This window comes from Sus scrofa, chromosome 4, assembly GCF_000003025.6.
Source record: "Sus scrofa isolate TJ Tabasco breed Duroc chromosome 4, Sscrofa11.1, whole genome shotgun sequence".
NCBI classification, from domain to species: Eukaryota; Metazoa; Chordata; class Mammalia; order Artiodactyla; family Suidae; genus Sus; species Sus scrofa.
This window is the reverse complement of record NC_010446.5, coordinates 111,077,216-111,185,476: the sequence shown is the minus strand read 5'-3', so window position 1 is coordinate 111,185,476 and position 108,261 is coordinate 111,077,216. Positions and strand designations below refer to the sequence as shown.

At 40.5% G+C, this 108,261-nt stretch overlaps 2 protein-coding genes across 15 annotated transcripts; one reads left to right on the top strand and one right to left on the bottom strand.

Annotated features, from left to right (window-relative positions):
* GPSM2 (G protein signaling modulator 2) lies at window positions 19,575–84,565 on the top strand. 5 transcript variants are annotated; one of them, XM_021090096.1, is made up of 15 exons: window positions 19,575–19,863; window positions 33,819–34,121; window positions 44,153–44,374; window positions 44,760–44,895; window positions 45,234–45,376; window positions 46,409–46,532; window positions 46,658–46,773; window positions 50,009–50,164; window positions 51,310–51,418; window positions 52,288–52,417; window positions 61,448–61,518; window positions 63,474–63,650; window positions 69,000–69,156; window positions 70,310–70,527; window positions 82,271–84,565. In XM_021090096.1, the coding sequence occupies exons 2-15, from the start codon at window positions 34,066–34,068 to the stop codon at window positions 82,496–82,498; spliced, it is 2,043 nt and encodes a 680-aa protein (XP_020945755.1). In that variant the 5' UTR covers window positions 19,575–19,863; window positions 33,819–34,065; the 3' UTR covers window positions 82,499–84,565. The 5 variants fall into 5 exon arrangements, 4 of the variants coding, with proteins under 4 accessions (XP_020945755.1, XP_020945757.1, XP_020945758.1 ...); XR_002343535.1 differs by lacking the exon at window positions 82,271–84,565 and adding an exon at window positions 69,886–70,019 and having other exon boundaries at window positions 19,587–19,863; window positions 70,310–70,443; XM_021090098.1 differs by lacking the exon at window positions 63,474–63,650 and having other exon boundaries at window positions 19,587–19,863; window positions 82,271–83,081.
* CLCC1 (chloride channel CLIC like 1) lies at window positions 84,470–104,829 on the bottom strand. Of its 10 annotated transcripts, XM_005663603.3 has the most exons (13): window positions 104,666–104,825; window positions 101,265–101,330; window positions 100,864–101,004; window positions 100,123–100,221; window positions 97,690–97,797; window positions 95,517–95,738; window positions 95,143–95,283; window positions 93,714–93,807; window positions 91,002–91,099; window positions 90,576–90,722; window positions 88,319–88,663; window positions 86,684–86,971; window positions 84,477–84,796 (listed from the first exon to the last, which is right to left on the bottom strand). In XM_005663603.3, the coding sequence occupies exons 2-13, from the start codon at window positions 101,289–101,291 to the stop codon at window positions 84,782–84,784; spliced, it is 1,725 nt and encodes a 574-aa protein (XP_005663660.3). In that variant the 5' UTR covers window positions 101,292–101,330; window positions 104,666–104,825; the 3' UTR covers window positions 84,477–84,781. The 10 variants fall into 10 exon arrangements, with proteins under 10 accessions (XP_020945760.1, XP_020945759.1, XP_005663662.2 ...); XM_021090101.1 differs by having other exon boundaries at window positions 84,470–86,971; window positions 90,612–90,722; window positions 104,666–104,826; XM_021090100.1 differs by having other exon boundaries at window positions 84,470–86,971.

Below are 108,261 nucleotides of genomic sequence, written 5' to 3'. Positions count from 1 at the left end.
ATCCAGCGCTGCCGTGCGCTGTGGTGTAAGTCGCAGACATGGCTCGGATCTGGCATTGCTGTGGCTGTGGTGTAGGCCAGCAGCTACAGCTCCAATTAGACCCCTAGCCTGGGAACCTCCATAGGCCGCGGGTGCGGCCCTAAAAGGACAAAAAAAAAAAGAAAGGAAAAAGAATTTTGTGTTTTGGGGAAGCTGAAAGGAGCTGGTATGGGTGGTGACTGTGGAGATGAAAGAGATGGGTAGTTTCGAGACAGAGACGTATTTTGGAGGAAAAATCAACAGATCCTGGCACCTTGCACGTAGGTGAGGATGAGGGAGGAATTAATCATGACTCCTTCGTCATGCTGTCTTGTATTTTCAAGTATTTTATTTTATTTGTCTTTTTGCCTTTTCTAGGGCCACACCCGTGGCATATGGAGGTTCCCAGGCTAGGGGTCTAATCAGAGCTGTAGCCGCCAGCCTACACCACAGCCACAGTTTAAACATACTTGCAGTCAACTAACATTGACTGAGCACTTAAACCACTTACCGTAGTTGTCTACACTTCACGAGGGCACTTTGTGCTCTGGGGACAGCAGGACGTGTTCAAATCCAAGTTCAGCTACTTTTTAGATTCACAATTTGGGACAATTCACTTAAAAGGTCCTATTTTCCTCCTTTGTAAAGCGGTGATGTCTACGCTACCTCAAAGGGCTAACGTAAGAATAAAAAGATAACGCAGTTACTTAGCCCAATGTCTGCATGGAGTATGTCCAACGAAGGGTGGCCATTACTGTGGTACCAAAGCCCTTACTCTGGAGAAATTCTCCTCCATCTGCCCTCATCCCAGTCAGCCCCAGTTCTATATCTGGGGATCCATGCAGATCGTAATGCTCTCCTGACACCATGTGTTGGGTTCGGATCATCCTTATTTTAGCTTTAATGCACGTGTAGGGCTCAGAACCATGTGGCGCACATAACACCCAGAAAATGATAGCTTTAAAAAATTACTCTTAGCTATTACCCAAATTATCTTTCACTACTTCAAAAATTTAGCTTTTGTAACCCATCTCTATTGTTTTATATGAGATGAGGGTTTGACGCCTAAATCTGTTAAAAATGAAATCCTTGTAGAAACATAATGGCATGCTATCTCTAGCCCTTTTTTTTTTAATAAAAAGCACAGAGCTCTTTACATAGGAGTCAATTAGACTCCCCCCCAACATGATTATGAAGTAGACGTTACATAAATCCAGTGCTGAAATGCCAACTTTTATTGGGCAGTTTTAGTTACTATATTAAAACACTGGAAGTGACAACCATATAAAATAAATAATACTCGACATTTAGCCTTTTATAATAGGCCTGTGCAGGCTTAATAAACATTAACTAATTACAACTCACAGCACTGAGGAGAGGTATTTCTTCACCCTCTCAAGCAATAGCATCATCTCAGAGATGGAACCTCGGTGCCCTGCTGAACCATTTAGGTCAGGAAGTAATTACCTGGTCAAAAGATTACAGCACTTTGCATCTAAATAACACTTTTTGACTAAGACCATCCAGCCACATTACAGACTCTGAGAGACTAAATAAACACACTCAGAGGCTTAATGAAAACACTCTCAGAGTAAGTACCTCCCTTAATAAAAACACTCTCAATAGTAAGCATCTCCCTTCAACCTCAGGGTACAGATTGAAGGAGAGGAAGCAGCGTGGCCAAAATTACACCATAGCTCACTAGCAATAAGGATTTAGTTCCTTGGCTTCAAGTGTTAGGTGACAAGTAATGAAAGCAAGTATTGGAGTTCCCGTCGTGGCACAGTGGTTAACGAATCTGACTAGGAACAATGAGGTTGCAGGTTCGATCCCTGACCTTGCTCCAGTGGGTTAAGGATCCAGCATTGCTGTGAGCTGTGGCGTAGGTGGCAGACGCGGCTCGGATCTGGCGTTGCTGTGGCTGTGGTGTAGCTCTGATTCAACCCCTAGCCTGGGAACCTCCATATGCCATGGGTGCAGCCCTGAAAAAAAGCAAAAAGAAATCAAGTGTTTATTGAGGGCCTACTCTGTGCTGGGCCCTCTATGTATAAAGCTCCTCGGCCCTCTCAAGGGTCCCCCAAGGTAAATACTGTGTCATCCTTCCTTTTGGGTGAGGGAATGCACTCAGGGGAGCAGCTAGGGGAGGCCAGTCTGATTCCAAAGCCAGCTTGCTTCCTCTCCTATCAGACCACATGTCACCAAATGGAAGAGGAAAGAGAAGTGGTCAGACTCACTTTTTTAAAAATAGAGTCGGTAATTGTATCAGTTTCATATTATTACTATAAAAAATGTTTACAAACTCAGTGGCTTCAAACAACACAAATTTCCTGGAGTTCCCGTCGTGACTCAGCAATAACAATCCCGGCTAGTATCCATGAGGACGTGGGTTCGATCCCTGGCCTCGCTCAGTGGGTTAAGGATCCGGCATTGCCGTGAGCTGTAGTGTTGGTCACAGATGCGGCTCAGATCCGCATTGCTGTGGTTGTGGTATGGGCCGGCAGCTACAGCTTGGATTCGACCCCTAGCCTGGGAACTTGCACATGCCGCACCTGTGGCCCTAAAAAGACAAAAAAAAAAGAACCAAAAACCAAAAACACAAATTTCTTATTCGGTTCTGGAGGTTAGAGGTCCAAAAATAGGTTTCTCTGGGCTAAAATCAAGGTATCAGCAGGCTGCATTTCTTCTAAAGCCCCCTGCCCCCAGGGTGTGTGTGTGAGGAGCAGGAGTAGAGGTGAGAGAGTGGGGCGTTAGGGGGTGGGGGTAGATTGGGGGTGTGGGTGAGGAGGTGGGGGTGCAGGTGAGGAGGTGGGGGGTGAGGGGTGGGGAGGTGGGGGGAGTCCATTCCCCTGCCTTTCCCAGCTTCTAAAGACTATCGGTGTTCCTTGGCCTGTGACTCCTTCCTCCATATTCAAAGCCATCATCACAGCATCTTTAAATCTCTTTTTGACTCTGCCCCTCCTGTCCTTATAGGACCCCTGTGATTACAAAAGTGGTCCCGACCTAGATCATCCAGGAGAACCTCCTCCTCTCAGGATCCCTAACTTAATCACATTTATCAGGTCCCTGTGGACGTGTAAAGTGATCATTTCACAGGCTCCAGAGATGAGGATGTGGGCATCTGTGGGTACCACCAGAGTGCTCATCACAGTACTCTTCTATCTTAGAAAACTAGGATTTATGCGTCATTTCATCCCAAAGCAGGATCTCTTTCAACTCCAGAGGGGACTCTTAGCCCAAAGCCCCTCCTAATATGGAGCTTTGTTAGCATGGAGCAAATTTGTTGAGATGCAGTAAATACTGTAGGAGGGCATACATGGAAAGGTTTTTTTTTTAATGAAAAATGATAATTATTAATACATGCAACTATATGGATGATTCTCAAAATAATTATGCTATTTGAAAAAAACCCAGACCCCCCCAAAAAAAGTATATATGAAATTATACACAAAGAAAACTAATATATGGTGACAGAAAGCAGATCAGCGGTTGCCTGGGATTGGGATGGAGCTTGGAGGACCAAGAAGTATGAGGAAATTTTTATGGATGGATGTGATGGCTGTGAACAGCTTTATTTAAGTCATAGAAACGTCAAACTTAACAAATTATGCCCTTCAAGTATGTGCCGTTTATTATTTGTCAGTTATAGCTCAACAAAGCCGTTTTTTAAAAAATCCATGAAAAGGAGTTTCCGTCGTGGCTCAGTGGTTAGCAAACCCGAGTAGCATCCATGAGGACATGAGTGCGATCCCCGGCCTCACTCAGTGGGTTAAGGATCCGGCATTGCCGTGAGCTGTGGTGTAGGTCACAGACAAGGCTCAGATCCTGAGTTGCTGTGGTTGTGGTGTAGGCCAGTGGCTACAGTTCCGATTGGCCCCCTAGCCTGGGAACCTCCATATGCCGCAGGTGAAGCCCTAAAAGACAAAGAGACCAAAAAAAAAAAAAAGAAAGAAAGAAAGAAAGGAAATTTCCCCATCTTCCTAGGCACACAGGAACTTCATAAATGAGCTGACAGAGCCAGAGAGAAACTGCCACATTCTGCAGTGACTTTATCTACATAGCTCTTCAGAAAATTCTTACATGCCTCATTCAGATGTTAGCATTTCAGGACAATTGAAGATTTGCAAGTGTAACACATTTGAGAGCTTAATTTGCACATTATCTCAGTTCCTTAGCCTGGTCTGTGAGGCCCTTTGTGAACTGTGGCTGCCTTCCTACCACACCTTGACCTGAAATTCATGCTTCAACAATGCCAGGCTCTGCATGGCTGCCAAGCTCACCGGCTGTTTTACGTCTCCATAAAACCTGCTCTCCACCTGTAAAATGCCCTTCCTCCCTGGCCTCGTTGGTGGTCATCACTTCCTCCTCCGCCACCTCCACCCCCTGTGCAAGCTTCCTGAGTGGCACTTTCCCCACTTCGAGGTAATTGTTTCACATCTGTCTCTGTCACTTAGCCTATGTGTACTCCCACCCTCTGCATATAGCAGATTCAGCAGTTACTGCACAGAATTAAAATGCTCCCAGTATGTCATAGAGACAAACGTCAGAGCCGTTAGGGTGTCTGTAGCAAGGACACCCAGCAAAAGAGGTCTTTGGATGTGGAGAGACAAAAGGATAAAACAGGGTCATGAAGTTGGTACCAGCGACTCCCGCAGCCCAAACTAGAGCGATGGTTCTCAGGAGGAGGCAGGGCCACTCTGGAGGGTTTCAGAGATGTGGGGGATACTTGGGGTCATCACAGTGCCTGGACTGGGCCAGGGGGTGGGTGGGGTGGGGTGGGAAGTTGCTGCTGGCATTTATTACCTGGAGACCAGCCTGGAAGCAAGGTATAGAGCTGTCCTGTAAAAACAAGATTAATTGCATCCAGTGCCAGTAGGGCCTTCATTAAGAAACACTAAAGATAAAAAGCGTCTTCCTGGTAAAGACTGAAAATACTCCTCTTCTGGGAGTTCCAACTGTGGTTTAATATCCGAGGATACTAATATCCTCATATCCATGAGGATGCAAGTTTGATCGCTGGCCTCGCTCCGTGGGTTAAGGATTCAGTGTTGCCATGAGCTGTGGTGTAGGTCGCAGATGCAGATTGGATGCGGCGTTGCTGCGGCTGTGGTGTAGGCTGGCAGCTGCAGCTCCGATTTGGCCCCTAGCTCGGGAACCTCCGTATCCTGCAGGGGTGGCCCTAAAAAGCAAAAAAGAAGGAAAAAGAAAAAAAAAAAGAAAATACTCCTCTTCCGTGGTGCTTCTGGTGAGTGAGAGGTGCATTCAGTGGTTCCGTGAAGGACCAGAGCCCCCTCCCCAGCTACGAGCACTCACTCTCCTGAGCCCCTGGCTGCTGAGTTTCACGCTGCCTCTTACTCTTGGGACTTCATTGCCTTTGTGCCTGAAACCCCATCTCCTCTCCACCTTGGGCCTCCGCTTCAGGCTCTTCACTCTGCCTGAAATGCCAGTCCCAGCTTCCTTCTCTCTACCTGCCATTTCTCACTCATCGCTTAGCCCGCCTCTTCCTCCAGAGCCCTCATCTCCTGTCCTGGTTCTGGGTCCTCCTGTGGTAGAAAGAAGCCTTCGGAGCACTCTGTGTATATTTTTATTTATTTATTTATTTACTTATTTATTTATTTTGCCTTTTCTAGGGCTGCTTCCCGTGGCATATGGAGGTTCCCAGGCAAGGGGTCTAACCGGAGCTATAGCCACTGGCCTACGCCAAAGCCACTGCAACTTGGGATCCGAGCCGCGTCTGCAACCTACACCACAGCTCATGGCAACGCCGGATCCTTAACCCACTGAGAAAGGCCAGGGATCGAACCCAAAACCTCATGGTTCCTAATTGGATTCATTAACCACGGTGCCACGATGGGAACTCCTGTGTATATCTTTAATGGCATTTATCACAACCGTGAAGTGCTGGTGGAGGGGAGAGAAGGATAGATGGGGAAGAGGGATAGGAAGGGAGGGAGGGAGGGAGGGAGGGAGAGAGGGAGAATTCGAGGGAAAGACCAACAACCCACCAGGGAGGGAGGGAGGGAGGACTCTTTGGCTGCTTGAGGAGCAGGGAAGGGCACCCATTTCAAAAAACCAGACTCTTGGGAGTTCTCATTGTGGCTCAGCAGGTTAAGAATCCGACTAGTATCCACGAGGACACAGGCTCAATCCCTAGTCTCCCTCAGTGGGTTAAGATCCAGCGTTGCCGTGAGCTGTGGATCCTGCGTTGCTGTGGCTGTGGTGTAGGTCGGCAGCTGCAGTTCCAGTTGGAGCCCTAGACTAGGAACTTCCATAGGCCCCAGGTACAGCTCTAAAAACAAAACAAAACAAAGCAAAACAGCACCGGGACTCCTAGCTCTGCTCCTTGATGAAGACCTTGATTAACGCATCTTAGTGATTTGAACCTTGGTTTCCTCATCCACAAAATGGAGATAAAGGGTATTTGCGGGGATTAACTGAGATAAGTACCTAGAGTGCCTTGCTCCCTGTCTGACACGTGGGAGTCCTCGGTCCATGTCCAATCTTCTTCCCCACCCCCCAGGGAAAGACACATAGAAGTGTAGAAATTTTAATTGAGAAAATTGGACTTAAAAAAGGCTTTATACCTAGCTTGACAGAGAGGAGACATGTATGCGCCTTCTGAATGGGGCTAAGGCGGTCTGAAAAAGCATGAGTGTCTTAAGGGAAACCTGTGGTCTGCAGGTGAGCAGTTATCATTAACTGCGAGTAGAACCAATGAGGTGAATTCATAGTTGCTGGCGCGGTCGTGTTGCTCAATAGTCTTAAAAGATCTACTCTTTTCGACACAATCCCTCCAGCAAGCTAGCTAGCAAGTGACTATAGGATGACTACCCCTGGCTTCTTGGGAGGCATTTGAGCTAACCGGGAGGGAAGTGAGGCACCTCCGAAAAAGTGACTTAGCCCTTTGTGTCTGAATTCCTGGTCCTCCTGAGGCCCTATTGATGTAAAACAGAAGGAGAGCTTGGGAAGGGTCAGTGACACCTGTCTGAGGTGGAGTCTTGCTACTAAAGTATAAAGAATTCCAAATGGATACAGTTAAGATTTGCATGCTTCCTGCAGTTCCCTCTGTGGCTCAGTGGGTCAAGGATCCAGCATTGCAGTTCAGATTCCATCCCTGGCCCAGGAACTTCCATATGCTGCAGTTGTGGCCATGAAAAAAAAAAAAAAAAAAAAGAGGGAGATTTGCATAATTTCCTCATCAAAGGAAACCTCTAGGCACATGTGCAATCCCATAATTAAAACTGATAATAGCATCATAAAACAGTGGGTATCATCTTCAGAGGAGAACATCTGAGTACCCACACTATCCCAGAGGCAAACAGACTCTTAGAAGTCGGACGCAGAGAAGATTGCTAGGGTAGTCATAAGACAGTCTCGCTTCCTTTCTAAGCAATCCATCCTCCTAAGTGATCTTTGGAATAATAGGGTAGTAAATACATTTCATTGTGCAACTTCTTTCAAACATGACACCATGTGAATAAGAGCCCTTGAATTTTTGCTAACAGGTAGCCCTCCGACCTTCTGCTAAGCTATGGTTCTGACCACCTCAACTTTTGAGGACCCCAGAGGTTAACCCTATGAAAGAACGCAGGCTCGTTTCCTGGTTTAAGCTCTCACTGCTCTCTTCTCTTTCTCAGACAGGCTTTTTACACCTACCTTCTTTGCATCACAAGCCCTAAAGGTTGTCATGCTCATCTGCCTTTACCAACTCCTGTCCTGGGTTTAAGACAGAGTCTTGCATCTGGGACCCCCTCCGTCCAGGAATGGTTGGTCAGCCCAGCATAAGACAGATCCTCTCTCCCCTGCGAGACTTATTCCTAAACATTTAATCCTGCTTCATATCCAAGTATTTTTTATAGAAACCACCAGAAGGAGATGACAGAGAGGCATACTTGTGGGGGTGGGGTGGAAAATATACAAATTCACAGTATTGCTCTTAGTCTTTAAACTTTTAAAAAATTCCTTTATGTTTTTCTGTTTATTACAGAAAATGTGAAAAACAGAGAAAAGTGTAAAGAGTCCAAATGCTTCAGCATAATTCTTTCTAGTGTTAATTAAACATGCGTTACATAGTTTGGGTCACTGTTTATAAACAGTTTTGCAATTTGCTTTCTTTCACTTAACATCAAGAACGCATTCCCATTATTAAAAACTTTGAAATAAATATCTTTTAAAAATATTTATATCTGGAGCTCCTGTCGTAGCTCAGGGGGGGTCACAAACCCTACTAGTATCCATGAGGATGTGGGTTCGATCCCTGGCCTCGCTCAGTGGGTTAAGGATCCAGCGTTGACAGCGAGCTGTGGTATAAGTCACAGATGTGGCTCTAATCTGGCATTGCTGTGGTTGTGGCCTAGGCCAGCAGCTATAGGTCTGATTTGACCCCTGGCCTGGGAAGTTCCATATGCCACACGTGTGGCCATAAAAAAAAAAAGTTATATCCACTCTATGTCTGTACTGTAGTTAATCATTCCCCTAATGACAGGCATTTAGACTGTATCCAATTTTTCAATGTGTTATAGTAGCATAATCATAAACACTCTTGCTTATATTTTAAATTATTTCCTCTGGATAGATTCTTAGGTGGGAAAGTGTTAGAACAAAGTAAAAATATTTTAACGCTCTTAATACATATACCAAATTGACTTCACCAAAATCTATGTAAGCATGTAGTCCCAGTAGCAATCTGGGAGCTTTATATGATATATATACTCTTTCTGCAACACTGAACAATAACATTTAAAAAAATCTTTGTCAATCAAAAAGTTATTTCAATGTTGTTTTAATATGAAGTACTTTGATAACTGGTATGGTTGGACATTTTTCATATGTTTATTAGCCATTTTTATTTCTTCATCTGTGAATTACCTCGGACCTTTTTTCACTTATCTATTATCCACAATATGACTAGTTTTTTAAATTACAAAAAGTAATCAAAAAGTAATGAACACATTGTAAAATGTGTTACATGTTAATACATATATATAAAGTTTAATTAACTTCTCCTTAAAGAACTCAATCCAGAACACTGAGAATATCTTTCTATGTCAACCAGTGTATACCTAATCATCATTTTTTTTTTTTTTTTTTTTTGTTTTTTTTTTGCCTTTCTACGGCACACCTGCCATGTAGGTTCCAGCTAGTGTCGAATCAGACTGCAGCCCGCCTACGCACAGCCACAGCAACACGGATCCAAGCTGCCTCTTTGACCTACACCACAGCTCACGCAATGCAGATCCTTAACCCACTGAGCAAGCCAGGATCGAACCTGCAACCTCATGGATCCTAGTCAGATTGTAACCGCTGTGCCACAACGGAACTCCTAAGTCATCATTTTTTTCCTAAAGAATATTTTGATACAGAAACAGACTCATGGACCAGAAGAACAGACTTGTGGTTGCCAAGGGGGAGGGGGTTAGGGAAGGGGTGGAGTGGGAGGTAGGGACTAGCAGATATAAAACTGTTATACATGGAGGGAATAAACAACAAGGTCCTACTGCAGAGCACAGAGAGCTATATTCAATGTCCTGTGATAAACCATAATGGAAAAAATATAAACCATCTTTTTAGTGGCTGCATAATATTCCATTGTATGAGTGAGCAAGAACTGTTTTCACTGATCCACTGGGCATGTAAGTTTTATCTTATGTTTCCATATTAAAAACGATTGCATGGTGAATGATTGTGTGATAAATGTGATGTGATGTGAATGGCTCATTTATTTTGCACACTTGTCCAACCATTTACGTAGGCAAAGTACAAAATATGGAATTTTTTCATCAAGAAGTACTGAAATTTTTGATATATATTATAAAATCTCCCTCCACAATGGTTATGCCAATTTTCAGTTCCAACAGCAGCCTGTGAAAGGACAGATTTCATCATATCCTCACCAACATTATCGTTCTTTAAAATCTGCAATTTGATAGGCAAAACAGGTGTTCTGTTGTTTTAATTTGCATTTATTGAAACATTAGTGAAGCTGAATTTCATGGATGGGCTCATTGTGGTCCCTCGAAGTTCCATTATAAAGTGTTGGTCCCTGTGTTTTGTCTTTCTATCTCCTTTTTTCCTTTTCTCTGTTGGGTTGTTTCATTGTGAGAGCTCTTTATTTTAAAAAAATTTTATAATGATTTTTTTTCCGTTACAGCTGGTTTACAATGTTCTATCAATTTTCTACTGTGCAGCAAGGTGACCCAGTCACACATACATGTATACATTCTTTTTTCTCACATTATCATGCCCTATTATAAGTGACTAGATATAGTTCCCGGTGCTATACAGCAGGATCTCATTGCTTATCCATTCCAAAGGCAATGGTTTGCATATAAGAACTCTTTAAATACTTACTATTAACACTCTCCCTTTGTCAGTCACATATGTCTCCATTTATCATCTTTCTTTTGACTTCCCAAGAGGCAGTGTAGGGAGAGTCACACTGGCGCTGCTATTTACCAGCTGTGGTGGATGCTGTTTAGATGCCCAGGTCAGAGGGGTTTTACTGAATAGAACACTCATCTCCCAGCTGTTGTGAGGTCAACGACTAAGGATTCCAGTTGCCCCTTCTCTGTAGAGTTTGCCTTAGAGGGAACAGCCACACACCTGGGGAAGTTACATCCCATCCTATCCTGATACAGAGGAACAAAAAGCCAGCACCCACCTCTAGAGTGGGGCCTCATTCTAGGGTGAGGTTTATTCTCTAGAGCCCTCTCTCTATGAATCAGGCCAAGGCTAAAATTTCCTTGGAGTTACTCATGCTCAGCTCTATTCTCTTCCCTATCCTGTTTCACTCCTTTCCTTACAGGTTCCTCCTGTTTAGCCCTCCATCAGTAAACTATGTGGATCTAAAGCCCTGACTCAGGATCTACTTCTAGGGAAGCCAATAAGATTCTGTGAAATGAGTACTTACTTCACAGGGTTGTTGAGAAGATGAAGTATTAGTTAAAATAATAATAGTAAACTTATCTACTGCTTATGTACTAGGCATTGTCCTATGCAATTTATATGTATTAATTCATTTAGTTCTTACATCAGGCAGGGACCAGGTATAATCATTAAACATGTAAAGTGCTTAGAACACGTTACACCAATTAATCTTAGCTATTATTATTGATTGCTTCAGTCTACATTTCAAATCAAAGATTAAGCCAGTTAAGAGATTGTTTCCCTACATTTTGAGGTCTCCTTCTCAGGCCCCTTTCCTTAGATATTCCTTTGGAAAGCTTCTTCCCTCTAATTTTTCCCCTCTTTTATTCCAAGTCCACATTCTTGCTGAGGAACTCCATACCCATATTCTGACTTTCTTCAATCAAGGGAGCACTGTTCCCCTCTGATAGATGTGTCGGAAAAGAAAGCAACAATTGCTCTCCACCTGGTGCGTTGACTCAATGGTATCGTTTATAACCAGAGGACATCCAACCATCTGGGTTCATCTTTAAACAACAACAACAACAAAAACCATGAAGCTTGCTCTATCCTGGCAACCTTGCAGGTTTAGGGTTATTCACACTCATTGCTCCCTCGCTTCTTTGAGGCACTGCAAAATGGTCGAGGAAGCCTCTCAGCAGTGTCAGTACCAGGACACAGGTTTGATCAAGTAATGTGGAAATGGTGCAGTTAAAAACCCACTGCTATCGTCGCTGTTCGATCGCTAGCATAGGTTCGTTTCCTTCTCAGTTTCGATCCGTTGGTTGTGTGTTGCAGCCTCATCCCACTGCTGCCTCTGGTCCAGCTACAGCCCACACCTAAAAGGCATTTCAACATATGTGTTATTGCATAGATGAGTGAATGAACTTACAAGGCAAGAAAGAGCAGACATCAGTTAATAGTATTTATCTATTTACCACTTAATATGGTCACCGTTTCCTTTCTGCCTATTTACCAACATCCAAGATCATTTTCCTTCTTCTTCTTTTTTTTTTTTTGGTCTTTTTGCTATTTCTTGGGCCGCTCCCGTGGCATATGGAGGTTCCCAGGCTAGGGGTCGAATCGGAGCTGTAGCCGCCGGCCTATGCCAGAGCACAGCAGGATCCGAGCCGAGTCTGCAACCTACACCACAGCTCACGGCAACGCCGGATCCTTAACCCACTGAGCAAGGGCAGGGATCGAACCCGAAATCTGATGGTTCCCAGTCGGATTCATTAACAACTGCACCAAGACGGGAACTCCCATTTTCCTTCTTGAAGGAAAACCTATATAGCTTCAGTTAGTGAGGGTCTCTGGTGGCAAAATCACTTTGTGTTTACCCGAAAATGCCTTTATTTCATTCTTTTTTTTTTTTTTTTTTTCTTTTTTGGCGGCCCCAAGGCACATGGAATTCCTGGGCCAGAGATCAGATCCAAGCTACAGTTGCGACCTCCGATGCAGCTGGGGCAGTGCCAGGCTGGGGATCACACCTGTGTCTTAATGCTCCAGAGATACCACCAATATTATTGTGTTACAGCGGGAACTCCTTCATTCTCATTTTTGAAAGATATTTCCACTGGTTAAATTATTCTAGGTAGAGAGAATCATTTCCTCTGATCATAATATCAAAAATATTCTTCTTATGGCTTCCATTTTTGCAGTTGTAAAGTCACCTGTCTGCCTAATTGTTGTTCCAGTAGAGGTAATCAACCCTTTCTCTGTGGTTTTAAGGTTATTTCATTGTTTTAAGTGCTAAGCATTTTCATTATCTCATGTCTAGGTGTACGTTTCTTTTTTTCTTTTCTTCTTTTTAAAAATCCTGTTGAGGAGTTCCCTTCGTGGCTCAGCAGAAGCGAATCTGACTAGCATCCATGAGGACACAGATTCAATCCCTGTCCTCTTCCGTGGGTTAGGGATCCGGCGTTGCTGTGAGCTGTAGTGTAGGTCGCAGATGTGGCTCGGATGCAGTGTTGCTGTGGCTGTGGTGTAGGCAGGCAGCTACAGCTCTGATTTGACCCCTAGCCTGGGAACTTCCATGTGCCACAGGTGTGGCCCTAAAAAGACAAAAAAAAGAAAAATTGCTGTTGAAAATGTTATGTATTTCTCTTTTTATCTTAGAATTTCAACTGGACACATGTTAGATCTTCTCAAACTATCCTCTATGATTATTTCTTATATGAAAAAAATTAGTTCAGTTCTACCTTTCACTTTGCTAATTCTCTCTTCAGGGTATCTAATTAGTTGTTAGATGTGTCCATTGTATTTTTTTAAGTTTAGAAATTTTGTTGGGTTCTTTTTTTAACCTGGCTGTTCATTCTTGCAGAACTTTGTTCTCTGTTTATACTTTCAATATTTTATTTCTTTAATCATATTAATTAAATATACTTATTTATAATCTATGACTATTTGTAATCTATAACTATAATCTATTTCAGTTTTAAAGTCTTGATGTGTTTGATTCTTTTATCTGGGTTTTTTGGGGTTTTTTTTTGTTTGTTTGTTTTTCCTGCTATTTCTTGTATAAGATGCTTTGTTTCTTTATGGTTTGATTGCAAGTTCACATTTCTTGGAATTTTTTTCTTTTTTATTATTATTAATTTTTTAATGACTTTTTAGGGCTGCACTTGTGGCATGTGGAAGTTCCCAGTCAAATCAGAGCTGTAGCTCTGGCCTGCGCCACAGCCACAAAAACGACAGATCTGAGCTGCATTTGTGACCTATACCAAGGCTCATGGGAACACTGGATCCTTAACCTACTGAGCGAGGCCAGGGATTGAACCTGCGTCCTCATGGATACTAGTCGGATTCGTTTCCACTGCACCATGAAGGGAACCCCCTCTTGGAAATTCTTCTGTGGAAATGTTTGAATCTGAGTTAAGTTGGTGTCATAGTCAGCTTGGGTTGACAAAATATCATAAACATGATGGCTTATACAAAGTATCTATTCTTCACAGTTCTGGAGGCTGGAAACCCAATATCAAGGTGCTGGCAGATTCAGTGTCTGGCGAGGGTCTATTGCCTGGTTCATAAAGGGTCATCACCTCACTGTGTTCTCTGGTGGAACAGATGAGGTTGCTCTCCAGGTTTACTTCATAAGGGCACTAATCTCATTCATGAGAGCTCCACCCTCATGACCTAATCTCCATCCAAAGGCCTTATCTCCAAATACTGTCACACTGGGAATTAGGTTTAAACACAGGAGTTTGGGGAACACATAAACATTCAGTTTATGGCATTTGGGTTTCTCTAAAGGTGACTTGGTTTACCTTTGCTAGTTGCCTGGGGGTACCACTAACCTGAAACCACTCCATAGTGATTTTTATTTTTTCCATTATAGCTGATCTACAGCGTTGTGTCAATTTTTTACTGTATAGCAAGGTGACCCAGTGACACATACATGTATCCATTCTTTTTTCTCACATGATCATGCTTCATCACAAGTGACCAGACATAGTTCCCTGTGCTATGCAGCAGGATCCCATTGCTAATACATTCCAAAGGCAATATTCTGCATCTATTAACCCCAAATTCCCAGTCTCTCCCACTCCCTCCTCCTCCCTCTTGGCAACCTGTTCTCCATGTCCATGATTTTCTTTTCTGTGGAAAGGTTCATTTGTGCATTATATTAGATTCCAGATATAAGTGATATCATATGGTATGTGTCTTTCTCTTTCTGACTTACCTCACTTAGTATGAGAATCTCTAGTTCCATCCATGTTGCTGCAAATGGCATTATTTTGTTCTTTTTTATGGCTAAGTAGTATTCCATTGTGTATGTGTACACCACATCTTCTTAATCCAATCATATGTCAATAGACATTTAGGTTGTTTCCATGTCTTGACTATTGTGAATAGTGCTGCAATGAACATGTGGATGCATGTGACTTTTTCAAGGAAAGTTTTGTCCAGATACATGCCCAAGAGTGGGATTGCTGGGTCATATGGTAGTTCTTTTATACAGTTTTCTGAGTTACCTCCATACTGTTTTCCATGGTGGTTGTACCAATTTACATTCCCACAAACAGTGCAAGAGGGTTCCCTTTTCTCTACACCCTCTGCAGCATTTATTTGTGGATTTTTTAATGATGGCCATTCTGACTGGTGTGAGATGGTACCTTGTAGTAGTTTTGATTTGCATTTCTCTAATAATTAGTGATGTTGAGCATGTTTTCATGTGTCTGTTGGCCATCTTTATATCTTCTTTGGAGAAATGTCTATTCAGGTCTTCTGCCCATTTTTTCCATTGGGTTGTTGGCTTTTTTGCTGTTGAATTGTATAAGTTGTTCGTATATTTTAGAGATTAAGCCCTTGTCAGTTGCATCATTTGAAACTATTTTATCCCATTCTGTAAGTTGTCTTTTTGGGTTTTTTATGGTTTCCTTTGCTGTGCAAAAGCTTGTCAGTTTCATTAGGTCCCATTGGTTTATTTTTGCTTTTATTTCTGTTGTTTTGGGAGACTGAACTGCAAAAACATTTGTAAGGTTGATATCAGAGAATGTTTTGCCTATGTTCTCTTCTAGGAGTTTGATGGTGCCTTGTCTTACATTTGCGTCCATAAGCCATTTTGAGTTTATTTTTGTGCATGGTGTGACAGTGTGTTCCAGTTTCATTGACTTACATGTGGCTGTCCAGTTTTCCCAGCACCACTTGCTGAAACCACTTAGTAAATTTTCTGTTTGTTTTCTGGACAACGCAAGTAGAATAGATTATTGACTTTGGTTAAAAAAAAAAAAAATCAGAGAGGACGTATTTCCCCCTCCATCCTTTGTTAAAGCTGATTATAGGCAATGTTCTTTTGTAGTCTTCTAGAAAGAGGCTGAAGAGCCCTCAAGGGGGAAATCCTGATTTTATGTGTGGAGTCTTATGAGAGTCGTCATCTTGACAGGAATCTGACCTTTGTCTTTTCTTACCAGGCCTCATGAGACCATGACAACCAAAATTCAAGTTCACCTGGTTTGGCAAAGACAAACTTGACTTCGGTGTTCTCCTTACCTCTTTTACTAGTTCTTAGCTTCTGAGTGATCCTTACTTTCATGCTGGGTCATTGATAAAGTTTCTGTTGTTTTAATATTCGGAAGCATTTTCAGTTATTCTCCGTGTAAGAGTTGGACAAAGTATCTATTTCATTACTGTCAGAAGTGGAACTCTACAGAGTGATTTTATCCTCTACTTTTTAATCTGAAAAATTCCAGATTTCCAGAAAAGGTAAAATAATAGCACATGAACAGTGCAGTATAAGAATATATGTCTCCCCATATATCCTCACCTAGATCTATTTGTTAATCTTTTTTGTATTTCTCTCTTTTTCTGCATTTTGCTGAGCCACTTGAATATAAGTTTCAGAACTCATGGCTCTTTACGCTTAGATATTTCAGCTTGCATCTTCTAAAAATAAAAGAAAATCTATATGAAGATAACTCCATGGCATACCTAATAAAATGAACAGTAATTCCTTAATATCATCTAATATGCAGTCTATATTCAAATTTCCCCAACTGTTTCTTTCTTTTTCGGCTGCACCCAAGGCATATGGAAGTTCCCAGGCCTGGGATAAATTTGAGCTGCAGCTTCGACCTACGCCACAGCAGTGGCCATGCTGGAGCCTTAATCCACTGCACCATAGCAGGACTTCCCCAATTGTTTCTTTCTTTCTTTCTTTTTTTTTTTTCTTTTTGCCTTTTCTAGAGCCACTCCTGCAGCATATGGAGGTTCCCAGGCTGGGGGTCTAATCGGAGCTCTAGCCTCCGGCCTACACCAGAGCCACAGCAATGCCAGATCTGAGCCGTGTCTGTGACCTACACCACAGCTCACAGCAACACTGGATCCTTAACCCACTGAGCAAGGCCAGGGATCAAACCAACCACCTCATGGTTCCTAGTCGGATTCATGAACCACTGCACCATGACGGTTGTTTCTTAAATGTCATTTATAGTCTCCTTCTCCCCTTCATCCTCTTCCTCCCCCCCTCCCCTCCCCCCTCCTCCCCCTCCCCTTCCCTTCCCCTTCTTCCCTTCTTCTTCCCCTTCTTCTCTCCTCCTTCTTCTTCCTCCTCTTCTTCTTTTCTCCTCTCTCTCTGATTTAGAAGTTCATTAAGATTCTGTACATTTTTGGATGTTTTTCATGACAATGATGTCTCTGAAGAGTCCAGACTAGCCGTCTTGTAGAATGTCTCAAATTCTGGCTTTGTTTCGTCGTGTTCTTTTAAAAATATAAACAGATGAAATTATTCCCATGTTCAAAATCTCCCACTGGCTTCCATAACATTTGGACCATAAAGTCCAAACACATTACCCTGTTTACAAAGACCCACACGAACCGTGTGCTCCTCTCTCCTTCAGTGCACTTAAGCTGTAGTGGCCTCTTTCCGGGTTCTCAAACCCACGAAGCTTGTCCCACAGGCTTTAGCTTTAGTCCTTGCACTCACTATTCCCTTTGCCAAATGCGTTCCTCCCTGAGCTTTTGCTGGAAAGTTGGCTCCTTCTGGAAATTAAAAATCTCAGTTTGAATACCATCCTTTCAGGCTGGCCTCTCTTACACTGACCCTCAGTGTAAAGCAGTCCTTCGGTCACTTCCTCTCACATCATCCTACGCTGAATTCTCTGCCCGGTACCCATCACAGCTTGGCATATTTCTTGTTATTTATTTTAATTGAATTCCAGGCGGGTGGGCTGTGTTCTGTCTTGTTCATTACTACATTCCCAGCACCTAGAACAGTTCCTGACAGAGCTAAAACTGAAGAAATTCTTGCTGAATACTGTGATGAATAAGCTGAAAGGTGAAAAGAAGCCAGCCATCTAAAGAGCCTGGGGGGAAAATCTTGCAGAAGGAACAGCCAGGGAGAAGGCCCTGAGAGAACCCTGAGGCTTAGTTCTAAGGTCTGCAGAATGTCAGTGTATTTGGAGGGAAAAATACAGGAAGGGCAAGGTGGTTTAGGGCTTAGTGGGCCACAGTAGGGGGAATTTAGATTTTACTTTAAATCAAATGAGAAGTCAATAAGGTTTTCAAGTAGGAGAATGACATATTCTGATTTATACCTTTTAAAAGATAATTTAAAAGCTAATTCATGAGCTCCTGCTGTGGTGCAGCAGGATTGGCAGTATCTTGGGAGCGCTGGGACACGGTTTCGATCCCTGGCCCAACACAGTGGGTTAAGGATCTGCCATTGCCACAGCTGTGGCTTAGATCGCAGCTGCGGCTCGGATCTGATCCTTGGCTTGGGGAGCTCCATATGCCATGGGGCAGCCAAAAATATATATATAAATAAAAGATAATTCAATTTGAGCAAGATGAAGATAACTAATATGAGTGATAGAAAGTCACATGTGTAAGTGAAGATTTGTAAAGGGGAAATAATTATTCATTCAGAGAGGATGAATTTGATATATTGTACTCTCTTTGTGGCTTTTCTATCAACACCCAAAAAAGAATTTATGACTAAGTAGGGATTATAATACCTACCTCTGAAATAATACAGTGAGCTAATTCAGCTGTTGTTTACAAGCACCTGATAGTAAAGGTAGTTGTTGATAATAATGATAATAAGAAACATTTACTAAGCAGTTGAGCACGATGTTAACTACTTAACAAAACTTGCCTCACTGAAGCATCACAACCACCATCTTATTAAAAGATTTACAGTTGTGTTTTATAGTTGAGGAAACTAGGGCTAAAAAAAAATAAGTAACTTGTTCAAGGTCAATCGGCCAGTAAGTGGCAGAGGTGGAACTCAAACCTAGGTCTAGTCTGATGCCAAAGCTCTTATTTTAACCAGTTTGCCAAACATAACGCTTTCCCAGTAAGAGAAATGCTACTTGGATCACTGGTTTCAGTATCACTCAGAGAGATACTGAAACTGGGGTTTTCTTTAACATATCCTTCAACCTGTAGAAACATTTCATTTCAGTGGAGAAATATCTATTTGAGAAATAATCTGATAAAATTCGTCAGGTTATTTAGTGGAGAAAGACTGCAGCCTTAATATTTTTGTGAAGAACAAACAGACCTGTTTTTCGGGGGAGGGGGGACTTGATATAGAGAGGAAGTGAATGGAAATAAAAATTATTCGTCCCAGTGTATTTGGAACACAGCTGCTTGAAAGTAAGCAAAGCTACCACCCAATTTTCCTGGGAATCAGTGATTCCGCAGTCAACACAAGTTTGCTTTTTTAACAGCTGGGGACGCCAGAATTGTGACCTAACCTCAAGAACTGAGGCTGCCTTGTTCAGACTTTCACACGGGTCCCTCTGTTCCTTTCACAGAGCCCTCTTTTTCTTAAACATCCCCGCAAGTGCCCTTGGGAGACTCATTCTCCTGGCAGGGACCAAGCCGTCAGGGCAAGAGGCACTTGTTTGGGATTCCCACCTTTTAAAAGGGTCTGGGACAGTCCGACGGACTTTTTCTGGACGATATTTATTGCCCCACCCTCAGTGTCTGGAAAAGAAACAGGAGGGAAAGAAAGCGACTTTAGTTCGGTGGTTGAGGACAGAGCCCGGGGGCAGTGGAGGACCAGGCGCCCCGAGGTTCGCTTAATCCCACTCGCGTCCCCCGCCCGCCTGGACCCGGGAGGCGGTGCGCAGATGGCCCCGCCCCCGCCCCGCCTCCCGCTCCGGCCATTGGTGGGTCCGAAAGACGCGGGGCGTTGTCTGTTTGAATGGGAGCGCCTGGGAGCTGGGGCGCAAGCGCAGAGGAGGGCAGGGGGAGCGGGCTGGCGGCGCTGCGGGACCCCTGCGTGGCGGCTGACTAGGAGAGGAGAGCCCCGGAGTTCTGGCCCACGTGACCTGCGGCGGTGGGGGCGCTGGCCTGCGGGGCCTCTGCCTGAGGACTCGCCGAGGGGAGGGAACTCGCCGTGGGGAGGGGCCTCGGCCACCCGCCCGTCGCCGAGGCGGCCGCTGCTGCAGCTTCGCCCTGTCGGCGGTGCTCCGCAGGCTCTCCCGCCCCAGGGAGGTGAGTTCGGAGGGGTGTTTGTGGGCTCCCGGCGGAGGAGGAGACAAGCAGGGGCGTGTGTGTGTGTGTGTGTGTGTGAGAGTGAGTGTGAGTGTGAGAGAGAGAGTGTGAGGGGCGACCTCCTTTGTTCGAGGTTGGGGAGTGGGCCGGGGTGGTCTCGGGGACCGGCGTCGAGAAACTAGAAACTCGGGTCAGGAGCACCCCGCTGCCCTTCGAGCCTCAGTTGCTTTCAGGTTGGGGAATTAACAATGGGAGAATTCTTAAGAGCTTCGTTCTCCAGTTTTTTGTTTTTTAAGTAAAAGTGTAATAGGTTACAACAACTTCTCACATGTCCTGCGTGTAAATAACAACCAGATTAAAAATCTGAAACCCTGTGGAATTAAATCCGAGGCAGATCGCGTTCGCTTGTAGTCGTGAGTTTGCCGTCTAAGGAGGACAGTCTTTGTCAGACACCTGCGTTTACCATATTGAAATTCGTGAATTTGGGGGCACCAACCTGTTGATTTACCAGAGAAATTCGTGGTTGCTGCAAAAAGTTTTAGTAAGGGTAGAATATTAAGAAAACCCTTTCCTAAAAATCTGTGGAATATCTTCGAGTAGTGGAAAGTGGAAAAGCTATAATTTCGTTGTATTTATATGGTAACCAGTTGGCTTATTTTAACTGGTGTTATTTGAACTCTTAAAACGAGTAGAGATGGAAATTTTGCCTTAATGCATAATTTAACCCTCCCGTGGAATTAAACGGAGTGGATTCTTGGCTTTCAGTCGGCTAGTATTGGTGTCTCGGGTGGCGTGTGTGGGAGACGCTGAATTTTCAAGCTGCCACTTTAGAAGGGTGCGCGGAAGATTTCCGGCCTGATAACCACCAATGTGATTACCTCTGATAAATATCGCTTTTGCTTGGCTTGTCATTATTCAAGAAGCAGCTTTGGTTGATTGTTTGAAAGTCAGTGAGCAACGTTAAAAAAGCGAAGATTGCTGTGGGTTGGCGTGTGTGTGTGTGCGCGCGCCCGCGCGGAGAGTGGGTGCTTTGGAGAGGAAGGGACGGTCTCATACCTACCTTCCTCCTGGCAAGCTCTTTTTCAGGCCATTATTTATAATATAGGGAGTTGAGCAGATACAAAGTAAAAAGTTGGGTGTTACTGTTGTAGAGGCATTCCTTTCAGATCCTCTTTGGCTAGATAAGTAGTTTAGTTATATTGATTTTCATGAAATCAGGCATGCAGTGTTAAAAATATTATATTTTGATAGAAATCTTAAACTTGCTACTAGACTAATTAAAACAAAGATAGGGTATTGTAGTTGTTAAAATGGCCTTGTTCTTAGATTTACCTAAAAGACAGAGATTTTGTAACTAGTTCTGTGGAATTTTAAAACTGAACACCTGACATAGAGACTAGTATTCTAAATCTATTCTAAGAGACATGTTACTTTTTCTAATAACAATGGCAATGATTATTATTACTACTACATTGAATACTTTTGTTAAGTACCAGAGCCAGGCGTTGAGGTGCTTTTTATAAATCAGATCTCTAATCATCATGACAGATGTTGAATAAGTATCATTATGCCCAAATCAACACTGAGAGTTTAAATAGCTCAAGATCGTATAACTAATAAGTCATTGTGCTGAGATTCAGACCACCTCCTGGTCCTAAAGCACATGCTTTGTTGCTTCTGTGTTTGCTTAAATCTCCTCCAGGTCTCTGGATTCCATTTGTAGAGACATAATCCTACCCCCCCCCCCCCCCGCCCCTGCACCTGTGGCACATGAAAGTTCTGGGGCCTGAGATCGAATTCGAGCCACAGCTTCGACCTAAACCATAGCTGCAGCAATGCTAGATCCTGAACCCACTGTGCCACAGCAAGAACTCCATAATTCTACTTTTAAGATGCCTATTGTGCTATGCTTTGCTGTAAACTATGGAGAAACAGTTTAGCTCTTCTTTTAGCCTAGCTAACTTCCTTTCAGTATCTTATAAATCATGTAACATTATAATATCCTTTAATCATCAAAAACAGTACAAAATTAAGAGTAAGACTTGGCTGAGTTATTTGTGTGAATATGAATACACTGTTTACCGCGGAACAGAAATTATGAAAAGTCTGGTTTTCTGGCTATCATAGGATTCTTTGCTGCTTCATAGTTCTTCCTAGGCAAGAAATCAAAATAGTTTGTTGGATGTCGATTATGTGCAAAGCAATTTGCTTGGTGTTATGGGATGAGGAGAGAAGAGCTCCTTTTCCAAAGTGGTTTCTGGGGTTTTTGCAGTAACTTTTTTCTGCCCTGCTCTATATGTTGCTGTCAGTTTATCTTCCTAACACAGATCCAACTTTTCTATTTCTCTGTTGAAAAAATTACAAGGTTCCTTATCGTGTAAAGTGAAGGCCAAGTATTCCTCAGCCACATACATATTCAGAGTCCCTCACAATTTAGTACCTTCTTTGACTTCTCTTTGGCTTCTCCTAACCCAGTGCTCATTCTCTGCATTCTCACCTCCTTGTTTGTGCTTGAGCCATTTCCCACGGCTGGAATGCCTTTTCTCAATTTGCCTAATAAGGTTTACCCATTCTTCGAGATGCTCTACAGATTTCCTTGCTTCCAAAAAGCTTTCCCTCGTCCTTTTTACTTAGAATTACTCTGCCTGTATCATCTCATAACATTATTGAATTGAACAGAAACATTTCTCCATGGAATGATGATAACTTTCAGAAGGAGAAAAGTTATATTTTCTTTTTTTGTCTTTTGTCTTTTTGCTGTTGTTGTTGTTGTTGTTGCTATTTCTTGGGCCGCTCCCGCGACATGTGGAGGTTCCCAGGCTAGGGGTCGAATCGGAGCTGTAGCTGCCAGCCTACGCCAGAGCCACAGCAACGCTGGATCCAAGCCGCGTCTGCAACCTACACCACAGCTCACGGCAACACCAGATCGTTAACCCACTGAGCAAGGGCAGGGACCGAACCCGCAACCTCATGGTTCCTAGTCGGATTCGTTAACCACTGCGCCACGACGGGAACTCCAAAAGTTATATTTTCTTATGAAGAATTCTGAATTCAAACTCTAGGGATTCTTTTTAAGCATTTGTAACCCTTTTGCATTTGAGATTTATTTCTCCTTAAAAATGTACTTGAAACCAGTTTTGCCATTTCAAAGTTCTTCGGTTAAGAGAACCAATTTATTGGAGTTCCCACTGTGGCTCAGTGGATTAATGATCCGGCTTATTTCTGTGGAGGCACTGGTTCAATTCCCAGCCTGTCACAGTGGGTTAAGGATCCAGTGTTGCCACAGCTGTGGCATAGGTCATAGCTCTGGCTCTGATTCATCCTTGGCCGGGAAACTTGCTGAAGGTGTGGGTGGTGGTGGTGGTGGTGGTGGGGACACTGAAGACGGGATGATGACTGATTTATTGTCATTTACTAACTGAAGAACAGTGCTCAGTAGAAAGGACCACTTCTTCTTCCCCTTCATTGTTGAGTTTTTAGTACATATATGAATTGATTTAAGCTGATGGCTGAACTGCTTTGGTAGTAATAAATGGCTGTGGGACATAAATTCTGGTGACTTGGTGACCAGTTTTTCTTAAAATTTTGTTCTCCCTATTATTTACTAATAAGTATTTCTCTTTTTTTTTTTTTCTCCTGACATAGTAATGTCTTCATGAGATGATGTTTATTTTGAATTTACCTCTTTGAGCTCCTGTTTGTCCAATGATTTTTTTTACTTATTAACTAAAGGTTACAGATTGGAAAAGGCAGGACTAATGTATATATTTAGGTTTTTGGATTTTTTTTTTTCTTTTAGAATCAGGGTTCATGTGAATCATCAGTGTTTGTGGATTATAGACATTTTCTTGTGATTTCCTGATCTTATAACCTGAATGGTCATTTGGGATGTACTGAAAATATAATTGGGATTGACTTAAATTTAAGGTTAAAAAATGTATCTTTGTGTCTTCTATAACCTTGATATTAAGACACTGTTATGTATCCAATTTTAGGTCTTTATAATAATTAAAAATCACTTTTCTTATGTGTCTAATAGAAACCCTTCCAAAAGGTTATTAATGTTACTAATGGATTAAAAGGGCAACCTGTTTTAAATTGTTTTATAGGAGGAAAAATTAACATTATTTGTAAACTCTGGGCTTCAGTTTGAGGAGAAATAAAACCAAGTAATAGGGAGAAAAATACTAATTTTATCCTAATGAATATATTTAAGACTTTTCCCCTTTAGTTGGACATATTTCTATTAAATATAAATAAGTAATCTTGTTGCAACAGGACTTTTGATTTATTAACTGTTTTGCAGGGAAAAAAGGTAACCAGGATTAGAGATGTGTAAAATTAATCTTCCTTCTGTCCTTGAAAATTTTAAGCAACTGCTTCATCCTCTATTGAATTATTGTAATCACCAAGGACTGTAATTTCAAAACAGCAGTTTTAATAATCTAAAAGTGCTTTCTTCTGTATTATGTTTTTAGTATTTATCTAATTTGAAATTTCATATATAGCTTTTATTAGTATTCTGGTTGTCCAGGGAGCATATTCATTAAAGTCCTTTCAGCTTTATGTGATGGATAAAGATGTAAATGCTCTTAACCAAAAAAGAAAATTTATATATAATTTAGTTGTTTAGAATAGTGAGCTTTTAGGTGTAAAACACCTAAACATAAACAGGAATTCTTATTTTATATTACTAAAATTGTTTTTGGATTCATTACTCCGAAACAGTTGGTTTCATTGTTTTACCTTTTAAACAGTTCTGGGCCTAAATTCCTTTTTTTTCTAATCTGCCAAGAATAAATATGAGAGTTTAAAATTAGTGGTGCCTTTACTTTGCATGTCTTTGCTATTTTTCAAAATGACCCACGAGGATTAATTTCAAATATACATGGGAACCCTTCTGACTGGTAGTGCACCTTTAAGATACAGATTTACCTGGGATCTAGAACCATTATTCTGTATTCTATTTATTTAGCTGATCAGTACTAACAAACAGCTTATTAGAAAGTTTTCATGCCAAACTATGTAGTTAGTGAGCAGTTACACTGTTACACTTATTTTCTAACCTAATTTGGTCGAATATATATATTTTTTGGCCTAACATTTTAAAGACATATCAATTGTTTGCAAACTTGAAGGTTAGCAGTAAATTAAGATGTAACCTTACTGTGGCACCTACCTCAGGGTTATTATATCTTTGCTAAAGGAAAACCATCGATACCCCTTTTACAGCATACTCTGTAGTAAATTCTTATTTCTCCAACATGATAAAGAATGGAATAGTCTGCTTTACTGTGCACTGTGATGGTTTATTTTATTAATTTGGGATTGTGTAATTTACACTTGATATATATATATAGCAATTATCAGTTGACACTGACACTGTGTACAACACTATAGATAGATTAGATACACACAGATGTAATCTTGAGTTATACATAGTTCACAATATTACGTGATGGTTTGATTATATTATTGGTATAGAGATTATGTTCAAAGAATTGATCTTTTATGCATTGCTTTATTTTTTTGTCCCATTGAAATTTCTCTTTAATTTTGTCACTAGCTTATCACGGTTTTTTGGCTTTAAAGATGTGCAAAATTAAGACATGTTAGTCACTCATTCTATTGCCCCCCTGCCCCCACCTTCACATTTATCAATTTTTTATTTTAAATTATCTCAAGCTTGATATCTTTGTTTCTTTCGGCTAAATTTGTGATCATAGCACTTTACCAAGTACAGGTTTAATATAAATATTCCGTTTTTTTCCTCTCCCAGGTATTATTCTCGTAAGTCAATTTTTCCGTCACTGCACGTTGCTACTGGTCTGCCTGTCCCTTTCACTGCTTGACCTTTGCCTCTCACATCTAGCCCGTGGGCATTATTTTCATTTTTCTGTAGGTGCTCAGCCAGGTTACTTAAGTACACAGCCAGTCTTGGTCCTGACTTCCCTTGCCTTAGGCAAGAATTTCCCACATCAGTCTTATATTCTAATATCAAAATGATTTTCCTGCCTTTGATTGGCTCCTTGACACCTGCCACCCTAAAACCAAGCTCCGAACTCTCTGTTGGACTTTGCTTATTACACCATTTGCTTTTTCTTACACTCATATATTCTTCTATGTAAACTTCCTGCTTCTACTTTCCTACTCTTGATTTTACATGTATTGTTCCTTATACTTGCCATCTTGTTTCTACTGTATCTTTCAGAGAGCACCAAAAAAAATAATTAGAAATAGATGTTTGGATTAGGTGACAAGCTATTTTTTAGACCATCTACAAATACATTAGTGTCTACTTACATAATTTGACAAAAAAAAAAAAATAACCAGTTTACCTCAGGTAGTTACTTGAGTGTATTTTAGAAGTGGATGTTTTGGCATCATAATGGTACTATCCCTGTTAGTACTGTGGCGTATATTTGTTACTATAACCTGTACCCTGAATTCTAATGTGAGAGAACTTTATTTTAAATGCATTCTTGATTCTTCTTCAATATTTATCCCAGGTCTGTTTGATAAAGAGCTACTGTGTCTGATTTGAAACATTACAACTGAAAGGGATTTGGAGAATTTGAGTATAGTACCTTAGAGGGAATTATAAGGATAAGAGAATTTAAAGAATTTAGATTATCCTGGAGGCAAGAAAAGAAAGTTATATATATTATCTAATGGGTATTACCAGTTTATAGAGATACATAAATGAAAGAATCAGACCAAAAGTTATTAGCATTGAAGTTGCAGTCAAAAGTAGATAGTTTAGGAGTTCCCGTTGTGGCTCAGTGGTTAACGAATCTGACTAGGAACCATGAGGTTGTGTGTTTGATCCCTGGCCTTGCTCAGTGGGTTAAGGATCCGGTGTTGCCGTGAGCTGTGGTGAGGGTTGCAGACATGGCTTGGATCCGACGTTGCTGTGGCTCTGGTGTAGGCCAGAGGCTACAGCTCCAATTAGACCCCTAGCCTGGGAACCTCCATATGCCACGGGAGCGGCCCAAGAAATAGCAAAAAGACACACACACACACACACACAAAGAGTAGATAGTTTAGATAAATTGAAAGAAGGACAAAAGCTATACAGTTGACCCTTGAATGATGTGGGGATTAGGGGAGCTGAAAATCCACACATAATTTTACAGCTGGCCCCCAATATCCACAGTTTTGCATCTGCACCTTCAACCAGCATGCAGATCATGTAGTACTTACTGTAGTATCTATTTATTGAAAAAATTCCCTTTATAAGTCGATCTGTGGAGTTCAGACCCATACGGGAGTGAGCTGTAATTATAACTACCTGTGCCCTATTTTTCCCAGTCGCCTAGATTGAAGAAGATACTTTACTTCCAATGGAGTGAAGCAGGGCTGGGATTTATTGTTCACTCCGATTGCACACCTTGGACAGTGTCTAGAAATCCACCGAGGTTTGTAATGGGAGTCTGCCAGTTTTGACTTCCCAATCAGGTAATTAGGCACAAGGCAATCAGAGTTTTGTACCAGCTGATTTTTCTGTATGCTTCTATCAGTTTCTAAGATAGGGAAAATAATTATTGCTTTCTCTTTATGGTCAGACCAGAAGATGCTGTGAGGTAGCAATTTTGTTAGCAGGGAGGTTTTTGGAGCATTGTTTGTTAAAACCTGGGAGATGCTCTTAAGAGCAGATGTGTCCCTTGCAAATTATTAGTTATAATTTTTTTTTTTTCATTTTTGGCTGCCCTGTAATACATGAAGTTCCTGGGCCAGGGATGAGATCCAAGCCACATTCCCAACCTAAGCCGCAGCTGCAGCAATGCAGGATCTTTAACCCACTGTGCCAGCTGGGGATCAAACCTGCATCCTAGCACTCCCACAACCCTGCCGATCCCATTGCACCACAGCAGGAACTCCACTAGTTATATGTCTTAGTGGAAGTTGGAGTTAAAGTTGATGACTTCTTAATATTCTTTCAAACCTATAATTTCCATTCCATTTCCTGGTCCTGTCATTAAGTTTTCTTATCTTAATGAACAATTTATAATTTAACATCGATTATAAATTTTATTAGTGGTGTACTAGTAATATATAAACTATATGTTAAATATGAAGTAGGAGTTCCCATTAATGAACCCGACTAGTATCCATGAGGACATGGGTTTGATTCCTGGCCTTGCTCAGTGGATTAAGGATCTGGTGGTTCCCTGAGCTGTGGTGTAGGTTGCAGACACGGCGTTGCTGTGGCTGTGGTGCAGGCCAGCAGCTGTAGCTCCAATTCGACCCCTAGCCTGGGAACCTCCATATGCTGCTGGCGTGGCCCTAAAAAAAAGACAAAAAAAAGCAAAAAAAAATATGAAGTAGATTTGTTAACTCCATGTGGAGCATGAACGAACACATTGTTGTTGAATTGGTTAGAGAGTCTTTGCAACCTGAATCACTGAATCAGGAATTGCTTTTTTTTGTTCAGTGAATAATTGTAACATAAGAAATTGTACTTAATTGTCATGGAGATTGAAATTTAAGAATGACTCTTGTGGGGGATATTCTTCTTTTGAAAGTAGTAAAACTTTATTATTATAAATTGTCCTTGGTAAAATAGTAAATACCTTTTTTTTTTTTGGTGGGGGGGCCACATCTGCAGCACGTGGAACTTTCTCAGCCAGGGATCAAATCCGAGCCACAGCTATGGCAACATGGATCCTTAACCCACTGTGCCACAGCGGGAACAACCTCTTGTTTAAAAATATTTTAATGGTTCTGTGTGCAGTTCTTATGAGGTAGGGTATTTTGCCACTCCATTTATATACATTTGTTAATTTAATTACATGCTTGCATTTTAATAAACACAAAGTTAACCTCATTTTTTTTGGTCTTTTTTTTATTATTATTTTGTCTTTTTAGGGCTGCACCCACGTCATATGGATGTTCCCAGGCTAGGGGTCCAATCAGAGCTGTAGCCATCAACCTACACCACAGCCACAGCAATGTGGGATCCACGCTGCATCTGTGACCTACACCATAGCTCACAGCAACACTGGATCCTTAACCCACTGAGCGAGGCCAGGGATGGAACCCGGGTCCTCATGGATGCTAGTCAGGTTCGTTAACCACTGAGTCATGATGAGAACTCCTTAACCTAATTTTTTAATGCTTGGTGAACTTGGGGATTTCATTACAATTTCATGACTGAAAAAATATTTCAACTAAAGTATAACTTAATTCTAAGTTAATTCTGTTACCTCATCTTCTGCCCCATATTGTAAATAACAACCTAACCTCAAAGTGGTAGTGGAAGACAGTTTAGTTGACACTTCAGCTGTTGTATAATTGAGATGCACTTTGGAGCTATTGCTGTGAACATCTACACTCATTCTCTTCGTGTTTTTTGTTAAGGAAAGAAGAGGTACGATGGAATTCTGACCAAAAGGAAAATTGAACTTCTGTTCGATTAATAACTGCTACCTATCTTTTCATCGTTTCTTAAGATACTGCTTCCTTTGTTGGCCTAGAGAGGGGATAAGAGGAATAACATTTTGTGTTTCTTATATGCCAAGCTGGTTTTTAATACGAAAACCTCATTTCTTCTAGGAAGTTTGTAGCTTGGCAGTGTTCCCAAGGCTGATCCTCTGCATCTTCCATCTACCTTCCTCCTCATAATTGCTGTTCGCTACTAACCTCTCTCTAACTGTACTTAATTAACAAAGCAGTGGGTGTGTGTTCTTTATTTATTTATTTTTTTTTTGCCTTTTTGTCTTTTTGTTGTTGTTGTTGTTGCTATTTCTTGGGCCGCTCCCACGGCATATGGAGGTTCCCAGGCTAGGGGTTGAATCGGAGCTGTAGCCACCCGCCTACGCCAGAGCCACAGCAACAGGGGATCCTAGCCGCGTCTGCAACCTACACCACAGCTCATGGCAACGCCGGATCGTTAACCCACTGAGCAAGGGCAGGGACCGAACCCGCAACCTCATGGTTCCTAGTCGGATTCGTTAACCACTGCGCCATGACGGGACCTCCCAGGTGTGTGTTCTTTAGAGTTTAGTTTATGTTATAGCTGAAATACTTAAAGGGATGTTATGTGGAAGAAGAATTAGGCTCTGTTGGATGGTAGCAAAGGGAGAAATGGGTAGAAATGGAAAGGTTGCTCAAAGTGTGAAACAACTTTCTAAAAGGACTACTCAAAATTAGGATTGGCTGCCTTGTGATCTTTCTGGGAATGCTGTAGTAATATTTTGGACTAACTTACCCATGGAGTTGTTTGTAACACTGGATTCTAGGACTTTGTGAGTGTGTGTATATGCACACATGTATGTTTTATTACATATGTTATATGCAAGTATATAAGTATTTATACGCATATGTAAACATATATAAAACTTATATACAAACGTATCTTAACATATATATAAAACTTAAATACACACATCAGTCTTAATCTTACCTCATTTGTTTCTCTCAGTTGTTACCTTAAAGATTATAGTTTATATATGATGGCCTATAGTCTTTCTGTGATATATCTGGATATAGATTCATTTTTATTTATCCTACTTAGGACTTGGTGTGCTTCTTCAATCTGTTAATTAATGTCTGTCTGCAACTCTCAAAATTCCCTGTTTATCAATGAAGATTTTGCCTTTCCTCCTTTTTCTGTTTTTCTTTCTGGTACATTAGTTAGACCTTATCAGAACTTCTTATTTTGTCTTCCTTTTCTCTGAAGTGCTTTTTTTTTTTTTTTTTCAGTGTATGACAGGCTTTAATGCAGGAGATAAAGTTTGTAATGGTGTTACATATTTAAAAGAATTTGTCAAATTTATAAGCTAAGCGAGCACTAAATCTTAAAGGAAACTAACTTTTACCGAAAAAACCTAGGTTGAATTTAAAGTTTATAACATTAATGTTAAAATTAAAACACACATCGGAGTTCCCTGGGTTAAGGATCCAACTAGTATCCATGAGGATGCTGGTTAAGGATCCAGTATTCCTATGAGCTGAGGCATAGGTCTCAGATGTGGCTCAGATCTGGCGTTGCTGTGGCTGTGATGTAGGCTGACACTGAAGCTCTGGTTTGACCCCTGGCCTGGGAACCTCCACATGCTACAGGTGTGGCCCAAAAAAAAAAAAAAAAAAAAAAATTAAAAGTTAAAACACATGTCATAGTGTTACCTCTCCTCGGTACACATGTAGGCAAATGCCCCTCAGACAAAAACTACTAACACTAGGTATAATAGGTGATGGGAAAATTCAACATCTATCTCCCAAGTACTTCCTAAAAAAAACTTTATTGGGATATAGTTGGTTTACAATGTTGTATTAGCTTCAGGTTTACAGCAAAGTGAGTCAGTTATACATATACATATATCCATTCTTTTTTCCATATAAACTATTACAGAACATTGAGCAGGCCTCCCTGTGCTATACAGTAGGTCCTTGTCACTGTTTTATATACAGTAGTCTGTTTGTGTTAATCCATCCTCCCAGTTTATCCCTCCTCCTTCCAGTTTCCCCCTTTTTGTCCCCTGAAATCTGTTCCTTTCTGTTTTATAAATAAGTTCTTTTGTATCACTTTTATTAGAGTCCTTGTATAAGTAATATCATATGATACTTATCTTTGTCTTGCTTCACTTAATATAATAATCTCTAGGTCCATCTGTGTTGCTGCAAATGGCATTATTTTGTTTTTTATGGCTTAGTAATATTCCATTGTACATAAATGCCACTTTTTCCTTATCCATTCTTCTGTTGAGGGACATTTAGATTGTTGCCATGCCTGAGCTATTGTAAACAGTGCTGCAGTGGACATTGGAATGCATGTATCTTTTTGAATTATGGTTTTCTCTGGATAGATGCTTAGGAGTGGAATTGCTGGGTCATGTGGTAGTTCTATATTTAGTGTTTTAAGGAACCTCCATACTGTTCTCCATTGTGGTTGTACCAGTTTACATTCCCCTCACCAGTGTGGGAGAGTTCCCCTTTCTCTACACTCTCTCCAGCATTTATTGTTGGTAGAGTTTTTGATGATGCCATTCTGCCTGGTGTGAGGTGATACCTTGTTGCAGTTTAGGTTTGCTTTCTCTAATAATAGCAGATGTTGAACACCATTTCATGGACCTTTTGTCCATCTGTGTGTCTTCTTTGGAGAAATGTCTATTCAGATCTTCTGACCATTTTTTCATTGGGATTTTTTTTTATATATAAATATTCTTGAGATGTTTGTATATTTGGAGATTAATCCCTTGTCAGTTGCTTCATTTGCAAATATTTTCTCCCAGCTGTGGGCTGTTTTTTCTTTTTTTAAATGGTTTTTTTTTTGCAGAAGCTTTTTAGTTTGATTAGGTCCCATTTGTTTATTTTTCTTTTTATTTTCAATACTCTAGGAGGTGGATCGAGAAAAGATATTGCTGCAGTTTATGTCAGAAAATGTTCTGCCTGTGTTTTCCTCTAGGAGTTTTATAGTATCCATCCTTATGTTTAGGTCTTCAATTCATTTTGAGTTTATTTTTGTGTACAGTGTTAGAGAATGTTCTAATTTCATTCTTTCATATGTAGTTGTCCAGTTTTCCCAGCACCACTTGTTGAAGAAACTGTCTTTTTTCCATGGTATATTCTTCCCTCCTTTGTCATAGATTAGTTGACTATGTTTCAGTATGTTTCACCTCTTTATTTATTTATGTCTGAGTAAACTTCAGATATTCTTCTGTTCCACTCATTCTCTCTTTAGTTTATCTACTCTTCTGTTTAACCAGTACATTGAGTTATTAGTTTTAGTGTTCATAGCAGTACTTTGAATAGTGGCCATGGAGTTCCCATTGTGATACAGCAGAAACGAATCTGACTAGTGTCCCTGAGGATGCAGGTTCTATCCCTGCCCTCGCTCAGTGGGTTGGGGATCCCGGGTTGCTGTGGCTCTGGTGTAGGCCTGGCAGCTGTAGCTCTGATCCGACCCCCTAGTCTGGGAACTTTCATATGCCATGGGTGTAGCCCTAAAAAGAAAAAAAAAAAAAAAAGTAGTAGCCACAAGAAAATTTTTTTAAAAAATGTGATCCAAGTTGCTGATCAACAGCAGAATGATGGGAACTTCTGCATGCTGTAAGAATGGCCAAAAAATCCCCAAGAAAACAGCAGAGTGAAAGAATGAATTTGGTATACAATGGAATGTGGTAACAGCAATAAAATCTACAAGTTGTGCAACAAGTGAGATGAAAATCTCAGAAACACAGTGTTGAGCAAAACCATACAGAACTAAGTAACGCATTATTTAAACCTCTACAGACATTTGTGGCAAAGTTACGAAGACATCAAGGGAGTAATGAATACAACCCAGTCCAGGGATCACCTTAGAGGGGAAAGGAACGGGGTGGGTTAGGTTGAGGCACCCAGGAGCCTTCAGAGGCAGGGATCATGTTCTTTATCATAAAGTGATGAGTGGTATAGAACCGTTTGTTTTATCTTTCTACCACACACATATTTCCTAAATTTCTTGTGTACTTATTCAGTGAAAACACTTTAAAAACCTTGACAAGTTTAGACTGGACATTGAGAGCAAATGAATCCAATTATAATCTAATTATCAGCACAAATACCTTCTTTGAAGAAAAACATTTGCAGAGTTTAGAATTGACTTGTTCAAATGAATTGCTGAATTTTCATTTTACTTGTTACTAGCAGTTTCAAAAAGCTTGAAGTATCATAATCTTGATTTTAATTAGTACCATGCATATTCTTTCATATTTGTTTATAGTAGAAAAAATTAGTAAAGTTGTTATATTTCAAATCAATTAGAAATTAAAGTACGGTTCTCAAGTAGATATCATGTATTCACATTCTTATTTAGAAATCCTCTTGACAGTTAAGCCCTCTTCTGTTTTTCTCCCATAATTGGCATGACAGCAGTCTGTGGAGTTAGCTGTGTAATTATGTACAGCTTGGAATTCCTTTTAAGTTATTCTTTGAACATAGGACTTCAAGCAAAACATCTTGTATTCCTTTTGCAGAAATGTTGCTGAAGTGCTGCTGAAAGGGCCAGAGATGCAAGGATTTGGGACACGTTTTGAACCTTTAAGCTGTCTGACATTGACCTCCTTTCATTATTAATAAAGAAGAAGCAGGAGCTTAGGATGTATTAACGCCAACTCATTAGTATACTAACCGGACAATATTCTGCAACAATTCTACATTGTAGAACTGCATTGGCATAAAATGAAATAATTTCATATTATACCCAGCTTATAATATGATTCGATGGAGGAAAATTTGATAAGCATGAGGGAAGACCATTCTTTTCATGTTCGTTACAGGTAAGACTATACTGTTTTCTTAGCGGGTAATTTTTAATATTTAAACATATTTAACTCATATCATTTCAGATTTAAAGTAGAAAATATTTAAACATACTAGCCATAGTTAATATCTCCTTTAAGCAGTCTTTTCTTTTTGTTGTGGTGGTTGTTTTTATATCTGTTCTATAGGAAAATGGTAGTAGATACTACAGTTCTTTATTAATATTCTGTGGAAGAGTTTATGAATAGTTACTTTAAATTTTGTTACTCTTGGAGTTCCCTGGTGGCTCAGTGGGTTAAGGATCTGGCATTGTCACTGTTGTACCTTGGGTTACTGCTGTGATACAGGTTTGATCCTGGGCCTGGGAACTTCAGCACAAACAAACAAAAAAAATGTTTTCTTTTTGCAATTCTTTATATAATGCCAATACAAAAATGAAATATATTTCTACATTTTTGATGGTAGAAGATAGATTTTTAGTGCGGTGGGTTGAATGACTTAGTTTTTGTGTCATAATTTAATGGTGATCTTTTACAAATGAGTTTTTAGGGAGTTCCTGTTGTGGCTCAGCAGTAACGAACCCGATTAGTATCCATGAGGATGAGGGTTCGATCTGTGGCCTCATTCAATGAGTTAAGGATCCGGCATTGCCGTGAGCTATGGTATAGGTTGCAGGTGCAGCTTGGATCCTACGTGGCTGTGGCTATGGTGTAGGCCGGCACCTGCAGCCCCAATTCGACCCCTAACCTGGGAACTTCCGTATGCCATGGGTGAGGCCCTTAAAAAAAAGAAAAAAAAAAATGAGCTTTTTAAAAATGGGTGGTAATGTCCGAATGGATACTTTCTAAACATGGTAAACTAATAGTTTTAATACTTAGCGGTAACATATTAATGACATTTCTGATACATTTAGGAACAAAGCAAGAATAATCTGCATCATCATTATTTAACATTTATTTGCTAAGTTCCGGTCATTGTACTAAACTGTAAAATAAACACAAAACAAATATTACAGTGGAAGACACAATTATTAGTAAGGTAATTAGATATTACTAGATTCCTTATTAAAACTGTTATAAGTTAATATTAAATAAACATCAGAACTTACAGCTTTGAATAGTATTCAAAACCCTAATGAGTGATGATGTTTGCTACCAAACTTTAGATGTCTTAACACACGTTCAGGAGGCAGTGAGGAGATGTATATTGTCCTTTGCTTTGGAGATGGCTTGTGTTAAGGCATGGTGCCAAGGAAGTTTATATGGGTAAGCTGAGGGCATTTCTATTAAAAATTTAAAAGTTTCAAATAAAAGAAAATGGAAGACATTCAACGAAATTAAAAGGCGTTTTTAATAGAAATGCTCTCACTCTTCCCTCTGGGGCGTAGTTCCATAAACTGGAAGTGAGCTTACATACTTTCTTCCCTTCTCTCTTTGTGTACCCAGTGTGAAGTCTTGCCAGTTTTACCTTCTAAATGTTGCTCAGATTGATCTACCCATCTGGATCTTCTTTACACCACTGTGGTTCAGGCCCCCATCTTCCCTCCATTCTCTACTCCATCCTCTTGGAATCTGTCTTTTAAGTTTGCCTCTAGAGGACTCAGTCTAAAAACACACATTAAACCTGCTTAATCCCTCTGGTGGCTCCAAGTCACCTAAGGGGCTGAGCGCAGCTGAACGTAGCACCCAAAGTCTTCCGCTGTCTCGCCTGCCTCTTTCTGCATCCTTACTTCCTTCCAGCCCTTACGTTGCACTGTGACCTCTGGTTCCCTGAACACGTCTCAGTGCCTTTGCTCCTGCTACCCCGTGTGACTTAAATACCCTTCCCTCTGTCTTGGTTTAGCTAATTCTACTCAATATCTTAAGATTCAGCTCAGAAATAGTCTCTTCTTGGAAACGATTTCTCAATTGTATAGTTTGGCTGTGTGTCCTCTCTGTGCTCACATATCCTGTGCATATCTCTTTTTTTGCACCAACTGGATTAAAATTCGGTGTATCTGCTTCTGCATTTGTGTCCTCCTCCCTTGCCACTCCCTTTTTGGACCATTAGCTCCCTTAGGGCAGCCACAAGGCCTAGCATGGCTCAGAGTCCACATTTGATGGAATGTCTGTTGCACTTCATTGGACGGGAAACCTCAGATGAACCTAGTAAGAGGTTTACCTGTCTTGCTAAATGTTTTCAAGACTACTTTACTTCTTAATACCGTAAGAGCAATAGATAAGGAGGAGTTGTTCCTCTGCTGATAGGAAGGTCTTAGATTCATCCTTTTTCCATCATATAGCATAGGGCAAACACAGCTATACATTTATATAGGAATTTTCTTTTCATCAAAAGAAGTTGAGGAGTTCCTGTCATGGCACAGCGGAAATGAATCCAACTAGGAACCATGAGGTTGCAGGTTCAATCCCTGACTTTGCTCAGTGGGTTAAGGATCTGGTGTTGCTGTGAGCTGTGGTGTAGGTTGCAGATGCAGTTCAGATCCTGTGTTGCTGTGGCTGTGGTGTAGGCTGGCAGATGTAGCTCTGATTAGATCCCTAGCCTGGGAACCTCCATATGCTGTGGGTGTGGTCCTAAAAAGCAAAAAAAAAGAAAAAAGAAATTGAAAATTATTTTCAGTAAGACTATATCAGACAAATCTCTGGTTGCATCAGTGCTGTAAAATCTATATTCTATGTCCTGGTTAGATTATTCTATAATTGCAGGTAATAGTTTGCATCCCTTATATTAGGAGTCATGGCCTAGTATAGGATATTTTTCTGTTCTGTAAACACTTAGCATATAATGTTTTATCCATCTGGATCTTCCATTGAGGAGAAGCTCTTCTATCCTTGGAGAAGTTTCTGTGGCACAATGAGTTGTGATTTTGAAATGGAATAATTCTTCAGACGCTAAAAAACCTCCTGAGAGATACCTCAATACTTTATGAAAAATCTTGTATTTGTGAAGGTAGAGAGAAATGGAGACTAATAGTAAATTGAGATTTGTTTCTAAACTTTTAACAAGTAGACAGTGGATTTTAAGTCATTATTGTCAATTTTTTAGGTAATGATAATAGTGTTGTGATTATATATATATATATATATATTTTAAATGACTCCTTATCTTTTAGAGATACATTTGAAAATGTTTGCAAATGAAATTGTATGCTTTCTGGAATATACTTCAAAAGAACCTGAAGTTGGAGAGTGAGGGTGAATGAAATACTGATAGTATACCCTGTGTTGGTAATTATTGATGTTGAAAGATGGACGTATCGAGTTCACCGTACTAGTTTCTCTCATTTTCTGTTTCTTTGAGAAATGTCCTTGTTCATACTTGTTACTGTGAATAATAAACATTTCAGTCCTTTAATGTGAAAATTAGATTATTGCACATAAGTTGTAAATACAATTTCAGGAGTTCCCATTGTGGCTCAGCAGAAAAAAACCTGACTAGTATTCATGGGGATGCAGATTCGATCCCTGTCCTTGCTCAGTGGGTTGGGGATCCGGTGCTGCCATGAGCTGTGCTGTAGGTCGCAGGTGCGGCTTGGATCTGGCGTTGCTGTGGCTCTGGCGTAGGCTGTCAGCTACAGCTCCGATTAAGCCCCTAGCCTGGGAACCTCCATATGCCCCACCTGCGGCCCTAAAAAGCAAAAAAAGAAAAGAAAAAAGAAATACAATTTCAGTGTTGAATTCTTCAGTTTTGCTAGGTAAATATAGTTGTTAACAATATTCTTTCCAAAGAATTACTTGAGGTATTGTGGACGGATGGAAAGGGCACTGGATTTGGAGACAGAGACAGGATTTCACCTCTCAGTTTTGCCATCCTATGATCTTAAGCACGCCGCTGAGCATCATTTTCCCTTCTATAAAAATACAGGGGGTTATTTTGAGAATTAAATTTGATATAATATATAGTAGAATCACTTTTAAAACTAAGTTACCGATCAGAATTTAATTTTAAATCAAGATAGTTTTGCACTTTCCCTTTTACCAAGTAAACTGGCATAACTAGATATATGTAGTAAATTGGATGGATGAACGTTGTTTATGGGGACCAGGACTGGTCCTGGAAAAGAGCCACACCCAGTTAGAACACATAGAAGGTGGGGCTAAGGTATGTAATGAGAGAGCCACAGGATAGAGCCCAGTGGAGAAGGTGCAGGGCACTCTTGCTTTGATCTTAAGTCCTGAATCCCCATCATTTATTCTTTTTTAATATGTAAGCCCCGCCCCCTTTTTTGCACTTTTCACGGCCACACTTGCAGCATATGAAGGTTCCCAGGAGGCTAGGGGTCCGATCAGAGCTACAGCTCCCAACCTATGCCACAGCCACAGCCACATCAGATCTGAGCCGTGTCTGCTACCTACACCACAGCTCACAGCAACGCCGGATCCCTAGCCCACTGAGTGAGGCCAGGGATCAAACCCAAAACCTCATGGTTCCTAGTTGGATTCATTTCCACTGCGCCACAACAGGAACTCCAATATGTAAGCCCTTGGAAGGGAGAGACAGGTTTGAACAGAATTGGTTATTACATTTTTTAAAATGATGTAGAATCAAGATTTTAATCCTATTTTGCTTTCATTGATATACTGTAAACACAAGAAATTAAAAAATAAGGAGGTAGAGAAAAAAATCGAGTGTAGAAGAAAAATAAAAAATAATGTAAAATTAAAATAAATTGAAATGATGTGAGTTTGTACAGAAGATGTGGAAGTAAGACTCTGATGTTCAATCTGCTAACAGAAATGAAAACATTTCAGTCAAGGATAGTAGTACTATGTTTATTTATAGTTATTAACAATGTACTTTTTTGATTGTATGATTAAATAGGCCATTAGGAAGAATAAGAGAAACTTTGTATGTGGGATATATTTTAATGGAGAGATATTTTCCTGGTTTGTCTTCTACTCTGGGTATGTTCTTTGTTTTCAACCCAACTGGTAAACAAATGAAGTAATTCTAGTCTCTCATAGAGACAAAGAGGATATGAAATTACTTTCTCTGTTACTATTTAATGATCTTCTAAAAAATTTATAAACCAACCTGCCTTGACTATTTTGCAATTAAATATATTTGAGGTGTTGGAGATTTTGTCAGAATATTGACTTCTTTTTCAATAAAATATACCAGAGCCATAATACATGTCAGAAGAAACTCATAAACTAGAGGGTTTTTTGGTTGTTTTTGTTTTTTTTAACTTGATTGTTTTGAGGTTTATTTGGGGGCAGTTGTTACAGAAATGACTCTTCTGAGGTAGATTCTCCTATAGGGCAGTCTCACCCCATACACTTCAAGGATTTCAGCAGGATTCTAGTTGGCTGTTTCCAATGAGAATTATGTTAAATACCTTTAAAAAAAAATCTGTATTGCTTATGATTCCATTCAGCCTTACGGCTAAATCTTGTTAGATGCGACGACGTCATTTGGATTGATGGTTCCGTTACAAGGTTGTGTAAGTTTAAATCCAGGTCAGATATCTGTGGCGAAGATATTTATTTGAAGAAGATGCTTCTCTGTGTTACATGTAACTTCCAGTTTTTAATGTCTTACATTGCCCACAAAAAAAATTAAGCAGTAGTCAGTCTTTGAAAGAAAGGGTACATTTTATCTGCACAAACCTGAGGATTATAACCTGGGAAACAGTTTTTCAGAAAGCTCTGAGGACTGTTTGCCTGTTAGACAGTTGAGTCAAGGCACAGTTATATAAGGTTTTAAGACAAAGGATTATATGCTCAATTGACATACTGACAGTTTGCATAGTCCAACAAGTGGATTATTGTGACAGCTTCCAGGATTGAGAAGGGAATGTTAGCTCCCAAGGAGCTACCTTGCTGGCTCCAGGAGGAATTGCCTTTTGGGGGGAGGGCAAGGAGGCATTCCTGTGTCTTCTAAGAGGATCTAGTTAATGTAGAATCCACATGCACAGTGCACACTAAAGGGGTAGTAGCTCAAATGGCAAAGAAGATTTTATGTTAATTTTGGGGGGGTTCTGCCTTAAATTTTTTTTTTTCTTAATAGCCTTATCTCTATTTTCCTGGCCAGCAGCCTAATCGTCCTGAACTGATGGTTCTTTGTGTGAGTGTCTCTCTCCCTCTCCTCAGTGAAGTCATATGCTGTTGTCAGTGTCCATTGTATGGTGGTGTGTACTTTTTTTAACCAATACTCTGTCGATGGGCATTTAAGTTGTAGTTTTTTGTTGCTGTGAACATCCTTTTATATATATCCTTTTGGATTTGTGTATATATGGTTTTTTTTTTTTTTTTTTTTTTTTTTGTCTTTTTGCCATTTCTTGAGCCGCTCCCGCGGCATATGGAGGTTCCCAGGCTAGGGGTCGAATCAGAGCTGTAGCTGCCGGCCTACACCAGAGCCACAGCAACTCAGGATCCAAGCCGTGTCTGCAACCTACACCACAGCTCACGGCAACGCCGGATCCTTAACCCACTGAGCAAGGCCAGGGATCACACCTGCAATCTCATGATTCCTGGTCCTGTTCGTTAACCACTGAGCCACGACGGGAACTCCCTGTGTGTATATAGCTTTAAGATTAATTCCTAGCCATGAAATTGCTCGCTCTCTCTCTCTCTCTCTCTCTCTCTCTCTCTCTCTCTATATATATATATATATATATATATATATTTACACAATTGGTATCATGCTTAAATTAGAAATTTGTTAATTAAAAAAGTACTGTATTTTATATGTAAAAATATCTTTTCCAATTTTTTTTCCCTGTGGTAATTCTTAGAAGTTCAGTAGCTTCAGTATTTAGACAAATAAAGACAACAAGTTCAGGTACCTTTTCTAGCCAAAGAACCCTTTAATAAAACCACATTTTTACATATTAAGCTTTTGCTGACTCATTTGTCTTCACACATGGAATACACCAGTAACCTCATGAAACCTTAAGCAAAAACAATCTTTTTCTTTTATGAAATATCTCATATTCAAAAATACAGTTCTAAAGGACAGTTTTCACTTATGAAAGACAAAAATAGGCCTCATTAGGAGTTCCCTTGTGGTGCCCTGGGTTAAGGATGCCATGTTGTCACTGCAGCGGCTTTGGTCGCTGCTGTGGCTCAGATTTGATCCCTGGCCCAGGAACTTCCTCATGCCATAGGTGTGACAGAAAAAAAGAGGGGGAGCTTTATTAATTTGAAATGACCTATAACAAAAAATAAATTTAAGGTATCTGATAAACTGATTTATTTTTCCATATGCTTTAGATCCCCCCCCAGCATCTCATTGACATGGTCTTATGTTGAAGCAAAATGTTAAAAAGAGGTTAACTTGCTTATTTTACCTATATCCATAAAGTAAGGGGAAAGTGACTAGTCTGCGAACAAACAGTAGCCTTTGGCTAAATCACTTGAATTGTTTAAAAAAAAAAAAAAGATACTTCAACGTAAACTTAAAAATTGCCTGTCAGAGATGACTACTCATATCTGCTTATTCTGCACCAGAAGTCTGTTTTAAATCTTTGTAATCGTGTCTGTTAATCTTAGTCCAGACTTTTCTTTTAGCTTCATCTGATTTATTTTGCAGTTTTACAATTCCTTTTTTTTTTTTTTTTTTAGGTTTCTCTGCCTCTTTTTTTCTTAATAATTTTTATTTTTTCCATTATAGCTGATTAGTTGGTTTAGTGTTCTGTCAGTTTTCTGTTGTACAGCAAGGTGACCCAGGCACACATACATGTTTACATTCTTTTTCTCACATTATCATGCCCCATCATAAGTGACTAGATATAGTTCCCAGTGCTGTACAGCAGGCTTTCATTGCTTATCCATTCCAGAGGCAATAGTTTGCATCTATTAACCCCAAACTGCCAATCCATCCCACTCCCTCCCCCTCCCCCTTGGCAACCACTTTCTATTTTAATTTGTGACTCCAAGGAACCTTGAAGTTTTAGAGGCTAAAAGACAGCACCTGAACAAGTTTATTAATTGACCTGCTGCTTAAAAATAAGCGGGGGGGGGGGGAGGGTCCTATTGCGGCTCAGTGGAAACAAACCTGACTGGTATCCAAGAGGATGCAGGTTCGATCCCTGGTTTTGCTCAGTGGGTTAAGGGTCCATTGTTGCTGTGAGCAGTGGAGTAGGTCGCAGACATAGCTCGATCCCGAGTTGCTGCAGCTGTGGTGTAGGCTGGCAGCTGCAGCTCCGACTCAATCTCTAGCCTGGGAACCTCCGTATGCCTTGGGTGCAGCCCTAAAAGAAAGAAAGAAAGAAAGAAAAATACAAAAGTATAATCATCTTTGAAGAGTTTAGAGTGAGTGGTGGTTTAATTCATATTGCCTATGAATTAAAACCGTGGCTTGTACACCGGAATTACCTGGGGGCTTTTAAACAATGCTGAGGGCAGACCTCATATCCACGGGAGTGGGACCCAGCATTGAGAGTTTTAAAAATTGCTCTGTGTGAGCTCTGCTATTGTGCAACCAGCATCAAGAGCTACCACTCTGGTAGAGTTGCTCAAAGCTAATTCTGTCTAGTAAGGAGTCATTTAGTGCTACTCCAAAAATTAAAATGCTTGCTGAGTTAACTCAGCCTTCTAAAGGATGATGGATTACCAATGGTGGTAGTAGATAAGGTAATTTTACTAGCTTTTTAATTTTATTAGTTACATTTTTATTTTAAGTACATTATAAAATAAACATAAGTATCACATCAAACTGACATTTCATGAATACTGCTTCAGATGAAGCTAGGTTTTTTTAATAGCATGTGCGAATTTAAAAGAATTCACCAAACTATAGAGACATTTAAATGAGTGATTATATAGTACATAGACATGGCAGAAATCATGAAAATGTTGAAGAAGCACAACAGCAACTTTGGCAAAGGATACCTACTACAGCTTAGGATTAGAAACCAAAGTATTGGTGCTTTTTCTCCTGGATATATTTATAGTAAAATAATTTTTCTGGCTCTTAAGGTTCAAACTTTGAGCACTATGAGAATTATAATTTCTGTAAATCTTCAAAGCATTGCTTTCTAACATGAAGTTTCTTGACACTTGGGGGTCTCAAAGAAGTGTGCCTTGTGCATCAGAATATTTTTTTCCTCTGTCTTTCTAAAATATAGGTGATCCTGTGGTGGTAAGAAGAGGAAGGTGTGTGTGTTGTATGTGTGTTATGTATGTGTGTGTGTTAAAAGACTGAGTGTGTGCGCATGTACAGACACAAGAGTCTGAGATAGAGATGTGTGGTAGGAGGGGTTGATGTACTGGTTGCATAGATCACCTGGATAGAGAAGAGTATTTATTAGTTATGGGACTTCACCTACCACAGGTCCCTATTCTCCCCAATTCTCAGGAGGTCGGTAAGTCTGCTATGACAAAGAATCATTTAGGAAACACTGCTTTAGGTTCTCTCATTGGTAAAGTAGGTTGCTCTGGTTGGGCCAATTAAAATGAGCTCTCTTGATGAAAAATTAATCAGTGGATCTAAGAAAGAAATGGAGAATTTTATTCAAGCCCAACCGAGTGTTCTAACCCAGGAACTGCTCTCAGAAAGCTCTGGGAATTGTTCTGACCACTTGAGGTCAAAGCACAGTTATAGAAGTTTTTGAAACAGAGGACCATCCATTAGGTGACATAAGAGTGACATCTGACACAATCCATCCCTACACATGCAGAGCAAATAGCACAGGATTAAGAAGGAAAGTTCTCTCCTAAGGAGTTGTGACCCTTGGTGACATTAAGAAGGAACGTTGTCTCCTAAGGAGGTCTGGTTAACTCAGATACCCAACATGCTAAAGGGGCGGAAGGAGGCCCTTTAAATTTTTCCTATCTTGCCATAAAATAAATTTTATTTCATTAGCTCCATATAGAGATATTTAGCTATCCTATACCAAAGACCTTTTTGGTTCAGAGGCATTTGACGATGCAAATTAGCTTTTGCTGTAAATAGTAGTTTTTATCAATAATATATATATACTTCAATTATAGAGGCAGCTATTCTAAGCAAGAGTAGCCATGGTTCACATTTAAATTATTTTCTGGAAGTTAAGAACACTGTGGTGCAGTTGCAATGTTGTAAATGTTTGTCTTATATAATTTTATAGAATGGAAGCTTCTTGCCTAGAACTGGCCTTGGAAGGGGAGCGTCTGTGCAAATCAGGAGACTGCCGTGCTGGTGTGTCATTCTTTGAAGCTGCAGTTCAAGTTGGAACTGAAGACCTAAAAACCCTTAGTGCTATTTACAGCCAGCTGGGCAATGCTTATTTCTATTTGCATGATTATGCCAAAGCATTAGAATACCATCATCATGATTTAACTCTTGCGAGGTAATTAATGTCAGCTTTTTCATACTCTTTCTCCCTAAATTAACTGTCACTTTAAAAGACACTTTCATTCAATTAAAAAAAAAAAAAAAAGCTAACAATGCATTTTGTGAGTTCTGATTCATTGGCATTGCATTGTAAAACTAATCTTTAGGCTGAACAGTTTAATTAAAAGCAGATCACTAGTGGTGAAATGACCCTAAAGTTTAATTAAATGAATGCAAATTAAATTTAAATATAGAAATGTAAGTTTAAAATTTTTGTTTAAAGTAGGTTTCAAGGCTAATGGGTCTCTCTTACTTTTAGCATGTCATTTGTTCTCTAGGGAAAACTGGATTCTGGCTGGTTAATATCTTCACACACTATCTTCTTTTCTTCTTTTCCCCAGGACTATTGGAGACCGGTTGGGGGAAGCCAAAGCTAGTGGCAATCTGGGAAACACCTTAAAGGTTCTTGGGAATTTTGATGAAGCGGTGGTTTGTTGTCAGCGACACTTAGATATTTCCAGAGAGCTAAATGACAAGGTAATGAGGCAGTATTAGATGGTAGGCCAGAAAGTTTCATTGAAATTGCTTTGCATTTCAGTCCCATTTAATCATTCTGTAGTTTATCTAAAAGTTAATGCCAGAAAGAAAGTATTTGTAGAAAAATGGAAGAAAAAGAGAGATGTAATAAAAATTTTTTGAGATGAGAAAAAGGAAATAGTGACAAGTCCTTCTTTCACAGGTCATATGGATGGCTAATGTAAACATTTCTTTCTCTTGACCGTCAAATCAAGGATATTATAAATAAATATATGTGATAAGCATTATAATTCCTGGCCTCTGGGTTCAAAATGTAAACTACTCATATCTTCATCTAGGTAGGAGAAGCAAGAGCACTTTACAATCTTGGAAATGTGTATCATGCCAAAGGGAAAAGCTTTGGCTGCCCTGGTCCTCAGGACGTAGGAGACTTTCCAGAAGAAGTCAGAAACGCTCTGCAGGCAGCAGTGGATTATTATGAGTGAGTAGCACTGATGCAGCCATGTGGCCCACCCAAGCCAGTAGTTAAGTTTTTAAGTCTGGCAAGGGCTGTAAAGTATGGACTAGCAAGTAAACCATCAAAATGTTTTCAAAATGTTACAATGTTATATTAGTAGCAAACCCCTTCTTCTGCAGGAAAACTTTAAACTGCAGACCAGCGCCACTTAGTGGTACAAATGAGAAATATCACTGGTTAGTCTCAGTTATTTAAGACTAAGTTTCATCTTTTATCTATACAATTTCGTAAGACTTCTTAGCTATAGGGGTCTAATGACATTAACACTGTCCTGGACTCTGGGCAGAAACCTACACATACGCACATATATTTTCTTTCTTTTTCTTTTTTTCTTTTTTTGTCTTTTTAGGGCTGCATCTGCAACATATGGAGATTCCCAGGCTAGGGGTCTAATTGGAGCTGTAGCCGCCAGCCTACGCTAGAGCCACAGCAATGTCAGATCCAAGCTGCATCTGCGATCTATGCCACAGCTCACAACAATGCCGGATCCTTAACACTCTGAGCGAGGTCAGGGATCGAACCTGTGTTTTCATGGATGCTAGTTAGATTTGTTTTTGCTGAGCCATGATGGGAATTCCACAATTATTCCACTTTAGTAACTGAATTTAGTTCCAGAAAGACTTCTGACCATTTACAGATGAACTCTACCCAAAGAATAAAGGAGCAACAGAAATTGACATAACATTGTAAATCAGCTGTATCTTTAAAACATGGTACATTATGGCTGTACGCTTATTTAAATTTTTTTTCCTGATACAAACTGTTAGATTTGGGAGTTCCTGCTGTGGCACAGTGGGTTCATGATCCAGCTTGTCTCTGTGGGTTAAGGATCCGGTGTTGTTGCACCTGTGATGTAGATTTTGGCAACCTGACTTGGGAACTTCCACATGCTGCAGATGCAGCCAAAGCAGGAAAAACAAAAGTTTTATATTTGTAAGTAAGATCAATCAATGTTTTTCTCAAATGTATTTTTTCTCACTTTTTGTTATCATGTAGGGAAAACCTATCACTGGTGACTGCTTTGGGTGACCGAGCAGCCCAAGGACGTGCCTTTGGAAATCTTGGAAACACACATTACCTCCTTGGCAACTTCCGGGATGCAGTCATAGCTCATGAGCAGGTACAGTGCAGGGCTTTGGAGCCAGGTCATTTTCTCCATCAGAATTTTGAACCATGATTAGATTATTCTTTAGTTTTTTGTGTATTTTTTTAATAGTTATATCTAATTAAAATTTTCTGTTTCAGCGTCTCCTTATTGCAAAAGAATTTGGAGATAAAGCAGCTGAAAGAAGAGCCTATAGCAACCTTGGAAATGCATATATATTTCTTGGTGAATTTGAAACTGCCTCTGAATACTACAAGTTAGTCAAACATTTCTGTAGATAAATGTAAAATGACTAGTTATGCAATCCACCCGGTAAATCATAGGCTTTAGATTTAAAGCCTTTTTGCTGCATATGAGCAGCAGGACCTTGGGCTTTCTGAGTCCTGATTTTCTCAGCTGTAACAGAAGATACCCATACTTCACTTTGGGGATTGTTGTGAGGGTTGGATGAAAGAATATATTAAGCACTTATTTAGCACAGTACCTGGTACACGGTGCTTAGTACATATTGCTGTACCTAAGATTTAATAGCAGCAGTATGGCCTCTTTACGTTTTAATTAATTTTTATCTTTAATTGTTTTAAAATGAGATTCTAAACTTTTAAAGTTTTATGAACTTGTTTAGCATATGTGGTGTGTATATTTATATCCAACCCCCCTCCAATTATAGTTTGGGTAAGAAAGTTTCCACCAGTGATCACTGAATTTTCCCCATCATCCTACCATCATATCGAGTTCTTCTGCCACCTTCTCTGCCCATGTTTGCTCCTTGCAACAAGCTGAGTTAGCACTCCCAGCTTCTTGGCAGGCAGGGTCTTTCTAACCTGTCAGTAGGTGGGAAAAGTACATGATAGCCAAGTTGAGACTGCTTCATATTGCCTGCTCTATGCTTTCTAGGTTGTTCAGTTTTCCCTAATTACCAGGAATTGAAGGCTTTTACAGACCTTAGACAAAAGCCAGTTTGACTGAACCAAAGACACAGTGACTGATTTATATTTTGTGGTTTAAAAAAATCCAATGTGAGAGAGTTCTGAAAAGTTTATCATCTAAACAAAGGTAAAATTGCTTTAGGTCCGTCTAACTAGAATGTCATCCCATCCTTCAACTAATGGTTGATACTCGTTGGTTGGCTAGTTAGATGTGAAGTATCCTTTTTTTTTATTTTTTTTTTTTTTTTTTTTTTTTTTATTTATTTTTTTTTTTTTTTTTTTTTTTGTTTTCTTATTTCTTCCGTCCACGTATGAGTTCCGTAGTCGAATCAGAGCTGTAGCCACCAGCCAGAGCACAGCAATGCGGATCGACCGCGTCTGCACCTACACCACAGCTCACGGCAACGCGATCGTTACCCACTGAGCAAGGAGACCCGCAACTCATGTCCTAGTCGGATTCGTTAACCACTGCGCCACGACGGGAACTCCTGAAGTATCCTTTTAAATAAAATACATCACTGTACAAAGAGTATATAATTTTAAAAATAAAAACCAAAAGACATAGAACAGAAATAAATGATGTATTAAATACTGAAAAGTTCTCTGATAGAGTGCATGGTGGCTGTTTGGCTAAAGAAGCATGAGTATAAAGTAAGGAACCTTACTTACGCCTGCCCCACACACCCACAGGCAAGACAGGCCCCAGAACTTTACACATATTCCAAAAATGCTGGTTAAAGATATTTTGGAACTCTTCTTTGGAATTGTTTTCAGGGCCACTCAAGAAGACTCTGTTACATTATAGATCTGTATCCTTTAGGATAGAAAACAGTAGTTTGGTAAACCTACTTTAGTAACTGAATTTGGTTCCAGAAAGACTTCTGACGATTTAGAGATTAACTCTACTCAGAGAATAATGGTACGGCAGAAATCGACATAACATTGCAAATGAGCTATAATTTTTTTAAAGATTAAAAAAAAAGAATAATGGTGTGCCAGAACAGGATCTGAAGGCAGTCCCAAAAGTCTTCCAAAAATGTTTGAGAGGACAGACAACGTTAGAGTAAGTGTGTGGCCTCCCAAGGTGACAGCTTTGAAGGTATCATCATTAAATATATAACTTCAGGATTGTTTGCCTTAAAAAAACTATCACATTCTTATATGCTTACTTTTTCATATAGTTATAAATGCTATGAAATACTTAGCAGAAATTATCAGAAAGAGTTGTTTAAATTATAGGATCCAAAACCATCTGTAGATTTAAATTCTGAAGGTAATAATAGTAACAAAACATATTAACATTTACTAGCATCTCCTGTGAGCAAGATGCTGTTCTAAGTACATTATATATGCTCATTCTTTTAATCCTCACAAAACACTGTGAAGTGTTTTCCCAATTTCTAGTGCATAGAGGGGTTGAGTGACTTGCCCCACTCGCAGAGCTCGTGACCAACAAAGTTGGGATTTGAACACTGATAGTCTAGCTCTAGGGTCCATGCCGTTAACTGCCACACTAGCTTCTCATTGATGATTCCATTGAGGTAGAATTTGGTTACTATTTATTTATTTATTTATTTTTGTCTTTTTGCTATTTCTTGGGCCGCTCCCACGGCATATGGAGGTTCCCAGGCTAGGGGTCGAATTGGAGCTGTAGCCACCGGCCTACACCAGACCCACAGCAACGAGGGATCCGAGCCACGTCTGCGACCTACACCACAGCTCACGGCAACGCCGGACCCTTAACCCACTGAGCAAGGGCAGGGACCAAACCCTCAACCTCATGGTTCCTAGTCGGATTCGTTAACCACTGCGCCACGACGGGAACTCCTGGTTACTATTTAAATGTGGTATTTAATATCCTTCATGAATCAGTAACTAATGGCCTATGTGTAAAAATTTTAACAAAGTATTTTCAATTTTGACAAAATATAAAGACAATAGTTAGAAAAGAGAGGTTATGTGGGAAAAGGTCACTTTATGTTATACTACAACAAGGAAAGCTTTTTTTTAATGTTAAAAATACTATGTTAGGAGTGCCTGTGGTGGCGCAGCGGAAATGAATCCGACTAGGAACCATGAGGTTGCAGGTTCAATCCCTAGCCTTGCTCAGTGGGTTAAGGATCCGGTGTTGCCGTGAGCTGTGGTGTAAGTCAAAGACGCGGCTCGGATCTGGCTCTGCTGTGGCTGTGGTGTAGGCTGGCAGCTATAGCTCCAATTAGACCGCTAGCCTGGGTACCTCCAGATGCCGCAAATGCGGCCCTAAAAAGACAAAACAACAACAACAACAAAAAACTATGTTACTCTTTAGAAGCACTTGATCTCATGATCAGTCTTCTTTTCTCTGGAGAATTAATTGGTCTCATTTATTTTAAAAGCCTGGATTTGCTTTTTGAGTTTCCAGGACATCTTTTCATTTTATCCTGAAGTAATGGAGGAAGTGTGGGATATTAGGCTGTAAAACAGAATTACTTTAAAGGCAGGAGGAAAAGTGAGTTTTATTTTATGATTATTATAGCCAAAAATAAAAATGATCATTGTATAAGAATCAATTTCTTCTTTCAGAAAGACACTACTGTTGGCTCGACAGCTCAAAGACAGAGCTGTAGAAGCACAGGCTTGTTATAGTCTTGGGAACACACATACTTTACTTCAAGACTATGAAAAGGCCATTGACTATCATCTGAAGCACTTGGCAATCGCCCAGGAGCTAAATGATAGGTAAGTTATACACCTTTTTACTGTAGACATGATGAAATATAGATGTATTTTTGAGTCTCTGTAATTTTTCCTTTGCCTTTTTCTTTGTTTTGTTTGTTCCCTTTGTGTTCTTTTTAATTCCTTTTTAAAGAATCTCTTCCAGGGACCTCTTCTGTATGTTATTGTTTGAAGGGCTTGCATATTAGAGGATTAGACTGGTTCATATAACCTTGAACCAGGATCAGTAAATAGGTCACCAACTCAGTTGCCTGCAGAGGTCCTCCTCATTAGGTCAGTGTAGAAATGGTGCTGAAATTAGATATTAGGCCCAGCGTTAAGCTATTCAACTCCAGCTAAGTGTTGCTGGCAGGAATGAGGATCCCGTTATGTCCAAAGCCTCCTTTTTTCAAGAGAAGCTGGAAGTTCTGAGCTGAGTTTTTCTTATATAATCTTCTAATTTTTAAATATTAATGGTTAGGTTTTTTTTTTTTTTTTTTTTTTTTTAAACTGTGTGAAAAAAACAGAATATCTGTGGAGGACTTTAGTCTGTGATGTTTGCTTCAGTAGGGGAGGTTCTTATCTCAGTATGAAGAACTTGTCTATGCAGTTACTCAAAATGAAGTGTGCTACCTCAGGTGGTATTGAGGTCTCCCTTCTCATGGTATTCAAACACAGACTGCAGGATTACTTGCTAAGGCTGTCCTAGAAAGAAAATGAGGTAGTTGAACTGCAAGACCTATCCCTGAAACTTTATTTATAATACACTGCATGTTTAAAAAGGATGTTTTCTGGAGTTCCCATTGTGGCCTATTGGTAATGGACCTGATTAGTATCCATGGAGACACGGGTTTGATCCCTGGCCTCGCTCAGTGGGTTAAGCATCCAGTGTTGCTGTAAGCTGTGGTATCCCACACGCATGTACCTCAGATCCCACATTGCTGTTGCTCTGGTGTGGGCCGGCAGCCCCAGCCCCAGCTCGGATTCAACCCCTAGCCTGGGAACTTCCATATACCTTAGGTGCGGTCCTCAAAAGACAAAAAAAAAAAGACCAAATAAATCCAAAGTGTTGTTTATACCTTTAATTCTTTAATTATTACTAGATAGATTTTATTCTTTACACAGACCTCCTTTCAAATAACTGCATGTTAACTTGAATTATTTTGTAGAATTGGTGAAGGAAGAGCATGTTGGAGCTTAGGAAATGCATACACAGCTCTAGGAAATCATGATCAAGCAATGCATTTTGCAGAAAAGCACTTGGAAATTTCAAGAGAGGTACAAAGCTAAAAACTTGTAACCTGTGCTATTAATGATTCACAAATCTGCAGCCCTTTTATTTCTCTAGAATGCTCCTCTATGGCTAAGTAATACATTTAATTAGATATTGTTCTCTTGGCATAAGAACTGCACAGAGCATTTGGAGATACAGGCCAGAGGTGTTAGCACTGGCCTTGCTGTAGGCAGACGGGCAGGTAAGACTGAGTGTGGAGGAATGGAGGATGACGGTTGTGTGCCTGCGCTGTCCCCCCATCTCTCCGTGCAGAAGCAGGTGGTCTGAAAGGCAGAACATGGCTTTTGGAATCAAGGACTGGTCCCTGGTATGCTTCTGCCACTTGCTGGCTATTTGAACCTGGAAATCTTTTCTGAGCCTCATTTATCTCATTTGTAAAATGCAAATAATAATATCTGCTTTGCAAATTGTTGTAAGGATTAAAGTATATAAAAGTCCCTACTAGGGTAAACGTATAGGAAAGTAAATGTCTGGTGCTGGCTTAATAAATACTGTTACTACAGTATGGAAATACAGTATTCTAAGGAAGTTTTATTCATGTGATGCCAAGTTAATGTGTCACAGAATAACCTACATTATTATTTAATGTGATCACAGAGCAATATAATATTTAGAGAAGTGCAGAATTGATAGAATATAATTATCAGTCGTACTGCCATATTTTAGAAACTTTCCTTTTCTTTCTTCTTTAAAATATTATGAATGAAAAACCACTCCATTTGTAGGATTATAATCCTAAAATGACTATTTTCATTTCTCAGTATCTTCTTTCAGTTTTAATATCACAACATTTTCAACTAATCTTCACCATTCTTTAAATACTATTTTAAAATATAAATGCCTGTGGTTGTAGGTTGGAGATAAAAGTGGTGAACTAACAGCACGACTGAATCTCTCAGATCTTCAAATGGTTCTTGGTTTGAGCTACAGCACAAACAATTCAGTAATGTCTGAAAATATTGAAATTGATAACAGTTTGCATGGTGAGTATTAGGTCTTCAAAACTCCATTTCTTTATTCTCAAGATTTGCATGTCTCTAACTGGGGAAAAAAAAAAATCCCTAAAAAAGAAAAAAAGTGAGAATTTTTATTGTGGCTCAGTGAGTTAAGAACCTGACTAATATCCATGAGGATGTGGGTTCGAACCCTGGTCTCACTCAGTGGGTTAAGGATCTGGCGTTGCTGTAATCTGTGGCATAGGTCACAGATGCAGCTTAGGTTTGGCAATGCTGTGGCTGTGGCTGGCAGCTGCAGCTCCCATTCGACCCCTAGCCCAGTAACTTCCATATGCTGCAGGTGTGGCCCTAAAAAGAAAAAAAAAAAAGGAACACATTTTTGAATACCATCTATATATAACTCTATGTGAGACCCATTTTAAAGATCTAGCCTAGGCTTAGAAAATTCTCATTCTGGAGTTCCCGTCGTGGCGCAATGGTTAATGAATCCAACTAGGAACCATGAGGTTGTGGGTTCAATCCCTGCCCTTGCTCAGTGGGTTAATGATCGGTGTTGCCATGAGCTGTGGTGTAGGTCACAGACGCCGCTCGGATCCCGCGTTGCTGTGGCTCTGGCATAGGCTGGCAGTTACAGCTCCAATTAGACCCTAGTCTGGGAACCTCCATATGCCAAGGGTACGGCCCTAAAAAGACAAAAAAAAAAAAAAAAATCTCATTCTGCTGGGAGTCTAGGAAAAAATTCTCATTCTATTGTACAGCACAGAGATCTACATCCAGCCTCTTGGGATAGACCATGGTGGAGATAATGTAAGAAAGGGAATGTATATATATGTATGACTGGGTCACTTTGCTGTACAGCAGAGATTGACACAACATTAAATCAACTATACTTAAAAAAACCCCAAAAAACTAGGAGTTCCCGCTGTGGCACAATGGGATTGGTGGCCTCTTGGGAGCACTGGGATGCAGGTTCGATCCCTGGCCCAGCACAGTGGGTTAAGGATCTGACATTGCCGCAGGTACAGCTTTTATAGAGACTGTGGCTCAGACGTGATCCCTGGCCTAGGAACTCTGTATGCTGCAGGGCAGCCAAAAAAGAAAAAAAAAAAACCTATATTTAAAAACAAATTCTCTGTGAAAAAAATTACTGACACAGACAGATGTTTTGAACTTGCAAGTCAGTGAAAAATTTAGCTTTTTTCTTTCCAATTTCCTTCTCTAAACCCATACAGACAAAAGAAGGAAAATAAATTAGTGGCTAGTATCTCATTAAGACTTTGAAAGAGTATTTAGCTGAAAAATGACACTTTAATATAAACAGGGTAATAAACTGGACTGTATGCTTTGTAATTGAATAATGGGCTAAAATGTTTTCCTGTGTTCAGTTTTCAAATAGGTTGTGCTGTGATAGCTCTTGTATTTTTAACAAATTATCACTTGTCTTCATGGACCACTCTGGCTATAGCCCTATTCCTTTGTTCCTTTTTATAGGAAAATTTGAAAATAATATCACCGTTCATTTTCCTTACTGCCTCACCTCCCATTCTGTGTTCAACCCACTGGACTCTGGCTCTTACCCCATCATGACACTAAAACCTTTACAAGGTCACCAGAGAACTTCATTCTACCATTGATCAGTTGTTGTTTTTTTTTAATTTTTTAATTTTTGTCTTTTTAGGGCCACACCTGCGGCATATGGCGGTTCCCAGGCTAGGGGTCCAGTAGGAGCTACAGCTCCACATATGCCACAGCCACAACAATGCCAGATCCCAAGTTGCGTCTGTGACCTACACCACAGCTTATGGCAACACTGGATCCTTAACCTGCTGAGCAAGGCCAGGGATCGAACCTGTGTCCTCATGGATGCTAGTCAGATTCGTTTCCACTGAGCCACGATGGGAACTCCACATTGGTCACAGTTTTAGATGGCAGCTTATTTGGTTTCTTAGCCATGTATCTTACAGCTGGTCACTCCCTCCTCAAAATTTGCTCGCTTGGCCTACAGGATTTACCCTCTTTTTCTGGTTTGCCTCCACCTCTAGCCACTCCATCTTCATTCTTCTCTCATCCTCATCTTTCCCTTCTTGACATTTGCAGGGCCGGGGTTCAGTTATTGGTCGCTTCTTCCTTCCTTCTCTCTTTCTCTATTTTCTGTCCATCCGTATCCTTCATTCCCTTCTGATTTTATGCTTTTTTCTCTTATCCTACACTCTAGAGATCATGTTTCTAGTAGAACTTTCTGTGAAGATGGAAATCTTTTCTATCTGTTATCCAGTATAATGGCCTCTAGTCATATGTGGCTGTTGAGCATTTGAAATGTGGCTAGTGCAAAAGAGGTGAATTTTTAAATGTTGTTTAACTTTAATTAGTTAAAGTTTTAAAAGCCACATGTGGCTAGTAGCTGCTGTTTCAGACAGCACAACTAGATGATTTCGTTCAGTTGGTTGGTTTTCACATTCATATTTCCAATCATAATTTCTGTCTGGAGTCAGAGATTCATATATTTAACATTTCCATTTGAATATCTAATCGGCCTCTAAACCTGAACATGTCCACAGTGGACCTCTTGTTTTTTCTCCCTAAACACGTTCATCATCCAGTCTGCCCTGTCTCAAGAAATGATACCACCACTCACACGAGTGTTTAGGCCAAAAACCTCAAGGTTCCCTTTCCTCTACTCACTCCTAAATCCAACCTTTCAGAAATCCTCTCTTCAGGATAGATCCCTAATCTCTCTTACAGTGTCCACTGCAACAATCTTCATACAAGCTGTCAGCATCTCCCAGGAGAGCACAAGCCTCCAACTGTTTCTCACTCTTGATCCCTCACAGAGCAGCCAGAGTGCTCTTTTCAAATGTAAATCATGTCATGTCATTTCTCTCCTCAAAACCCTCCAGTAACTTCCCATCGTACCCAGAACCAAATCCTCAGTCCTCGCCATGGTTAAACGGCCCCGCGTCATCTGCGCCCAGGCTACTTCAACACCATGTCCTACCGCTGGCCCCATGCCCAGTTTGGCTCCATAAAGACAGGTGGTTTTGTTCTCATATGTTCACTGCTGTATCCCCAGGGCCAGGAAAAGCCTATGGCTAAAGGAACTGCGAGAAAACTTAGGTATTTCTGGTGTTGGCTGAGGGCAGAGAAAAGACATCTCCCATAAGAACCTGAATTCATATGCCTGTCTACATACTGGTTTAGAATTTGATTTATTATGCATGCACAGTAAGAAAGCCCAATTCATTAAATTGTTTTTTGGTTAAAAATGCTCCTAGTGGAAGATCAGATGTTTTCTGGAGAAGAGCCATCCTTGATTCCGGTCTATAAAAGCTCAAAACAACAACAGAATTATCAAACACCTAAAGAAATAAGTCAACATGACTAAGAAAATAAAAGCAAAGTTATATCACCAAGATTTCAAGCATTAGAATTATCAAAAATAGAATTTAGTAGTCCCCGTTGTGGTACAGTGGTTAACAAACCCGACTAGTATCCATGAGGACACAGGTTTGATCCCTGACCTCGCTCAGTGGGTTAAGGATCCGGAGTTGCTGTGACCTGTGGTGTAGGTCACAGACTCGGCTCAGATCCCATGTTGCTGTGACTGTGGTGTAGGCTGGCAGCTACAGCCCCAATTTGACCCCTAGCTTGGGAACCTCCTTATTCCACAGGTGCGGCCCTACAAAGACAAAAAGACCAAAAAAAAATTACAATAACTATGATTAAATGTTCACAGGAATAATAGAATTGAAACAAAGGAGTAACAAAGATGATCAGGCAGATCTGAAAAATATAACAATAGTTAACAGTTATTGGGTGCTTACTATGTACCCAGGCAGTGATTTAAGTGCTTTACTTGTTTTAACTACCTTAATCCTAACAACTTTAGGAGGTTAGTTTCTGTTACCCTTAATTACAGATAGGGAAGTGGAGGCAGGAGAGGTTAAGTACATTTCCCAGGGTTACCTATGGGAAGTTAAACCTAGTCATTCTGGCTTCAGGGTGTATGTCTTATCTGATATTTATATCTTTTTCTTTCTTTTTTTTTTTTTCCTTGCTTTTTAGGGCTGCAAATGCAGCATATAGAAGTTCCCAGGGTAGGGGTAGGGGTTGAATCAGAGCTGCAGCTGCTAGCCTATGCCACAGCAACATGGGAGCCAAGCTGCATCTGGGACCTACACCACAGCTCACAGCAACCTACACTATAACTCATGGCAGCAATGGATTCTTAACCCATTGAGCAAGGCCGGGGATCAAACTCAAGTCCTCATGGATACTAGCTGAGTTTGTTACTGCTGCACCACCGTAGAAACGCCACAAAAATGATGTATCTTTTAAAATTATAGTTGAGCTACAATATTAGTTTCAGGTATATGACAACAGTGATTCAAAATTTTTATAGATTACATTCCATATAAAATTATTATAGGAGTTCCTGTCGTGGCTCAGAGGTTAACGAATCCGACTAGGAACCATGAGGTTGTGGGTTCAATCCCTGGCCTTGCTCAGTGGGTTAAGGATCCGGTGTTGCTGTGAGCTGTGGTGTACTTCACAGACATGGCTCGGATCTGGCACTGCTATGGCTGTGGCATAGGCGGCAGCTACAGCTCCAATTCGACCCCTAGCCTGGGAACCTCCATATACTGGGGGAGCAGCCCTAGAAAAGGCAAAAAGACAAAAAATAAAATAGTTATAAAGCATCAGCTATATTCTCTGTGCTATATAGTATATCCTTGTATCTTGTTTCATGCATAGTAGTTTGTACCCCTTAATTCTGTACCCCATCTCGCCTGCCTCTCCCCTCTTCTCTCTCCTTGATGATAACCATTAGTTTGTTTTCTGTATCTGTGAATCTGTTTCTGTTTTGTTATATGCATTACTTTTACTTTTTAGACTCCAAATATATTTCTTAGTATGGGTCATAATTAAAACTATGGGTCACATAGATTTAATGGCAATGTAGAATACTGTATGAAGCAGCTAATCAATTCACTTTTTTTTTTTTTTAAGGGCAGCACCCATGGCATATGGAAGTTCTCAGGTTAGGGGTTGAATCACAGCTACAGCTGCCGGCCTACACCACAGTCACAGCAACTCCAGAACGAAGCTGCATCTTCAACCTACAACTGCAGCTCATGGCAGCTCCGGATCCTTAACCCACTGGGTGAGGCCAGGGATCAAACCTGTGTCCTCATGGATACTAGTTGGGTTCATTACCTTGAGCCATAATGGGAACTCCCAATTCACATTATTTTAAAGCATTCATGAAACATTTTCAAAAATTTGACCACATGCCAAACCACCAAATTTGAAAGAATCTGTGTCATGTAGATTTCACGCCCTGAGCATAGTGCAGTTAAGTGAGAAATCAGCAAGAAAAAAATTAAAACAAAGACTCAATAGAATTTTTAAAAGCCCAGATTTGGTTCTTTAAAAAAACTAACAAATCTACAGCAAGATTATTGAAGAAAAGAGAGAAGGGGACATAATATAGATGCAGCAGACGTTTATCCTGAAGAATTTTATTGGAAAACTTAGGAGAAATGAACAATTTCTCGAAAAACAGCTTACCAGAATTGAATCTCGAGAAATCTAATGGTAGAATGCAAGGTGAACAGATGACATCACTGTGCCTAAAACCATAAAGAAATTTGATGAGTCATTTAAAATCTTTCCACTGAGAACATACCTAACCAAGGTGATTTTACAAGTGAAATCACATTTAAGAAAACTGATTCCAGCCTTCTACAACATTTTATAGGTAACTGGAAAAATGGGGACACTTCATCAGTCTTCCTGAGAACAGTATAACCTCGATATCCAAACTAGACAAGAACAGTTGTACAGAAAAGGAAAGTTACAGGCAAGTCTTTACTCCATGAACATAGATACAGAAATTCTAAACAAAATATTAGCAAACCTGATCTCCATGTATTTAAAAGAAATTAGGAATTCAGAGTTCCCGCTGTGGTGAAATGGGAGCAGCAGTGTCTCTCCAGCACTGGGATGCAGGTTTGATCCCCAGCCCAGCACAGTGGGTTAAGGATCTCACGTTTCCACAGCTACAGTTTAGGTTGCAACAGCGGCTCAGATCTGATCCCTGGCCCGGGAACTGCATATGCCACAGGGTGGCCAAAAAAGAAAAAAAAAAAGTCCAAAAAGTAGGAATTCCAGGTGGACTTAGTATTAGGAAATCAAGTAATGTAATAAACCAGTAAACATAGTAAAGGCGAAAACAGCTCAGATGTCCAACAATACATCAGTAATTCTATCAAATGTAAGTGTTCCATTTAAAGGACAGGAGTATGATACAGGTAAAAGAATAAAATCCAACTAAGTGTAAGGATACAGAAAGCCTGAAAATAAAAGGATAGAAAAAGACGTATCATGGGAAAACTAATAAAAAAAAAAAGCTGAATTGCTGTATTATTATCAGATAAAATGTATTTTAAGGCAAAAGACCTTGTTGGAAATGAAGGTCTCTTCACAGTAGTTAACAGTTAAATTCACCAGGAAGATAAAAGGCTTAACTTTCCATGTGTCTAGTAAGCCTAATAACAAAGCTTCAGGAGTTCCCGTCGTGGCGCAGTGGTTAACAAATCCGACTAGGAACCATGAGGTTGCGGGTTTGATCCCTGCCCCTGCTCAGTGGGTTAAGAATCCGGCGTTGCCATGAGCTGTGGTGTAGGTCGCAGACACGGCTCGGATCCTGCATTGCTGTGGCTCTGGCGTAGGCTGGCAGCTACAGCTCCGATTCAGCCCCTAGCCTGGGAACCTCCATATGCCCTGAGAGTGGCCCAAGAAATGGCAAAAAAAAAAAAAAAAAAAAAAAAAAAAAAAGCTTCAATGTACAGAAAACAAAACTGACCAAACTAAAAGGAAAAATGGGAAAATCCAGACTCAGAAGGGGAAATTTAAACACATTTTTCTCAGTAATTGCTCCTATAAAACAACTAAATATTATAAAGCCTGTCAGTTCTTCCCAAATTGATATAAATTCAGTGTGCTGCCATGCAAATCATTACTTTGTGTGTGTGTGTGTGTGTGTGTGTGTGTATGGCACTTGAAGAGATCATTTGTGAATGTGTATGAAAGAAAAAAGGGCTAAGAACTCAAAGCCAAACCATTCCTGATGAAAAACATGAGAAGCACTTTTTCTATAGATAGAAAGACTGAAAAGCTGTAGTACTTTAGACAGTGTGTTACTGGCATAGAGACGAATAGACCAGCGGAATGGAACACAAAACCTGTATTTATATTCATTGCATATATGGAAATTATAATATCTCACACAAAAGTACATTCCTGAAGGATTAAGGATTTAAATATGAAAGATACATTTAAAGCAGTAATGCTGATGGTCCGCCAGCCTAACCCTTGCAGCATGCTTACTGCCTACCCAGCATTGTGTGGGGCCCGTTGCAGATGATGATGCGTTTGTCATCACCCAGAGATAGGAGCTGGGTGTTGTTGCTCTTTACAGATGAGAAGACAGGATCCCAGAGAGCTAACTGCCCAAGCTCATGTCACAAGTGAGTGGCTGGTCTGTTCAATCGTATGCTGTACGACCTCAGAAAAGAAAGGAGGATATCCTTGTGGTATCAGAGAAGGCAAGGGTTTCTCCAAACACAAAAGCAAACCATTGACGAGAAGATTGACATTGAAATCAAGAATTCACTTCATTAAAGAAAACCATAAAGAGATAAAACACAGACTGAGAGGATATTTGGCACACCTACATAAAAGATTTGTATCCTCAGTGTGTAACAATGAGTCAGAAACAGGACAAATAATCCAACTGAAAAATGCACAAAAGCAATGAACAGAAGAAACACAAAGAGCCCATAAACAGGAAAGCATTTAACTCATTTAATCAAGGAAAACCATAGTGAGGTAATACTGGCGGATGAGGTAGAGGAAAGTGAAAATTAGGCCTGATAATACCAGTATTGAAACGATATAGGTAATAGAAACTCTTAGGCAGTGTGGGTGGGAGTGGAAATTGGCATACTTGAAAGGCAGTCTGACAACGTTCTAGAGTTGAAGACATGTGATCCCGCAATCCCTCTACACACGCCTCATACCCAGACTGGAACAAAGAAAGGTTTGTCATGTGCACAAAGAGATTATTTCCCATAATTTCCGAAGTGATATCCCTCATGATGACAAAAAATCAGAAGCAGCCTAAATATCTGTCACCAATAGAGTGGATAAATAATTTCCTAGTCCTAAAATCACAATGAAAATTAAACTACTCATATCAGCTTGGAAGAACCTCACAAACATGAGATTGTTCAAAGGAAGCAAGTTAGGGTATATAGTATGAGACCATTTATACAATGTTAGAGACACATACATACGTAATGAAAATATAAAGTTTCTGGAGGAAGAGGGAAGTTATGGGGAGAGTTACACAAAGGGAGTTAATATGTAGATTGTGGTTTATTTCTTAAGCTGGGTATTAGTTATGTGTTTTTTATGCCTTTTAAAATATTAAAGATTGAATGGATATGAAAATTCTCCATGTTTAATGATAGCTTTTTAAAAAAAACTTTTGAGGATCTTTTTGCGTCTTTTTCCTGACCGGCAGTAAATCTGTCATCTAATGAGATCTTAAAATGGAAATGGATAACTCAGAAAAGTGTGACGATAGAGTATCGGGGATGTTACTTTGATTCTTACCTCAAAATTGAAGGCCTTATGCTTTCCGTGTGTTTTTACTTAAACCACTCTACAGTTTGTTTGAGTTGTTTTTAGAAGACGGTATCATATAAAACCAGTTATTACCAAATGGCTGTTCTAAATTGAGGGGTACTGTTAGTAACCAAAGTTAGCTTCCAACCAAAATGTTAACTTCCTACATCAGGACATTTTAGAGGGAATGTGTATTCTATTTTGATGTCGTTGATGTGGAAAATTATTCTTCCTGAAAGAATATACATTCATACATGTTTCCCCTTTCTCTATGGGTGTAGCCGACTTCACATTTGATTAACATAGTAATACTGAATTTGCAGTCTCAAGGGCTCCCTGGCTTATTTGAATTAACTTTTTTCAAAGGTGCACGCCCCAAGTTTGGACGCCGACACAGTATGGAAAACATGGAACTTATGAAGTTAACACCAGAAAAGGTTGGCAGTTTTACGTTTTAAATTTTTTGAACTGTTATAATAAAAATCTAAGTAGCTTTTAACTTAAATGAAATAATTTAAATGTCTTGTCCTATATGGGTATCCCTTGAACATTTTCCTTTAAGCAAAATTAGAAAAAAAGTACCGTGCGAAAAGAACGTGTACAGTGTGCTGCCATTGGTGTATATATATCCTTTGTTGATGCATAAGACATTTCTGGAAGAATATGTAAGACACTTGCTAACAGGGATTACCTCTGGGAAAAGAGTTGGCGTCTGGGTTAGGAGACAGATACTTTATACCATTTTGAACTGTTTGAATATTTTACTATGTACATGCACTGCTTTGTATTTTTAATTAAGATAGGAAAATCTAAAAAGAATTAGGAAGCTTTTCTTTTTTCCAACTAAATAACAGCAACTTTATTGGCAAGAGTAATGATAGTTATTCAAACTAGCTTTTCTAGCTTCTTTTTTTGAAAATCATTTTTTAAAACTAGCAAATAACTTTTCAAGATGCGTCTTCTCTAAGCCCCCCCCCCCTTTTTAAGTAGCAGAGAAGGGACTTTATAATTGGAAAAAGGTTATTGAAGAACAAATCTAGGCTGCTTTTTTCCAGGTCCTGTTATCTTGGTTTTACATTGTTAAAGTATGCTCTTATTCTTTTATGGTGTATTCTTTTAAAACACTTTTTATAGAATATGTTCATTATAACAACTTTGGAAAATTCCAAAAGGGAAAATCAAATTATCAGTAATCCTACTTCCCACTAGTAACTAAAATCACTATTTTGGTATTTATTCATCTCGCATTTTCATATGCAGGATGTTGATGTGGAAAATTCTTCTTCTTAAAAGAATACATTCTTCTTAATACATCAACCACATTATAGTTACTGTTTTATAATACATAGTAATATATCAGCATCTTTCCATGTCATTAGTCTTATTTTTGAATATTGACATTTTTTGTGTAAATACTCTTCATAAGACCAGTATCTGACTGATTTAAACTTATATCCAACATTTTTTCATTCCAAACAGAGTTTTTTTAAATTTTTTTAAAAAATGCTTTTTTATATTTTTGGGCTGCACCCATGGCATGTAGAAGTTCCCATGGACAACACTGGATCCTTAACTCACTGAGCCACCAGAGAACTCTTACAGAGTTTTTTGTGTTTTTTTTTTTTTTAATCTTCGGAAGGACTTGTGATGTCCCTGAAATATTTACCTCTTATCTTTTGAGTGGTTCTCAAATCCATTAAATCTATAGATTATTTAATAAAATAAAACAGAACACAAAAATCTTTTAAGTCAATTTAGGTCTCTTTCCTTCTTCGAGTGGGTAGGAACTTAGAGATAAGCAACAAAATGAATTTGGTACATCTGTAGTGGTACTAACAGTAAATTCCATGAGAAGCTGACCAGATTCGACTCTATAATTTTCCAACAGCCAAATGATGATAAAGCTTTATCTCTAATTTAAAATATGTTTAAGTGGAATTACTTCTTTGTGATGATTTTTTTCTTCATAATCAGGTCGAAGAGTTCAGTATAGTTTTATCATCAGAAAGTTTTAATAGTTTTAGATTTTTTTTTAAGAGTTAAAAATTCTACATACATCCCAAACTTCTAGTTGTAACAGATTTTTAAGTAACTCACATCAGGAATAAAACTTCAGCTCCTTCTCTGACCAGAGTTTATTTTTACAGGCTTTTCACAAACTTTGTTTTCTTTTTCTTGTTTGTAGGTTTTTAAAGCCTCCATTTTAATATTTTGATAATGAGCAGTCAACAGTATACATTTGGTACAAGCTGTTGAAAATAGTGAGATATACTGGCAAAAAAGGAAATTATTAAGAGATCTAAGCCACCCCTCTCCCCATTACTACATTGTGGCAGGTTGTAGCCTTGGTATTCTTTTTTTCATGTCCTCCTTTCCACTTATAATTTTGTAGGTACAAAACTGGAACAGTGAAATTCTTGCTAAACAAAAACCTCTTATTGCCAAACCTTCTGCAAAGCTCCTCTTTGTCAACAGATTGAAAGGGAAAAAATACAAAACGAATTCCTCCACTAAAGTTCTCCAAGATGCCAGTAATTCCATTGACCACCGAATTCCAAACTCTCAAAGGGTATGTTTAAAATAAGTGTTTGAGTGTTGCATTTCGCATATTTCCATGTTAGTTTTTTTTTTTAATATTCACACTGGATTTTTATAATTATTAGAGATTCAATATAAAATAGCTTTGTATTCAAAGAAGTCTTTTGGATTTTCCTATTTTATATTCTTCAAAGCTAGAGACTATAATTATTCTCTTCATAGATAAGTTGCTCTACTACTTTTGACAGGAATCATTTCTTTGTTTTAGGTCACTGTTTTTTGCAAAAATACTACTTTTTATTTCACCGCAGTGTCTCCCAGTGAAATTGTCCTCCATTCAGCTTAGAAGTCAGAACAAATTAAATTCAGATGGTCAAGGATTTTTAAATGCTAATTTAAAATGAAGAGTGTCTGCAAGCATCAACTTCTATTTATTTATATTATTAAAATTATAATAAGAGTTAAAAATGATTTTGATGAAAGGTGGGCATAAGAATCAGGTTATTAAATATAACAAAACAGGTAGAAGTTGAAAAATACCATGTGGTTACTGGTAAGGACCAGGGATAATGCTAGTCTAGCTACCCCACACTCTGCTAAAAAGGTCAAAATAAATTACAGATACTTAAAATTATCAAGTCCATTTTTCAAGCAGTGAGAACTTTTGGAAAAATTGTTTTTCTTTTATTTTTTGAACAGATTTCTGAGGTCCTCTTTTCAGCATTCCATTTCCACCCACACCCTTGTAGTGAGTGTCCTTTGCCTTAATTTTTATCCTTTTTTTAAACTGTTCTTACACATGTATGACTAACAAAGGAAACACTAAATTACAGGGTACATAACAATGGCCCAGGGAATATTTTTGTAGATTTAGAGCAGAACTGGAAGGCAAACCTTTGTTCAAGGCTTAGGGTCTTAACTAAGCCCACTCAGCCCAACTGAAAACGTTCGTGTATTTGGAGGCTTAATGTGTTTTTGATGTTCATAATTTTGAATTAGAGGTTTTTTTGCCCCTGTGGAAAAAAAGGTTTTTTGTTAGTGATTAATGTACTTGACTATAGTTTATGTACATACTTATCATTCCCAAACCTCAAGCTCAACAAGTTAAAAAAACTGCACACTCTTGGAGTTCCTGTCGTGGCACAGTGGTTAACGAATCCGACTAGGAACCATGAGGTTGTGGGTTCGATCCCTGGCCTTGCTCAGCGGGTTAAGGATCCGGCATTGCTGTGAGCTGTGGTGCAGGTTGCAGACGTGGCTCAGATCCCATGTTGCTGTGGCTCTGGTGTAGGCCGGTGGCTACAGCCCTGATTCGACCCCTAGCCTGGGAACCTCCATATGCCGTGGGTACAGCCCAAGAAATGGCAAAAAGACCAAAAAAAAAAAAAAAAAAAAAAAAATTGCACACTCTCAAGCCCTCCTGTTTCCTTATTTCAGTCAGAGGGATGCCCTGTACACTACACGGTCATTCAAGCTAGAACCCGGGTGTCGTTTCAGACTCCCTCTCCTACGACCACATCTAGTTAATCCCTCTAGCCCTCAGATCTGCCCCAACCGCCACCTCTCCCTTTTAAAAAAGAAAATTTCTGCTACTGTGTCTTAGTTCTCAATATACTGCTTCATCTCTTACCCAGGTTTCTGGACCAGGCACCTGATCTCTCTTCCTGCAGTATTAACTCCTCCAACTCACTGGAAGGGCTAGTTCTATTTCTGTATAAAACTGCTTAAAACTGACTGTGACCAGTGCTCCTCTCATTTCACAAAGGAGAAGTCTTAACTTGTTGGCTTGTCACACAGATGCCTTGTTTTGGCTTTTTCCCCTCCTCTTCACCACCCCTGCCTACCCTTCAGTTCACTATCTCCTGACCTGCAAACCTCTGGAACTGCGTGTTAATCAGTAGGAAGCATCCTTACCCTGCAGATATTTATTCAGTTTCCAGGAACTGACTCAAATGTCACATAAGGTGCTGCTATTTCGCCAAAGAATTACGCCATTCTCCCAAGGCTCCCACCATTTTGTATATATGTACTTCTATTATAATACTGTCATTATGAAAAATAAAATAATTACTTTTATTAAACATTATATTTGGGGAGTTCCGTCATGGCCAGCAGTAATGAACCCGATTAGTACCCATCAGGATGCGGGTTAGATCCCTGGCCTTGCTCAGTGGGTTAAGGATCTGGCTTTGCTGTGGCTGTAGTGTAGGCTGGCAGTTATAGCTCTGATTCAACCCCTATCCTGGGAACTTCTATATGCCACAGGTACAGCCCTAAAAAGAAAAAAAATAAAAATTGAATTTGTGATTTTCATTTTGAAGCTTTCCAAATAAGGTATAATATGTACACCTCTGTCTCAAATATTTATTTGAAGTTTATATTTTTTTTGGACCTTCAAATCTTTAAATATTATAAAAGACCTTAGAAATTACTATGCTAAGAAAAAAATACATGCTTTCTTACTTGGTTTATCAGTTCTTAGATTAAATTCTGTTGTAGAATCTTAGAACTGAACTTTAACCCTGGGGTACATGCCTGTATCACTAATATTTACATAATTCATTCAGTATCTGTAGCAATTCCCCTGAATCTGAGGTACATTTATTTAGCTTAAGAAATACAAGGATTTGGAGTTCCTACTGTGGTGCAGTGGGATCGGAAGTGTCTCAGGAGCGCTGGGACGCAGGTTCCATCCCGGCCCCCACAGGGGGTTGAGGATCTGGCATTGCCGTAGCTGCACCTTAGGTCACGACTTCGGCTCAGATCTAATGCCTGGCCCAGGAACTCCACATGCTGCAGGATGGCTAAAAAAGAATTTTTAATATACAAAAATTAAAAAATAACTAGAAATATGTGCTTAGTTTTGGCCATGCCCATGGCATGCATAAGTTCCCAAGCCATGGGTCAAACCCATGCCACGCAGCAACCCAAGCCATGGCAGTGACAACACCAGATCCTTAACCCTTGAGCCACAAGGAAATTCTTAGAAATGCTATTTTTTTGTTTTTAAGTTAAAATTTTTTCTTATTGAGATATAATGGACATACAATATTAGTTTCAGGTGTACAACATAGCAGTTCAACATTTGTATACATTATGAAATGGTCACAATAAGTTTAGTTACCATCTGTCACCTTACGAAGTTAGGTGCAATATGATTGCCTAAATATAGCTCTTGCCTGAATGTTTTCTTCTTGCTTCTCTCATCTGTCCCACCTAGTAAGATTTTTGCGTCTCCACCTCACCTCTTCTTTTAGTGTCTCCCAGGAGTTATAAATGATGACTAGAAATCATCCATGTTTTTTGTGTGGTTTATATTTTGCATACCCATTATCTTTTTTTTTTTTTTTGTATTATAGTTGATTTTTATTGTTCTGTCAGTTTCTTCCATACAGCAAATGACCCAGTCACACATACATCTACACTCCCTTTCTCATTATCTTTCATCATGTTCCATCACAAGTGATTGGACAGAGTTCCTTGTGCTATACAGTAGGATCTCATTGTCTATCCATTCTAAATATAACAGTTTGCATCTGTTAACCCTGAACTCAGTACATCCCACTCCCCCCACCCCCCTTGGCAAGGTCAAGTCTGCTGTCCATGTCTGTGAGTTTGCTTCTTTTTTCTATAGGTTCATTTGTGCCTTTTTTCTTTTTCTTTTTTTTTTAATTTTTAGGGCCACACCTGCAGCATATGGAGGTTCCCAAGCTGAGGATCAAATTGGAGCTTCAGCTGCCAGCTGATGCCACAGCCACAGCAATGTGGGATCTGAGCCACATCTGTGACCTACACCACAGCTCACGGCAATGCCGGATCCTCAACCCACTCACTGAGCAAGGCCAGGGATTGAACCTGCATCTTCATGGATACTAGTCAAGTTCATTACTGCTGAGCCACAACGGGAATTCCTTTGTGCCATATTTTAGATTCCACATATAAGTGATATCATGCAGTATTTGCATTTCTCTTTCTGACTTACTTTACTTAGCATAAGAATCTCTAGTTCCATCCATGTTGCTACAAATGGCATTATGTTGTTCTTTTTTACAGCTGAGTAGTATTCCATTGTGTATATTTGTACGGTTGATGTCAGAGAATCAGCTGTTTACTGTGTTTACTATCTTCTTAATCCAATCATCTGTTGATGGACATTTAGGTTGTTTCCATGTCTTGGCTATTGTGAATAGTCCTGCAATGAACACAGGGGTACATGGTATCTTTTTGAATGGTAGTTTTGTCTGGATATATGCCCAGGAGTAGGATTGCTGGATCATATGGTAGTTCTTTTTTTTTTTTTTTTTTCTTTCTCTTTTAAGGGCTGTACCTGTGGCACATGGAAGTTCCCAGGCTAGAAGAGACTGAATTGGAGTTGCAGCTGCCAGCCTACACCACAGACACAGCCACATGGGATCCAAGCCACATCTGTGACCTACACCACAGCTCATGGTAATGCTCCATCCCCAACCCACTGAGTGAGGCTAGGGATTGAACCCGATTCCTCATGGATACTAGTCAGATTTGTTTCCCCTGCACCACAACCAGAACTCCAGTAGTTCTGTATTTAGTTTTCTGAGCAACCTCCATACTGTTTTCCATAGTGGTTGCACCAGTTTACATTCCCACCAACAATGTAGGAAGGTTGTCTTTTCTCCACACCCTCTCTAGCATTGGTTATTTGTAGACTTACTAATGATGGCCATTCTAATCAGTGTGGGATGGTACCTCATTTTAGTTTTGATTTGTTGAGCATTTTTTCATGTGCCTGTTGACCGGCCATCCATATGTCATCTTTAGATAAATATCTATTTAGGTCTTCTGCCCATTTTTCAATTGAGTTATTTGTTTTTTTGCTGAAGAGTTGTATAAGTTGTTTGTTTAACTTGGAAATTAAGCCCTTGTTGGTTGAATCATTTGCAATGGTTTTCTCCCATTCCATAAGTTGTCTTTTCTTTTTTATGGTTTCCTTTGCTGTGCCAAAGCTTGTAAGTGTGATTAGGTCCCATTGGTTTATTTTTGTTTTTATTCCTATTGCCATGGACAACTGGCCTAAGAAAACATTTGTACGGTTGATGTCAGAGAATCAGCTATTTACTATGTTCTCTTAAAGGAGTTTTATGGTGTCTTATGTTTAAGTCATTAAGCCATTTTGAGTTTATTTTTGTGCATGATGTGAGGGTGTGTTCTAGTTTCATTGAGAAATGCTTTTTACTAGTTGGATTGAGATAACTTTTTATTTCTAAGTGATCACCATCTTGTGTAAAGAAAATGTCAATTTTTAATCTTCATTCTTTACCATTTGCATTTGAGGTATATATGATACTGTTTGATAATCTAAGGATAATGCTGGAATATTTAGATTTTCATCTCAATATTTTAGATCAGTGCAGATACTATTGGAGATGAAGGGTTCTTTGACCTGTTAAGCCGATTTCAAAGCAATCGGATGGATGATCAGAGGTGCTGCTTACAAGAAAAGAACTCTGGATCAGCTTCTACAGCAGGTTCTTCCACTCCCCCCAGAATGATGCTAAAAAGTAAGTTATCTGTGCCTTTCGCACATTTTAACATTCCCTTTGATATTCTTGTGATTTGTTTCTGGGAATTTACTTCTCATCATAGGAGGTACAGTAAATGAACCTGAATCCAGGTATAGCTGAAATGCTGGTATTTGTACAGTTTAAAACAGGTTTTGTTTCATTTGCCCTAAATTTGCCTGTATTTCTAGCCCAGTGCACTTTCAAATAACTATATCATATTGTCCCCCAAGTTTCCTAGGGGGTTGGGAAAAAAAAAATCTAACTTTAAAAAATAAAAATGAAAAAAAATTACCATTCTGCAAACCTTATGATTACATATAAAATGCATATGCTTCATATGAGGATTAAAAAAGAAAAGCTGAGTTGTTCCTGTTGGGGCTCAGCAAGTTATGAACCCAACTAGTGCCCATGAGGATGTGGGTTTGATCCCTGACCCTAGGTCAGTGGGTTAAAGGTCCAGCATTGTGTGAGCTGTGGTATAGATCACAGACACAGGTCGTATCTGGCATTGCTGTGGCTGTGGTGTAGGCGGACAGCTCTAGCTCTGATTCGACCCTTAGCCTGGGAACTTCCATCTGCTGCAGGTGTGACCCCGAAAAGGAAAAAAACAGAAAAAAGAAAAGCCAAGAGGGACTGAAGAGAAACCCATGGCTTTGGCTGAAGCTAAGGCTTGCCTGAGCCTTAGAAAGATCTAAAATGGGCTACTTCAATTTTTCTTTTTTTTAGAGGTACCTGAAGACTTCCTCTGCTGTCCACCAAGACTTGCCAGCAGCACTTAACTCTAAATTTAGTTAGCTAAATGTCCTATCTAGGGCATGGACTAAAACTACTATCCTGTTCATCGTGGTTGAAGAAATTATGTAAGAAAAACTATTTACCCTCTGAATTCCAGCCCCATATCTTGGAGAGATAGATAATGAGTGGCATTAGATAAAGGGAAATACAGTCAAAAAATGACTGCAGGACCATCTGAAGCCACGATTCGTTCTTCCCTCCCCACCCATCCAGTCTGGCCCCAGCCTAGCAGTGACTCTCAGTGACAGAGCTAAAGCAGGAAGGCAGGGAGGGTGTGGGGACTGAACAAGGCAGAAGGGAATTACATGAATACAATAAATTGTTTGTGATGTTTGGATTTTTTCTCCATTCCTAGCGCCCTCTGCTTCCGTGGTGTCCCCCAACACAGATGAGTTTTTAGACCTTCTCGCCAGCTCACAGAGCCGCCGTCTGGATGACCAGAGGGCCAGTTTCAGTAACTTGCCAGGACTTCGTCTGACACAAAACAACAATCAGTCACTACTTGGCCACCTGATGACTAAGGACAGCAAAGAGCCTGACGAAGATTTCTTTGACATCCTTGTAAAATGTCAGGTATGTCTCCCTATTTTTGTCATTCCGTATGTGGCTCGGATGTTGTTGAGAGCTTTGGCAGTATCCTGTATCTGTGTTATACATCAGTATTTTGGCAGGATTCTAACTTGGGAAAGGTTCATTTGTTATTAGGGAGGCAATCAGTTGATTATTCAGGGATCTGGGGGACACTGTAGCTCCCTTGTGGAAGCTTCTTTGTGTTCCTTCCGGCTAGTGAGCTGAGATCTCCCTCTGAGCTGTGGTGTTCAGGTGGCTAGTAGGAAAGAGCCCCTCTTTTCTGAATTTCAGGTTAGCATCAGGAGGAACCTGTGATTCATTTGTAGCAAGTCCCCCTGGGGCCCTGTCCAGACACTTACCATTTGGGAGGAATGTATGTATCGACACAGCTCTCATATTTTAGCTGTTTTAATAATTATTAGCCACAGTGAGTAAGGAATGTCTCAAATGGCTTGGACAGGGCCACGAGAAAAATGCTTATTTTCACTAAAAGGAGACATTTCCTGTGCCTGACCCTATTATGTCTCAGTTTTCTCATTTATACAAAAATGAGATGGTGATAGCTACTACCTTCCTCTCATTCATTCAACAAAAAAATTATGAACACCTGTTATGTTCCACACACTATTCTAGACCTTGGGGATACACTGCTTTTTCAAGGACTACACTTCAATGGGAGAGACAATGAGTAAGAGCATGTATGTGATAAGATAGTGTTTATAGATACACAGGTAGGTAGGTAGTATGTGTCAGGTACTGATACCTGCGATAAGGAAAATTAAAGCAAGATAAAGAGGGAGTACCCATCATGGCGCAGTGGTAACAGCTCCAACTAGGAACTGTGAGGTTGCAGGTTTGATCCCTGGCCTTGCTCAGCGGGTTAAGGACATGGTGATGTCATGAGCTATGGTGTGGGTCGCAGACGTGGCTCAGATCCCGCATTGCTGTGGCTGTGGTATAGGCCGGTGGCTAATGGGAGCTGTAGACGCCTAGCCTGGGAACCTCCATATGCTGCAGGAGTAGCTCAAGAAAAGGCAAAAAAAAAAAAAAAAAAAAAAAAAAAAAAGGCAAGATAAAGAGGTAATGGATAACCAGGTAATGGTAATGGTTGTGGCTAAAGGAGTGTCTGTTTTAGACGTGGTGGTCAGAGAAGACCTTTCTGGATTGACACTTGAACAGAGGCCAGAATGAGGTAACCTGGTCAGCTATGTGAATATTTCCTGAAAGAGCAGTCCCTGCAGACACAGCAGATATGGAGTTTTTAGCAGGTTCAAAGGAATGGCATGGTGGCCAGGGTGACAGGTGTAGAGTGAGTAAAGGGTAGAGGAAGGGGGACAGGATGGTCAAGCTGTCAGGGCCTAAAGCACATAGGCGCCTGTAGGTCATGATGAGGTCTTGAGTTCCAGGTGTTGATAGCAAGACATTGGAGGGTTCTGGGAGATCATCCTGGTGACTGTTGAGAGGATGGAGTGGCACAGGGTGCTAGTAGGAAAAACAGCTAACGTGGTAACCAGGCAAAAAATACTGGTACTTGGACTAGTGTGCTGTGAGTGGTGATAGATAAGAAGTGGTCAGAAGAGGGATATACTTTGAAATTATGGTTGGTTGGCAAGAGTTAATAGTAAACTGGATGGAGGGGAGAATCAAGGGTGATTCCTATCTTTTTGACTTGAATAACTGAGTAAATGGATAATGTCATTTACTGAAATGGAGAAGACTAGGGGAAATTTGGGGTACTTAGTCAGACATTTCAAGTGGAATGGGCGCTGTTAAAATAAAAATCTGGGAGTTCCCGTTGTGGTGCATCAGAAACAAATCCAGCTAGTATCCATGAGGATGCGAGTTTGATCCCTGGCCTCACTCGGTGGGTCAGGTATCCGGTGTTGCCATGAACTGTGCTACAAAGCTACAGTAATCAAAAGTCCGACAGATGTGGCTCAGATCCTGCATTGCTGTGCTGTAGCCTGACAGCTATAGTTCTGATTCAGCCCTTAGCCTGGGAACTTCCATATGCCATAGGGGCAGCCCTAAAAAGCAAAAATAAAAGAAAAATCTAGAGCCTAACAGAGAAGTAACTATAAGAGTCAAGAGCTTTTATCTGGTATTAAAGCCCTGGGAAGAAACTAAAGAATAGATAAGGACTTTCTATCCTGTTCCATTGATCTGTATGTCAACTTTTGTGCTAGTACCATACTGTTTTGATTACTATAGCTTTGTAGCATAGTCTGAAGGCAGGTACCCTAATTTCTCCAGCTTCGTTTTTCTTTCTCAAGATTGCTTTGGCTATTTGGAGTCTTTTGTGTTTCCATACAAATTTTAAAAATGTTTTGTTCTAAGTCTGTGAAAAATGCTACTGGTAATTTGATAGGGATTGCACTGAATGTGTAGATTGCCTTGTGTAGTATAGTCATTTTAACAATATTGATTCCTCCAATCCAAGAACATGGTTTTCGTTCTGTCTGTGTCCTCTTCAGTTTTTTTTTATCAGCGTCTTATAGTTTTTGAAGTACAGGTCTTTTCCCTCCTTAGGTAGTTTGATTCCTAGGTGTTTTATTCCAGATAGCTTCACATGCAAATTCTATCTAACATACAAGGAACTTATACCCATTCTTCTTAAACTTTTCCAAAAGATTGAAGAAGGAACACTCCCAAAGACATTCTGTGAAGCCACCATCACCCTAATACCAAAACCAGACAAAGATACTACCAAAAAAGAAAATTATAGGCCAGTATCTTTAATGAATATAGACATAAACATTCTCAACAAAATTTTATCTAACTGAATCCAACAACACATAAAAAAGATCATACACCACAACCAAGTAGGATTCATCCCAAGTTCACAAGGATGGTTCAATTGATGTCATATACCCCATTAACAAAAGAAAAGTCAGAATCCACATGATTATCTCAATAGATGCAGAAAAAGCATCTGACAAAATTCAACATCCATTCATGATTTAAAAAAAACTTGTACCAAAGTGGGTATGAAGGGAACATACCAACACCATAAAAGCCATTTATGACAAACCCACAGTCAATATAATACTCAACGGAAAAAAGCTGAAAGTCTTCCCACTAAAATCTGGAACAGGGATGCCCACTCTCATCATTTTTATTCAGCATCGTATTGGAAGTCCTAGCCATGGCAGTAAGAGGAAAAAAAATAATAAAATGTATCCAAATCGGAAGAGAAGAGGTAAAATTGTCACTCCATGCAGATGACATGTACTACATATAGAAAACCCTAAGAACGCCACACAAAAACTACTTGAAAAGACTTATATGCTGCAAATGATGAAACATTAATCAAGGAAATTAAAGAGGATTTAAAGAATTGGAAAAATAGCCCATGCTCCTGGATTGGAAAAATTAATATTGTTAAAACAGCCATAGTACCCAAAACAATCTATAGATCCCTATCAATTACCCATGACGTTTTTCACAGAACTAGGACAAACTAAAAATTTATATGGAACCATAAAAGACCCAGAATTGCCAAGGCAGTCCTGAGGGAAAAAAAACAAGCAGGAGGCATAACTCTCCCAGACTTTACAGTAATCAAGACAGTGGGTACTGGTACAAAAACAGACCTATAACTCAATGGAACAGAACAGAGACGCCAGAAATAAACCCAGATACCTACAGTCAAAGATTCTTTAAAAAAAAAAAAAAAAAAGGGAGGCAAGAATATAAAACAGAAAAAAAGGTCTCTTCAGCAAGCAGTGTTGGGAAAACTGGACAGCTGCATGTACATCAATCAGACTAGAACAGGCCATCACACCATGCACACAAATAAACTCAAAATGGCTTAAAGACTTAAACATAAGACAAGACACCATTGGCAGTTCTAGTTGTGGCTCGGTGGGTTACGAACCTGACTAGTAACCATGAGGATGCGGGTTTGGTCCCTGGCCTGGCTGAGTGGATTAAGGATCCGGGGTTGCTGTGAGCTGTGGTATAGATTGCAGACACGGCTTGGCTCCCATGTTGCTATGGCTGTGGTGAAGGCTGGCAGCTGCAGCTCCAGTTTGACCCCTAGCCTGGGAACTTCCATATGCCACAAAGGATCAAAAAGAAAAAAAAAGACACCATAAAACTCCTAGAAGAGTACATAGGCAAAAAACATTTTCTGACACCAGCTTTACAAATGTTTTCTCAGGTCAGTCACCCAAGGAAATAAAAACAAAACAAACAAAAAAACCAGTGGGACCTAATCAAACTTACAAGCAGTGGCACAGCAAAGGAAACCATAAAAAAAAATGAAAAGATAACCCATGGAATGGTAGGAAATAGTTAGAAATTATGCAACCAACAAGGGCTTAGTCTCCAAATTAAGCAAACAATGCATACAAACTCAACAGCAAAAAAACAATGCAATTGAAAAATGGGCAGAAGACCTAGGCATTTCTCCAAAGACAGAAGGATGGGCAACAGGCACATGAAAAAATGCTCAAGATTGCTAATTATTATAGAAATGCAAATCAAAACTACACACACGGATTGGAATGGCCATCATTAATAAGACCATAAATAACAAATGCTGGCGAGGGTATGGAGAAAAGAGTACCCTCCTACACTGTTGGTGGGAATGTACGTTGGTACAGCCACTATGGAAAACAGTAGGGAGGGTCCTCAGAAAACTACATATAGAATGATCCATCCAGCATCCCACTCCTGGACATATATCCAGACAAAACTGTTATTCAAAAAGATACCATGTACCCCGTGTTCAGTGCAGCACTATTCACAATAGCCAAGATACGGAGACAAACTAAATGTCCATCAACAGGTGATTGGATTAAGAAGATGTGGTACATATACACAAATGGACTACTACTCAGCTATAAAAAAAGAACAAAATAATGTCATTTGTAGCAATATGGATGGAACTGGAGAGTCTCATACTAAGTGAAGTTAAGTCAGAAAGAGAAGGACAAATACCGTATGATAGCACTTACGTGTGGAATCTAAAATACGGCACAGATGAACCTTTCTACCAAAGAGAAACAGACTCACAGACATGGAGAGCAGACGTGTGGTTGCCAAGGGGGAGGGAGAGGAGGAGGGACTGGGAGTTTGGGGTTAGCAGATGCAAACTCTTAACGTTTAGAATGGATAAACACTGAGGTTCTGCTGTAGAGCACAGGGAACTGTATCCAATCACTTGGGATAGAACATGATGGAGGATAATATGGGAAAAAGAGTATGTCTATGTATGTATCACTGGATCACTTTGCTGTACAGCAGACATTGACAGAGCATTGTAAATCAACTATAATTTAAAAAAAATTTTTTTAAACTGCAATGAGGTATCACTTCCCACCAGTCAGAATGGCCATCATTAAAAAGCCTACAAATAGTAAATGCTGGAGAAGACGTGGAGAAAGGGAACCCTCTTACACTGTTGGTGGAAATGTAAACTGGTGCAGCCACTATGGAAAACAGTATGGAGTTTCCTTAAAAAAGCGAAAAATGAGTTACCATATGTTCCAGCAAAACTATTCCTGGACATCTATCCAGAGAAAACCATTAATTCATAAGATACATACGCCCCAGTGTTCATAGCAGCACTATTTACAGTAGTAGTGGAAGACATGGAATCAAGCTAAATGTCTGTCAACAGATGAATGGATAACGAAGATGTGGTGTGAGTGTGTGTGTGTACTATTCAGCCATAAAAAAGAAGGAAATGAGTCCATCTGTAGCAACATGGATGGACCTAGAGATTATCATACTAAGTGATTATCAAACTAGTGAAAGGCAAATATCATTTGATATCACTTATTTGTAAAATCTAAAATATGACACAAACGAACTTACAAAACAGAAAACAGACTCACAGACACAGAAAACAAAGGTATGGTTACCAAAGGGGCAAGGGTGGGGGAGGGGTAAACTAGGAGTTTAGGATTAGCAGACACCAAGTACTGCTTATAAAATAGATAAACAACAAGGTCCTACCGTATAGCACAGGGAACTATGTTCATATCTTGTAGTAAACCATAATGGAAAAGAACAGGAAAAAGAATATGTATGTGTAACTGAATCACTTTGTTGTACACTAGAAACTTAACACATTGTAAATCAACTTTACTTCAATTTTTTAAAAAATATTAAAAAAAACAAGTGAGGAGTTCCCATCGTGGAGCAGTGGAAACGAATCTGACTAGGAACCATGAGGTTTCGGGTTCGATCCCTGGCCTCGCCCAGTGGGTTTAGGATCTGGGTGTTGCTGTGGCTGTGCCAGCAGCTGTAGCTCCGATTAGACCCCTAAGCCTGGGAACCTCCATATGCCGTGGGTACAGCCCTAAAAAGACAAAACAAAACAAAAAACAAGTAGAGGCATTTAACCGAGATTAGGATTAGAGCATTATAATTATGGAAAAAAAGTGAAATAGTCAACTTACAAGAAACCAAAAGCTTACTGACCAGAGAAAACAGGCTTGCTGAGTTGTGCTTGTGGACTCACTTTATAGCTCATGGTCACGGAACTAAGGCTGGTCAGTGCAGTTATCTATTTCTCCAGTCATAACCAGCTGCTTAAGGAGGCAGATAGAAAAATTTAATCAAGGTTGGTATTGCCAGGAGAATAGGATAGAGCAGGAGAAAAATGCCAGGGAGTGATTTTCATAACAGACTTTGGAACCTAGGCTGTATATAAGGGAAATAAGGAAAAGTGTGAAAGTGAAAAGTGCAGTGGTCTCAGTGGGTTCAAGAAACACTGAAGATACTTAGACACCATCAACATATACAAAGCAAATGAAGTTTTTACAATAATAGTTGGAGACTTCAAGCCCCATGCTCTGTAATGGATAGGACACCCAGGCAGAAGAAAGAAGAGAGAGGATTTTAACAACCCAATACAGATACAACAACAACAATACAACAACCCACACAACAATAACAGAATACACATTCTTAAGTGTTTATGGGACATTCTCCAAGACGACCATTTGTTAGGCCACAAATTAAGTCTCAACAGATTTTAATGGTAGATATCATACAGAGTATCTTCTCCAACTACAAGGGGATCAAGTTAGAAACAACAGAAGGAAAACTAGAAAATTCACAAATTTGTGGAAGTTAAACAACCAATGGGTCAAAGAAGAAATCAAAAGGGAAATTAGAAAATACCTAGAAACTAATGGAAATGAGAACGCAATTTACTAAACACACAATTACACAGTTTACAGGATGCAGTGAAGGCAGTGTTCAGGAAATCTATGGCTATAAACGCTTATATTATAAAAGAATCAAGCATGCAAATCAACAGCCTAACTTTACAACTTAAGTAACTAGAAAAAGAACGACGAACTAAACCTAAAACTAGCAGAAGGAAGGAAATAATAAAGAGTAGAGACATAAAATAGAGAACAGAAAAACAGAGAAAGTGACCAAATTCACATGTTCATTTTTTTTTTTTTCAGAATTATTGAAGGCAAATGTGTGAAGAAGGTCAGTTTAATAGTTAACCTTAATTTCCTTCCAAATTTTTTTGTCTTTTTGCCTTTTCTAGGGCCGCTCCCGCAGCATATGGAGGTTCCCAGGCTAGGGGTCCAATCGGAGCTATAGCCGCCGGCCTATGCCAGAGCCGCAGCAACGCGGGATCCAAGCCACGTCTGCGACCTACATCACAGCAACGCCAGATCCTCAACCCACTGAGCAAGGGCAGGGACCGAACCCGCAACCTCATGGTTCCTAATCGGATTCGCCAACCACTGCGCCACGACGGGAACTCCCACATGTTCATTTTTTTAAAAGATCCCTAAAATTGACAAACTTTTAGCTATACTAAGAAAAAGAGAAGGCTCAAATTACTAAAATTAGAAATGAAATTACTGGAGTTCCCGTCGTGGCGCAGTGGTTAACGAATCCGACTAGGAACCATGAGGTTGCGGGTTCGGTCCCTGCCCTTGCTCAGTGGGTTAACGATCCGGCGTTGCCATGAGCTGTGGTGTAGGTTGCAGACGCGGCTCGGATCACGCGTTGCTGTGGCTCTGGCGTAGTCTGGTGGCTACAGCTCCGATTAGACCCCTTGCCTGGGAACCTCCATATGCCACAGAAGTGGCCCAAAGAAATAGCAAAAAGACAAAAAAATAAATAAAAATAAAAAAAATAAAGTCTTAAAAAAAAAAAAAAAGAAATGAAATTACTAAAATTAGAAACTACCAATTCTACAGAAATAAAAAATTCTAGGAGAAGGCTATGAATGACTGTATGCTAACAAGCTGGATACACACATCTTAATTGATAAAGAAAAAGCATTCAACAAAATTCAGTACATTTTCATGATTTAAAAAGAAAACAAAGTAGGAAAGTAGGAAACCCACCATGACATAATAAAAATCATTTATGAAATATACCCACAGCTGTCATCATACACAGTGGTGAAAGACCAAAAGCTTTCTTTAAGATCAGGAACAAGATATGGATGCCTCACTTGGCCATTTATGTTCAACATAGTCCTGGAAGTTGCAGCCAATTAGGCAAGAAAAAGAAACAAAAGGCATCCAAATTGGAAAAAAAAGAAGTAAAATTATCTTTTAGAGACGACAGTGTCTTATGTGTATAAAATCCTAAAGATTTCTCTCTCTCTCACACACACACAGTTAGAACTAAGAAAAATCAGCATTTAGAAAACCAACGTCCAGAATCAGTTGTGTTTCTATACACTAATAATAACAGTCCAAAAAGGAAATTAAAAAACAATTCCACTTACAAAAGCATCAAAAAGAATAAAAATACTTAGGAATTAACCGAGAAGGTGAAAGAGTTGTGCAATGAAAACTACAAAATATTTCTGAAAGAAATTTAAGATGACATAAATCCCATGTTCATAGATTAGAAGACTTAATATTGTTTAAAAAGTCAGTACCACCAAGTGTGATATACACATTCAGTGCAATCCCTATCAAAATTTCAATGAAGCTTTTTTACAGGAAAAAAAAAAAAAAAAATCCATCCTCAGATTCATGTGGAATCTGAAGAAAACCCAAGGAGCCAAAACAATACTGAGCAAGAAGAACAAAGTTGGAGGACTCACACTTCCTGATTTCAAATTTACTACTAATCTACCATATCAAAACAGTGTGATATCAGCATAATGAAACATAAATGACAGATGGAATTGAATAGACAGCCCAGAAATAAACACTCTCATATGCGGTCAGTTTTCAGTGGGCACCAAGTCCATTCATCGTGGAAGGAAGTCATCAACAGTTTATGCTGGGAAAACTGGATATCCACACACCAGAGAATGAAGTTGGACCTTTACCTAGTACCATGTACCAAAAATAACTCAAAGTGGATCTAAATATGGGAGCTAAAACACTATTTAACTCTTGGAAGAAAACTTACGGGAAAAGCTTCATGACTTTGAATTTGGCAGTGATTTCTTGGTTATGACAAAGGCACAGGCAACAAAAGACAAATTGGACTTCATGAAAATTTAAGACTTTTGTGCATCAAAGGACACTATCAACAAAGTATTTTTCCAAAATACTTACAAATCATGTAACTGATAAAGATGAATCCATAATATAGAGAGCTCCAACAGCTCAACAACAACAAATAACCTGATTCAGAAATAGTTAAAGAACCCAAATTGGGAGTTCCCGTTGTGGCTCAGTGGTTAGCGAATCCGACTAGAAACCATGAGGTTGTGGGTTCGATCCCTGGCCTTGCTCAGTGGGTTAAGGATCTGGCATTGCTGTGAACTGTGGTGTAGGCTGCAGACGCGGCTCGGATCCCGAGTTGCTGTGGCTCTGGCATAGGCCGGCGGCTACAGCTCCGATTGGACCCCTAGCCTGGAAACCTCCATATGCGGCCCTAGAAATAGCAAAAAAAACCAAAAACAAACAAACAAACAAAAATACCAAATAGATACTTCTCCAAAGAGGATATTCAAATGGCCAATAAGCACAGGAAAAGATGCTTGACACCACACATTACTAGAGAAATGCAAATCAAAACCCACAATGAGAGACCATTTCACACCCATCAGAATGGCTTCTATTGAAACAAACAAAACACAGAAAATAGCAAATGTTGGTGTGGATATGGAGAAACTGGAACCCTTGTGCACAGCAGTGAGAATATAAAATGGTGCAGCTCCTATGGAAAACAGTGTTACAGTTCCTCAAAAAATTAGAAATAGACTCATCATATGATTCAGCAGTTCCATTTCTGGGTGTGACGGAAAGCAGAAACACGAACAGATATTGTACACCCATATGCTAGTGGCATTATTCACAGCAGCCAAAAGGTGGAAGCAACCCAAATGTCCGCAGAAAGATGAATGGATAAACACGATGTGGTGTGCATAGACAGTAGAATATTTTCAGCCTTAAAAACACCATGTTACAACGTGAATGAAACTTAAAGACGTTATGCTGAGAAATAAACAGTCACAAGAGGACAAACACTGTATGATTCCATTCATAAGTTACTTACAGTGGTCAAATTAAGTAGAATGGGGGTTGCAGAGATTGGAGGTGGGGGATGGGAGTGGTTTAAGATTCAGAGTTGCCGTCTTGCAAGGTGAAGAAAGCTCTGGAGGCGGATGGTGGTGATGACTCCACAACACCTTGAATGTACTTGATATTGAAGTGTACACTTACTCGTTAAAGTGGTCAATTGTATGTTTATTTTACCTTAGTTTAAAAAGAAATGATTTACTGGAGGCGAGTACTAGGGAGCATACAAGTCAGTGGTCAACGTGGGATATTTCAAGTCACGATTTCAAAGATGGTGCCAGTATTGAGAGTGGCTGTCTGGCCTCTGACTGAGAGCTAATGGATGCGGCAGAGGGTAAGGAAGAGAACACCGGAGGAGAGGAGGGCTAGGGACTGAAGTGCCTGCTGTTGGATGAATCAGAGGACAGTGAAATGACTGAGAATTGAGTCAGCAGAGGTGATGAGTGAACCACGGGTGTGTGTGGAGGCACGTCAGTGCGCGGCACCTAGCGTCGCAACCAGCGCTCGGCTGCACCGAGTGCTGTGAGCTAGAATACCAGCCACTATACTGTGTCTACACCGTAACTTTTAAGTTCTTTTATCTTTCATTTGATCATAAACATCTCTAACGCACTTCTAAAATAAGTTAGAACTTGAAGGAAAAATTCTGGGCTATTTCCTTAACAGATTTAAAATGCCTAAGACAGGGACAGGCAGACTTTTTTCTGTAAGGGCCGGAGAGAAAATTATTTTAGGCTTTTGAGGCCCCGTGGCCTTTGTTGCAACTGCTCAACTCTGCCACTGTCGTGGGCAAAGAGCCACACACAGTTCGTAAACAAATGAGCATGGTGTTGAAATGAAGATGACACACTATTAACAAAACCATTGGGCAGCAGGTTACAGTTGCTGATGCTTGGCTGAAGACAGCACTTATAAGGTAGTGATCTAGGGGGTTTGTACCTCGCATTATATTCCTAAGGAGCTGGTAAATTGTATTTGACGCCTTTTGGGCTAATCTTGCACACAGGTGCCTTTGTGTCTTAACTCACCTTACCCAAGTCATCAATCTGTGGCTCTACATCTACGTAATACTTCTATTCTGGTTATAGAAGTTATTTCAAAGAAAAGAGCCTACTAGGTTTCAGGTCTAAAGACTGGGAAGTAAAAATTTCTAAGCGGCAATCGAGGTTTAAAGCTCCACTTCCCTGTTGTAAAGGCCAGACTGACATACCTGGTGCTCTCCTTCCCTGCAGTATTTGTCTCTTAATCTCGTCCTTGTACATTTGCAGGGGTCCCGATTAGATGATCAAAGATGTGCACCACCACCTGCTGCCACAAAGGGACCAACAGTACCGGATGACGACTTTTTCAGCCTTATTTTACGGTCTCAGGCAAAAAGAATGGATGAACAGAGAGTTCTTCTACAAAAAGATCAAAACAGAGACACTGAACTTGGGCTAAAGGACCTTTTGCAGAGTAATGCTTTGTTGGAACTTAAAAATTCAGGAAAAAAATAAGCCAACCACTAATCACTATGAATATAGTTTTTTAAAGCGACCTTATTTCCTTTCAGAATACTGCAGGGGAATCCAATCCTTTTTTCCTTAAAAGGAGAAATTACAGCACTGTGCTCCAGTTTAAAATGTTTTTAGCGTGATGTAAATACTTAACCTTTATTAGTACTGTATTAATTAACATTCCTCTGGACACTCGCTTGTTTCAGGGTGTGGGTGTCTTAAAAGGTGCTTCATCAACTTTCCGTGATTACTGCTTGGGATTCTGTTCGTTGGCAGCTTGTTATGTTCCTTGACCTGGTATTTGTAAAGTAGGAAGCTAAATGAATCTAGACCAGAATTTAATCCTCTTGCTGAGCTAATATTTTTTACTCTTAACTGACCATGGCATTTTTTTTACACTTAACCATGGATGTAGTGAGAAATTAGTTTCAGAAAATAATGTACTTGACCAATGTGTAAAAAATTATATAGACTATTAAAAAAGTTAGGTATTTTTCCCACTAAAAAAATCTCTATTTTCAACATATTTTTCGGCCAAAGGCATTATAAAAGAAACTCTTAAGAATAAACTTCGTTTAGTGTGCTTTCGGCTCTTTGTGTAATTTTAAGAAACAAAATCTATTTTTTATATATAGGTATGTAGATCGATACATACGTGTATGTGTGTGTGTGTGTATATATATAAATTTTTATCTTTCGTTGCCAAATACTGCTGTAAAATTTTTTAGGACCTCACGACCAAAAAAAAAAAGTTCCTTGGTGGCACAGGTTATAAGGATCCAATGTTTGTGGCACAGGCCGCAATTGCGGCACAGGTTCAGTTCCTGGCCTAGGAACTTCCACATGCCACAGGTAAGGCCAAAAATAAATAAACCTAAAATAAAAACCAAAAAACCTCATGTGGCTATGTCAAGAACCCAGGTCACAAAAACTAAGTATCAGAGATATAGGTTACACCCTCAGTTATCATGAAGCCTCACCCTCCTCTTGCCAGAAACTGAAGGTAGTTTTCAAGAGTACATAATGGGATATGACCTAAGTTTAGCAAAAGCGACTCAACAGGGATGGGACTGAGCCGGGCCTGGCCTAAGGCTGAATTGCATAATATAAATGCCCACGCCTGGAACAGGCTGGCAACTCCTTCACCTCTGGTTGCTTCTGATTCTGCACAGCTGGGATGGAGTCTTGGGATCTGGGCCTCTGTCGTAACAGTCCTTCAGGTGACTTTGATGGGCAGTGAGAACCACTTCTCCAAATGGTGAATGTTTTAAAAAACAAGAAGAAGGAGTTCTCTTTTGGCGCCGTGGCCAAGGATCCAGCGTTGTCACTGCCAGGGCTCAGGTTGCTGCTGCAGTACGGGTTCAGGTTCAGTCCCTGGCCCAGGAACTTCCACATGGTGAGGGCATGGCCAAAAACTAAAAATTAAAAAGAAATTAACAGATAGTTAACACAATCTAGAATAACATTAAGGGCTCAGGGGAGAAAATAAAGATTACTCTTGGTTTCCAAGATGAGACAAATTTTGTCAAAAGTACTCAGTTAACTCCTGGACTGTATTATGTTCTATGTATTATATATGTATTATATATAGGGTATTATATATAGGATATTAGCATCCTTTTAAAACCTGCGCTTAAATTGCATGGGACTTTTTTTTTTTTTTTTGTCTTTTTGCCTTTTCTAGGGCTGCTTCCGCGGCATATGGAGGTTCCCAGGCTAGGGGTCTAATCGGAGCTGTAACCACCGGCTGACACCACAGCCACAGCAATGCGGGATGTGAGCCGTGTCTGCAACCTACACCATAGCTCACAGCAATGCCAGATCCTTAACCCACTGAGCAAGGCCAGGGATCGAACCTGCAACCTCCTGGTTCCTAGTCAGACTCGTTAGCCACTACACCACAACGGGAACTCCATGGGACTTTTTCTTACGAGCATATTTACTGAGCAAAGACAGCATACCAAACCACAACAATGTAAAAATAAGTGTTTATTTTGCGTATACGGTAGTTCTTAAACCCTGTAAACATTCAACATTAACTATTCCACTTAAAAATTGCTTTGAAAAAGTCTACCCCACTCTGATTTTCCTAAAAGCTTGTTACTATAATTCTTGATTTTAATGATAAATATTGGCTAGACAACAAACAAGCCTATTTCTTCTAGTTTAAATTGGCCTTGATATGTTCAATTTGCTTTAATAGGTCTTCCCTGAATTGCTGTCATCTTTCAACAGCAGTAGCTTGGTGCCTTGCTAGCTGTCCCAAGTAGATTTCATCCCCTTTCATTTCATGGTTATCTGTAATGAAAGAATACAAAGGTGAACTTTTATTTAAATTTTCTTTTAAAGGTTAGTTTTTGGATTGATAAAAAGCAGTCAGAAGTGCAAAACGACATTAACTACTCTCACAGTCATTGTCTATCAACTGGGGTGTTCATTCCACAGCTCAGAGCGGAACTAGCCCCTTGGGAGCACAGTCACCACTGGTGTGAACAGGCCGGGCCCCCAGAGGACTACTTTGTGGGCATCGAGGTTCATACATCTATCCCAAAGCTGGGCATCCCCACACGCCCAGGGTGTTATAAAGCTTAACATAAAATCATTTTGCATTTCTTGGAAAAAAAAAAAAACTTCCTTTCTGATGAAATACTAAAGATGTTTGCAACATTAAGCTAGAAAATAGTGTTGGCATATAAAATGTTACAGGCATTCAAGTGATGTTCTGGGATCCAAAAAGGGGTTAGGTTAAAAATGCATCAAAAACCCAGTGCTTTCAAGTCTTTTTTTTTTTTTTCCCCCCTGAAAGAAATGTCTGCATGAAAAGTTTAAAACTATTCCTGACCGGTATCATTTTGAGTTAAGTAGCTGAACATAACCTGTAGTGTGAAGGTTCAAACAAAGGATACCCAAAAATGTGTAATATGTGCTTCCTAGTAAGGTCTTGTGCAAAATTTGTCAGTTACTCTTTTAAGAAGTTTAAAATGAGTTCTAGTTTAAGAAAAATCAAAGTAATGTTAAATATTGATTATATCACATGTCTAGGATTAAAAAAAAAACTCCCCTACTCTGTTTTCCTTATTTTGGTATTCATTCTTCGTTTTGTATAGATCTCTAAAAATGAGAACTTCAGGAGTTCCCGCTGTGGCACAATGGGTTAAGAATCCAACTGCAGGAGCTCAGGTCACTGTGAAAGCAGATGAAGCTGCACTTCGATCCCCAGCCCAGTGCAGCGGGTTAAAGGTCCAGCATTGCCAAAGCTGTTGCAGCCGCAGCTCAGATTCAGTCTCTAGCCTGGGAACTTCCATATGCCATGAGTGCAGCCATAAAAAAATTCTTTTTAATAAAAAATAAAAATTAGAACTTCACATGGCTTGGACAGTATGGTTTACTGTAACGTAAATAAGACAATCTCAACTACTGTGATTCTGAGTGGCAGAGAAAACAGGTCTTATCAAACCTGTGCACGTCATCTGGTGGGGAAAGAATAAAGCCATTCTCCAGGCATGTAAAACTGAGGTTACTGATTTAACAAGCTATGTGATCAAAACTCTCCTGACAGTCTTCGGTTCTGTCTTAGCTAAGGATAAAGTAAACACGGTGATAAGGAAGCAGACCCGGTGACGGCGCTAGGAGTTAAGAGATGAAGGCTGGTCTGTGGGCGGCCTACACGGCGCTGGTGATGCGGCCTCCGTGGCTGCAGTGATGCTCAGGTCCATGAAGAGGGTCAACCTGACCACAGCGACTCTCCTTAAACACTGATGTTGAGTAGCTACCTACCACTCTTAGAAACATGCTGAGTCCAGGGCACAATTGACAGAGCATCCTATTAACTCAAGCAGGACTTCCACCTGGCAACACACATTTTGGTTCCCATATATGCCTGTAAACAATAGGACTTTCTCAACGTTCCCTGATTCAAACTCGCCTCTTTAATTATTCAAAATCACTAATGCCTGCCATATGATCATCTATGAGATCCTGTTCCAAAATTAACACTTTAAAACTTTATGGGATGCATCTTAGTGTCAAAGAAAGATGAAATTAAATGGAGATACATGTGCACTCCTTAATTCTGTCAGTACAAACACCCATGTTGGAGTTGGCACCTGTGCAGTCAACACCAGCGTACTTGCAGAGAAGAGGAAACAGCTGTGAAGAGTATACTTTACAAAACCCAAAGACGACCTCAGGGCTGCGGCCCCGTCTGTGTTCCTCTAGCCGCAGGGGCCTCGTCCGCATCCTTTCCACGTGTCCCCCTGTGGCTGCAGCTGCGCCTGCCCGGCCGCCCATGGCATCCGTGCTGGGCCGCGCTTCCTCCCGCACAGGGGAGCCTGCCGCGCTCTCCTCCGCTCTCTTCGGTCCGGAGACGGGCTGAGCCGACTGGAGGTTCTCGGTGCTGCTTTCTGTCGGTGTCCTTTCTCCTGGGGTCCCACCCAGCTCTTTGGGTTTTGTATCCACAATAGGTACTTTAGGCTATAAAGGAGAGAATGACAGTGTTCTGACTGTTTCATTAACATCATATGAAGGTTTGTAATAAACACGTTCTAAGTTCCCGCCCCCATCTGTTACAGCAAATTCCGAACTCTCAAGTCCTGCTTCCAATGCTGGGTTGTAATGACATACATGTTACTGAGCGACACAGAACCGTCTGTGGAAGAGTGGGACACCCAGGACATGCTAGGTGGTCGAGTGACTGTGACCAGTACGGCCACCGCCTCCTGCCTACTGAGAAGAATCCCTTGAACGAATATTTACTGAGCACACACTAAGTTCTAGGTGCTGGGGATGTAACAGACAGACAGACACCCCTGCCCTCCCTGGAATTTACCTGTGGGTGGGGAGAGAATGAGGCAATAAATTAACAAAGCAGCAGGCTGGGGGTGGGGGAGCTGGACTCCTATTTAAATCGGGGCGGTTGGAAAAGGTGCTATGAGCAAAGGCTTGAAGAAATGAACCACAGGAATACATGGGGAACAGCATTTGAGAGCGTGAACAGCAAGTACAAAGGCTGAGTTCAAGCGACAGGCAGGAGGGCCCCCTGGCTGAGGCAGAACGAGCGTGGAGGAGGCGCAGGAAGAGGAGACCTCAGCGCCGCAACAGAGCCGGGAAGCCCTGGGCCGCCTTGCTGTCTTGGGCTTTCCCTCCGAGTGAGTCAGGAGGATTTCTGAGACAGGTAACCACGAACTATTGAAGCTGAAACTAAGAGCTCAATTGTCTAGATGCTTGCAGATGTGTTTCATCTTCTAAGGAACTCCGGAGAAAGGGATTCTACACTATCTTATATTCTACTGTGCTCGTTACTGTTACTACAACTGTTACACTTACAACTTAAACTTGACAAATGGCCAGATTCAGTTCTCAAACAGAAATGGAACTGCCCCTTTGGCCAATAATGGTGGAAAAGAGGCCTCATGATTCCACAGGTAAAAGCGTAGTCTAGCCAGCCACTGAAGGAAAAGGTCTGGGAAAGCCACGTTTGGGTCCATCCCCAGCTCACCCTTCCGCCCAGCTAAGGCTTCAGGGCTGTCCTGCGGGCTCCAAGGCTCCAGGCCTTCAGTCATGCTGCTCCCTGTTGCTTTCCTATGACATTTCATGAGTCACTATCTGTCCTAACAAATTACTGTTAAATAGTGTTTAACATAAAAATTAAATCTCATTTCTTCTGAGGAGACTAGACTAACTTCTGACCAGAAAAGGGGGAGTGAATAATTATATCATTAATGATATAGGTAAAAGAGTAAAAACACTTAACCAAAAGCTCTATAGGAAGCACTTAAGCCTAGCACGAAGGGACGGCAAAATAAACAGTTGCTGACTTACACTGGGTACCACCTTGGGATGCTCTCTCGCCTCTGCGTCTGGTAAATCAAATGCCCGAAGCACTTCAGGGCTCTTGTGGCCAGTCTGAAATCTCAAGTCAACATCTCTCTCTCTCAAAACATCTTTTTTACCCTCATATGTTTTGTCATAAGGGCTTGGCTCAATGGGGCCAACGGGGCCCCTATAATAGAAATCTGCATCACCTGCTCCCCCATGGGGTCTAGCATCAATCTCCTGGAGCCTTCTTCTTTCCCCACCTGGCTCAAGTGCCCGGGGTGGTTCTCTTTTAGGACCACCCACATGTCTCAGCATAGGAACTGATTTTCCAGCACCATAGCAGAAAATCTAGAAGGAAAAGAAATACATATTCCTGAGTACTTAATGGCTGAATTACAATGAATTTTTGAGGTGCTTTCCTCAGTACCAACAAAACTACATAATTTAACTTGTGGCATTTATAGACATAGACATGTTAATTTTCACTGGGTTTAGAGATCCCTTCTCTGGGTTAATACAGAGCCAGAGTAGCCAATACAATCTGAGAAATTGCTAAGGATTAAGTAGATGTTTCAAGCAGCTGCGCACATTTTGATGGAATTGGGGACAGCAGTTAGGCTAAAGCCTACAATTTTAAATTAAAAGGTACTTATGTTGCCTATATTCACCCTCATCATATATGGTAAGTGCCGAAAATTAAATTGTACGTCATGGTGTAAATCTCCATAGGGTTTTGGTTTGCTTACAAATCCAAACTTGCTTTAGCTGCAGCTAAAATTCAACAGGTTTTGAGTCACATTCCAAGGGAATAACTTGCAGCAGTTCTCAAAGTATCACGCTGGGACCCCTGGGGAGATCCCTGAGGCTCTCGCAGGATCTGGGAGGTCAGGACTTTTCATAATGCAAAGACCTTACTGCTCACTCTCCTCCTGTGAGTGGACAGCAGAGTCCTGCGGGGCTAGACTGACCTCCCTCTCACGGCTCATGTACTGTGTATACCTGAATTTTAAGAATTTCTGGTCAACATCAATAAATAAAACCCCCACAAACAAGTGCCTTTTGTGGTCTTCAATTCTTGGTGCAAAAGGGTAAACAAAACAAAACAAAAAGGAGTTTCCATTGTGGCTCATCGGGTTAAGAACCCGACACGGTGTCCATAAGGATGCAGGTTTGATGCCTGGCCTTGCTCAGTGGGTTAAAGACCTGGTATTGCTGTGATTGCAGTGTAGGCCAGCAGTTGCAACTCTGATTCGGACCCTAGCCCGGGAACTTCCATGTGCCACGGGTGGGGCTGTAAAAAGAAACAAAACAAAACCCCAAAAGAATATAAAAAGGTCCTGAGAATAAAAAGTTTTGAAAACCACTGCACTAGAGATACTACCACTTGAAGACGAAGCAGCAAAGGGCCTTTTTTTTTTAAGGCGGTAGATGAAGCAAGCAGAGATGAGGGGGGTTTGTTTATAATTTCAGTTTCAGGAACTACACTATTGCTATATAACTAACGTCTCCTAACAAAACCAAACCCCTAAACCACTGAAACCTAACCACAAGCCAAAAAATAAGAAAAAAGAATTTTGAAGTGAATAGAGTATCCTTAGGGAAAACAACTTTTTAATAATTTCTCATAGCATTTTGTTTTATGGAGTAACTGTCTTATTAGGGCAAGGGCTGAAAATCCACCAAAAAAGGCTGAAGACACCATGGATGCTGATATTATTAATATTACTTAATAAATGTCTGCTCCTGGACCCCCAAGCTGTTTCTCAGGACATGTACCTCCTTCTGCATCTCTTTTTTTTTTTTTTTTAATGGCCATGGCCAAGGCATATGGAAGTTTCTGGGCCAGGGATCAAATCTGAGCCACAGGTGCAACCTACACTACAGCTGGGGCAATGCCAGATCCTTAACCCACTGTGCCACAGCGGGAAATCCTACATCCCTTTCTGAGTCTATGTTAAATCCGATGTTCTTCTGTTCTCAGTGTGGCAAAAACTCAGGCTGAGATGAGACCCCCTTTCTCCAGGAGGGCATAAATAACTGACTGCATGTGTGTGAATTCACAAAGCTGAAGAACAAATTTTAAAAGAGGGCATTATTCTAAATCACTGCTTTGACACCCACCATGGAAAGTGAGAACCACTTCCTCACCTAGAGGAATGCACACACACGAATGAATACCTCTCACTTAAAAATCGTCTCTTCATCCATGAGGCATGATTTAGCCTGACTGAACATAATACAAACAGTGCTGCACACTAACCAGGATGGCTAATGCCATAATGATCAGCACTGGCACCTGCAGTAACACCGGAATCTCCTTCATGAGCGCTTTAATAAATTCGCCAGTTCCTTTCCCAACATGCTTCAGGGGCTCCGTGACAAAATTGGTGAATGTCACTGCTAGTGCCTAAAACAAAAGATAAAAGCAACTTAATTTTCTCCCTCGAAGGATTCCATTTTGGCACACGGAATGAGCCAAACTTCACTGTGCACTGAGGCTGAAATTATCAAATTCCATAAACTTAAATGCTATCATATGCTTTTAATATGAAAAATCACTGTGTAATGAATGGGGAGTACTTTTTCCAGAACAAAGGTTTAATTATTAGCAAAGTGACTAAAAAACACTGAATAAGAGACTTCTTACTTGCCTTGTAAAAGTAAATTTTACGAAATATATTCTAACCTTTGTTGGTGGGACCAACCAAATAGGGTTGACTAATAAGAGCTCATAGTATTTTTGGCATGGGTCGTCCTTATAGGTCCATGAACTTCTAAGCCATTCTATTGAGAGAAACAGACAAAAACAGTCATTAAAAAAAGGGTCACATTTCCTTCCCAAATAAGACAATATTTTGGTTTTACTTCTCCCTACCCCCACAACCTCAAGTCAATTTTAAATTGCTTTATAAATAGGTCCCTAGTAATAGTGATTTTTAAAAATTTCATCTATGCCCCCCAATTTTTTTTTTTTTTGTCTTTTCTAGGGCCACTCCCACGGCATATGGAGGTTCCCAGGCTAGGGGTCTAATCGGAGCTGTAGCCTACTGCCTACGCCAGAGCCACAGCAACAGGGGATCCGAGACGCATCTGCAACCTACACCACAGCAACGCCAGATCGTTAACCCACTGAGCAAGGCCAGGGATCAAACCTGCAACCTCATGGTTCCTAGTTGGATTTGTTAACCACTGAACCATGACGGGAACTCCCAAAATGTTTATTTTAAAAATCTATTCAGGAGTTCCTATCGTGGCTCAGCAGAAAGGAATCTAGTTGACTAGTATCCATGAGGGCGCAGGTTCGATCCCTGGCCTCACTCAGTGGGTTAAGGATCTGGTGTTGCCGTGAGCTGTGGTGTAGGCAAAAGATACAGCTTGGATCTGGCATTGCTCTGGGCTGTGGTGTAGGCCGAGAGCTACAGCTCCGATTCGACCCCTAACCTGGGAACCTCCATATGCTGTGGGTGCAGCCCTAAAAAAAGAAAAATAAATACAATAAAAATCTATTCAAATTGTACAAGTCTTATAAAGTATTTTACTTTATGAAGATACAACTGGGAAAATCCGAATAAGACTGATGGCTTGTATCACAGTCAGTATCTTGGAGTTCCCCTTACGGCTCAGCAAGTTAAGAACCCAACTAGCAAACCATAAGGATGCGAGTTCAACCCCTGGCCTCGCTCAGTGGGTTAAGGATCCAGCACTGCCGTGAGCTATGATGTAGGTCACAGATGCAGATTGGATCCCGCATAGCCATGGCTGTGGTATAGACCAGCAGCTGCAGCTCTGACTGGACCCCTAGCCTGGGAACTTCCATGTGCCACAGGTGTAGCCCTAAAAAGCCAAAAAAAAAAAAAAAGTTGATATGCTGGCTTTGGTACTGCACTATCTGTCATTATGCATGACGTTACCAACCAGTGAGGGGAATGTGTAAAGGGTACACAGGAGCTGTTTTATTTCTTACAACTACCCATGAATCCACAACTATCCCAAAATTTCAATTTAAAAATTCTTATTTTACAAAATAAAGCAGAACATTAATTCTCTCACTTTTCTAAATCAGACTTACATACATCACGTACTAGCACGAGCTACAGAAGATGTTTAGTTGTTCCTTAAAGCAGGAGGCAAGGCTGCACTGGTTTAGTTCCCATAACTTTTCAAGAAAATTAAACTTTTGGATACTCTGATTTGCTGCCGAGATTCTATTCTGGATCAGTCATTATGGATTTGCATTTACAAATAGCCTTTGGTCATTTTTATGTATTTGTTTATTTATTTTTGTGGGCCTTTTTAGGGCTGCACCTGTGGCATATGGAGGTTTAATCAGAGCTGTAGCCACCGGCCTACACCACAGCCACAGCAACTCGGGATCCGTGGCATGTCTTCGACCTACACCACAGCTCACGGCAACACCGGATCCTTAACCCACTGAGCGAGGCCAGGGATCGAACCCGCCACCTCATGGTTTCTAGTCAGATTTGTTTCCGCTGTGCCACAACAGGAACTCCACACAAACAGCCTCTGATCATTAAACCATTCCCACTGTTAGATACACGTAACTAAAGGCAGTCACCAAATCTATAAGTAAAATAATTTCCCCCTTAATTAAAAAGTAGAGTAAAGATACCCTTAATTAAGAAAGAGTATGTATCAGACACAACCTAGAATAGATTTACAAGGAGATCCTGCTGAATAGCATTGAGAACTATGTCTAGATACTCATGTTGCAAAAGAAGAAAGGGTGGGGGAAAAAACTGTAATTGCAATGTATACATCTAAGGATAACCTGACCCCCTTGCTGTACAGTGGGAAAATAAAATAAAAAAAAAAAAAAAAAGAAAGAGTATGGTAAGGCTACAGTATAAGATTTCATAAGTCAATATAAGGAGAATAAATTGAAGATGGAAATGAATTCAGATTCACATTGATTCACTTCTCTGATAAACTTCTGCTGAGAACCCAGAATGTGCTAGACATTGTGCTAAGGACCAGATGAACCACAGTGAGCCTAACGCAGGGAGACAGACAACAGCAGACCTGGCACAGACACCATTTCTCTCCTTTTCCTGTGACATTACATGAACACAAGAGTCACTCGGCTGAAACCTAAGACTCTTCTCTGTTCTGATTCTAAAGATTCAGTCATGGAAAACCTCCTTCTCGTATTTTATCATTTCTTTGTCATTGTTAATACTTTTTCTCATTCTCAGAAATTCTACTCAAAATGAAGACTGGACGTGTGTATATGTACAAACGGAACCACGCTGTCATATAGCAGACATTATCACAACACTGCAAATCAGCTGTACTTCAATGAAACTTTAAAAAATGAGGAGGAAAAAAAAAAGGAAAAGAAATTCTACTCAAAATAAGGCCAAGGGAACCCACACCTTACCCCAGAGACTTCCAGTCCAGTCCATCTTCTCCGCACACACATTGTCCAGTGGCTCCATCTTGGCAACTTCAGCCTGATGCTGGGCGAAGGCCAGCTGACCAACAGCAAAGGGGAACCGTGAAAGGTGCTGACAAGGAAGGTCACGTCTCTTCATCCTAGAAACCTCAGCGGAGAGAGTGTCTCCACCGCTCATCCAGACCTGACTGTTTAAAAGTTGGCTCAAACATGGTTCGTATCATGCCCCCAAATCTACCCATACATACTGAATGACTACTCAGTATCTTCCACAATTCAGGACAAAATGGTATTTTGCTTTGGATGATTTTTTTAGCACAAATGACCAATGTATGTTTTATAAATCAAAGCCCTGGGAGAAATCATTGAGATAACAATGTTCAAGCAAACAACCTTCTTTCCTCTAATGTGTGGATAATTAGATCTGGAAGCTAAAGAACTTAGAGCAAAAGGTTAAGGAACTATCACGATAATTTAACCAGATGAAAATAGTTGGCTACCTGACTTGCTCTGCAAAAAAGGTCTAAAATTTTCCTTCAATAATTACGCTATTTTGACAGGAACAATAATGCTTCCTTTGAGTTTCTATATGTGGCATGATCTCAATTTTGAAAGAATTAAAATTCTGAAAAATATTTAGCAAGCAATACTTCAAAATATCAAGTGATTATCTCTAGGTGATAAAATTATAGGCTATCTTTAAAAAGTGAATTTCTCTGTACCTTTCTATCTTTCCTATATTCTCTACCATGAATATATTCTTTAAATATATTCTTTAAATTCAGAAAAGAGCCTAACTTTTAAGAATTAATGGTATCTTGGTAACATTTTTCTAGCCAAGAACGAAAGGACATACTCTAAATTACCTATATAAACTTTTTCAAATATGTCTACCTAGGTCAACTCTTTTTTTTTTTTTTTTGGTTTTTACGATCATGCTGGCAGCATATGGAGGTTCCCAGGCAAGGGGTCCAATTGAGAGGTGTAGCATCCAGCCTACACCACAGCCTAGCCAGATCTGAGCCACGTCTGTGACCTACACCACAGCTCACAATGCTGGATCTTTACCCCACTGAGCAAGGCCAGGGATGGAACCTGCGTTCTCATGAATACCAATCAGATTTGTTTCCGTTGCGCCACGACGGGAACTCCCTACCTAGGTCTATTCTGATTTAGTAGCTATCCAGATGCCACCCATCATCAGCAACTGGGTTTTGAAAATCAGGACTGCACACTTTTCCCCAGTAACTGCACAAGGACACCTGAGAAGGCGCCCATTTCCTCACCCACACCACTGCCCATCGCTGCCTCCCACCCTCATCGGAGGCGAGATTATACATCAGTCCTAAATGGATTACAGTCTTTTATATGAAATAACATTTTTAGTTTCAAAAACCTTCTACCTATTTAATACCTTATATAAATATATCCAATTCCATCCCAAACTGACGAGAAAACTGATGAATAAAACACGTCTCAACTGGGTGTACCAACGAACATACGTCCACAGCTCAGTAGCCACTAACATCACGATGCAGAGCAGACACAGAAGCACCTCAAAAACAAGAAAGAAGGGTCACCGCCAAGCCATCCTCCCCACCAAAAAATGCTAGTTGTCAGCAGAAACAAAAGAATTGGACTTAACACAAAATCATTTGTACCACGTTGCTGCATGTGCAGCAACCTAGCATCAGTGACTCAGTGCGAGTTCCTGACATAATTACGGTGGACTCTTTAAAGCATTTTTAAAAACCAACTGTTAATTATGTCCCCCTCATCCCATCTTACCATCAACACATCATATGGATCCACTCCAAAGGAATCTTCAAATCGCCACTTCCATGTTTCAAAATCATGAAACTTAAAATTAATTAAAATATCACTCAGTGCATCATCCAAGGCTCCTGGCTTCCAATCCTCTCCACTGAGAAACTTCTGTATTTCTAACAAGGTTTGTCTTTTGAGGATAATCTCAGCATCATAATGCATATCGCCTTTGTTGTCATCAGGCTAGATTAAATTTGCCAAAAGGGAAAGAAAAAAAAAAAAAAAGAGAGAGAGAGGAGAATTTTACCATTCTATCACTCAATGAAACACTTTGAGCATGGCTGTGGCACAGGCCGGCAGCTGCAGCTCTGATTAGACCTCTAGCCTGGGAACCTCCATATGCTGCGGGTATGGCCACAAAAGGCGGGAGAAAAAAAAAAAAAAAGAACAAGAAACAATTTGAGACAAAGCTAATTTGGAACTAAATACATAATTAGTTCACAATATTTCATAGGTACAAAATAAGAGTAATATGGGGAATTCCCATCATGGTTCAGTGGGTAACAAACCCCACTAGGATCCATGAGGACGTGGGTTCAATCCCTGGCCTTGCTCAGTGGGTTAAGGATCTGGCATTGTCATGAGCTGCGGTGTAGGTCACAGACACGGCTCAGATCTGGCGTTGCTGTAGCTGTGGTATAGGTTGGCAGCTGTAGCTCTGATTCAGTCCCTAGCCTGGGAACTTCCATATGCTGCAGGTGCGGCCCTAAAAAAACCAAAAAAAAAAAAGAGTCCAGGGGTTTCTGCTATGGTGCAGCGGGTTAAGATTCCAACTGCAGCAGCTTGAGTCACTGTGGAGGCACAGGTTTGATCCCCACCCAGGTTAAAAAATCCTGTGTTGCCGCAGCTGTGGTGTAGGTTGCAGCTGGGACTCGGATTCCATTCCTGGCCCAGGAACTTCCCTAAGCCATGGGTGTAGCCATTTTAAAAAAAAGACAAAATTTTCTTTTCTACTAGTAAACACAGATATTAAAAGGTAAATATAGGGAGCTCCTGTTGTAGCTTGGCAGGTTAATAACCTGACTAGTATCCATGAGGATGCAGGTTCAACCCCTGGCCTCACTCAGTGGGTTAAGGATCCTGCATTGTCACAGCAGTGGTGTAGGTTGCAGAAGTGGCTTGGATCTGGCAATGCTGTGGCTGTGGCGCAGGCCTGCAGCTGTGCCTCCAATTCGACCCCTAGCCTGGGAACTAGGGGTCAAATAGGCTTTGCCCCAAGGTGCAGCCCTAAAAAGAAAAAAAGAACAATATAAAAAGAAAAAAATAAATATAAGAAAAACCAAATTGTCATGTAATATCACGAATCATCAATAAGTATACAAAAGCAGTCACTGACGAACAGATTTGAAAACCCAGGAACTAAATCAATACTCTAAGTATTTCCATCTTGAATATTTTCTGGCTCCATCTGTTTCCTCATCTATAACTAGTCTTTGTTCCACTCTGTACTCAGTTAAAAGACTTAAATTGAAGGGTACACATGAACACATCTGCTTTTACAATTCCAAAATAAGGTGAGATTAGTCATCTCACAGCCCCTTTTTCTTAATGTCTCGACGTGTAAAGTGAAAACGGTGACTCTGAAAGATGGAAACTTAACATTAACCACGAACAATATGTGCAGAGCATGTCATTCTATAAAGCGGCCCTTGCCACAGTAAACAGGTAGGGGGGAAACTACTGAAAACACATTTCTCTTTTTCAGAATAAATATGGTGCCAGCCCAGTAAGAAAGTGTGGAAGTGGCAGAAAATAAGGAAGGACTAGGATAGAATTTCCTTACCAAGCCATGTGTTTATTAAGCGTCCAACTGTTCAGTAAAGTTCAAAGAGTAAATTTAAAACACCATCCCCTCAACTCAATTAGGTGGCATGGCAGCGACAGGCTGAGTAGGTAAATCCCCACGAACTGTAAGAAAAAGGGGAGGGATCTGCCCTGCTTGCTTGCCTCCCACAAACCACTGCAAAGCAGGCTGCTACCTTCAATCCTGCACAAACAGGTTTTGGTAAAAGGGTGAGTCTGGCATTGTCTGCAGGAGTACAACGACGCCTTTTCACTGCTTGATATAATGTGAAATTAATAAGTAATGAAAATATCCACTATACTGATTAGTATCACACCACCAAATACTCACAAGTCCAAGCTTCCTGGTTTCAATTAAAATCTTATTTAAGTATCTCCTAAAAACAGGATTGCTTTGACTTTCATAGTCTTTCCTCTTTTGCTTTTCACATTCATCGATCTGCAACCACAAAATAAACACAACATTAGTTAGCATCAAAGTTTAATGTAAGGGTCAAGTTTCTAGCTTACTGGCCCCATCAACATCAAAGTAAGGAGCTGGTTATTTTTAATCAAGCTTGCATTAAAATGTAGATCTTGGAGTTCCCGTCATGACTTGGTGGTTAACGAATCCGACTAGGAACCATGAGGTTGGGGGTTCGAGCCCTGGCCTTGCTCAGTGGGTTAAGGATCCCGCATTGCCATGAGCTGTGGTGTAGGTTGCAGACGCGGCTCAGATCCCACGTTGCTGTGGCTCTGGCGTAGGCTGGTGGTTACAGCTCAGATTCGATCCCTAGCCTGGGAACTTCCATATGCCTTGGATGTGGCCCTAAAAAGACAAAAAAGACAAAAATAAATAAATAAATAAAATGTAGATCTTGGCGTTCCCTGATGGCACAGCAGGTTAAGGATCGACATTGTCACTGCTGTGGCACAGCTTTGATGGCTGGCCCAACACCCACAGGCTGTGGTGTGGCCAAAAAAGAAAAAAAAAATTTTTTTAAATATTAAAATGTGGATCTCGCTTGCTTTCTGTCCTCTTTGCAAGAGGCAAGGAGGCCACAAAACGAGGAACACATGTCTCTTATCACACCCTGATTGGCAGTTTTCTTGCTGACTTTCAGCAATTTTAAGCTGGAGATGAGGAAGCCAAGGAGGCAGAGACATAGATAAGCAGAACATCTGGGCCCATCTGCCTCTTCCTGATTCCAAGTCATGATTTAGCAAACAAAGGAATGCAAAGTAAAAGGGAGGAAAAAAAAAAAAGAGGAGAGAGAAAGAAACAGGATGAAGCCAGATGAAATGAAGGCCACAGCAAAGACGATCCTGACTGTGCACATTGCTCTTGGCCGCTCTTGGCCTTTTATTAATTTTTCTTGCCAGCATCTGATCATCCCCGACCATTCGGCAGGAACCATGGATTCTCCAGAGCGTCCTACACAGGGCACCCCCTCAGGACAGAATCCTTCCTTAGAACATAAATTCTCCAGACTTGCTCTTCAAAGACCACAGCAGCCAGGTCTCTGAGTGAGGGCAGGGCACATCTTAGAGATATTTCAGCAGCTTCCACTTTTTACTTGAGTGTGGACCATACACTGAGAGGAGCACAGAATGGGGCTTCGGGTGATAAAACATGACGGTACTGGAGCAGCTCAGACTCAGGACCAGAAGACATCCAACAAGTCACAGCACAGTCCCCTCAGCTTTCAGGCAAGGTTTACAAACCTCAAAAAAAGTTTAAATGTCTTTTTATTTTTATTATTTTTTTTTTTTGTCTTTTTGCCTTTTTCTAGGGCCCCACCCACAGCATATGGAAGATCGCAGGGTAGGGGTCAAATCGGAGTTGTAGCTGCCGGCCTACACCACAGCTCACGGCAACGCCGGATCCTTACCCACTGACCAAGGCCGGGGATCAAATCTGCAACCTCATGGTTCCTAGTCAGATTCGTTAACCACTGAGCCACGATGGGAACTCTTAAATTTCTTTTTTTTTTTTTTGTCTTTTTGCCTTTTCTTGAGCCGTTCCCGGGGCATATGGAGATTCCCAGGCTAGGGGTCCAATCGGAGCTGTAGCCGCCGGCCTACACCAGAGCCACAGCAACAAGGGATCTGAGCCGTGTCTGCGACCTGCACCACAGCTCACGGCAACACCGGATCCTTAACCCCCTGAGCAAGGGCAGGGACCGAACCCGCAACCTCATGGTTCCTAGTCGGATTTGTTAACCACTGGGCCACGACGGGAACTCCTTAAATTTCAAGAGAAATAATTCTTTATTTTTAAAAGAAGGACTCAAGCCTCCATTTTACCAACCATATTTTTACAACGTTTGAACCAAAGTCATAAACAATGGAATGAAAAACTTCTGTAAAAAGGCATTCTGCATTTCCTATTATGCAGCTCACTACCCCATAAAAAAACCCAAAAAAACAACTCGCAACAACAGCAGATAGTTAACCCACTGAGCAAGGCCAGGAATCGAACCCGCATCCTCATGGATGCTAGTCAGTTCGTTACTGCTGAGCTACAATGGGAACTCCCCAAGAACGTTTCCGTCTGGTAAAGAAATACTGAGATAAATGTTATTACAGGAAAATAAAAGTACTATTTTAAAAATCCCGGGCCAGAGCAACTAAAGAGAAACCAAGGCTAGAGTAACTCAAGAAAAAAGTCATGTATATACGTAAATTATATTTTAGATACAAAAGCAAATGTTAGCAGAGAGAGGAAAAACAGCAATTTAACATTCTATAAATAATATAAAAATTATGAATTAAAAAATCTCACCTTATAAGTTAAAGAGTCAAGTCTGCTGTAACATTCTGACAACTCATCAGCATGCAAGTCAGGACTGACCTCTTTAGTTTCTGATATACCGTATTTCACCTAAAGCAAAGCAGAGAGAAATTTTATTTCTTTATAGTTCAACTGTGAAAATAACCTACAGTTAAGGAAGACAAAAATTCTGACTTCATCATTTTTGACTTTGCTCATTCTATTCTTCAGCTGTATTAAGCCACCAAAAAGGTTAAGAGTCTCAGATTTACACACTAGCTAAGAACTGAAATCAAATGAGATTTGTTTGTTTTTCGGGGTTTTTTTTTTTTTTTTTTTTTTTTTTTTTTTTTTTGCTTTTTAGGGCCATACCAGAGGCATATGGAGGTTTCCAGGCTGGGGGTTGAACCGGAGCTACAGCTGCTGGCCTACACCACAGCTCACAGCAACTCGGGATCCCTAACCCACTGAGGGAGGCCAGGGATTGAACCCGCATCCTCATAGATACCAGTCAGATTCATTTCTGCTTCGCCACAATGGGAACTCTCAAATGAGTCCGCTTCTTGATGGGCTTTACATTTACATTCGAAACAGAGCTAACACGTTGGCGTGGAAATCATCTTAGACTAAGAGGCAGGAAGCTATTCTGCATTGATACAGGACTCTCACAGCTCTGCAGAAAGCAGTTACAGATGTAGACTCTTTCCATCACAGAAGAGATAAGCTGTTACACACACATGCACTTTTAAATACCTGAGACTTTCTCATTGTTCCTGAAGCAGCATCATAGTTAAGCATGTCTGTGGGGTCAATCCAATCATCATCATGAGCAAAAGCCACTATCAGCCACAGACATTCACAAAGCAGCATCGAACACAGCATCCTGCATGAAGGCTAAAAAAATTAATATTTATTCAAGTGTGATTACTTTTAGAAGAAACTTGTTTTGTAATTAAAAAAACTACTTTCTCTTAGTGCTAAGATAAGGCTTTCTTAATAGTCACTGAAATAAAAATATTCAGTAAAACGGTATTTGCCTAGAAACACATGTATTCTGAGATTTAAAAAAAAAAAAAAAAAACCCAGGGATTTACCAAATGATTTGGAAATTCCATTCCTATGTATGTACCCCAGAGAAATGAAAATACACATACCTGCACAAAAACTTGCACATTATTCATAATTAGCAAACAGTAGGAACATGAAGTTCCCTGGTGGCACTGTGGGTTAAGCATCCAGCATTGTCACTGCTGTGGCACAGGTTGGATCCCTGGCTTGGGAGCTTCTGCTTGCCTTGAGCGGGGGTCGGGTGGGGGAGTAGAAACAACCCAAATATCTACCAACTGGTGACTGAATAAATAAACTGTGGTATATCCATAGAGTGGAACATTATTAGGTGATAAAAAGCAATGAAGTATTGATTCATGCTGCTACACAGATGAACCCTGAAAACAGTATGCTACACCAAAGAACCCAGCGACCAAAGACCGTATATTATGATTCCATTGACATGCAATGCCCAGAATAGACAAATTATGGAGACAGAAAGCAAACTGGTAGGTGCCTAGGACTGAGGATAAAATAAGGGACAGGGGGTTGGTAGTTAAATGGTACAGGGTTTCTTATTTTCTTTCTCTCTCTCTCTTTTTTTTTTATGGCTGCACCCACAGCATATGGAAGTTCCCAGGCTAGGGGTCAAATTGGAGCTGCAGCTGCTGGGCTACACCACAGCCACAGCAACACCAGATCTGAGCCACATCTGTGACCTACACCACAGCTCACAGCAACACTGGATCCTTAACTCACTGAGCAAGACCAAGGATGGACACTGCGTCCTCACGGATAGTCAGGTTCATTACTGCTGAGCCACAACAGGAACTCCACAAATGGGAAGTTTAAAAGGTGCAGAATTATGATTCAAATAAGGTGACTGAACTCTCAATCAGAGAAATAGCTTTCTTCATCTAAGCCCGTGCATAAACCCTGTCAAACCACTTCAGCACATATCTCCATTCAACCCTGTCCAATACTGTGGCCAGTAGCCACACAAGGCTATTTAAATTTAATTAAAATTAAACTAAATTAAAAATCAGTTCCTCATTCTCACTAGCTGTGTTTTAAATACTAAAGTGCCACACGTGGCTGGCGGCTACCAAGTTGGGACACTGCAGATACAGAATGTTCTGTTGAATGGCCTCTCTTAAACCTACTATGAATCAGAATCAGGTAAGGGCGCTCCACGAGGAGAATGCCCTGGGCCCTACCCATAAATGCCTAACAGTCTAGCTGTAGGAATAAAATTAAGTCCGAGCTAAACGAAAACACTCTTTCCCCACTCCAGGTGTGCTGTTTCTTCTCCAGGTGTTAACACACACTGAAATCCACCACTTACTGACTGGTCAGTCTCATCCCTGAACACAGTAGCTCTCAAGCCGGGGAAGCTTCTAAAACTTCCCATCTTCCATCCACATCCCAAGGCATTTAAGTCAGAATCCCCAGGGGAGAGACCCAGGCACTGGGAAGTTTAAAGCTCCCCAGTGGGTACAATCACACAATGACGGTGGAAGAGCCTTGTCCTACAATGTGAACTTTCCAGGGAGGGTAACATCTTACTCAAGTCTTCATTCCCCTTCCCAAATACCCTCTCCATCGTGCCCCCTCCACCTCTCTAAGCCTGACACCCAGCCCAGTGGCTGGCAGGTGAAAGACATTCAGTAAATGTTTGTTAGGTAGCCAATGCAAACGATCAGTCTCGGCCAGGAATTTAAAGGGTTCAGAGGATAAAGCAGCACAAAAAAAAAAATCAAAATTTTCAAATCTGAGGGAGTAACAATGCAGAAGTGATGGGAGATGAGGAGGTGAGGCAGAAGAGCAGAATCAGCTGCAGAGAAAGTCAAGCCCTCCTGCCCACCCCCCAGGGTCACTGATTCAGGGCTGGACCTCCTTGAAAAATCTTTAAAGATCTCATACTTCCTTCAAACAAAGCTGCATCTAAACCTGGTAGATATCTTGCTTAAAAAAAGAAAAAAACAGACTCTGATTAAGTCTGAGGTGGGCCTGAGATTCTGCATTTCGAACAAGCTCCTAGTGGTGGCAGAGATGTTGGCCTACAGAGCACTGTGAGTAGTCAAGTATTAAAGCAATCATCCTATAATAGTTTAGTTCAGCGGTGGCACCTGTGATTCTACTAGTCAATAATTAGTATCTCTCCCCTAGTTCTATTTTTTCATCATTTTTCTCATGTCTGCAGCTTTGACACTATCACAATTACTATACCATAATAATAGCTGGTATTTGATTACTTTGTGCCAAATGCTGTTACATGCATTCATTTAATCCAAGAACTCTTGGAAGCAGTACTCTTGCTATCTTCACTTTACAGATTAGAAAAAGAAGTAATTTGCCCAAAGTCAATCAGCTAGCAGGTGGTCAAACCCGGACTGGCGCTACCTAAACTGCCTTTCCAGGGCAAGAGGCCCTGAGGGGCTATTCTTTTTTTTTTTTTGTTTTGTCTTTTTAGGGCCGCACTGGCGGCATATGGAGGTTCCTAGGCTAGGGGTCCAGTTGGGGCTACAGCTGCCAGAGCCACAGCAACGCCAGACCCGAGCCGCGTCTGTGACCTACACCACAGCTCACAGCAACGCCGGATCCTTAACCCACCCAGCGAGGTCAGGGATCGAACCCGCAACCTCATGGTTCCTAGTCGGATTCGTTAACCACTGCGCCACGACGGGAACTCCTGAGGGGCTATTCTGAGAGGATGGAGAGGGGGAACTACGGGAGCCCCACTTGCAAAGCGGGAAACACCAAGAGTGAGTTAACAGCAGCTCCTAGGCTTGACCGCTATCAACAAAGAGATCTCCGAGGAGGCTGCTGGCCACTGAGTGGAAATCAGCACAAATGAGAAGTATCTGGTTTCAATGAACGTACACGTGAAACGAGAAAAACAAGACTAATTTGGAGAATAGAGTCAACTTTTGCCTGAACCCAGAAACACGGCATAAGTCAGCAGTTTGCAATTTTGTTCGCGTCCCTTTGTCTAGTTTCCTGGAGCAAACTTAAGAACGTGCGTTTCTAACGGTTCCTAGATGACGATGACGACGGTCAAGCTAGTCTGGGGACCGCACCTCCATAACCACGAGCGCAGAGAAAATCGTCCTTGTTTTTCACCGCCCACTCATAAATATTCATCTCTAACTTTTAACATCCAAATTAAGTTTTTAAAACTTAGGTACAACCAAACCCAAGCCATTCTACTGACGCTATTTGTTCAAACTGTGCTTAAAGTTTTCAGAGATAACTGAAGCCAACAAAATTCAACGTTCGCCCGCGTCTCGCTTTGCGCTCCTTGCCCCTTTCCCTAGGCCTCTCTTTGAACCGCTAAAGATAAGACCTCTGACTGGCCGGGGAGATAAGACCGGGCGCTCGGCCATCCCCGTCGACGCCGTGCTCAGAGGTCTCCCGCAGGCCGGGGCAACACCCTCGGCCTCCCCTGCGCCGCCGCCCGCGAGACCCGCCGGGGCCGAACTCCAACCTGCCCGCCGCTCAAACACACCCGACTCACGTCCCAGGTCGCCTGCCTGCCTCTCCAAGGAGACAGACACGTGCCCACGTCGCAAAAGGCAGCGAGCAGACCCCAACAGAGCAGAGCTCTTCTGCGGGCACCGGGCCTCTAGCGCGTCCTCATCGACTCGCTCGGCCGGCAGCTGTGTGTCCCTCCCGGGCGCGCGGCTGATTGGCCCGCCGAGGGGGGCGGGGCCGGCTGGCTTGTTTTCTGTATCCTCATCAGCTGAACTCTGCAGGTGAAATCTTACAGGGAAGACAAACACATAAAAGGAGTACGAAACGTATTTTCTTAGTATCAGTTTATTTTATAAGTTTTCGAATGTGTAACATTTGCAAAAAAAAAAAGCCCAGAAATCTATTTGGAGTATTTTTTGGAGAATTTTTTAAATGGGGTTGAGTGATAATGGTATCCTATAGTATTGAGTACTGGGGGGGGGGGCGGAGGAGTGCACACTGCGTGGTCGTTGGAAGTAGTAAGTTTCCTTTTGATTTTTATCTTTACGTACTGGCCTTGCAAGCTTAGAAAATTCTCCAAAGAGGAAATGAGTTTTACACACTAGGAGAAAATAAAAGGTGTACGCAAAAGTTACTGGAATCAAATTTAAAAGTATATAAAGCAGTGCACTTGAGTGTGCATGTTGCTTATTACAGTTTTTAAAAATTAAAATACAAGGAGTTCCCGTCGTGGCCCAGCGGAAACGAATCCGACAAGGAACCATGAGGTTGCAGGTTCAGTCCCTGGCCTCGCTCAGTGAGTTAAGGATCCGACGTTTTAGTGAGTTGTGGTGTAGGTCGCAGACGCGGCTCGGATCCTGCGTTGTTGTGGCTGTGGCTGTGGCTGCCATCTGTAGCTCCGATTAGACCCCTAGCCTGGGAACCTCCCTATGCCGTGAGTGCGGCCCTAAAAAGCAAAAAAAAAAAAAAAAAAAGAAAAGAAAAAAGAAAATACACCTGACATAAAATTTACCATCTTACCATTTTCAGTGTAGAGTTCATTAAGTATATTAATATCGTTGTGCAATCATCACCACTATGCATCTCCATGAATCTTTTCATCCTGCAAAACTGAAACTCTATGTACCTTAAATAATTCATCATTTCCTTTCTGCCCCCAGCCACTGGCAACGGCCATAGACGCTTTGTATCTCTATGAATTTGTCTACTCTAGGTAACTCATGTAAGTGGAATCATACAAAATTGGTCTTTTTTGTGACTGACATTTCATTTAGCATAACATCCTTAAGGATCATCCATGTTGTAACACATATCAAAATTTCCTTCCTTTTTAAAGGCTGAATGATGCTCCATTGTATTATACACCACGGTTTATCAGTTTGTCTGTTGGACTCCAGTTGCTTGTACCTTTTGGCTATTATAAGGCTGCTGTGAACATCAGTGTACAAATACTCTTTGAGACCCTGATTTCAATTATTTTGAGCATATGTACCTAAAAGTGGGATTGCTGGGTCAAATGTAATTCCATTTTTGGTTTTTTAAGGGATCACCATACTGTTTTCCGCAATGGCTGTACTATGTGATATTCCAACCAACAGTACATAGAAGTTCCAATTTCTCCGCATCCTTGCCAACACTTTTTTTTTGACAGCAGCCATCCTATTGAATGTGAGGTGATATCTCTCTTTGTGGTTTTTAATTGTATTTCCCTAATGATTAGTGATACTGAGCATTTTTCAAGTGCTTATTGACCACCTGTCTCTCTTCTTGGGAGCTATGACGATTGAAGTCCTTTGCCCATTTTTTTTTTTTCTTTCTTGGCTGCCCTGCAGCATATGGAGTTCCCCAGCCAGGGATCAGATCCGAGTTGCAGCCTTTGCCGCAGCTGCAGTAATGCTGGATCCTTTTTTTTTTTTTTTTCCTATTTCTTGGGCTGCTTCCGCGGCTTATGGAGATTCCCAGGCTAGGGGTCCAGTCGGAGCTGTAGCCGCCAGCCTACGCCAGAGCCACAGCAACGCGGGATCCGAGCCGCGTCTGCAACCTCCTACACCACAGCTCACGGCAACGCCGGATCCTTAACCCACTGAGCAAGGGCAGGGACCGAACCCGCAACCTCATGGTTCCTAGTCGGATTTGTCAACCACTGCCCCACGACGGGAATTCCCTCTTTTTTTTTTTTTTTAAGTGCTGGATCCTTTAACCCACTTTACCAGGCCAGGAATCTAACCTGCGTCCTGGCGCTGCAGAGGCACCGTGGATCTGGTTGCTCGACAGCAGGAACACCGTCTGCCCATTTTTTTAGTTTTTTTTTTGGTGGTTGTTGAGCTGTAGGAGTTATTTATATAGTCTGTATATTAACCCTTTATCAGACATGATTTGCAAGTATTTTCTCTGATTTCATGGGTTGCCTCTTCACTGTTAGGTCCTTTGGCTTATTATAATTTAAAAAAAAATTAATGAAACTTGAATCACACCACTGATCATCCACCAGGAAGTCAAGAACTTCTGTACCACCCTCCCATCCCCACTTTCCTTCCTGGAACTCCCAACTGAGGATTCAGAGAATGTAGATACTTCAGTTTTCTTGTTTTCTCATATATGTGAACCTCTAGGAATCTCTTCACCTCCATGCAGAAGAACATATGTAACCAGATGGTTAGGAAATAAAATAATTTCTAGTGCTTATTACCTAATGCCCTGCAAAGTGAAAATCAATACCCAATAAATATATAGGAGGATCTTAACATTTTCTCCCTGGCAGTGATGGAGGTAGAATATATAATTTTTTTATGAATACCTTTTCATCATAAAGTTGATCTGGTCTACATCAAGAAACTGCTTTTTCTTTTTTTTCTTCTAGTTTTAAACTTAACATGGAGTTCTCTTATGGGGCAGTGCGTTAAGGATTCAGTGTTGTTACTGCAGTGGCTGGGGTTGCTGCTGTGACTCAGGTTTGATCCCTGACCTGGGAACTTCCACATGATTCAGGTATGGCCAAAAAGTAAAAAAATATAAAAACTGAACACTAATGATCAGTTATAATACCTAAAATGTGTAAAACTCAGTCTGAAAGTAAATTGAAGAGACTGTGTGTGGCCTGTTTTCAGCAGAATTCCCTTCTGCATGCCTGAGAGGTAGAAAAACTGTACTACAGAATATGCACAAGCTAATCAGATTTCATTTATTTCTGAAGTATTCATCATCTTTGTAGTGTTAGGATTTATACATTTTGCAGGGTTTTTTGTTTTGTTTAGTCTTTGTTTTTTTGCTTCTTAAGGCCACACCCATGGCATATGGAAGTTCCCAGGCTAGGGTTTGAATTGGAGCTACAGCTGCCAGCCTATACCACAGCCACAGCAACTCAGGATCTGAGCTGTGCCTGTGACCTACACCATAGCTCGTGGCAATGCAAGATCCCCGACTCACTGATGGAGGCCAGGGATCAAACCCACATCCTCATGGATACTAATTGAATTAGTTTCTGCTGCACCACAATAGGAACTCTTGCTGGGCTTTTATTAATCAACTTTCACAATGTAATCAGAACAGAAAATTCTCTAGATATTGAATGATAATTCTCTAGATATTGAATAATAATAATTCTCTAGATACTTAATTTACACAAATACA

Bases quoted from the DNA above. Each gene is read 5' to 3' on its own strand.
- CLCC1 (XM_021090100.1), bottom strand. From the start codon at position 101,291: ATGAATAATGTGCAAGTTTTTGTGCAG. The intron at 97,798-100,122 runs GTGAGATTTTTT...TTGTGGTTGCAG, and splicing joins TTGACTCTTTAACTTATAAG to ATCGATGAATGTGAAAAGCA. The intron at 88,664-90,575 runs GTTAGTGTGCAG...TTTTCCTTCTAG, and splicing joins TTATGGCATTAGCCATCCTG to ATTTTCTGCTATGGTGCTGG.
- GPSM2 (XM_021090096.1), top strand. From the start codon at position 34,066: ATGGAGGAAAATTTGATAAGCATGAGGGAAGACCATTCTTTTCATGTT. The intron at 46,533-46,657 runs GTACAGTGCAGG...TTTCTGTTTCAG, and splicing joins CAGTCATAGCTCATGAGCAG to CGTCTCCTTATTGCAAAAGA. The intron at 69,157-70,309 runs GTAAGTTATCTG...CTCCATTCCTAG, and splicing joins CCCCAGAATGATGCTAAAAA to CGCCCTCTGCTTCCGTGGTG.